This window comes from Siphateles boraxobius, unplaced genomic scaffold, assembly GCF_051911475.1.
Source record: "Siphateles boraxobius isolate OS27281-9 unplaced genomic scaffold, OSU_SipBor_1 5, whole genome shotgun sequence".
In the NCBI taxonomy this organism is placed as follows: domain Eukaryota; kingdom Metazoa; phylum Chordata; class Actinopteri; order Cypriniformes; family Leuciscidae; genus Siphateles; species Siphateles boraxobius.
In genome coordinates this window covers 20,276,344-20,418,942 of record NW_027509141.1, presented here as the reverse complement: position 1 = coordinate 20,418,942, position 142,599 = coordinate 20,276,344, and the positions used below count along the sequence as shown (strand labels likewise).

Below are 142,599 nucleotides of genomic sequence, written 5' to 3'. Positions count from 1 at the left end.
CTAAACACAGGAAGTGAAACACTGGAACTATGGGAACAAGACAAGAATCATAACCAAGAAGATTCTAGACTCTCCAAAAATAGAAACAAGAGTCTAGGAGGATGGTAGAGCAGAGGCAGAACAGGGGAAGGATGGAGGACTAGGCCCGTGGAGTGGTAAAGGACCTGGAGACTGAGGCAGAGCAGATGCAGCTGAAGACCACGGCGGGCTATGGAACAGCGGTGCGCGCGGAGCTGGAGACTACGCTGAACCTGCAACAAAGAGCACAGAGAGTTTATTGACGCTATAGCAGGAGTTCAGAATCGGCCTCCGTGTCCATCACAGGAAGCACAGAGAGTTCAATGGTGGCATCCGAGGTAGCAACAGAGCTTACGGGGTACAGAGAGTTCAGAGCCGGCCTCCGTAGCAGTGACAGTCCACACTCTAAAAAGTTTTACTATGATTTACACAATTTTTTTGGTGAAACATTTTTACACTTAAAAATATTGATTTCATTTTAAAGCAGTGAAATCAATTACATACACTGTATGAACTGAGTAAATGTAAGTAAAAAAAATTAAGTAGATCTAAGTAACTACATCTGGTACATTAACAAATACGATTGAGTAGAAATAATTGGGGGAAAACATAAAAATAAATATTTATGAGTAATATTAACTGTTTTTATTTTGAGTATTATTGACTTTTTTATTTTCTCTAAACCTTTGTAAAATAGTATTCCATACAACCACCGGTATGACATTGGCCTTGGGTCAATGAGTGACGTCACATCAATACAGCATATTTTACACTGTTATAACATATACAATATTGCCTACATACATTTAAACTCATGTAACAAACATTTTAGAAGTAAAAATGAAACATTTAGACATTCAGGTAGCCTAATTCAAATGTAATCAACCGGTCTATTATCCAATTTCCACCGGATCAGCGCTGGTTCCCCTGCCGGAGATGGACTCGCGCTCTGCGGGCGAACTTCTCAAATATTTTGATAGAAATTTCAGTGTATTATAAATAAATAATTGATTAGTCAAATACTAAATTCTTTTAGTGAAAAAAAACTTAAATATAACTATAAATTTTAGATAAAATTAACTTGGATTTTTAGTCCATTATTTTGGTATGTTTAACTCAAACAATCAAGTAAATGATATTCAGAGATTTTATTGAGTTAATAAAGTTAAATATTACTGTGATATTTACTAAGCCACAGAATTAGAGATGACCGAGAGCAATGGCGTCCTCAGTGGCTATAACTGGAAGCACAGAGGGTTCACACTCAGCCTCATTGGCCGTGGCTAGGCAGAAAGAGGGTTCAAGAGTGGACGCCGCCGCCTCTGGAGGAGCTGAGGCAGTGTGTGCGGCCCAAACACACAGGATGGCGGTTGCCATCACAAGTGCGGCGGACAGTGGAAGAATCTCCAGAACCACCTGACTTGGAAGTGTTTCTTTACAGGGAGTCCTAACCTCATGGCTGTTTATCCCTTTTTCAGAAGAGGAAGAAGGTCCCATTCAGACAGTTTACGTCTTTTGAGACTGATGGCCTCAACCCTCTCATTTATTCCACTGGAACTGTTGTGAATGGAGAGTTTCAGCACTGGACAGTGGCGCTGGACTCTCCACTCTCAGGTAGTGAGCCAGTTGTGGAAAAGATTTTCCCAAGCTGCTGTAGATCCCTTCACCTCGCACAAATACACTCATTGCCCTCCATTTTTCTCCTCCTCTCACAAGCGCACTGGAATTTTTTTCACCCAGCCCTGGACAAAGTGACTGTTTAGGTCTGGCTTGTGAGAGGTTCGACTTGAGTGTTACAGGTTTGCCTTCAAGGGTGATTGACACTATTCAGAATGCGAGAGCGGCTTCAACCTGCATATGATCAGAAATGGAATGTGTTTGAGCGATGGTGCACAAATTGAAACAAATTAAGTTATTTGTTTCATGGCTGAGGGCTCAGTCTACCATTTGTATGGCTACCTCATGGGTATTATGTAAGGCCATTTCATTTCAGGACATATGTGCAGCAACAAGCTGGGCTTCGCCTCACACTTTTGTCCAATTTTATAGACTGGATGTCACAGAACCATAACTGGCTCATTCCATCCTAGGTATGTAAAAAACACTCATTCATGAGGTGTTTTTTTGTTTTTTCTTTTATTCAAGAATTCCTCCTTGCAGTTGCACAGAGATAGGCTATGCTGAGAATGAAGTGGAGACCGCTAACAGCAATATATATTAGGGAGGCGGGAATCCTGCTCACTGTCGTGATTGGTCTGTCAACTGACAAATGTGGTAATTTCAGGATTGGTCACGCCTGAGGCATCTCCCATAGTGCAACACCTCGCTTATACGTTACATAATGTTATTTTGATTAACCCTTTCACACGTAAGTTTAAAATATTCTAACTGACCCCCCAGCGTGAGTTTTTCAAGGCGACCGTTATTTAGAACTTGTCACTTTAAAGTTTCCATGGTGACGCGTCATTGCTTGTCACGTGACACAGCGCAACCACAACACAGCGCTGAATGAATGATGATCTGCTTTTATGTCATTTCCCCTTTTTTATTAAAAATATTCACAAATGTATTAGCTATAGCATGAAACACTGATATTCCGATTGTCAAATATGTGCAAGTGGATGTGTTTTGATGTTAAAACACCTTTATAACGATCGCGTTAGTTGAGCTGTATGCGCGATGGACGGCGCCATGTTAGCAGTAGTTTGTTTCACAGTTCAGAGAATCGGATCTGTTGGATTTACACGTCAATTCCTCCACTTCTCACGAAATGCATGAAAGTAAGTGGCCGGTGAACTGGGAGAAGAATAGGGTCAAATGTAAAGCTACTTACACTATGTGTATCTGATATGAATAAAACGTGTCGTCTAATGTAAAGGATTATTATTGCCGCTTCCATAGACATCAGTGTGGATTTTACAAACTCAAAATCATTGTTTTGCTAGTACTTGTGTGTATTTAAATGTATATAACCTAAAATAAACATTATGTGGTTGAAAACACTCAATAGTTGTGATATAGGACAGCACTGAGCTATATGGGGAGGCTGCAGACCTGGAGCCGGCAGATATGACCCTGACAGTTTTACGCCCCTGTGGTTCCTGATGCGTCCAGTAGGGGAATATACTTCAAAATAACATAAATAAATCGACTCTTACACATGAATAACCCGTCCATAGACATTTTTTTGTTTGTTTTTTGTTCATTTAAATATAAACGTTACCGTTTAGATCTGCACGGATTAAAATGTCTTTAGCTATTCAGTTGGGCTTCACTCTCTTCACTCAGCCTACAGAAGACTGTGTTTTTTGTGAATTGAAAATTTAAAAATACACAGTTGGATCAACTATGTTATGAAAAGTATATGACCTACGCAGTTATAGGCCTATTCACCATAGGTTTTAAATGGAAGACTGAGTGAAATATGTTGTTGTGAATTTATAGTTACATTCAGATATTAACCAAATTTAGCCCATTAGACATACAGTACCGTGTAATCATATGGATCCTTGATTAGCTGTAGTACCATTCTCTATTGGTCGTTATGTTTTGTACAGCTAAGAAACAGTATCCTACACAGCATTTTATGAAGACAAACACAATTTATCCCTTTTCTAAAATTCCAAGGGCCATTTAAAAGAAAGACACAATACTGTTGTTCACAATTTTTTTATTGACACCATTTATGAATTATGATGACTCCCCTATGGTTTACCCCTCTTCTTTAACTATTTTTTAAAAGGACATCCATGGTGATTTTATCGTTTGTTTGTGTGTGTGTGTGTGTGTGTGTGTGTGTGTGTGTGTGTGTGTGTGTGTGTGTGTGTGTGTGTGTGTGTGTGTGTGTGTGTGTGTGTGTGTGTGTGTGTGTGTGCGTGTGTGTGCAGAATTGATGTCAGGTGTGTGTGGATTGCATCAATTTGCTCCTGATCTTCAAAGTACAGCTGCACAAGCACTTATTGATGGAACAATAGTGAAAAAAGTGTCAACTTAGCCACTTTGATTTCTTTTGGCCACCAAAAGAAATGATGGACTGTGCAGAGAAAATTGAAAATGACATTAAAACCATGTCCATGTATGTCTCTGTAAGTTGTTTATTTTGTAAGTCATAAAAAAATAATGGGTGTTTATAAGTTTAGAGATAGATTTTAATTTTTTTTATAGCTAAAGCAAACACACCTTTATGAGATGCAAGTTAAAAAGAATTTGGTAAAGACAGAGTATGATAAAACCCACATTAAGTGCACATACCCTACATTTTAGTCCCGACCAGTAAGCTATTTTAAGAAATGATGTTGGAAATAATCAAAATATTTGAGTGAGTGTGCAGTTCAACTCTTTACTTAGAGAGAGATTTACATACATGTATACATGCCTATTATAAATGTGTCTTTTGTGTGTTCACATCATAGAGTGTAAAAAAACAAGTTCAAATATTTCCAATATCTACTGTAATGTTGCCCCAGAAACCATGTGGAGTATGTTTTAATGTAAGGAGTAAACAGGGTCTTACCAGAAGAGGCCATCTCACACAAGCTAAAGACAGGCAACAAAAGAAAATTAAAAAGAAAATGCATTTTAAAGTGAGTAGAGAAGACTAGGGGCAACTAAACCTACACGTGGTATAGCTAAGTTTAAGCCAGATAGAACATAAACCTGACCGTCAAGAACTTTTTGTCTCTCGAAATAAATTATAGACCCATCCATTGATATAGAAATGAATTGATAGGCTACCTATACCAAGCTAATTGTTTATAAATAATAAATGTTGCATCATTGCTAAACAACAATAACTTTAGCAGATTATTTAACACACAAATGACAGAATCTATAATTTTTTGTCAGATTTTCATTCTAACGATAAAAATCTTGATAATACGGTATTATTACTTTGTCTTCTGGGCAAGATTCATCCTTATAAAGACAGAACCATTCAATGATCCTGATTTAAGAACATTCTCCTCTGATATAAAGTCCCTTTTTTCTTCTTTTAAGAAAATGTCAAAACCTTTAAACTCAAAGGTTTCTAAAATAAATAATATCATTGAGTCTGATGTAAAGCACCTTTAATTTTTTATATTGACAAAATGTAAAATTGTATTGATTTGTGTAGCCTCAATCTCTTTTGATGTCCCCCTCGTTATTTTTTTTCTCTTTCTCACTGTTAATGTCTTGTATCCTTTCATTTGCAATACAAAATAAATAAATGTATTAATTAAAAAACAAAAGAAGATTGTTTACTAACATAACTCAATTCGTGTCGCTGTACAGCCACCCGCTACTGGACGCATCAGGAACAACAGGGGCGTAAAACTGTCAGGGGCGTAAAACTGCCAGGGGCGTATATCTGCCGGCTCCCGGTCTGCAGCCTCCCCTTACTCGCACTGACTGGGTCCTTCTCTGGCTCAGCCCCAGCAAACGCGCGAAAGCACGTTTGAATTTAGCAGTTGATCACGCGATGCACTGACCATTCTTATCACATCGGTGTGATCGTAGGTGTGAAAGGGTTTTAAAGATTATAATTTTACAATAATAATGATGTGCACGGAAAAATCATTTATAATAAAATTGCTAATACTCCATAAAATATTAGAATGGTCAATTTTGATTTCATGGGGACTTGAGCTGACAAAGTTCTACCTGCCAGTCGGTCTGTCCTCTGCACTTCTTGTCTGGTTTGGCCAAAGACTTTATATAGAAATAAGAAAGATTGTGCACTGGTATTACTATGAAGTTATAAGTTTGGTGAACAGCTTTGGATAATTTGATGTTTCCCCATTCAAAGACATAGAATCTGTACTTGCATGTCTGAAATAGCTACCAGAGAGGAGTTTCAAAGATGGCCGCCGAGTGAAATGACTTGCCTGAAATAGGGTGACCATTTATTGATTACCAAAAAGCAGGACACTCGGCCGACAAACAGATACTCAAACGATATTCGAAGTTTACTCAAAGATGCCTTATTAATTTCAATACATTTAAAGTAGCCTATGCTTCCTCTGTATGGATAGAAAAGTGTTACATTAGAAGACACAAATTCAGATAGGCTTCTCAGAGGTTACTAAACATGTTTTATTATGCGGGGTTTCAAAAATAATTAATGAAATAATGATAGAAATAATGTCTCTTCTGTATTAGAAAAATAAATATATAAATAATAAATAACTAAAAGAAATACCTCCGAATTGAACAAAAATAGCTCCCACAAACTTACAAAAACGAACTAAAAAAAATATATTTATATCTTTAGCTTTCTTCCTCTTTATCCTGTTTTTCTTCCTCATCCTCCTTGTTTGCCCATCTACATTTTGCTGTAGAGCTGATCTTTCCCAGCAATTTTTTATCATCACTTTATAAAAAACAGCCAGGACGGCCAGGACAGGACGTGAAAACAGGACATGTCCTGGGAAAACAGGACTGTTGGTCACCATAGCCTGAAAGGGACTTTGGTTTGGCTCAGCTACCAATTCAGACCTCAGAAGACTACAGCGGATAGCCCAGACTGCTGAGAGATTCATCGGGACACCCCTTCCCACACTCCAAGAACTGTACTCATCCAGAGTGAGGAAAGGGGCTGGAAAAATCCCCCTGGACCTCTCGCATCCAGGCAACTACTTCTTTGAACTGTTGTCGTCTGGTCGGTGCTACAGAGCACGGAGGACCTGAACAGCCAGGCAAAAGAAAAGTTTCTTTCCTCGGGCCATCTACCTCATGAACCGTTAAATGCCCCCACTTTCCAATAAGAACATGTGCAATACCCAACTCTATTTATACTTCTATTAGTTTAGGATATCATACCTCTTATTCACATTCCCTTATAAAATTGTAACCTATTTATCGGTAGGGCCTACATTGTCAAATGCCTTTTTTATATATATTTACTTTGCTTTTATTCTTAATACCCTTGTCTTAATTGTTGTCATTCTGACTGGGCACTGAAAGCTTCTGTGACCGAGATTCTGAGTCTGAAAACTAGAGGGCGCACTTCTGCATGTCAGATATCTGAGGATGATGCAATTTCACCCCCACGACGCTGAGTCGCTGTCCTACATTGTAACTTCAACTTCGAATGAGCTTCGTCGTCTCACGCTATCTGGACTGGAGCACTACAGGCAAAGATTCGCCGCCATCATCAACAAGAAAAGAAAATGGAGGTCATACCGTTGCATTGACCGAACGCCAAACGACATTAATGCTATCAAGTAAGTATGCATTTCCAGTTGTAATGAGCACTAGTGCATGCTATTTCGCTGTTCATTTGTGCTTAAGAAAGACAGAGATGCAGACACAGTTTGTCATATTTAACGTTACATCAGTGAAACTCGCTCTCCAGTAATGGCGCCATGAGCCTCCGTATTTATTTGATACGATAAGAAAAGATTATTCCAGATGGAGAATACCAAACCGGGACAGAAGAGTAAACCGCTGTATTTTGATTAATAGCTGTTGCTATGCGAGTATTAACGCATGTCTGTTTTATGAATTGGCAATCTTATTGTATTACAATTTGACTGTACGTTATTCTCAAAAATATTTACATATTGCTATGTACCCGATTGCATTATTTACGTCTTTTTTAAAAAATGCGATTGTTAAATGCGAATTTTTATGCAGTAAAGTTTTGATTTGTATAACGTTACTGTGTCGACAAAGTGGGTGTGTGCGCTTCTCTGCAGTTGGCACTAACGTTTAATGTGGTGCACAATGTTTTTGTGCTTTTATTTAGGTCTAATTTATCGTAATGTTAAATTTGTTTATGTATTTTTCTGCATGAATGGAAAGTTAGCCCTTGCATAGGATATATGTGTGTGACATACTTTCTAAGATATGTTTAAATATTTAAAATCTTTAGCATTTATTGCATGATTTTAAACTCTGCCTAATATATTTTGTCATTTAAATTGTAAAAATTACGTGTAGACGATAATAGCTTCTCACGTGGCAGCTCTCCGTGACCGAAACCCACCAGTCTTACATGCGATTCGTAAACGAGTCGGTTCACGAAAGCAGTCTGTATGATTCCCTTACGACACTGGGGCACACTAAATAATATACACCTACTAAAAGCATATTTATCAATAACATAATAATCAGCAACATATACGTACATAATGTTTGATTGGAACGCCGGGACGTAGGAACCACGTGATGGCGTCATTGCTATATGATGAAAACGGCAGGGCTGTTCGAAAGAACTGATTCGCAGAAATGTTAGATTTAGCACCAGTAAGTTACTACATGCAGTCCAATCAGAACTATATTCAGTAATATTCATAGCCATATACCGGTACACACAGGCTTTTATGTATAAGTCTAAGGAACATAATAGCATGAGTAAAATGATCTCTTGTGTAAGAGACAGTGAAATGGAGGTCGTGCGCTAGCTATTAGCTAAAGCTAACGGGCAAGTAACAAATCTCAATATTTAATCCTGGAAGACAGCTTTTGCTTTATCTAATTTTATCGCATTTTCTTTATTACGCTTAGGCGTGTTTTACAGCATGTAACGTTAAGGCTTATAGTTTTGCTTAGTTGCTCGTGTCAGTTTTGTTGGCGTTAAACGTTAACGTTAGCTAACTTGTTACTGTGGGCGGCCATTGCACAGCACAGTTGTATTTCTTATTTAGTTTCAAACGACTATAGTATGCAGGAATGCTGTATTCATAAAAATACCACTCCTTCTGAAAATGCATAATCCTTCCTTAAATTAGGCCTACACTAGACAAGGGTAATTTTATGGATCTCAGGCACGTTTAATAACTAGGCCTTGGGCACATTTGTAGCGTAAATTTTCTTTTCATTCTTATTTGTTGTTTTGTTTTATCTCAATATTTTTGGTTAATGCATGACGTGTTTTCAGTAATACTTGCTTTTAACCTTAAGATGGTTGGGTCTATTGCAGTAGTTGATGAATATTTTTGGTGTTTGTTTGAGCTAGTAAGGATTCAAATATATGGCTTATTTAATTCTATATAGAATGTCCATTTGCTTAATGTATTCAGGTAAACTGGTTATTTTTGCAAATGTATTAACTAGGTTTTTTATTGATTTGTAGACCTAATAATTGGCAATGGGTATTTACAATACATCACTCTTAGTCGTATATTTTTTTTGTATAACTTGGACTAAACTGGCTGAATAGGAACATAGATTACATACAGAAAAAGAGTTATGTTGTGCTGAAAGGACAACCTAGCACATTGAGTTAACCTTCTTAACATGAGTGGTCAAGTTTTCATTGCTAATTTTTAACTTTTCTTTTCATTGTTTATAGATCACTATCTTAAATAGAAGAGTTCCAGTCATAGCAAACAGGTACAGCATTTCACTACTGTTAGTATGAGATACTGCATGTTTTTTGACAACTGAAGTCCTACTGTTACTGTTTATCGTAGTGAGAATGGTTGACAGTAATTGTGTCCTGGAAACTTATAAATATGACTTGGGCTATGCCACTTGCCTCCATTGCCTAATGCATGTTAGAGAATCAACCAGATATATTTAATACAAATATCACGTCATACAAAAAAGTACATCAAAGATGACATGAAATTGTATGAAACTCAAAATAATCAAAAATAGTTTTTGCATAGTAATATGAAATTAATTCCTAGTGTGTAAACATCTCAAATGAATTAAATTGAATGATGAAAATGCAATGCATTGACTGTCTGCTTCAAAAGCTGCTTTATAATTAGACTACTAGAATACCCAATGTAATAAATGTATTTCTCTGTTGTATGAAATGTAAAATACACAATTCAATGGTGGAGGTTTTCAGTAGTAATGCAAACTTGATATATGCATGTCTATTTATGTCTTCTTGAAAGAGTGTATTGATTCGTCTTTAGTCCTTTTTAGAAGTTTTAGAAGTTTCAGGAAAAATATATTCAAACTCATTGCACAAACTTTTTATGATGAAACCTTTGTCTATAAATAAGTCAATATTTTCAACTGATCCTGCTGCTTATTTTTTAAGAATAAAATAATTTTATGGAATATTTTCTACTATTCCACTAATGTGGTATTCTATTTGATTCTAATTCTTGTGGTGTGTGTGTGTGTGTGTATATATAGACTTAAAAGAAGTCTTGTTTACCAAGGCTGCATTTGTAGTTAAAATAAAATATAGAAAATAAAATAATTGTTTCTATTTTAGTGTAATTAATTCAAAATGTAATTTTATCCTTGCCATGGCAAAACTGCTTTTTTCCTTGCTGAATTAAAGTATTTTCTTTTTTTAAAATGTTTAAAAAAACAAGACTTGTGAACTTTAGTGTGTTTATATCTTTTACAGTCTATGGTTTATATATGTTCAGTGTACCTATTTTACGCAAAATTTACACAATTCATAAACTATTTAGTTTTACTGTATTATTGACAATGGTTTGAGTTAAATTTGGAGTTTACTTGTGGGAAATTGTTAATATTAGTATTATTTGTATTCGCAGTTGTGAATTCGGATGTGTTCTTTACTTAACCAGTATTTTGTGTAATAAGATTCAGGGGGCGTCATTCTCTGAATTATACAGTTTGAACATGTTCTAGATATTAATTATATTAAGATATTTCGAAATATTTGTTTAATGTGATTTAGTTGAGAGAACAAGAGACATAGTTTCCATCAGTGTCATGTTTTATTCTTGTGTAAATGGTTTAGAGAATATTTTACAAATCCTTAAATTTGTATATAATGTATTTTAATTTGGATACACCCTGAATGCAATAGATCAAGGATGGAGCACTTTTAGACATCTCAAGCATGTTAAATCCTTTTTATAGGCCTCATCAATACAATTTACTAAATGCATGCATGGCATATCCAAAGGAAAGACCCATTGGGACCTCCTACTAGGATTCCACAAGGCTTCAGCTGAGAAGACTATTCGCTTAGGAATTTGTAATACTATTTGGGAGTCGTGCGCTCCATTAAATTTTTGTTCTTTCTTAATTATAGATATTCTGTTTGAAAAATAGTGTCTCTCTGCTATGGAGGAGAGTGTGAGCCCTGAGCTGGCTCAAGCCCATGAGCCTGAGCCTAGTCAGGATCCTGTGGATACAAGTTCACAAGGTACCCACGGCCCACTCCACCATTGACTCCAATCAGGATTTCAAATTGGGAAATTATTGAAACGGGATATAATCATTGAGATTTAAGGGTTCCTATCTATTCTGTGCATGCACTGGAAAATATTAAATGGCTAAAACCTTTTTTTCTTTTTTTTTTTTTTAATGTGTGGTGTGACGTAACGCATCACCATATCAATTAACATGTTTTTACTGATACTGCACCTGCATTTTGATTGATTTATCAACTTGGATGTATATATTAGGGATGCTCCGATCAGGATTTTTGCAGGATAAAAATTGTATCTTAATTTCAATCAATGTTTCATCAACCAATTGGCTGGATTTAATAAATAAGAAGCGAAATATAGCAGACAATATAGGATAAGGAGGTGCCCGCGCGTGAACTGGAGCGCGTCTCATATATGAGCCGAAACTCAGCGTATAAATGACTTGCCTTACAGATCTCAGAACGTATAGAAAGCTTGAAATGCTTTAAAAAATAAAACCCATTCAAATTGATAAGAAATGGGGTACTCTCTGCTTGTATAGTCCAATCCGTATGAAGTGTGCATTTCTCTCTATAGGCGCGTTCACTACTGCGAAGATGGCGTCAACATCTCCAACTGTATCTTTGCAGCCAGAAAACACTAGTTTATTAATAAACAATTCAAATGTACCATGCTGCTTAAACATTACTTTTGCCGGTTCTTTGTGGCAAGCTTTATGCATGCGCTTGATATGCGGAATATAGACAATATTACAATAACGGTCATTATGGTTTAGTATTTTCTCCTATATATATATTTGAGTAATTAAATTAATATAAATATGCGATTAGACTAATGGCTTAAATGAACTACTACTAGTCAACTAGAAAACTTTAGTCGTGCCTGGGCAGCCCAATTTATTTCACATATTTCCTAACCAGCGCGTCACTGCGGGCGTTCTGAGCGAGCGGCGCTGTGTGGACTGAGCCAGCGAAGCAACTCTTCAGAAATCTGATCTCTCTGGAGGACAATGCTCCTCCACATGAGATTCCTTTGAAACATACATGGCAAATAGCTGTTTCTCGACACATCATAGTAATTCCACACCGGTGATGACATGACTGCCAAATCATTTAAGTCCCCACGCATCATATAGCCTACCTTCTCACGTTTTGACGTAATCAAATTGTGATCGGTTTGTGAGATCGGCCAAGTTTAGTGAGCACCGATCGCGTCATAAAATGTGAATATCGGCCGATCGATCGGAGCATCCCTAGTATATATAATAGTTTAATGAATCAAATTGCATATCTCTAGCATTTAATCATTTATTGTCAACTAATTTTGCTACGTTTCACACACAGGACCAACATCGGTCTCAGACGAAGTCAAAGATCAAAAAGACCAAGGTGATGTTAGTGAAGACAAAGTAGAGGACCCCGACAAATCCACAAAGCCCTTACGTGAGTTTAAGAAGACTTGGGGCTTTCGTCGGACCACCATTGCTAAGAGGGAAATCCCTGGAGAAATGGCAGCGGAGACTCCAGAGGGCAAGGGCGCCCCAGTGCGTCGTAGCGGCAGGCAGGCAAAGCGCACGGACAAACTGGAAGAGTTTCTGGTCACTGTGAAGCGAGGAAGAGGAACGGGCAGGAGGAGTTGTCCCTCACGACTTGAGGGAGGGGATCCTCCATCCCAGACCCCAACCGATGCTGAAACTGCTTCCGAGGCCAGCTTTGACGGAAATGCTGAAGCCAAATCAGAGGAACAGAAAGCGGCCTCACCAGAGAAAAGGGGCCGGGGAAGGGCGAGGAGGGCAGTGACACCTAAAGCAGGCGGAGACTCAGTGAGTGATGATGGCAGCTCTGAAAACGAAGATGAGGCTGAAAGTGAAGTAACGAAAGAGACTCCAGAACACGTTGAGACTGAGTCCAAGGCTGAAGACGGAAAGGATGTGGAAGCAAAAAAGGAACAAGAGATGGATGTGGAGATGAAAGAAGAGGAAGATGTGGAGGAGGGTAATAAGAGTAAAGAGAAGTCCTCAAATGAGTCCATAAATAGACGTCCTACTAGAGCAGTCAGTAAAGATTCGAAAAGAGACTCTAAACCCAAAGTAGGAGTGAAGCTCCGCAAAGAGAAGAAAGAGAATGAGGAAGCGGATGATGACGATGACGACGACGATGATGAGTCGTCGTCCAGTGATTGCGACAGTGACGGTTATGATCCTAATGCACTTTACTGCATCTGCAGGCAGAAACACAACAAAAGGTACGTGTGTTTGTTAAAGATGCATGAGATACTTTTTAGCTGATATGTTGTTTGCTGGATACTGGGTGAATTCAATTTTAACTGATGCATGTAGATTTAGTGGGAAAAAAGACTAAGAAACAATGTTTTTATGAGATGTAAATTATTTTAATACAATTTTAAATTTTACATTTAAAGTTATAAAATATAATACATATTTTATACATATCCAAGTTTTATAAATATACGTATTATAAAATGACTAAGAAAAGTAATGAAATAATCAGTTTTAATTATTTTAATAACATTGGTATACATATTAATTATATACAGTATATGTAGTTTGTTTAATATTATACACTTTAGTGTCAATGTATTTATCACTTACATAAAGTAATTATATAATTAAAAAGAATTTACTGAAGTTGACAGTGAAGTTATGTACTAAACATAAAAAGAGCTCTTATGTGAGTGTCATCAGCAGAAGATTGAGAGCACAAAGGAACAAAACTCAAGTTTGTGCACATGTATCGCCTGGAGTATTTTCAACTAAATCATGAGTTTCACAGAAAGCCTAAACAGTCTTTATCAGGCCAAGGAGGAATCAATATAATGAGTGCTAGTAAGTGTTTTGCGTGCTAAAACTATTAGGTCTTGTGCAAGTTATTGGTGTCATGTACATTTTAAAACTAAACTGTATTTGTATTGCCCATAATAAGTATGAGTTTGACACAAATTACAACTGTATTTGATTGACTTGTGCATCTTGAGGGTGTTTTCACACAGCAGATATAGTTTGATCTATGTGGGGCACACACTGCAAGTGTGTTGCATTCCAGTACAGACATTTCCAATAGGGATGGGATTTTTTTTTCTAAACAAGCTAATGTTTAGCAAATATACACAACAAGCTTTCATTACTTGAGGTATTCTTTTAGTTGAAAACATTAAACAATGTGTGTAAAGAAAAAATATACTGATCTAAAGCATTTAAGCCGAAGCAGACTGTGCCAGTTACCGTGCAGAATGTACATTTACACTAGTCAGCATATGGTTATTGTGTTTATATTATTTCACATGTCCATGTTGAGGTTAACAAATACCCACATGCTCAGGTGAAAGTTGGCTCCTCAGTCTGATAACAATAAGGCTGAATGCAGAGAAAATGTGCTCTGCCGAAAGACTGCAGGGACACGGATAACGTTGTGCTGAGCAAAGTTTTTACAGCACTTTGTGTTTTCTGTTCTTAAACCTGTCTCCCTCGACTTTGCTATCAGATAAGTTATCTTCACGGCTCACTCGTTGGGTACAACTGCGCTTACCTGCAATTGTGAATGTCTTTCTCATACGATTGGTGTTTGGATTTCATGGTATATGTATGATAAATCTGTTTCACCCGACAATCTTTCCACATGATGTGTTGATCCATTTGATCTAAAGTAATTCCATTTTGTAAGGTCATTCAGTAAAATTATTTTGATCGAAGACGACGACCTTCTGTGATCAAATACAATCAACGTGTTAGTCAGCTCCACAGCGCCACCCAGTGTATTTAGTTATAACTGAGTTTTAGCAAGGAAAAGCAACATATGTTGCGCAATTCAAATAGTTTATTTTGTGCACACCAATTATATACGACCTATACTTTTTAAGTTGCATTGTTTTTACTGATTTCTATAATTGTTGTTTCATAAATTATCAGCAGTAAGGTGTTTGTCAGATTGCAGAAAGTGTTTTAAACCCAAATTGAAAGGGTCAAAATTGAGTATCCTGACAAGAATTATTGATACAGGTTCAACAATTCTGTATTGGTCCATCCGATTTCTTTGTTAGTAGTTCATTTAACACTTGAATAATGTTACACACTTGTCCTTATCAGGCAAGATGCAAAAAAGTGGCATGTTTGTTTGAAGCAGAGATTGTCCTTTGCTTGCTTTCTGTTTTTGTCAGCAGAGATTATATGTCTCTTGTGGATTTAATGATTATTGAGGGTGTTTGGTCATTGTTTAAATCCTTGTGCATAGGTTCATGATCTGCTGCGATCGCTGCGAGGAGTGGTTTCATGGCGACTGCGTTGGCATCTCTGAGGCACGTGGACGACTGATGGAGCGAAATGGAGAGGACTATGTCTGTCCAAACTGCTACACACAGAAGGGGCAGATTTCCAAGGCCGGCTCCTCCACAGCAGCTGCAGAGAATGGCAAACGGCCAGTAGCTGGCCTTCGTAAAACTGAGACCGGTCTCACTACAGCATCTAGCACTTCAGCAGCCACCACAGAGGAGAAAGCTTCTGATGACCTGGGTATCAAGGGCAGGATCGAGAAGGCTACCAATCCTAGTGGGAAAAAGAAAATAAAGATTTTCCAGCCGGTATGTCTACGTATGAAACACGAGTTTGAACACTGCACTTTACTTTTCTTTTTTACATTTGTTTTCATGGTGTTTGAATGGTGGCTGAAGAATACAGGTTCTGGATACAGTTATCAATGCTTAGTGTTTCCATGCTTGAAGTTTGACAGTTTTTCTCACAGGATTTTATTATCAATGACATTTTTAAAATGCTTAGGTTTACCTTTAATTTAATGTAAAATTGCAACATCAATATCTGATTCGGATTATTTATTACTTTGTCAATATTTGGCATTTAGCTAATTTTAAAGCTGTCATATCTGTGTGATTTTTTCAATGTTTCATTGTATAATATAAGCATGATTACCAGGTTTGGCCACAATTTTTTAGCTAATGTTGGGAAAACATCAAAAGGAAATCAGATGGCAGCGACAACATTTGAGAACCACACTTTTTAGCGCCATTGCAAAGCATGAACAATGTTTTTATTGGGTTTCATGTTGTTTTCTCAACTGAATACCTTTCCTGCTAATATAAAGGGGGTTTGTAACAACCAAATCACTTGAATTTCACCTCCTAAAGGCATCTAATTATGATATTAAAATATGGTAAGTTTTCTTTTTTATAATGTAATAATAAAGAGATTGCCTCATTAACAATGAAACTAAAAGGTGTCTGTAAATGACCCACACTTAAAATACATTTTGAAATCAACAATATGCTAAGACTAAATACTATTAAAGTCTAATAATTGATTCTAAATTATCTGATGTCATAATATTTTCTCATCTTTTTTGCTATCTTATGTCTTTCCTATATCTATTAACAAGAATTGCAAAATTCTATGGTTTTTGTTTGAATTGTAATATTTTTTATGCTGAAAAGTAAAAAAAAAAATCAACTATTCAATATATTTACAAGTCTTGTGACTTTGTTTTGGTTAGCATGCTACTATTGCTGCGGTATATAATATCTGTTGAATGTCCAGATGAGCTAGTTGAGTTAGCAAAATGTGCAGTATACAACTGAGATTGTTGCTTTTGGATACTGTATTCTGCAATGCAATGACTTGACCATTTAGTTCTAATGCCATGGATGACCTTGGAGTTAATATTAGTTAATATTAAATAATCTTTGACTCATTTGATCAGGATACAGAATGTTAAATTGAGTGAACAACACTACTGTTTAGCTTGAAAAAAGAAAAAACCCCGCTGCAAACGGTGTAGATCTACTGCCGTAATGTAGTGGCCACAGAGGTTTGACATCCCTGAGTTTTTAGCAGGTGACTGCTGTTGAGGGATCTTCCCTCCCAAAATGCATCGGTCCAGGCTGTGAGAGAGATGCCCTCCCTGACTCTGTCTACTGTGGGAACGACTGCATACTCAGACATGCTGCTGCCGCCATGAAGATCATCACCACAGATGGAAAAGACTCCAAACAGAAAGAGAGGTGCAAACCCAAAATGCAGAAAAAGACCACAAATAAATCACCACAGAAGGTATTATTAATAGCCACCTAATAATAATAATAATGCAATATTCATTTTATTAAGGCTTTAATGGTAGGAAATTATTTTACAGATGGGTTATGGCTGAATGACTGTTAAATGAGGATATACTTACATTAGTGTTTAGGTGTAAATTGAAAAGTTTTTAATCCAGTACTTGCTAATTCAGGTGCACGATAAATCAGGAAAACAGGTATTGTATTTGCTCTTTTTCTAAATGCTATAGGTCATTTAAATCTTTAATTCTCTATTTTCAATAGAATTTGCTCTAAATGTAGAAAGTATTGTTGCATTTTAAGTAGTGGGATTAAGTAATAGCTGATGTTTTTCCTTAAAATTAAATCAATTTAATAAAATAAATATATATATATATATATATGTATGTATATATATATATATATTTTTTTTTTTAAATGCTATCAATGCTTGTCTGTTGTCTATAGAGGAGTTCTGGACCAGAAAGGAGGTCCTCTAACCAAGGTGAGGAGGAGGAGGAGTCAGAATCTGGGACTGAGGAAGAGGATGATGATGAAGACAAGCATGCAGAGGAGCACCCACCGCCTCCGGCCATGTCATCCTGGTCCAGTGACCATAATTACATTGCAGTAACGCCAGAAAAGACTACACCCATATCAGCATCTGTGTTAAACAAAGCGTGTATGTATCTCTCTGAGGATTTTCCACATTTTATTGACCTGTCTCTACCAATGATGGGGGTGTTGAACTGTCAAGAACAACTGATTGAAATTGTTGCAGGCTAAGGGGATTCAAAGATCTAAAAATAGCAGCTCTTTTCTGGTGAAAATTGGACTGAAATTGAAATTACGTGACTTTAAAGGATATTAGCGCCAGAATTTTAGCACAGCTATAATTATGGTTTTAAGCTGGACACTCAGTGCTAAATCTTAAATATTTTGTCAGTGTTTAAATAACACTGCAAGATGCTAATATTTGAAAAATACCTGTATCAGGTCATTCAGAGATCCAGAACAGGTAAGTTTAAAATAAGAGAAATATGGTAAGTATTTATGATCTAAAACGCATAAAGACTGTATTTTACAGTCTATTTATAAGTGCATAATCTATTTTATCTAACTTTCTCCGGCACTAAAAAAAGTGATCTAAAAATTTAGATCCTAGGGATCTCAGCCCAAACTGTAGTGCCTTGCCATGATATGCTTTTGTAAAGCTTTCTGATAAACATCTACAATGTATGTGCATGTGAATTTGAGTTTCTCAATGTGTGGAATACCATTGCCATTTATCTCCAATCTTTGCCGTCATCGGGGCAATAACTTCATCCGAAACGCTGTACTGACCGCACACCTGATCAGGTAGGTTTTGGTGTCTTTTTCTCCTGCCCCTCCTCCCCGACTAAGAATAGAACATCTCAGATCACATGGACATTTGACTACAGTCCTGTTACATAATAATGAAAACATGTAACTTTTTAACTAACAGCTTTTAGTTTGATATTCCTTTGACTTGCATGCACTGCATTTATAAATCTTGAGTGGACAAAAGTGGCATTCAAAATAAAGTGAAATTTCGGATATTACTCTGCTGCCCCTGTGCTTCAATTGTGAGAGAAGTCTGTTTATTGGATGACAACATAGGATGGCATGGCCTCTGCCTGCTTTTGGCCTTTGTCAGCCTTCCGCTAAATGTCACAGTGTGTTTTGCAATAAGAAGCCTGCAGTCCTTGGAGCCGGCCTGAGAGAAGAACTGTGGTGCTTCAGAAAAGTCCAAGAGCCCAGAGAGTAAGCTGATGTAATGAGCAACCGTAATGAAGAACAGCTGAGGACATCATTATCACCCCCACAGCAGACAACGACAGATTTCACATGCCTCATTATTGCAGCACACAGGGATATGTCAAGCTTTGTTTGTACATATACACAGAATGTAGAACAATGCTGATACTCTTGTCTTATTGCATATTTAAATATGAACAAATTACATATTGAGAGGTTAGTGCACTTGTTGAAAGCTGAATGCAGTTGATTTGATGCAGAGGTTGAATTTGGTTTTCTGCACTAGTAGGAATGATTGATTACTGGAAAGGGCAATTTGTTTTAGTTTTCCATATGCAAAAACAAAGGAGGACACCTTAAGCTTAATGTGGGGTGCGTTTGATACCTGAAATTATGATTTAGAAAATCAAAATGAATGCCAATCATTTTTGTGTCTTTATCCCCGAAGCTTTTTAAAAATGGGTTTTTAGTCTTATGAATGTGACATTAGTTTACATAAGGTTGCCTTGGATTGATTGTCTTCTGATTTTAGTGTTGATCAAGATATGGAGAAATTTGTCTGATAAGAATAACACATGAATGGGATTACTCTGATGTTCTGTAGTACTTTGTGTACCTTCAATTGAAAGTACTTTTTTAAGGATGCATTACTGCAATACAAGTGAGCTTATGTCCACTGTGGTTTATTGTACATGTTGACATGCTTTTTTGTTATGTAGCTGGGATAATATTAATCCTTTATACCCCTGGTTAACAGACAAGGCTTAAGCCTAGTCTCAGACTAAAATGTATGTTTGAACAGAAAGCATCTTGCACTGACAGTGCTATTGTTTTCTCAAGATCCACACCAGTAATGTTTTGTTTTCTTTCTTCTCCAAGGCACGTTTATAAAAGCTAGTTAAATGTCCTAAGGCTTAATCCTGGCTTAATCTAAACCCTGTCTGTGAAACCAGGCCATAAAGTCCTTATGTAATGTTTCCTTGAATTATTACTTCAGGATTTCAATTTTTATGCTTTTTTTATATATTCAATGTGCTGTATTGTTGCACATTGGCAGTACTTTCAACAGTTTAATTAATATAATTGACCCCCCATATGGATATATATCCATATATTAGTGATAAATAGGATGTATAACGAAAAAATATTTTTTTTAAAGGCAGCAGTGAATCTTAATTTGGCTCATGTGGTATGAACCCTTTATATTTTTCTTCAAATTTGCTGTATATTAAAAAAATACATGAAAATTGACAAATAATAGCTGCTATGTGCTTTGGTTTGTTGGTACATTATTTATGCTACCTAGTCACTTGCTGATTATTATGATTAATAAATAGTTTAAAGAGTATAATTATATACATACATCTGACTGATCTGTGAGTCAGGTAGTCCTTAAAGATGATTGTAAAATATTTTCCAAAATAAAGTTTACATGTTCAACATTTTCTTGTTTGTGTCTTTAATCCAATTCTTGAACTGGTAATGGTGGTCTTATTCAGTAACTTGAGAAAATTATTAGAGTTTCAAGGCAAGGCACTACAATTGCGCAATTCACACTACTATTTTTTATTTATATTTTTAATCAAATGAAGAGCTTTTTGGAGTCATTTTGCCATTTCTGTATTCATGAATCCTTTTATTCCTTTTGTTGTCCAGCAGCTCCCCAAAAAGACAAAGAAAAGGAGGGCAATGAAGAGGTCAAACCAGAGAAGGAGACTGCATCCGCTGACAAGAAACCCCCTGCTACAAATGTCGCTCCCAAAGGTGGGAAGAAGTCTCCTGGCTCCAAGGGGACAAAGGCTGCTGCCACCTCTCCTCTTCCCAAAGGCAAAACAAATGCAGCACATTTGAGCAGTGGCAGAGAGTTAAGAAAACAGCCCATACCGCAGGGCAAATTGAAGAAGCCGGGACCACCCCCACCGCCAATTCCGGTTTTATCTCCTTCAGGCCCCCCCGGATCTCGCCACCATGCCTCTGGAGCGCTTCGTGTTGGCAAAAGCACCTTTACTATCCCAAAAAAACAGCCACAGGCAGGGCCAAAGGAGTCTTCAGATCCTGGTCCCTCTCCTACCACTAGAACCCCACCTTCCCCAGTGTCATCCACCCAACACCCATTGCCTAAACCAACCCAGCCTGCTGCCACTACTGCTCCTCCACAGCCACCGCCCAACAACCAGATGAGATCCAACATCAGACGATCACTGACTGATATCCTGTATAAAAGGTGAGTGATTATTCAGAGGTAGAACGTTTACTTTGTGCTGATTATTTTTATCTCATGAACTATTGTAGCATCTGTTAATATCTAACCTGATGGTAAACATAAACAAAAAATAAATACACATTAAATTGGAAAATCATTTAGATGAACTTCTAATTAAAAAAAGTTTCTAATTAAATATTATTAAAGGTACACTATGTAACTTTAAGTGCCCTAGTGGTTAATTAACAAAATGCATGCTCTCTGTTTATGTGTATGACGAGTCACGCCGGTACTGGGTTACTCTGGTGTGTTTGTCGTCCTGTTCTGTCTAAAATAGTATGAATATAAACACTTTTTTTAGGCGTACCATAGTGATTCAGGATAAGACAAAAACAGTTTGGAAGATGTATTCATGATGTATTTGCTCATTATATTAATTGTGTATATTTTCTACAAGAAGTTACATGGTGTACCTTTGCAGTTTTTAATAGGTTTAAAAATTTGCCTTTTAAATGTTTTCCTGGATAGTGATTAAATATATTATATAAAATTATTTTTAATGTCATTCCAATAATTTGCATATTTAAATTCATTATTGTTTCACAGAGTCAGTGACAGTGATGATCTCTCCATGTCTGAGAGCGAAGTGGGAAAGTTGGCCGTCAGCATTGAGAAGGAGATGTTTAACCTTTATTTGAACACTGATAACAAGTACAAGAACAAGTACAGGTCCCTTATGTTTAACCTGAAGGACCCCAAAAACAAGGTCAGTTACCTTTTTTGTATGTTTAATAGAGATAATTATAATCAATTGTAATGTACATATGCATTTTTAGTAGCTTTGTGAGATGTAACAATGCTGAGAGTTTTTTTTTTACTTGGCTGTGTGGCAGGGCCTGTTCTATCGTGTGATTGGGGGCGAGATAAGTCCTTTTAGGCTGGTGAGATTGAGTCCAGAAGAACTTCTTTCCAAGGAGATGTCAGACTGGAGAAAATCTGAGATCTCTGAGGTAAAACAAGATAGAATTTGTTTGGATGAACTCCGATAAAATTATGCTATTTTCATGCTCTTTGCTTAAACTTATGTACTTATTCCAAAAGAGTCTGGAGTTAAGTGGGAGATCCCAGCCCAAAAGTGGATCTAGACAGGAGGGTGCTCCCCCAGATGTAGACATGGAGGAAGCTCCTCCTCCTATGTCTGATGGAGATGTATGTATGCCTGCCACTTCCCAATCTCCCTACTTGGCTTCTGCTGCTGTAAGTGCTGGCTTTCTTGCTTTCCTGTTCTGTCTTTTCTTCCACACACCTTTCTGTATCCCGCTCTCATTTCATTTTCCTAAAGCGACTCCCTGAATGCATAATTTGTTCTCATACCTGCCATCTTGATCTTATTTTGTCTATTCTTTCACATGGATGAGAATAGTATCCTAAAGTATAATATTGTTCATTGACCCTCTCATTCTATGTTTGTCCTTGTTTTGTGCAGGACTCCCAAGAGGACACACGGCCTACTTCTGCACAGCAAGCACCAGTCTCTGCTGGTAAAGGCAGCTCAATGCCAGATATCTTTAGTATTATGCTGAAAGACACTACAGCAGAGCATAGGGCTCATCTCTTTGACCTGAACTGCAAGATCTGTACAGGTGGGACTATATCAACAAATATAAAAAGTCGCATACCCTTAAGACTTCTTGTAAAGTGCCTACTACTGGTTGTATTATATACACCTATGATCTGTCTAACAGCTAATAATTAAATGACACGTTGCTAATTTTTCAGGCCAAAAGTCTGCAGATGATGAACCTCCATCTAAAAAAAACAAAATGTCTGCGCCTAAAAAGCCAGAGCCATCTTTTAAGTCTAAACCAGAGGCACGACCATCCAAATCCCCTGCTGATATCCCTCAAGTTTCCTCTCTTTCTGGTGTTGAAATGGCTTTGCCTGAATCTGCATCTGTGATGGAGGAATCAAGCGGTGTATTTCCTGTGGTTCAGCCCCCAGTCACTGCTGCTGTACCAGCAGTCTCTTCCGTTACAATAACTCGAAGGGATCCTCGTACTGCTGGTCACCGGTCATCTGTGCCTCACATAGTCCCAGATATTCCTGCTATGCCAGCAAATATTCCTATCTCTGTTGAACCTGCGGTTGTAGAACCAAAAGGTCCTTTGCCTATGCCCCCTCCTGCCCCAACATCTGTAGCCAGACCTGTGATGCCAAAACAAGCGTCTTCACAAGATCTGCGCAATTATGGCTCAAGTACTACCAGGTGCAGCATATATGATATTTAGTGTAAAATGCTTTTCTTTCTACATTATCATTTTAGTAAGTAGTAATATTTGTAAATCTGTTGTATTTGCATCAGTGTGTCAGAGCCCACTCCTGAGGGTGAAACCGCTTTGTTCTTGTCTGGACAAGAGATGATGTGGAAAGGATTCATAAACATGCACTCTGTTGCCAAGTTTGTCACAAAGGCCTATATGGTTTCAGGATCATTTGAGCATATTAAGGAGGTTTGTTTTCTAAAGATTTCCTTAAAAGTCTTCATAGTAGGTTGTTGGGTTCAAGTTGAGTTATCGATTCATTTTAACAACTGTTTTTATTTTATTTGCAGGACTTGCCTGACACCATTCATATTGGCGGTAGAATATCACCACACACTGTTTGGGATTATGTGGGAAAGTTGAAGACTTCGCTGTCAAAAGTATGAAAAGAGAAAACAAATTTCAGTTGCACTAGAATCAAATTCAGAACTTAAAGTCAACCCAATTTAAATGGTACTTCACTTTATTCATGTGCATCATAGTGATTTTTGTTTTTTTGATGTTGAGTTTTCTTTTTTCAGGAACTGAGTCTCATTCGTTTCCATCCAGCGACTGAAGAGGAGGAGGTGGCGTATGTTTCTCTTTTTTCTTATTTCAGTAGCCGTAAGCGGTTTGGAGTAGTGGCAAACAGCAACAAACGCATTAAAGACCTTTACCTCATCCCTCTGAGCTCAAAAGACCCACTTCCTGCGAAGCTTCTGCCGTTTGATGGACCAGGTAAGCATGTACAAGGATAGTATAAAATCTCTTTTTTTTAAAGAATCATCTAAGTGTCTTTCCCAGACTTTTAATTAAAAAAATGTTTTGTTAACATAAGGTAAGCATGATTAAAGTCTGTCTGTATTTTAACTCTTTATTCTGCAAATGGAAAGCTTGTTCGACAATTTACAAAATGGAAAACCTTTCTTGGTCATATCAAACGCGCTATAAAATGTAACTCATACAATGAGTTTCTTCCAGACAAAGTTGTTTGTGTGCTTGTTTTGGTGTGTTCTTAATTCTGTCTGCAAGTTGTCATGTATTTTATGACTTTCCAATAAAATATATCATGAATCCAAGTTCGATGTCTTAGATATTTGTGTCTTAGCCTTATTTTTTTCAGGTTCATATTTCATTTTAAGAACAAGTGTTTAATAATGGCGTTGCTTAAAGTTACTACCTATAAATGTAATATATAACTTAAGGCATATAACTGATGCCACTTCACTGAAAATTACACTTCAAAATGAAAGTGCTGCCATTTTTGCTGTCTGCTGTTTGACTAGCTGTAATATCATGGCAACCATGGTAAGTTATATTCTGGACATCATCCCGTCTTATAAGGAAAACAAGTAAATCGTCTGACCTGCCCAAGGAGTGATTATGATCCTGAGACGAATTGCATAAAGCTTAGTCGATTAGAATTGTCATTATTGGCACAAGTTTGCCAGAGGAAGAAACGAGCAGTATTGTTAATAATGATAGGCTATTCTATCTATAGATTTAATATAATTAAGAGCTTTTATGGTGTGTAAGGGAATATTTATGCTAAATTAACAAAGCTTGTGTGGTAATTACTAATTTAATGTATCACAAGGATAATTTGGATGGTACAATAAAAAACTAACATAAGAACAAGTTTGGTATAGGTAATTTTTAACAGTTCATGTTACCAGTTTGTATTATGTGGGACAAGCTCTCTTAATCTGTATTTCTTACCTCTTATCATTATATAGGTGTTATATCCTAAAGATCCCTTAATCATAGATCTATAGAAAACTTTTTTGTGAAATAATGTTTTATCATTTTTTGCAGGTCTGGAACCAGCTCGTCCCAATCTCCTCCTGGGGTTGTTAATTTGCCAGAAGGACAAGAAGCGTCCTGGGGCCCCTCTAGAGAATGAGGAGAAACGTTCTAAAACTCTAAGAGATGATGAGACAGGCCTTCCAAAACCATCCATTATTGCTAAATCTGAAATAAAACAGGACAAAGTTCTACGATCTAGTCTGGATGCCATAAACACAACTCCCCCAGGCACCCCTCCACCCTTCAGTGCCCCTGAGTCTTTAAGTTCTATCTCTTCTGTGTTTTCCATACTCTCCTCTGTGAAAGCTGGTGTCAGCACTAGCACAGGCAGTAATTCTCCATCCTCCAATGTCTCAGCACCATCTACAGCCACTCCACTTCAGACTATCCTGAAAACACTTTTTGGTAAGAAGAAGCAAGATTCTGATGTCTCGTTATCACCTTCAGATCAAAGTGCTGTAGATGTCTCTGTGCCCATGCGGGATCCAATTGTACAGCAGTTTACAGTAACAAAGGGTAGAGAAGTAGAAGTACAGGACGATAGGCCATATGATCCTGAAGAAGAATATGACCCAGCTGTTGGCTATGGTACAGAAAATACCCATAATAAAACAGAAATATCTGCTGTCATTAAGCAAACAGAGGTCACCTCTATGATAGATGATGTAGCTTATGACCCTGAGGATGACTCTCTTTTTAATGATGCTGGGGTTGATCCAGGTGCTAAAAAATTAACTGAGCATCAAAAAGTGGTTGAAGACAAACAAATTGAGGAACAGAAACACGAGGAAGCAGCTCATCAGCAAATACCAGAGACTTCAATTTCTCAGCCTGTTACATCTCTGTTAGGTAACAGTCAATTGCTGCAGCTTGGTAAAAAGGTTGAAGAGTTGGTGGCAAAGAGTTCAGCTGCTCCAGTTATTAACCAGAGAAGAGACCCAAGGCAGAGTAGAGACCCTAGACAGGCAGCTGCAAATAGAAGACAGACTTCTGATTCCACAGAGACAGAGGAGGAATCTCCTGTTACTGATAAAACATTAACACAAGAAGCGACAGTGATAGAGACATCATTAACACAAACTTGCACAGACACACAAACTGCACTGTTGGACTCTACTGAAGATACATCAGTAGAGGATGCAACCGCAGATATTCCCCTATTGCAAGTTACTGCCACCTTGGATTCAGTGCAGCCTGCCATCCTGCACCCAGAAGCATCTAAGTCTGAGGAAGAAGGTGAGGAGGAGGAAGCAATCAAGAGTGAAGTGGTGCCTTTTCTTGATATAGAGAGCACAGAAGTTTCTATTCCGTTACTAGGAGAAAAGATTGACCCAGAGTTAGTGGAAAGCTACATGGAAAACGAACCTGAAGAGGAACACAAAACGAAGGATGATCCTATTGAATCTGAAATTAAAAGTTTTGAGGAGATTTGGCCTAATTCTGCCAGTATTTTGAAACCTGATTCATCCATTGGACAGTCTATTTTAAAAGCTGACCCAGTTTCATCCATTGGGCAGCCTATTGAGACCACTGCAACCACATATTATAACATTTCAACAATCAGTACTTTATCTACATCTATGCACTCAGGATTGCCACAAGATGTCATCCAAGACAACTCATCTTATATGGATTCTCACAGTTCCCATATACAGCATATACCAACAACAAATCCAGCTAGCATTCCACCTCCAATGTCTTTTCCTCCTCCAGTTGGGCCTCCACCTATTCTTGGTCCACCTCCCATGCAAGGCCCACCACCAATGACTGTTCCACCACCCATGCATCTCCCTCCACCAATGCAGATTCCCTCAATGCAAGGTCCACCACCTCCCCGTGGGGATAATGATCATTCTCAATATCCACTACCTGCATCATATCCGCCTTTCCAGAATCAGTGGGGTAGCAGTTCTCAGTTTGATGCTGCTCCAAGATGTCCACCACCTCAAAATTTTACCCCAAGAGTACCACCTCCATTCCAACCAATTGGTCAGAGAGGTCCTCCTCCTCAGATCTTTGATAATTCTATGAATTCAATGCCCCCTCAGCATATTGGACCAAGAGGCCCATATCCAGGGCCTCCACTACCCAGGCCACCCCCTCCCAGCTTTGATGGACAAAGGTTTAATGGGCCTCCACCCCCCTTTAGCTTCTCTGCACCTAGGGGCCCACCTCCACCATTCCCGAGTCCCCCTCCAAATCCTTTTGGTAATAGAGCTCCAACGCCATCACACTTCCCAGGGCCAAGAGGCCCACCTCTGCTTCATAATATTGGGGAAATACATGGCCCTCCATCTAACATGTCAAGAGGACCTGGTGATCATTTTGAAGATGGTGGGAACTCTTATCATCAGGGAATAGAGAAGCCCCAGATACCCTCACACGGGCCTCCTTTTAGGGGACCACCACCAAACCACTTTGATGGACGAAGAGGACCTCCTGGTCATACAGGTGAAATGTCAGGACAGCGATTTCCACCTCAAAACCAATTCCGTGGTTCACCTCAACACAGGGGATCATTTGAGGAACCACGGGGAACTTCATCTCAAGACTTTGAAAGGCACCGGGGACCATCAGTTCAGCAGTTTGGTGGCCCGAGAGGTCCACCAGTAGGACATTATGATAAGGAAGCTGTTGGCCCGCCAACACGATTTAACTACAATGATGATAGCCCAAGTGATGTTAGAGATGTTAGACCTGTTCGTGGACCTCTGCTTCCAACACCACCTGAAGGTCCCATACCAATACAGAGTCGTATAGGTGGACACAGCCCAGACACCCACCGCGATGACCACTGGAGACGTCACTCACCTGAAATGAGGAGGCGAAGCAGTTCCAGCAGAGACAGTGCAGAGCCACATAACCGTCCAAGTAGATTTGATGGTGGTTCGCGTGACAGAGATGCCCCTGCAAGAATGTCTGAAGAGAGGCAGCGTGACTTGTCTGAGGATAGGAGGAGAGACAGAGAAGGTGGACATGGTGGAAGATCATGGGTCTGGAACAGGGAACATGAGCATGAACGGGGCAGAGAAAGGGATCGTGAAAGAGACCGGAGCAGGGAACGAGAAAGGGAGCGGGGTCGCAGCAGGGAAAGGGAAAGAGAACACAGTAGGGAGAGGGATCGCAGAGAGTCTGACCGATACGGAGATGGAGACAAGAGGAGAGACCGGGATAGAGACAGAGACCGTGGCAGGGAGAGAGATCAAGACCGAAAAGACCATGACCGAGACAGGGAGAGAGATCAAGACCGAAAAGACCATGACCGAGACAGGGAGAGAGATCAAGACCGAAAAGACCATGACCGAGACAGGGAGAGAGATCATGACCGAGACAGGGAGAGAGATCATGACCGAGACAGGGAGAGAGATCATGACCGAGACAGGGAGAGAGATCATGACCGAGACAGGGAGAGAGATCATGACCGAGATAGGGAGAGAGATCATGACCGAAAAGACCATGACCGAGACAGGGAGAGAGATCAAGACCGAAAAGACTATGACAGAGAAAGGGAGAGAGATCAAGACCGAAAAGACCATGACCGAGAAAGGGAGAGAGATCAAGACCGAAAAGACCATGACCGAGACCGAGCAAAGAACAGAGACAGAGATAGAGACCGTGACAGAGATAGAGACAGGAGAAGAGAACGCTCAAGGAGTCGGGATCGAGAACGTGGAAAAGAGCGTGAGAGAAGAGATCGGGACAGAGAACGGGACAAAGACAGAGGCAAGGAGAAAGACAGAGACAGACGGGACAGAAGCAGGAGCAGAGAAAAGAAAGAGGAAAGAAAAGAAAGATCTGACAACTCAAGGGCAAAGTCTACAGAATCTGAAAACCCATCATGAATGTCATTCATCTTGACTGTTGACTGACACATTTTTTTGTTTCTTTCTAAATTTGCATGGGTTGAACGTTGCATTTGAAAGTCCCTTTTGTACTTTCCTTGCTGAATATTTTATGCTTTTTACTTACAAGTCCTTGTTGTTGATAACATCTTCAGGTGTACTACTTATGTGGTGACAATTTTGTCTGCACAACATACACTCTCCCTGTACTGCTATTTTAATGAAAACTATGGAAAACTTCACAGATCTTCACAGATAAAAAAACAAGACATGTAAATATGTATGTTTGTGTATATACAGGTATGTTTTTAACTACTTTTTTTCTAAATAGAGAAGTCATAAGCCATATAGCTTTAAAATTGTTTAAAGGAAAATGTCTTCAAAAGGTCTTTATATGGTAAAAGCTTAACCTCCTTTTCATGAATATGTCTGAAGGCTATTGTTTATTGATTGACCTGAAGGCACTCCAAGTGTTCATTTCATTTGTTCAATAAATTCTGTGATTGTAAAACATATTTTTGTTTTCTTTTAAGATTTTGAGAAGATTAAATGGTTTAGATTAGAAAATTGTATACATGGTTAACTTGTATGTAGGTTAGATTGTATGTATTTAAATAACTTGCTCTTTAAATTGTTCTAAATTGAGTATGTCAAGCAGGACATAGTCTTGAACCAACTGCATTCTAACAAATTTGCAAATAATTTGAATGTCAGGATTTTCCTTAAAAATTAAAAGATTAGGTGCATTTTAGTATCCGGTAAAGATGATGTTAGTGATTTAATTCATTTTGCTACCTCAAGCAAGCCACTGAATTAGACTGCTCCTGTTCCTTCAACTATATGGCCTCCCACTATAATTTCATAATCCTAAACTGACTTGCTAAATCTCACACTTATTTTAATAAGACAATTATTTCAGTGCATATGGTCAATTTATGTATGACATTTAAAGTTTAAACAAAGTTTAAAGTTTAAACTTGCAGTTTAAATTTACTTGAGAACTAAAGTAAAACTTAAAGGGCTCACCCAAAAATTAAATTTCTGTAATTTGCTCACCCTCATGTCGTTCCAAACCCATAAGACTTTCGTTCATCTTCGGAACACATCATTAAAATTATCTTAATTTATCTGAGAGATTTCTGTCGCTCCATTGATGGTCTACAGAACTACCACTTTGATGCTTCAAAAAGTTTGTGAAGAGATTGAAAACTAATCCATATGAATTGAGCGGTTTAGTCCAAATTTTCTGAAGAGATCGCTTTATATGACAAACAGACTGAATTTAGGCTTTTATTAGCATATAAACAGTCATCACACACATTAGTTATGGTAAATGGAAGCTCAACCAGGCTTCATAAGTCAAGTCAATGTAACCTGCAAGGAAGCTGCTGAAAATTCCCCACCAATAACACACAGACCATTTATCAAGATCAGGTACACCAATATTATTTATATAAAATATTATTTATTGAACAATAATAGTTCATGAACAATAAGCCATACAAGAATACAAAGTTTGTAGAATAGCAAACAGACAAGCCAACAATTCAAAGTACAAAGGTTTAATAAAAATATAAAGTTATAAAACTTTGCCCTCAGTCAAAACTATTTGATCGGGATCAAATAACAGATTTGTATTATCATTTACACTATCTACATTGCATTTTCATGTATGGTCACCAAATACTGCTAGATGAAAATATTACTTCCTCAAAACAAGGAGCCAGATGCTACCAGGGCTACAAAGTAGGTAAAGCATTGTGGGACCACTCATATCAGCCTGCTAGATGCAAAGCAGGAGGAAGCAACCAAAGACGGGAAGTTCTGTGACATCCAGTGCAGGATCCTCTGGAGAGCACCATGGCAGAAGCAACTTTCACAGGAACTTCTGGTGTGGCCAAGAGAGAAATTCTGACATGACATGCAGCTCTGACATTCCTCTTAATGTCTTATTCTGTGACCTGAAACAAACAAAACAAAAAAAACGAAGGATATAGTCATAAATTACAATTAGAAAACATTTTTAAAATCTTTACAATGAAAAGTGAAAATATCTTCAAAATCATTTGTAGCTTATCTTAGGCTCATTACCTTAAACCATTCATGTCGAAGGATTTTCCTCAAATAAATCCGTTGTCTTGGGCTTTCCTTCAGGAGGGATCGAATCAGGAGGCAGCATTCTGTGCAGAACGATTGAAGTGAGTCCGATTATTACCTTAAACTTTACCCCTGCTGTCTTTGTATTAAGATGTAAGATTGGACTATTCTATACTGTATGGTCAGAAAATCTGGAATAATTATTGTGTTCTCCACATTATCTTTTATAAACCCACTTGGCTCAGGTGTTACTTTTTCCATGTTTCTTTGTTTTGTAAGATTTAAATTACAGTTGGTCTTTGTTGTGATGAATGCCATCTTACCGTTTGACAAGCCAGGCACAGACCAGATGTCATCATCAATCATCTGCCTGTCTCTTGCTTCTGGAAAGCGTCCACACACCAACAGGAACAAGAGCACTCCCAGAGACCACACAGTAGCTGGTTTACCGTGGTACTTGCCCTCTGTGCAGTACTCAGGTGGGCGGTAGTCTAGAGTGCCTAAGGGAAACAGATTGGTCTGATGGGTAAGTACCATAGCATGAAATACAATAGTTTCTCTGTAAAAAAAATATTGCCTCAAAAGTGATATATGGTTTATATGATACCAATTTAACTAGTCACTAGAACTTAAGTCCCAAACTACAGGGTTGATTCATAATTCATACCACAGAATCTTTCATAACCAGATTCCTGCAAGAGATCCCCGCACCCGAAGTCAATCAGTTTGACCTCAAGCGTTTCTGTGTTGATCAGCAGGTTCTCCAGCTTAATATCACGGTGAAACACTCCACGACGACAGCACATTTGAGCAGCCATTGTTGCCTGTGCCATTATAAACCGTGCTGTATCCTCATTTAGGATGCCTTCGTGAAGATTCCAAAAATCCCACAGGTCTTTACAAGGTGAGGGACGCTCCAAGACCATGACATATTGGTCAGGCTGGTCCTGCCAGTCCAGCAGCTCAATGATCTCTGAAACTTTAGGGCCCCTATTAGCAAGGATTAATAGGCCGACCTCTAATGGGAAGGGGGCGGGATGACCAGGCTGGAACAAAGATCATTGTTATATGAAGGTGTTGTCATTATGTTGACATATTTTAATTTGAAAACAGTGGAAAAACAACATAGCGAGTGTAGCCTACTTACAATGTAGATGTATTTCATGTTCTGCGGCTTTCTGGCAAATTTCACTGCCACCTGATCAACCAAAAAAAAAATTCTAACATGAAAAAATATACACTAAAAGACTTGAAATGGATATAGTGAGACAAAACAATGTGTTGGCTAAATATTGTAAGAAAATGATGATACCTCAAGGCCATCCTCCAAGCGTTTCCCTTCATAAACAGAGCCAAATGCTCCCTCACCAAGCATTCTGCCGATTTCATACCGGCTCAAAATGTTTTCTGCAAAAAGATGATTCATTTTAGTTGCATGGACAGCAGTGAGATTAATGTTTGAGGTTATGGCCGTAAACTCACCCTCAGTTGTCACGTCTACTCTGTTGTTGTGACCTGCTGGACTGTGATGGACTGGAGCTGGAGGGGTTTGAACCTGCTGATCTTCAAGACCACTGGATACAGATTCCTGAAGACCATGATCCTCTAGAGCACAGGCACTGTACTGTAGAGAATTTTGATCTAAAAGCAGGGAATATCAAACAAAATAATTTGTTTCAAAATGATTGTTTCAATCAAATAATAATTAAACACTGCATAGACATATTATGGTGATTCTTCAGTTACTACATGAGTTCTTAAAAAATAAAAGTTCTGTTTAAATATTTAAGACATGTCCTGGAAAGAAAACATGACTTTGAACAAACATTGGGATTTTGATATAGGTGTGGTGGTGTGAATTTGTAACATGGTAATTAATGGCACTTCATCCAAGGGAACAGAAAAATTCCCCTAATTCATTAAGTTCCCATTAATGGATATTTATGTAATACATTATGTAGACTTTATGATGTACAGAGCTCTAGTAAACAGAAAACGGAAACCCATTTTTGAATGGTCTTATGATTTACCCTCAGTATGTCTCTCATATATCGGAGCGGTATCTTGGTCTGAGCTACCGCTCCGGTCACAGTAATGAAGAGACGGCAGCTTCTCAAAACTATCTATCCTCCTCATCTTTCTCATTGGCTTCTCATTTTCCTCACTAACAGGCTGATGGTTTTCAGCCGCATCGCTGCTGTATGTTGAGGATGTGCTCTGATGGGAGTCGTACACCTGAGCACTGCGAGACCTTTGTTTTCTCTTTCGGCCAATGATAAAAGATGTCCGCTTGGTTTCATCTGTGTTTAAAGATATATGACATGTCTTGGAATAAAAATCTGATCATGGCCTTGATCTAACTTCAATTGATTTCTGATCAAATGTGTGACGGTGTGGATTTTTAACAAATTGTAATGAATGACACTAGGTTCCCATTAATGGATACTTATATAATTGAAAATTAAGTAGACTTACTGATGTACAGAGCACTAATAAACATAGAGCATTTACACATTCTCAACTGGTCATTGGATTTACCCTCAGCGTGTCTCTCACTAATGGTTGCAGTGGTCTGATCCTCCACTTTCTGACTCTGACTTGAACTAGTGCTCCAGTGAAGAGAGAGGAGCTCTCCAAAACTACTCTTCTTCCTCTGTCTGTCCCGACTATCACTTTCCTCACTAACAGGCTGATGATATATATAGAGCACATAGAAGAGATTTGACCTTGATTTCTTCCCATATCACAATACACAAAGAACATTTAAACAAATGCACAAAAAGTTTAATCCAAATATTAATTCAAATTAATTTGTAGCTTATTAGGGCCAATACCTTAAACCATTTATGGAAAAGTGCTGGACTGTGGTGCACTGGAGCTGGAGGGGTTTGAACCTGCTGGTCTGCAGGTGGTAGGACTTCAAGACCACTGGATACAGGTTCCTGAAGACCATCATCCTCTAGAGCACAGGCACTGTACTGTAGAGAATTTTGATCTAAAGCAGGGAATGTCAAACAAAAGCATGTTTCAAAGAAATTATAATAATTATTAAACATTGGATACTCATATTATGGCTATTTTTTCAACTTTTATATATTTTTTAAACAATCCTTGTTTAAATATTCATGACATGTCTTGGAATAAAAAAAAATCTGCATTGGCTTGATCAAACTTCAGTTGTATTTTGATATAATATGGTGTGGTAATGTGCTAATTATTAATAAGTCTTCAGTGATATTCTCCAATGGTCATTTGATTTACCCTCAGGACTTCTCTCATTTATCGGTGCAGTATTCTGGTCTGAGATGATGCCGCTCCAGTCACAGTAATGCAACTTTACAAAGCTATCCATCCTCCTCCTCTTTCTCATTGGCATCTCATTTTCCTCAACAGCACTAACGGGTTGATGGTTTTCAGCCGCATCGATGCTGGATATTGAGGATATGATCTGATGGGATTCGTACACCTGAGCGCTAGAACTAAGCTTTCTCTTCAGTGCCATGATAACAGTTGTCCACTTGGGTAACTCTATCATATGAACTGCAGAATAAGCAATGAAAAGAATCAGAAAACTGACCATATTATGGCTTCACACAACGTTCTATTTCTTTATGACATCATCGCATTCCTGAGCGACGCTTTTCGAATGCGCGTGACGTTGTTCACAGCTGAGAAAAGGCTTATTTTCTATTCTTGGCTCAATCATTTGTTATTTAGCCTTAGGAAAGGTTTCACTCAAAGGCCAAGCGTGTGTAAGGCTGGGGAAGGATTAGCCTTCCCCTGGCCACGGGTCAAAAATGAACGAGGGCTTGGGGAAAAAGGCACCTACACAAAACTAAAAAGTGAAAAAGAAATTTAAATAAACCGCGAGAGTTCTTGAGTTTTGTGCAGTGCACGACCTGAACTCTGAATTCTGCACCCTCTTGGATACTCTCATAAACTGATCATGTACTGAATTGGTAAGCATATTTGGATATTGTGCTCTTGAGGGCTTTTTTTTTTTGCTTTTTTTTTTTTGCAGCGTTGATCACAAACCACCTGCGTTAATCACAAACATACCTGATGATTTCTTGAACGCAATGGCCAATCAGATTTAAATTAGAATCCCATCGTCACTAACTAAAACGCTGGCGGTTTTTTTTTTCAATGAGTGCCGAGATCTGCACAGTGCACTGCACACTCAAATCCTCTCGTTATAATTTAAAGGGACTGTAGCCTACAATAAATATCTTATTTAGCTTACATAAAGTCTACACTTTTTTTCTTACAAATTAAAGGGATGGTTCACCCAAAAATGAAAATTCTGTCAGTAGGCCTATTTACTCACCCTCATGTTGTTCCAACCCTGTAAGACCTTCGTTCATCTTCGGAACACGAATTAAGATATTTTTGATGAAATCTGAGAGCTGGATCACTCCTCCATAACTTTACTCCTCCATAGGCTTCTTGAGGGATTGAACTTGCAGGCCCCGAAAAGTTATTACAGACATCGTTAAAATAGTCCAAGTGAGTACAGTGGGTCAATCTTAAGTTTATCAAACGACGAGAATACTTTTTGTGCACAAAAACAAACAAAAATAACGACTTTATTTCAACTATTCATTTCCTTCTTGGTTGGCCTCTAGTCAGTTAACTTAGTGTAATAGCGTAGAGCTACGTCACACGTAGGCTCACTATTGGCCGACGCTGGTCATGTGTGTGATGCGTGTGACGTACAACAACCGAAGCTTACGCTTTTACACTAGTGAACTGACTCGAGGCCCACAGAGAGGGAAATGAATAGTTGAAATAAAGTCGTTAAAGTCAACCTCGCTCCAGACCAAGACGATATCATTCCGCTAACGCTTCAGCTGTGTCTGCATCAGGTCAGTTACTAGTTGGCATGTCAGTTCTTCCCTATGCGGAGTATCAAATTAATTAGAGTAGCCTATAAACCCTTTAGTTTAAATTGCTCATGTGAATAGCTATTTTATAGCCTACAGTAGGCTAGTTATGTTGTGTTTGTTTTCTGTTTGTTCTGAGATTAGACATGACTTTTTTTCCTCACAGGAATTCCTAACTTGTAATATTCTAAACAACATTCGGACGCAATAAATACTACATTAAGACAATTCTAAGATGGCAATCTACGCTTTTGTCGTGTATTTTTTTTCCGATTAAAATCATTATTTATTTATTTTTTATTTATTTTTATTGAATTTTAATAATAACAGAACAGTTTACATACAAGAGTACATATAACCACTTGTCAGGGGTAAGAAAGTAAATAAAAAATAAAATAATAAATAGGCTACTGAGACTTTTTACAAAAAAAGCTTGTACTTGTCAAACAGCTGTTTAGTTTTCATAGCTTTCAGGTTTTTACTTTTGGAAATAGTTTCTAAATATATCTTAACATCAATTTTAAAATGTTCAAAATTTGGTATTTTTTCATTCCATTTGACCTTATGAATATAGTAACGGGAAATGATAACAATTAAATCAAAAATAAACAAAATGTTTTTTTCACCCTCAAATGAGAAACATTTTAACATTACATCAATTTCTTCAAAGTTTCTTTACAAAATAACTTTACTTTGCAAGTAATTACTAAGTTCTTTCCAAAACATTTGGGTCTGGGGACATTCCCAAAATAAATGCTTAATAGTTTCAGGGGTGGTTTTACAAAAATCACAAATATCTTCAATGTTCACTTTAAAACGTTGTTCCACAAGTGATTTAACTGGGTAAATTCGATGGAAATTTTTATATGAAACCTCTTTTACTTTGTTTGTAATGCAATACTTGTGAGGTGTCATCCAAATATGGATATCCACTCAATATGTTTCTTAAATAAAGAATTCCAGTGAATAGTAACGGCAAGTATACATTTAGATTCCAGAACTGTGAAATCCTTACCCTGCAATTTAATACAAGAAGTAAATTCTTCTACTGTTGTTTGTAGAGAACAATTATTATGACCTTCCAATAATCTCAAGATTTCCTTGGGAATTGCATGTAAAACCAAAAAATATTGGACAGGATCAACTGAAAAGTTATATATATGAACAAACTCATTATAATTGTATAAGACACCATCATTTTTTATCAACTGTTTAACCCAAATAATTCCCTTTACGAACCAATTTAAAAAAAAAATTGATTTGTTTCTAATCCTTATACATCTGTTGTTCCAAATGGTACATTTATGAGGGAAAATATTATGACTATACATTAGAGTCCATGAAAGTAAAGCTTGTTTGTGGAAACTTGCAAGTTTAACGGGTATTTTGTTAACATCATAATCACATTTTAGTATAAATTCTATACCACCTACTTTTTGAAAGATATAATTAGGTACCGTATACTTTGTTTATTCTTTAAATAATTTTGAAGCCATTTTATTTTAAATATCATATTAGAAGTCTTAAAATCCGAAACATTCAATCCTCCATTAACTTTTGATCTACAAATATTTTCTTTTTTAATATAATGTGATTTGTTCTTCCAAATAAATTTAAAGAGTTTAGTGTTTATACTTTTAATTAGTGAGGGGGGTACCTCTAACACCTGAGCATTATAAACCAACCTGGATAAACCTTCAGCTTTAACCAATAACACACGACCAGTTACAGAGATTTCTCTCGTCAGCCAAGAATTCAGTTTCTTTTCAAATGATTGAATTATAGGAGTAAAATTTAGCTCATTCCTAACTTCCTGAGTTTTTGATATCTTAATACCTAAATATTTGACAACTTATTTTACGGGAATATTGCATATTGTGGTAAAGTCACATGCACCTAGAGCCATAAGTTCACATTTATTAATATTCAGGGAAAGACCAGATACAGATGAAAATAACTGCAAACACTTTATTGCTTTTTCAACTTCAGTATAATCTCTTAAGAAAAGAGTAGTGTCATCCGCTAATTGTGTGCATTTAATTTCTGTATCTTCTATTTTGATACCACGAAAATTGTCCTTCTTAATGTGAATGGCCAGAAGTGTAACCAACAAAAAAAGCAATGGACTAATCGGACAGCCCTGTCGAATTCCCCTTTTAATTTCGAATCTATAAGTTCCATATGCCAATTTTACAGAACTATTAATCTTATTATATAGGGTTCTAATTACTTTTTGAAATTTGTTCCCAAAACCGAAAAATGTAAGAGTTTTAAAAATAAAGTCATGTTCAATTTTATCAAATGCTTTGTAAAAATCGACAAACAAAATAAAACTATTTTCATTAATAATTTCGTTATAATCTATAAGATCTAATACAAGTCTAATATTAATACAAATATGTCTACCTTTTATAAAACCTGACTGCCCCTCATCAATAATAAGTTCTAATCCTAACTTTAGCCTTTCAGCAAATATGGAAGCAATAATTTTACTATCATTATTTATTAATGTAATAGGTCGCCAATTATCTAGTGACGATAGGTCTTTATCAGGCTTTGGAATTAATGATATTAGACCTTGTGTCATGGAGGATGGCAAAGCTTCCTGATCAATAGACTCTTTAAAGACCATTAACAGAAATTCAGTTAGATCATTTTGAAATGTTTTAAAACCTTTGTCGTGTATCCTAAAGTCTGTTAATCATCATTAGAGCGCCACCCTCAGGCGTTATAACGCCTGAATAAATAAAGGACATTAGAATTCGGCCAATAGTGGGTCTGATGTGTCCAGCGACTACGAAATAGAGCAGAATGTTTATCAAAACTAACGCTAAGACCCAGAATCTGCCCTTCCTAAATATTGTAATAATAATGTGCTACCCATATTCTTCAAAATATCTTATTTTCTGGTCAACAGAAGAAAGAACTTCATACAGGTTTGGAAGAACTTGAGGGTGAGTAAATTATGACAGAATTTTTTGGGTGAATTATCCCTTTATGCTGCAATATTTTGACATGGTAGAATGTCCAAAACCTTGCATATTCTCTGCCACACAATTCTCCAGTCAGTAGCCTATCTATGTTTCCTCACAAAACGAGTACTTTACGCCGTAGTATAATAATAGGCGAACTGAGTCGCAACAATTTCCTTCTCTTTGTAAGATTGTCACGACTCACTAGTACTAGCTGAATGCTTTTTCAGTCATCTTAACCGTGTGCTTCTGTATAGGCCTACATTATTTGTGTCACATACTGGCAATGCTGTTGTGTCATTAAGAGCTGTCTTCATTGAAAATGATCAGCAGCACCATGGGATTAAAAACAATAAAACGAGACAATAGCCTAACGTTACAGAAATAGATTTGCAAAATACAATGTCAAAACAGAAGTATAAATTATTTTAAAATTATTTCTTCAAATTATGTATCGTATTGTAGCCTAGAAAGGTCAGATAGGGACATTACGCCGCCACGCCAGAAAGACGGAAAGAGAGCAGTAATCGAATTCAGATAGAATATACATCTGTTCATCCCTACTAGGACATTTTTTCCATGGCATTGCAGTAGCTCGTCAGTGGGTGGTGCTAAATGCTCACAGAGGAAACTGTGAAAGAATGAAATTGCTCCATCCCAGAAACAAAATTTAATCCATCACCCAACAAACTTTCTTAATTTGCAGGTGTAATGTCCAGATGGTGTATGTTTCCATCATTTTTACTCAGTTTGATTCAGAGATAGGATACTTTACTGGATTAATTATCACTTTGAAAAAGATGAATCTATAATCTCTGATTAAATTTAAAGAATCAGAATGCACAAAATTCTGTAATTATCTAGCAATGTTTGTGTTTTTGCAAATGGCATCTTATGTATTTTGATATGTAACTGTATATCCATGTAACAGGATTTTTTTGTCCTGGTAGCAGCACAATGGCTTGTGATATCTATCAATCCTGCCCTTTTTAAGATCTTTCAGAATTATACCCTCAATGTCATTTTAGTGTGGTTCAAGTGTCTTATCATTTATCACAGGCAGACTGTGTAAAGAGCAGCAAAAAGCACACAGAATCCAGAATAAAATATAAACCTCTCCATCATTCTGTTGAGCTGAGTTTTTATAGTTTGTCTCACATAGATACCTGCACACACACTCAGTGTGACCTTTATCTGTGCCTGCGATGTGAATTGTGCCATGACATAGACAGTGGCATCCTTTACTTTGTATTTATACTATTCAGCATCTCAAAGTTATGTGGACATTACCCCATCCTTGGGGGACACATCAGAACGGCATTAGTGATGTAAACACTGGCAGAATGTTCCCGACATTATACATTTTTGAAAATGGCACAGAGTGTTTGTGTTAATGTGATGGTTTTTGTTATGGTTTATCTTACTGTTTTACCCCCATGTTCGGCCCTAAACAGTTAGTTACCCTTAATGATGTTTCTGGCTTTGTACTTGCTCCTACATCTGTGTTGAGAATAAAGGTCAATGATGTTCGAATGCCCACCTTCACCTCCAAAAACATAAAACCCCAGCTTTAACCAGTCTAAACTAGTTTTCAGCTCTTTTAGGTACAATAAGCGATTTCTGAGAAACACTGTTGATATTTGAAATCAACCCAAACAAACACACCCCTCACTTCATTGCTCCGCCCCCAAAATGAACAAACATGCAAATAATAGTGGATGCCCTTTATCGTAGCTGATGCAAAGCAAAATAATCCTTCGTGAAAAATATAGCTAAGATTACGAACAAACATGGAAGAATAAAAAATTAACATGCAGTACTCAAGAGTATATACAAGCAATATTGTTGTCACCAGCAGCTCCAGACAAGCAATAACACTCCAAACTATCTTGTATATAGCTAACATTACAAGTCACGTATGGAACAGTAACAACGCAACATAGGCATCTGTTTTCAGGCCTTCCTGCTTAGGTCTCTCCAGCACTGGGAAACTTTTCTAATATTAACGCAGGGCCTAAAACTCTTGCCTGGTCATAATTTTTCAAGTTATATTCCTCTGACCTATTCTTTTTGTAATATCTCAGCCATCTCTCTTTCTACAGTTTTTTTTTCAAATCTCCCTCTCACTCTCTCTCTCTCTCCTCTCCCATAACGAGTGGACACGCCCCCTACTGCTGATTGGCTACAAGTGTGTTGTGGTGCTCGATTTGATCCACTTTCAACAGCATTTCTCAGAAATTGTTTACTGCACCTTTAACTGATCTCCCAGGTCAAAACTAGCCCTTTCAGCAGGGTCACACTTTATAGTAGGTGTCTTTAACTACTATGTATGTACATCATAAATAAAAGTGGTTAGTTTTAATGTACTTATTGTTGGGTTGCAAAACAGTTTTGCTACTATTGAGGTGGTAGTATGGTTAGGTTTAAGGGTGGGTTAAGGTGTAGTGAAGAGTTACTGTCACGAATTCTCTGTGTCTGGGGCTCATTTTCTCACATGTACCATTCTGAACTAGGGAATTGAATATGTATGAATTTACCTTGATTATTTTATTGAATGCACAAATGTTTTGATTCGCTACTGTTTGTGTTTTGACGGTTAAATTGATGTTTCGTGCCCTCCAAGCCACCATAGAATAGGCACACTGCAGTATCTGCAATACAAATAATAATAATAATAGAAAGTTTGAAATGATCTGACACCTTTATTACCCATGGACACCGCAGGCATGCTGTTTAGGCCAGAGAGATGGGAAAGAGAGAGAGAGAGAGGAAGAAGGGTAGAGCACTGGATGATTGATTATTCTCTCATACCTTTGTGGTTTGATTAAAGCGTCCATGATTTATCTGCACCACTCACAACATCATTACACCATGTACAGTATCTCTGTGTGTGAGTGTGTGTAATCTAAAGGTATATTGAATCGCATGCTAAAAATATCACAAAGGCCTACCAAGAGTGTTTGCATTAATGGCTGTCCTCTCGATAAATATTCTCCTACTGACACCTCGTTTTAAAATGGGAAACATCCCCTGTTGCGCGCACTACACATATTAGGTTATTTAATACTTGATGGATGTGTTTACTTTGAGCAGATGTTGCCTAGAGTGTAATCATTTAGCACCCATCAGTTGCTTATCTGGTCCAATTGCATAGGCCTTTACTTCAGCTCAGTTTCATCATTTCAGGGAAGACAGATGTAGTCTGCATGGGACCATGGGCATCAATGCAGTCCCAATGGTTCAATGTTGTTTTGAATAACACTGTTACAAACTGAGGGTCAATGGAAAATTGAAATGAAAATTAGATCCATGGAAAAAAGAATAAAACAGATTTTATTATTATTGTTATTTAGGGCTTGATATTAAATATTTTATTAGCTCATTAAAGTCAAAGCTTCCTGGAAGAAAAACAGTTCCTATAAAGCAGCGTTGAGCCTAGACGAATGAACAAGTTCAAACAAGACAGACATTTAAAGGATAAACATCACCATCAATTGCAACCGTGTATAATAAGTAGTGTCCAGTCCTGGTCCTGGAGGGCCACTGTCCTGCAAAATCTAGCTCCAACCCCAATTAAACACACCTGAACCAGGTAATCAAGGCCTATGCTTCCAGTCAGGTCAGTGTTTCAAAATACACAGAACTTTATTATATTAAATATTAATAAAAAATGATTCAAACCTTCACAAAATCCACATGCCCAACCCACATTTAGACATTTACATTTAGTCATTTAGCAGACGCTTTTATCCAAAGCAACTTACATCTGAGGACTAAAGCAAGCGAGTCATCGTGAAGCGGGAAGAATGACGCAAGAAGTGCTCAAAATACAAAGTTCAGGCATTGCTCAGAGTAGCAAAAGCCAGACAAGGGAAGATTTAAAAGGGATGTTAAGTAATCACGGAAGAGATGAGTTTTCAGTTGTCTTTTGAACCCAAAATCCACACATTTAACACCCTATACAAAATTCACGCCCCATTCAAATTTATTTATCTCTACAAAATCCCCACGGCGTACCAAAAAAGGCGCAATCGCCTGTTTGCTAAGGGTCGGGTCGGGATTCTTCGAAGGCTTGTTTACTCGCGTACTTTGAAAACTGGGTTTGCAACTAAACTCTGCTGGGCTGTGGCTTTTGCAACCCTGGGTTAAAAAGACAGTTCGCTTCATACATTCAACTATGCAGCATTAACAACAACTCCCCGTAATCCGCACCTTGATAGCACTGATATTACCCTTGGCTTTCTCGCTCATGTGATTGCAAGCCTCTGCTTTTCTGCAACAGACTGAAGCTGCTTCATGTAATATACAGTAATTTTCTGTTGTTGTGATTGGTTGAGTAAGTCTTCAGCCCTTTAATAAACGTTCCAACACACAGCCCGCTTCAAATTGCTTTTAATTGATGCACAAATAAAAAAAGAACAATGCTATGTGGTGGGCAAGACAGATGTTTGGGTGGGCTCAGCCTACCTCTGCCCATGCTCAGAACCGGCCCTGGTTCTTGGCATGAAAAACTTCTGAACTTGATTTTAAAATTCCTTTTAAAAGCTCACATAATACATACTAGGTAATTGCAAAGGTAAAAAATAAATGAAGACATACAGTATGTAGTCATTTTTAGGGCTGTTCAATTTAAGCCAAATCACCCAAAGAGGCCTAATAGATAAAAGATGTGTAAAAGTTTATGCTAAAGGTCTGTAATTGGCATGCGGGCAAGGTTGAGATTTTTTGTGTACTTCCCGATTGGAGGGGTGGGTTGTGGATGCTGGTTTGCACTTTGTGCTTCCTGTCTCTGATGGGCCAGGCCCTTCGGCACTTCCTGCTTGGAGGGGTGGAGGGTGTACTGTGACCTTGCCTCATGTTTTCCCTGCTGGGTTGTCCCATCGAGCCTCTCTAAGATGGGGACATGGCAGAACTCTGGCTGGTGGGGGAAAGCAATAAGTAATGGAGGAACACGAGACATGGTAACACATTATTTGATAGTCCCTTTTGAACATTCTGTTGACTATAAGTAACTTTGCAACTACATGCCAACTAACTCTCATTAAAGTATTAGTAGACAGTCTGCTTAATTTGCTAACACTTTATTTTGATGGTCCCAAACAGACACTCTTTAAGTAACTTTGCAACTAGGCTACATGTCAGCTTATTCTAACCCTAACCAGTCTACCAATACTCTACTAACACCCTAATGAGAGTTAGTAGACATGTAGGGACAACGTTACTTATACTCAACAGAATGTGTTAAAGGGACCATCAAAATAAAGTGAAACCAAGACTTTTTATTCAGTTAAATAGAAAATGAACATACATTTTCAATTTCTTGCATGTATGTTGGTTTATAGTTAAAATGAGATTTAAAAGTATAATCACTTATTAGATAAACAAGCTAAATTACTCGACATACATCATGTGTGATATCATGAGTTTTGATATGGCATAATTATATTTATTTATTGTTTGTTTGTTTGTTTGTATGGAGGCCTGTTTCCATCTCAGAGAGAAAAGGTAGTATAGACTGCATGATTTGTGGGGAAAAAATCTAATTGCGGGGGTTTTTTTTCCAGAAACAAATTGCGGTAAAAAAGCTTTAGGTTTGCTGTGCTTGTTTGTATGGCTGCACAATTTGTCCAAAAATGCAATAAATAATAAATATAAATAATAATAAATATATTTTAATTGTTATATTGTTTATTGTTTCTATATTAAACAAAATAATAAATATTAGGTCTATTGTAATATTTCACTGTAAAATATTAATACAAGTATTATTGAAAAATAATATAATAACAAATACAGTTTTAATATTTATGGCTTAATAAGTCTTAATTCATTTTCAAACATTAAACCATGAAGCTTTTATTTTGGCGGAAAACAGCAGGGAGCCCTTAAAGCTTTCATATCACAATTTTGGTTTTATGCATCCCTTAAAGGTATTAACTTTGTTTATTGCAACTGCGACTTTGTTTCTCATAAGTTACAGTGCTAAGCATAAGTTAACACACCCATGCTAAAGTTGACTAAAAAGAGGAATAAAAAAATCATCTTTTGGACATTGATTTTAATGCCTTAATTTAAAAAAAGGAAAAATCCAACCTTTAATGACACCAATTTTCTTTGTGAATGAATAATGTATCATAAATAAATAAATGTTCTTCCTTAAAATACAGGGTGCATAAGTCAGGACACCCCTATGTTAAATTCCCATAGAGTCAGGCAGATTTATATTTTTAAAGGCCAGTTATTTCATGGATCCAGGATCCATGCATCCTGATAAAGTTTCCTTGGCCTTTGGAATTAAAATAGCCCCACATCATCACGTACCCTTCACCATACCTGGAGATTGGCATGGTTTTATTTCAGTTAGACTAATAGCTGGTTTGATTTGCATTGAGAGATGATCTTATGGAAAGTACCCCATGCCAATCTCTAGGTGGTGAAGGGTATGTGATGATGTGGGGATATTTTAATTTCCCCCTTCGCTATTTCAGCTCTCATTTATTCCTGCCTTTACTTCCTGTTTCCTGTCTCCCTCTGTCAACTTCCTCTCCCGCCTCACCTATGCAAGCCAGAAGATGTTCAGGATGATCCGTTGAGGAATTAGAGAAGAAAAAATGAAGTAACATGCCTTCTGAGTATTTTCAGTTTTGCTGAATTAGATTTAATAGCCCAAAGTATTTCTTTTTGGCTTCAAACCTGAATTATGTTTTTTTCTTAAAGTGTCTAAATCAAAGTGTTTTAAATGAACCAAATGGCCGCATACATGAGCACATTGATCACATCACGCTCAAGCATTTTGACAAATCTGCCAGGAGTTGTGCTCTAACACACAGAGATCACAAAGGAATGCAGTGGACTTCCACTGTTGTGAAGGATCCCACCCACAGGTTCATTCCTCCGGGAGTCTTTAAGCCAAAATGTAATTCTCTCCTCTTCTTTCCCAGTGCGCGATGCACATGCTAGGGTGTGGAGCTCAGGGAAGTAGGGTATATCCTTCCTCCCAGTTGAGGACATTTTGAAGGGGGGGGTTGTTGGGTTCGGAACCACGGATAGAAATGGCGATATTTAGCTCTTTCTATTTCACATCCCTATATATTTTATAGACGCAAGCATTATGGTTCTGTTAAAAGGTTTAAAAGATGCACTTTAGTGTACCATGCACTGGCAAACCTCATATCATAAGTTAATATTATAAAACTAATGTATTGTACTAAACTAAATCACAGCTTATTATGCAAATGTGTCATAAACTTGCCTTAATGAGGCTTAATGACGTGTCTGTGGATGATTGTTGCTTAGATTTCCTTACATTAAATTATAACAGCATAAGAATGAAAAGAGGTGTTTCCCATTTTATTTTCATCAGCAGTGACTCTATTTAATATTTAATGTGTTCTCGCTTAATGTTAATAGAGAAGTAACGGATTATAAAAATATGTTCTAGTCAGCTATGAGCATTTCTCATGACATTAACATAAAGTTGTTAGTATCATTGTCCCATATTAAACACTTCAAGTATTATTTTGCTTAATCACAATTAAACATTAACGGGAACAGAGAACAACATGATCAGTGAAGGGAACGGGGAATAACTAGCTAAAAGAAGCGGCATGCGAACATACATTTTTTAGTTCAGCTATTTTCAAAGTAGTTTATCTTTTCCAGTAACAAGCAACTTTTTCCAACAAAACACACTCACCAAATGGTCCTATCTCTCATATGCTGTAAAGTCATTCTGGTGAATAATATTTTCTCTATGGAATGGGAGAAAGTCTGATTCATTCAGTTTATTGATTCGTTGGGAAGATTTAGGTAAACGAATAGATAAAAAAAAATGATTCATCGATTCTTATTATTATACCACCATGTTTTTGTTAATGTAAATTAGGGTGTTTTTGCAGAATTTTCGAAAGTATTGTTTATTAATAATATTTATTATAAATATTTTTTTTAATATTCATTTACTTGTTCAAGTTTGATTTTGTCATCCTAATGTATTTACATCATTAATTAAAACCCTAAACTTTTGTTTTTTGTAAATTATAAATTAAATGGACACTTACTCAACATTCAAAAGTTTGGGGTCTAAGATTGGGGAAATAAATTAATACTTTTATTCAGCAAGAATGCATTAAATTGATTAGAGCTGACGGTAAAGATTTTTACATACAAAAGATTTCTCTTTCAAACGAATGCTGTTCTTTTGAACTTTCTATTCATCAAAGAATATGGATAATTTAAATAATAATTTTTTGAAAATAATAAGAAATGTTTCTTGAGTATCAAATCAGCATATTATAATGATTTCTGAAAGATCATGTGACACTGCAGACGGGAGTAATGATGCCATCACTAAATTAGGCTACATTTTACAATGTATTAATAAAAAACTATTTTTTTAAATTGTAATACAATTTCACAATATTATTTTTTTAATCAATATTCGAATGGAAGTATTCATTCATTCATTCATTCATTTATGAAAATGTATTACACCTTAAGAAGCTTTGAGTGTAGTTACCTGGTTTCTATTTGTAGCTAGTAATGTTGCTTACTACTTTTTTAAAACAGGCTGACTGCAGTTTAACCTCTTCAAATTATAATAGATACTTGTGTTGGAGTTGTTGTTCATAACCATGCTGGTCTTCTCAAAGAGATGAATATGCATCATTCTTTAAGAATGCTCTCTACTGAGACGAGGACAAGCCCATGCGTTTGCTTTGCAGTGGTCAGATGACACACGTTTACACATGTGGAAAACCTATTCTAACTAAGGAGAGATCATCAGCCTGGCCCTTAGAGAACTCAAAGCAAACTAGTGCCAGCGTGCAGGATTTCCTCAGTGGCTCATGACATATTCATTATAGCACAATTGTGAGGACCTTTGATTAAAATCAATCCTGTCCACGGCACACACTTCATTTGGACCATTTACCCAAGCATAGGTGTTTCTCAACACCAATCAATGAAGTGATGGATGGTAGCTGGTGTACTTAGGGAAAATAAGCAGCTGGGTTAATGCACACGCACACATAGACATGCGCGCGAGAGAGAGTTCCCATCACTGAATGATGTCGCCGTGTGTCACTGTCATGCTGCATTGCCCAGACTGATTGCCAACTCTGACGTGCCTATGCTTGTAGCAATAACAGCCCTAAATGCCCAGGAAATTAAATGCTCCACAGAGGTAATAAGGAGAGTAAATCCAAGGGCTCGTCGCTACTGGGTGGGTGGGTTGAGGAGGATGATATTTCATATTACCCCATGCAGGCAAAAGAGAAGGCATTTATGCAGACGTGTATTATTGAGTCAGTTTTTTATGTGTGTGTGTGCATTATTAAACACTCAGTGGTGTCGGCTATTGTTCTAAATCTGTGTCTGCGTAATGTGCATTTTAAATGCAAACATGGAATTGACTAATAGGTGTTTTCAGAAGTGGTTGTGGTTTTATGAATCAACATGAATAAAAAGTACACTATTTACCGTCTTAATGCATGTTCCTGGTCTTATTGTGGATGACTTATGGGTTAATGTTTAAAAAAAAAAAAACGTTGACATTTTTCACTCACTTTTCACAATTCATTCACTTCTTGATAGATGAAATCAAGTCCTGCTTTATTATTCGTTTTTTGTTTCTTGGGGGGGGGATACATTATCTCAGTTTAAAGGGGCATTCGGCAACCCTAGCTATTTCTTCGCTAATTTTCACTTTTGTTGTCGCATGTTTTCTCAGCGAGCTCCCCCTACAGCTGTCAGGCCTATAGGGACGTCCCACGTGACGTCACGCCATTTGGAGCAGCCATTTTGACGGAATAGAAAATGCTATACCGCCGGTGATAATACAGCTCGTCGCAAAATATTTATATCATGCCCGAGTGATGCTTTGCAGTTGGATGCGATCAGAAACGTGATCATACAAAATGAATATCTTTATACCGTATCCCAAAATAAACAAAACGGAGAAACAAGTGGTTGGCGACAATAAACAGGCAAAACGCTGATGGCGGTGTTACTGTTTGGCTTCCAACTCAACACAGTCCAACTCAACACAGCTTTGCAGTTTTCATTTTGGATCAGGTAAGTTATCCCCTCGGAGGCTAATGAATGATTTCTCGGGGTTCCGGATCAAATGTTATAAATCCACAAATATATATATGAATGGGTGAATAGATAGACAGATAGATACTTATTTTTTTTTTTTTTTTTTTTTAAACAAACATCTCTTTAGGTTGATTGTTAGTAACGGCTGGCATAATGAAAACACATACAGGCCCTGGAAAAAACTGTGAAACATGGTTAATGTTCCCAGTGTTTTGATGCATTTGACAGAAATGCTTTGGAGAGCATCAAGTGTCTTATCGCAGAACAGTTTCCTGCCATGAAATGATGCAGCCAAAAAGGAGCCTTCACACTCCATTTGCAGGCATCATAACAGGACACCACAGTTATCTTTCGTCTGTCTCTCCTATCTGTTCGGTGTCATGACTGATGACGTTCAACACCGATGGAGACAAAAGGCCTTTGGCTTTCTCTGTGAACACCACGACCCACTAAATCATCACAGCCGTGGATGTGGAGGATCATTTGAGTCGGGGTTAGTGTGGGTATTGAGTGCAGAGTTGTGAATACTACAGTGGCTGCCATCCATTTTATGATCACTGAATGAAACTATAAAAACAGCAATGGTCAGTGTAAGAAGCTATTGTAAAAGAATGCTGTAAAGTAGGGTTGATCTCTGTAATATTTAGAAGTATTACACATTGGATTGCAATCATAGATCACTGTCAGAGACGACAGTTAGTGTAAATCCATAACGGCTTGCTAGATTGTACCCTTGTACCCCTACAAGATTATGTCTCTGTTTTTTTTAGTTTTTTTTTTTTAGCAAATGACCAGGGAAAGGAGGTGCTAAACCTTGTTCAGCCACTTCTGGAGGTCGAACTAAATATATATATATATATAATATAAATGTATATATAATAATATATATTCTATACAGTTTAAGACTATGATTTCTGGGATTTTCTTTTTTGTAACTTTCCACCAATAAATATTAAATAAACATCAAAACGAAATGCATAGAATTGTCAAATTAAAAATAAAATGCTTTTAATAATTAAGACAAGTAATTAATAAAATATATAAAAACTAAAATAACAATTTAAAATGTTATTCCATGCAGCCGTGTGCTTTGTCTTGTTAATATTGATACAAGAGGTCGAGCAGTGATGTTTTGATCCTCTATTGGTCAAAATGCTATAATCTTTGATGAAAAATGCTAAACATTTTTGCACATGCTTTCCACTGTTCGTCGAAGGTTACTGTATGACTGCATAAAGCTTGATTTTTAATACTTTGCATATTACAATAAACTTCTAAATGTCTGTTCAGTAGTTTATATGTAACAGACGACACAATGTAGATATTTTAGTGCTTCTAATTAAGTGATTAAAAGCAGTTGCAAATATTGTACTGATCTTTGCACCAATTAGGCTACTGCAACACATAGGCCTGGTTTCACAGACAGTGCTTTGATTAAGCCAGGATTAGTCCTTAGTTTAATTAGGACATTTAAATAGCTTTTATAAACATGCCCTAGAAGAAATACATTACTGATATGCATCTTGAGACAAAACAATGATATTTCAGTGCAAGTTGCTTTCAGTTAAAATACCTCAAACGTGCATTTTAGTCTGGGACTAGCCTAAGCTTTGTCTGTTAAACTTGGCATTAATCTTTTACAGTTAAATTATAATATCTGTTAATGTTTTCCTCGACATCTTGCAGTTTCGGGGCACGTGAGTTCCTGAACACAATGCATTATGGGATATAGCTTACCTTGAGATAGTGAGGGTTTAGTATGCTTTAAGGCCCCTGCATAACCTAAAGACTTTTATTATCTGGTTTTGCTTTATTAGATTTAACTAACCTCTGTTGGAAGAAGCATCTCCACAAGCAGAAATTGGCATCTTGCTTTTTAATAAAGAAACAGCAATTTCTCTGTTATGGTTATGTTTGATGTGAAATTAACAGATTCTGGTTTTGCACTAAAAGTGATACTAAATGTCAGACAAATTTACCCTTTATTAAACTGCTGGAGCCACAAGCAGATTTCCATTTCAAATGCAGATGAATAAATGATAAAACAGTTAGAAATGCCACGATTTATTTTTATCAACAGAAGAAAATTGGCCATCTAGTTATGAGCAGATGCACATATAAACATTCAAAATCCAGCGTTTTTGAGAAAACGTGTATAAAAAATTCATATTATATGGTTTTTGATGTACAGTGGCTTCAAGGGTAATGCAATATTCAAAAACATCTTAAAGATGCTTTGTCCTACAGTGGATAAAATCATAAGCTGGATGGTCAGATATGGTAATTAATCACTTTAATCGTTAAATCATGATCCCCACCAGCCACCCACAGCATTTAGAAAATGTTGAATTTTGAGCACACATGTGGTGATGGCTTAAAACACAGTCATGACATTTTAATCTTTTATTTTTTCATGTCGAGGTGAAATACAGGTCAGTGTTGAATCAGAGCAAATCTGTCTGTGCAAATCCCCATTTTGTCTAATCTGTCTTTCGAAAAACACAAATATTTTACATTTCCTCAAATGTGTGCCACTGGAGGGAATATCTAAAATATTATTTCAGTCATGCAACCATAATCCTGCAATATATAGTTCTCCTCTGTGCTTTTCAACAATGTACAAACAACTTCCATAGATCTGCTAAACGTACAACTTTAATGGTACATTCGTGTAAATCAGTGTCTTTGTAGTAGTACACGTTCACTGTCATGCACTTTCATTACTGACTGACTTCTTGCTTGTAATAAAAGTTTGAGGGTCTACTTGTCATGTCTGTGGCAGTCTTAGTGGGGAAATGTATTTAAACATGATGCTATTAGCCTAATGTCACATAAACCTTTTAAGCAAGGTCTTCCAATCCAGTTTATGGTTGTCAAGTCAAGTCACCTTTATTTATAGCACTTTATAAAATACAGATTTTCAAAGCTGCTTTACAGGGATAAACAGATAAATAACGATTCAACAATGCAAAAAGAATTACATTCTGCTGTAAAGCAGCTCTAAAAAGACAATCAGTTCAGTGTTGATTCAGTTCAGTTCTATAAAAGTTCATCAATTATGGAAGGAGTTTATTTAATCTAAAAAGCAGCTCTGGAGAAAACAGTGATGTCATCATCCAGCTCAGTTCTGTTCTCATTCAATAGTGTCAGTGCAGTCAAGTCAATAAAATTAAGTATCCCCGACCCCATCTAAGCAAGCCAAAAGGCGACAGTGGCAAGGAACCAAACTCCATTGTTGACAGAAATGGAGAGGAAAAAAATAACCTTGGGAGAAACCAGACTCAGTCGGGGGACCAGTCATGCTCTGGCCAATGTGTGGTTTAATTCCAGGCTGCATCACAAGTCAGATTGTGGATTGATATAATTCAGAAATCAGAATATTTCATCCAGTTCCTTCTACTTGAAGGATACTTTATGCCAGCATTTGGTGGAAGGGGAGTTGATGCTGGCCATAGGGTCTGTGCAGAAATACTCCGGTTGTAAAAGAACTGAGTATGTAAAGATTCACAGTGTGCTTAGAATCGGGTTGAAGTTAGTTTACAGCAGATTGATCTGTAGGAGCAATATATTAGTTCCACTCATCATCTTTGTTTATTTTCTTGTTCGCTTTCATTATGATGAATTCTATTGGCCACAGTCGTCAATACTTGTTTGCAATGACAAATTTGATAATATATATTTTTTGCGCTTAGTGCTAGGATATATTTTATAAAATCAAATTATATAAAACATAGTTATACTTATACTTAGTATAATATGTACTAAAATATTTCAATCTGTTTTTAAAATTTACACATTACAATATATATGAAAAAAAACTTTAAATTGATGTAATGCAGCTCAGATGTTATGGAAAGAAGGAGGCGGGAACCGGCGAGCATTTAAACAATTTTAATAATAAATAATTAAACAAATACAAAAACAAAGTAAAGACGGCAGTCCCTCACGGTCGACTTCCGCCACACACAATAAAACAAAACATTAAATAAAATCCAGGCCTGTCCTCTCTTCTCTCGATCTCCGCTGTCGTCGCTCCTCCTTTTATGCTTCCGCTCCTCTGTGAGAGATATGAGACCGGTGCGTCGCACAGGTGTCGCTCATTATCAATAATCACGCCACCGGCCTCGTGCCGTTCTCTCACGGCCCTCTGCCTCGTCCTGCTCGCAACAATAGAACAAAGTAATGTTCAAATGGTGAACATATTAAATTATGTCATATTGTATTCTTTAGAAACTGGACTGCTCTGGTTGTAAGTCTCTTTTGCTTAACATTATACCTCACCGCATCATAACCTGGTTGTTTGATATGAGCAGAGAGGGAAGCTGAGATATACGCTATCATAACCACACAGTAAAGACATTCTCAGCTTCAGCTCTGCGGACGCTTCATTCAGCACGTAATTAAAACCATGGTATCTGTCTCAGACATCTTCAGATACTGCGACACAGCTAGAAAGCCATTCATTTTCTCCTTTGTGCACTCCATGATGTTATGAGGAGACATTGTTGATACATTCAAATGGGGGGAAAAGCCTTTTTCCATATATATACTGCATGTTCTGAAGATCTGTCTTCATCTAAACAGTTTTTACCCCAAGCCTTAACCTGAGATCATGAATCGGCATAATGAAAGATGCATTTGGGTGCCAATTTACTGCAGTGGTCCTCCTTCACGTCATTGGAGGAGATGTTGCCTAAAAAGAAAAGTTTGAAATGCAATGCTTTATGTGGCTGCATAAACACAAGCTGGAAGTGAGAATGGAGGTTCAGTATCAGCTCAATGGAGAGTATGCCATGAGAATGGTTTGTGGGCTTTTATGGGTTCTGCTCCCCTTAAGCATTAGAAGGAAAACATTATGAGTGTCATAAAATCATGCTGTTGTTATATACTGAGAGAGCCCCTACAGTGTTTTAACCAGCCTGGACAGGCTCACATGCTGTTCTAAGAATTGGAAATAAAACAAAATGAGTCTGTCAAGTAAAAGCCCTTAGAATATGATTATGACTTGTTGTTTTCATCATTGCCTCCCTTTTGTCTGAATTTTATTTTATTTTTCTCCAAATATCATTAATAAATACATTAAAAAAAACAGGGGTGACTCTTTTAAAGTTCGCCCAAAACTTAAATTATGTCATCACTTATTCACCATCTGAACCTGTATAACTTTCTTTCTTTCCTTGGAACATGGAGAAATTTTGCAGAATCATACTGATTACTTATTTCCATATACAGTTCAAATGAAGCCATTATGGGCTCACCTTAGTTTGGGTTGATATCAAGATTTTCAGTTTGTTCCTCACACAGGATCACTTTCAATCACAATGCACTGAATGGCTGGCCAATCAGAGCACACCGCGCTTTTCAGAACGATGAGCTGATAATCGTAACGCCCAGTAGGGGTGTTGAAAGCCGTCTTCATAGAAATCATAGGGTCGATGAGAAGGAAGAGTATCGGCCCGGAACTTACTGAACACATCCTGGAGATCGACATTCACCTGGGGAGATATGAGATATGTCATGAGAATCCCGGTATGCTGGCCAAATTATTCTGGCGCAATATGCCTGCCGTCACATCATCCAGGTGACGCTGCACATTGGTGGTGGTTGAGGAGATTCCCCTTTCTATGTAAAGCGCCTTGAGTACCCAGGAAAGCGCTATATAAATGTAACAAATTATTATTATTTGCCAAAATATGCATACTGTATACTGATGTATAACATTATTGTGTAATAAAATTATTCCATAATTTTAAGCACACGCACACACACTCATTTTATGTGGACTTTCCGAAGAAACCTTACCCCTAAACCTACCCATCATGGAAAACTTTCTGCCATTAAAAAAAAGCAAAGAAAAATTCTTTATGATTTATAAGCTGTTTTCGTTTTCCTCATGGGACCAAAAAATTTGGACCCGTAACATAGGGTTTACCAGGACCAACCCCCCCCCCCCACACACAAACACACACAAACACACTCACACACACACACACACACACACACACACACACACACACACACACACACACACACACACACACACACACACACACACACACACACACACACACACACACACACACACACACGCGCACACACACACACACTCTCTCTCTCTCAAGATTAGTCCATGTGTGAGGTTACAGAGTAAGCCGTGTAAAAGCTGCCACATAAATCAAATCAGACATGTTTTAGGTTGGGAAAAAATGGGGTTCAGGCCATTTCAGTAGCCCTGAATAATGTGTGAAATGAGCCCCAGTGCTGGCTCAGCACTTCCCCTGTGCATTGTGCAATAAACAGCAGGTAAATAATAGCCTTTCATGTATAAAAACTATTAACACATGATATGATTCCAGCTCTGAGACACCTTAATGGTGATTAGACGGTGGTTATTTATATACAGCCTGTGATTGCCCTCATCAGCATATATTTATTGTAGCTTCCATATTACACAGTTTTAAGTGATCCATAATTAATAGCAGAGGTGGAAAGAGTAATAAAATATTCTACTCAAGTAAAAGTACTACTACTTCAATGAAATTTTACTTAAGTACAAGTAAAAGTACCGGTTTAAAAATCTACTCAAGTAAAAGTAAAAAGTAGCTCATTTAAAACTGACTCAGAGTAAAAGTTACTGAGTTACTTTTTTAACAGCGGGGGTGGGGTGGGTGACCCTCCCGTGTAGGGTTGTAATGGTATAAGATTTTCACAGTATGGTAACGTCTCAGAAAATATCACGGTTTACAGTATTAATCAATTGTTAAATAAATAAACTGTATTATTAAATTATGGGTATTATTATTATTATCATCAGTTAAAATGACAGATAAATTAATGAAACAGGATTTTTTTTTTGGTTGAACAAATGCTTTTATTATAACAAACTTGAAATAATTTGTTTGTTTATTAAAATTTCAATAAAACATGTCTAATCAATTAAATTTGATAATTAATAATGAATTAGATTAACAACTTATTTTTAACATTAATAATTTATTAAAATGTTTAAGTATAATATTGTCCTATGAAATGTATTTTATTCAGAAAATTGATGTTTCTTTTTATTAGGGGTGTAACGATATTCGAACCAAACCGAAGAACCGCGATACAGAACCCACGATTCGAATCGCGATACTCTCATGGCGTAACGAACACGCTCCGCCCTGCAAGCTACCCCGGCCCCGCCCAGCCCGGCTCATTGATTGGACCTGGAATCAGTGTTGCCAAGTCCGCTTATTATAAGCGACTTTGGGCTTGTTTTTCTGTAAAGTCGCTTACAAATATTGGTAGTCGCGGGTCGCGGCTTTTTTTGGGCTTGTTTCTAAAGTGTAGTTGCTTATTTGGGCTTGTTCTCAGCTCGTTGTCAAGCAGATATTTTCTATATGTTATTTAAACGTAGGAGTTTGTCTTGCCTGTTCCCTCTGTCTCTCCCCTTTCCCTATACACAGAGTTTTTTCCCACCCACATCCTGCTTCTAATTGGCTCTGACCCAGATGGCAATGAGTAACAGCCAATCAGAGGCAGAGCAGGGCAATCGGTTTTTTTTCTGGTTAGGAAAACGTCAGTGAGTGACGTTTAAATGAAAATACGTGCGAGTCGCGACAATCGCGACTGATGGTGACTGGACTGTAAGAGAGTTTTTATATATAAATTATATTTTAGATATTATAGATATAGATATTATAGTTTAATATTGTTTAACCCTTTAACTGTCACTCCCCCTTTTTTCGCATAGACATGAAAATCACTATTCAAACTTAAATGGTGCTAATTCAAGAATGCTTTGGAATATAGACCTATGGTTGGTCTTGTTTTAAAGAAGACATTTGCCAGATTAATGTTGAAGTGAAGTATTATGAAGTTATGAAAGTGAAACAGAAAAAAAGTTATACAAGTTTGAGTTTATGAAAATGAACAATGTAAAAATATAATTATTAATATTTTATATAAAATATATATATTACAAAATATATTTTACTCTAAAACTGCCAGAAAATGTAAGCCAAAAATCTGAAGAAGTTGTGTTCCAAATTTTAGGTTGATATCTCAAAAAATGAGCTTTCAGTAAGATTTTATTTGGCCGCAGTACCAACATTTTTCACTAGATGGACAGCCAAGCTTCATTACAGAAGAAAAATAAACTACCGTGTGCACAGTTTTACAAAACTAGGCACAGTTTACCAATCTGTCCACATGGATGTAAATTGACAATCTGTACCCACAGTTTAAAACTATCTGTCACCACGGATTGTAACAGTAGCGGCAGCGCGGAGTAAACGCGAGTTAACGCGACCATCTCTTCCTCAGTTACAGAATAAACATGAATGGACACCTGAAGGTATGTTGAAAAATACAGTATACTTACTAAAAGGCATCATAACTCGTGTAATCGCTCAATCAGTGTTTCATCAGCGCAAAGACGTCAATAAAACTGCATAGCTTGTCACTAGCATTATATTTACCTCAGCAGGCTAGTGATTAAGTGTCCACAACTTGTTGGTTCCTAGAGAAATTAACTCTTGCACTAAATAAATGCACAATATTATCCTACATATTATATTTTACTTAACCTGATAATTATATCTTGATTATTTAAAGTACGTTTAAAATATCTTTAATGAATATGACAGCAACTGTGTAAATTATTATATTTCAATAACAAATTAGAGTAAAGTTAATGCAAAAACTGCCTTATGTTCAGTTTACATGTTTTCATACAATGTAATGTACAATGTACATATGTATTTCATACATATGTAGTAGACAAACGCAGCTCAGCAGAACAAATAGGGTTATATATTTACTTGCAGTATTTTTGTGCTTAGCTTAAATATCCACAGACCATGTCGCGATTGGATTTATTGCACAGTTCTACTTTCCATGTATTCATCCATCCATTATTTTGCATGTTTTATGTGACATCTGCATTAAGTGAATTCCATTTTCATGACTGGATTCCGGGATTCCCTTTGCATCACGTAAATCGGGACATACCTTTATCTGCAGGAGGGATGGTGTCCTGTATCCTCTTTTTGCATCCACTTTGTGTCCACATTTTTTGCAAATTGGATATCTATCCTCGAGGACAACCACGCTTTTTTTCTACTTTTCATACTGGCCATAATTCGCTTGGCGCTTAGCTTTCAGCTTCAGCTGGGCGTCACCTTTTTTGCGCGTTTGTTCTCCCGCCCTTCAATCAATTCAGTAGTTTCCGGAGTGTGTGATTTTTTTTTCCCCCCCCTTGTATTATTATTTTTTACTCAGTAACGGATATGATTTCAAATGTAGCGAAGTACAATACTTCAAAGAAAACGTACTTAAGTAAAAGTAAAGGTACAGATTTTAAAAACTACTTTAAAAAGTAGAAGTACACAAAAAAACTACTCAATTACGTAACGCGAGTAAATGTAATTCGTTACTTTCCACCTCTGATTAATAGAACCATTACTGTGGTACAGCATATTCAAATATGTTTTTGTGTACACTAATTAGCATCATCCAAACTTTACAGAGGGTTATTTACAGCTCATTATCAAGTTCACAGAGCATCTTTTTACTTTAATGGAACATATTTACTGGCTGCCGGCTATGTTGTTAATGTCTTTAAGTTTATTTACTAAAGAAATAAACTAAAAAAATGCATTGGAGTCAATTGGAATTAATCCACTTTATCAAGTAGGGGGAGTATCATAAAAAATGAAATAAAGAAAATAATGAAAAAAGGCTTTTGGATGCTTGGCTTGTAATAGCTTTAAATCTTCTTGTAAGTGAATTGTTTATTGTTAAGCTAGCATATGACAAAATAAAGCTGAAATTAATTTCATTGTACTGAAGCCACTCAATATCAATACGTTGATTATATTATACTCCATTCCATTAGTATTTCCATCCATTTCTTGCATCACCTAATGTTAAAAAAGTAATGTAATAGCAATTTTCCATGTTGCTTGGATGTAAAATTGCACCCTAAATGGTTACAAATATTTTTTAAAGACGATATATGAGAGTGTTGATGTACTCCATTATATGCTTTGAGGTTTACAATATCTGTGTCTTGTCTTCTCTAGGTCAGTTCAAGGTCAGTTCAGGTAAACGCTGCAGGAGTTCATGGCAGGTGAAAAGCCTCTTCACATGTCACATAGACCATCCCTCACAGAGACAGTCATGGACACAATTAAGCTTTATGACGGCACTTCATGAGCCAATGGGCCATTTGTTTAGATGATCCTCATCTAATCATCAACACATGATCAAATTTGTGAAGCTGCCTCTTGTAGAGTTACACACATTTTTTTGATAACGTCCAAATATATTCAGAGCGCCCATGGGTCTAAATGAATTAGCAGTAGAGGGGTTATAAATGAAGTAATAAATGAAAGAGAGAGAGAGAGAGAGAGAAGGAAACTAAAGGGAAAGGGGGACATAGTCCTCCACTCCTGTTGTGAGCCCAGCTGGCACATATCTAATGCTTTTGTACTTGGGCACACACATAAAAACAAACATACAAAATTAATACAGTTATGTCGCACTAAACCTCTTTTGAGAATGTATATATATGCAGACAAACTCCATAAACTGTCACATGAACTCCCACAGCTACCACCGAAGCTCACAGCACATATATACTTTTATGGGTGGCCAAGGAGACGGTGGACTAGTTTTTTAATCTTACCTTTATTGTATGGGGTCCTAGGTGCGGGATATATTTTGACAAGATGAACAACATAATAAAGCAGCGATTTCTTTTTATGTCATTTTTATTTCTCTACGTCAATTTCTCTTTTTGCCTTTGTAGCTGATTGACAGATTTGTCCTATTTGCTGAGAGTCAACTTTGCAAACAAATGGACAGTTGGATGACATGTAGTTGATAGAAACTCACTTTAAACCTGTGTTGCGATTGGGATGTAGGTTATAAAAAGCTTGTCATAGAATGCAACAGGAAGATGATGTAATCACACTTCAGCATTTTGGATGGCAAGTCTTTTTGGTTGTTAGTATACCCAAAAATGAAAATGATTTACTTGCTCTCAAAAGGGAACTTTTAAGATGTGGTCATTTTACAGGCAAAAAAAAAAAAAGGTCTATTGATTACATGATTATGTGGATTCCTTTTAAAATGACTGGATTTTACTGAACGGCGGTAAATATGACTGCACCAAGAAATACTTGATGACCATGACATCAAAAAGTTGAAGAGGTTATACTCTTATAATAATGGATGTGAAATACTTTAAGAAGGTGTAAAATAAAATGAAAACATTGAAAAACTGAAATAGTCTGTGCTGTGCAAGTCCAGCATGTATATTAATGGTTCTGAAAAAGACAAGAACATGAATAGAAATTCAGCAAAACATTTCTGCTGATGTGGTGCATGTGTGTGAATAAAGAATGATCTGTCACTGCCTGTTCATCCTTGACTGTATTTCCAAGCTGGAAAATAATGTGTGTGTGTTTAATGTGTATTAAACAGGCATGGTTTTTAAAGATGACCTCAGCAAAGGTTGTCCCCATCTCATTGAAAGGACCCGAGACACTGACTCCTGAGGGAATACCAACAGAGCACTGGTGAGCGTCACCTTAATTTACCTTCAGTATCTCACACTTTATCATCTCACCTCAGAAAGATCAGTTGTGTTTCAATATAGCTTTCTGATTATGGCAGAATTGAGTTGGGCAGGTTAGGTGTGAAACTATTTGTATTGTGCACTAATTGTAGTCAAATGTTGTGAAATTATTGATTATTGGCTCATCAATAAATCTGTTGCCAGGTTGTTTGGTTGTTTATCTCCAGTCTTTTTGAAAGTGACTGATCTGAATCTGTCCAAAATGCAATGATGATAATTCCTTTCTGTGCTGTACTTGCTGACACGTTCTGCTCTTGTCTTGCCCCCAAATAATTTTGATTCCAAAGGATTTATTTAGAAGAAAAAAAATAAAAGGTTTAAAAAAAAACGGAGCCTATAACAATCACCCATCTGTTGCTTAACACTCTGAAAACCAGCTTTACAGTCTATCAAAGCTTGTTTTTTTTTTTTCATGTGAGCTGGGCAAAATATTCTTATACCTTGTAAAAAAAACTTGTAAAAAAAGAAGTGCGTTTAATGTTCTGAATGTGCAATTGTAGTGCACTTCAAATTTTAAAAGTATAACAACTGTACTTGCAGATAATGGAATATTAATGAAATACAAGGTCACTTGAGTGTACTAAAAGAGAGTACACTTTCATTTTTAAAAAGTGCACTTTATAATAATGTGTTATTAAATTAGTAGCCTACACTTTCGATGTGTTGACTAACATTCTAAAGCACATGTAAAATAGGCTAATTGATTATAATTTTAACTGTAGTTAAAGTTAATATATTTTAAATATACTAAATTGCATCTTCATCATTACAAATGTGTAATAAAGTTTCAAGAAATGACATTAAAGTATATTTTAGTCAGTGGCCTCATGCCCATTCATCGTGCCCCCTCAGATTTTTCCTCCCTGATAGTTTTTTGTCACAACTTTATTCCTATTATGCTCCATAATTACCAGAGCCTATAACTACTCAAATGTATTCTTCTGGATGTGTAATAAATCGGTCAGCATCAGCCCGCCCCTTTTTCCTAATATGGTGTCTGTTTATATCAAATCTAGAGCGCTACGTGCGTATCGCTCTATAATCTTTGCTGTGTATGTTCAAGCAACTCACCCGTCTCGCACGTTGAGCTGGCAATGTCTAAAAACAGATGGTCTTGAAGTGGTAAGTGGGCAAAGCAACAAATCGCCATTGAATTAGTTATCGGATGATATTAAAAGGTAGTGGGATTACTAACGTAATGTTACATATTACATTTGATTTGACTACTCTTTTACATTTCTGTCAAATATTAACCATTTTCAAATAAACGGGGTAGTGTTAACCTTATTCAGCACTGAAATCTGTCAAACTTCTTTCAAAGTCCTTCATCACATAGTATTAATATTAAAATAACTTAATTTTAGAGCACCACAAAGTCAGACCTCAGAACCTTTATGTACCTTTAATGTAAGATCGTTCTTAGGTCACATACAAATTTAAAATCATAACATAAAAACTGCAATGGTACTGTTTTTAAAATCATGTGTAGTAGGCCTAAGTGTACAGTAAGTGTAAACATGCTTTAATGAAATAGACTTCAAAAGCTTTTGAATTTGAGGGTTCAAGGAGGGTTGCTGCTAGCTCCGTTAAGGTATTTCTGTCCCTCCTAAACTGCATTGAAATTGTATGTTTAGCAGACAGAATTAAAAAATTTTCAGGGGGAGAAACCCCCCGACCCCTCCTAACATGATCCATATCACCTGTCAGAAAACAATTGCAACGTCTCAGAATGTGCAAAACAACGTCCCGAATTTTGGCTTGCATGATGCCCATGATTTTAGTTTACCCTAAATGATTGTCAGTATATTTGACCGTACACTTTAACCATATTTCCACCAAGACAAAAAAATTACAAATAATGATGTACTTAAGTCCTATTTTTAGTGAAAAAAGCAATCTAAAGTTCAGTTTACTGCATTTAATAAAAATTCACACTATAATACATTTATTTAATTGCAATGAATTATGTCAGAATTTAACAAAATTTACATTCAATTCACAGTTGAGTATATTCCTTTAAAGTATATTATTTCCATAATAGGTACTCTTTTTAAAAGCATGCTAAAGTGTCGTGTCAATGCTAAACGTTTTACAAGGGATATGCAACAGCTACTTTATTTTATTCCCTTTTATTCCCATTTTAATGAAGTACCAAAAAAAAAAAAAAAAATCATGTACCTGAATCATGTCCAATAAGCTTTGCAGAATATATCAAAATTCTTTGTTTGGATTGAACTATACAGTTTTGCACGTGTCAATAAATTCACATCAAGTATTTATTAAAAAATTTGATTTGCCTATGATCGTGCCTGCCTAATTTCACCCTCATTGCTTAAGACGTTTAGATAATTGTGAGCGTCTGACAGCCAAGGCCAAAAGAGGTTAGAAAACACAGATATTTTTAAACTTAGTATCTGCATCCGTTCAGTCTCATTTGGCTGAAAGATGTTAAAACAGTCACAGGAAAAAGTAAATTCAGCCTAGGGGACTTTTTTTACACAGTGGTATTGTTCCCCTTAGGACCTGCAGAACGAAAGCTCAGCAAATTGGTCTTGCTAATCAGCTTGGAAATTATTCTTTTGCACAGACCTGAGATCTGTTTTGTGTCTTGAATCAGAAGAAATTTCATTGTGGCTTAATGAGGGTGCAGCTGTAAGGCGCATGTGTTTGTGTTTGCATTAGAATACTAAGCAAAACAGAATGTGAGAATGAATGTGACGGAAAAGGGCAGCCATGCACCCTGCACCATTTTTCAAAAGAAATCAAACTCTCCGGGGTCCATAAATCTATTGTGCTAAAGGCTATAGGCTAGTGTTTGACTGGTCCATTGTGCTGGGCTTTTAAAGGCCAAGCCACAAGTCTTTTTATGAGGCTTCTTGAGACTTTTATTTATGAACGGTAAATCGATGTTATTACAGTGCAGCTCTGAGGATTGTGTCTTTCTGAGAGGGGTATGGAGGCAAAACAAGAGACTTGTTAACAAGAATCAAGACCTGCCCTCCTGCTTAGCATAACCCACCTGTTAGAAATCTCACTAATCACTCTATCTCTACCTACGCAGTTACTTCAGTCATTTTTTCCCCTCTCAACATCTGAAAATAGCAATATAATTCCATGATAATAATGCAGCCTTCTGCATTATGTATACTTCTGAAGTCGTGATTTAGAGCTCATCGCGTTCAAGTGCTTTGTTGTTGGAAAGAATAGGAATGGAGGACACCAGCTTAATTTATGCCTAAATTTTAAATTAAATGAAGCGTCCCATTTGTTGACAACCACTGTATATAAACATCATAAATCCCCAGCTTGCTGACGATACTGGAATGTCGATCAAATACATGCCTTTTCCGCTGTGTATAAAACATACAATATGCTTTAAATGGTTATTCGTATATGTACGTACATGTAAGTTGTTATGAAAAAACTAATAAAGAATGCCATTCACAGCGGCAATTGTTCTCCCCTCCCCCAGTTTATGGCACGCACAACTCTAAAACTTTTAAAAAGATTTACATTTAACGTAATATGACTTTTTTTAGAGCACTGGATTTTAGTCTGTTGGGTTAATGATAAATATGAGTGCTTGTTCAAAATAAAGAAAATGACAAAACTTTTCAAATTTGTTTGAAAGTTCTTTGAATTTTATTCTGGTTTCATATTGTTTTGAAAAGCTGACATTTTCAAGCAAAGTTTAAATTAAATTAAAAAGTCTCATGGTTTAACCAATTAAAAAAATACAGTAGTAGCATCTTTCGGTAACGCTTTAGATTACAGCCCGGAAAGTACTGCGTAATTAAAGCGATTTTACAGTGTAACCTTCGGTAATTATAGTGTACCTATAACGTACTTACAATATAAGTATAAGGGAACAATATTTTAAGTTTGGGGAATAAAGGGGTAACAACTAGGAGAATTAAAAAAATATTTATACTGTAAGTATTATAGAACTAAGGGGTACTTATTCTACTATTATGATATAACAATCTTACATTTGGGAGCAATTTACTGCGTACCTTTTTGTAATAATGGTGAACCAGTACATAATGTTAAGCCTTTTTAAAAATTTCAGGGTACATATCTATGCATTTGTAAAGTAATCTTTTTAACAAAAATGCACTGAAAACGAAAACTATTGCAAATTTTGCTTAAATATTGGAGAAAGATATTCTTCTTTCATAGTGGTGCTTGTTACCCCTTTGTTCCATGTAGTTTCAGGGTAAGTACAATAAAAATGCATACACACAATCTAATATAACTGATTCGGAAACCTTTATTTATTATACAAGCACCACTTACCCTGTAACCACATCAAACAAGATATATTTCTCAGTATTTAAAAAAATTGCAATAGTCTTAGCTTTTCTCGCCTTGAAACATGTTAGCCCGAACTTAAACATCTGCACTTTAGCGATAAAAACAAAACAAAACAAAAAAAACAATTATATAAATGCACAGATATGTACCCTGTCATTTTTAAAAAGACTAAACAGTATGTATTGGTACACAATTATTACAAAAAGGGAGCAATTACACAGTATGTATTGGTACACAAATATTAAAAAATTACACATTGCTCCCAAGATTGTTGTATCATAATAGTAGAATAAATACCCCTTAGTTCTATAATACTTAGAGTATAAATATTTTTTTTAATTCTCCTGGTTGTTACCCCTTTATTCCCCAAACTTAAAATATTGTTCCCTCATACTTACATGAAAGTACTTAGGTACACTATAATTACAGAAAGTTACACTGTAAATTCCTCTTAATTACACAGTATACTTTCCGGGCTGTAATCTAAAGCGTTACCCATCTTTCTTCTAAATTGAATACGAGTAAATGTATCTTAATTGTTATTTTATATTGTATTCAAGGTAAAATGTTTCCTTTAATTTTTTTCATAAATATCAAATATCATTTTTTTTTCTGCATGTTGGTTGAATAATAGTAATAATAATATATATTGTTAAATATTAATAAATATTACGACTAACCCTTAACATGAATAATATGAATATTATTTTTCTGTGAAATAATAATAGAAGATTGTCAACCTACTTAAGCTTTCTCTTTTCAAGAATGTATTCCCATATTGTGGCTTTTTTCTTCATTACGATATCTGTGCAGATTGTGTCATCCTGACATTTTCCTCTTAAAAAAAAAAAATCAATTGATCCTTACAAAAAGACATTGACCCTATTAATGCAAATGAACATAAGGTTAAAAACGCTGCATAACAGATTTTCACAGTTGCTCTATAATCTTTAACTACACATATGCACTCTTCTATAACCCTGCATTTCCAGCGGTGTCGTATTGATTTGGCTCGAGAGGTCTTGGACTCCACAGGGAGAGCAGTCTTTGTTTGCTATTTTTGATGAAGTGCTGACTCCTGGCTTCACCTGTTTTTCTCCGGCAGTGTGTCATTGGTCGAGGGACTGGGGGGAAGGTGAGAGTGTGGTTTCTGTAGCTGTGCTTTTGAGTTGCCTAAGAGTGCTGATACCATTTTTCTTTCATGTTCTCTCCTATAGGGGAATATGACTGTCTGACACCAGGAGATCCCAGATTGGAGTGGAGTAATCTGTTTTCTGTTGCAGAGTACGCTCATATTAATGAGTAATTAAAATGATTGCTGCTAAAAAAAAAAAGTTTCTTAATTAGAATAGCTTATAAGATAAATGGATGGTCAATGAAGTGATCATCGTTTTAAAAATGTAATCCATCAATGGACCCATTTCACATTTCCGGGCTTCTCAAAAAAGGAAATCGTCATAGTTGGGTAAACTTTGATAGTTGGGAACAGGAGGCGACAGCAAATATAATTTTTTTATTTCCCTTTGCTCCAATATCAAAAGAAAAAAAGTTTCCACGCCTTTCCAAAAGAGTGGAAAAAATATAGAGAGATTGTTAAGTTTGTCAAAGATGTCAAATTTGCCGTCACTCCCTCAGCTGTTGTATTAGAAGCATAATTTACTGACAAGGTAATACAATATATAGCATTATAAATGTGTATTATAAAAAAAAAATTATGAAAAACTTTAATTTGCAATATTGATAACACGTCATCACAATCTGCGAAAAGGGTCCATATAGTTTTCTTGTTTTTTAAAACTAGCCAATATGTATTAAATGTAATTATGTAACAGAATTTGACACAAATCAGTGAGACTTCCTTCTGTGAAAACATGTTGCCGTTTTAACTGTCCGAATGTACCTTGTCAGTACAATAATACCCTGCTTTTTTCAGCTCGTCAGAATTTAGAAACATTCAGTGTGTTCTTTTAAAGGCAGGTGTTATGAGAATGGTGGTGAGAGACTCATACGAGCTCTGGGAAAAAAGCCATTGACCCTCTTTCCCAATCGGTTTCCTGTTTAGGTTCAGTTCTGTGAATACATGTGTGTGTTTGTGAGTAAAAAGTTGGTTTCTGACATGTTTTTCCTCTTATCCCAGGCATGTGCCATAATGCGGCCGTCCAGGTGGAGGGGAACAGAGCTCTGCGGATCTGTTCGGTCAGAAATATTTGTTCACAGAAGTCAAAAAACATGTTTTTCTCCTGTGCATATAGACCACATCTGCAGGGTTATTTATCTCAGGGCAATTCTTTTAGTCACTCCTTCAGTTACAATGCCTACAAACACACTCCGCTATGTGCCCGTCCCCACAGACGAAAACACATTTGTCTGATAAAACGCAAAAAAGGTCAAATTTGGTGCCATAGTATACTTTCCAGTAAGGGACACAATTAGCACAGCAAAAGGCCAGCTGTATGCTATCTTTAGCTGTGGTTTGCCATTAAAAGAACAAAAGAAGAGGCACATTAGCTAGGAACGGACCACTATAGCAGATTTCAAAGTATCAGTCTAACGTGAAGCTTGATTAATTTTATATTGAACATTTATTCTGAAATATCAGGTTGTTTTAAAGAACACTGATTTATGAGAAAGTTGATTTCTGTTAAATGTTGTTATTCAAGCTGTCGGACAGTTTACAGGAATAACAATGTTTCCTGTGAGAGCTCATGTGACGCTGTAGCTGTTGTAAATATTTGTCTTGAGAGGGGTCAAGGCCACAAAACAATTATTTTATGGTGTTTACTAATGTCCAGCTCATAATTCAAGTTGTTTATGGACATTTGATGTCCATTTCTGAAGCCAAAGAGAATAACAAAAGATGATATTAATTAATAGTCATTGCAGGCAGTCATGTTTTAAATTGTGAAACATATGGCCTGCTCCCACCATGTGCTACACTCCTGCATCTTAGCACTGCTATGCTATTGTTCAGGGTGTTCATCTGACCTTCAGATAGATAGAGAGAGAGAGAGAGAGAGAGAGAGAGAGAGAGAGAGAGAGAGAGAGAGAGAGAGAGAGAGAGAGAGAGAGAGATGAATATGAGTGCTGTGGAGGTATAAATAATATGTCCTATGGAGTTTGCCACCTAATGTTTGAGGTTTTGGCTTGTGATGTAAGCTGTCAACGTGGAGCCCCAGGTGTCTGACAGTTTTCTCTCCTGAGTTTCAGGACTGTTGTCTGCCTTTGAACACAGAACTGCAGCATCTCAGCTGGGGGTTATCTAGTCTTACAATTCTGTGTTCATTAGGCTTTAACAAAGGCTCTGTCAGAGAATATCTGATTTGGTGGATACTAGCCAATATGGCAAAGATTTGTCTGGGTGGACATCTTGTTGTAAAGGAGAAGTAATGTTGACTTTTTAATACTAATCATTTCAATTCTACAGAATGTATTTGATGTCATGTATTTTGAGTCAGGCCCATTTCATGAATTTTAAATGCAACATGCACCCAAAATTGTATTTTTGATCATGATTATTGTAGGTAAAAAGTGTTTGCCTAAAAAGCTGATAGAAATAGTGCATTCACATATCTAAATTTGTTCTGTCCAATCAAGTCATTCCTTCTTGCAGACCGCTGTCATGGTGAGTCCCCCCCCTTCTTTCATGTTACTGTTATCTTGTATAAGGGACCAAGTGAGTCAGGACGTGGGCTCTTAAAAAATTGGTGCATCCCTTGGACATCCCCTATTTTGTTTATTTATAAGAACTGTTTAATCTAAAAATACTGAATTAGTGCTCTCCTATCAGTGTGAAGTTAAATTAGGGAAAAAAAGTGTGTTAACAGCAGCACACTGGTTCATTTGTTGCTAAGCGTTGCCTGTTGTGCAGGAAAGAGGGATAGCAGTTTCCTGTTATGAAGAGAGGTTTTTAAAGAGCTGCTTTCCTCCAATCAGGCAACAGATGAGCAGAAAGGAAGTCTGGCTGAAAGCATTTAGTAAAACTGTTTTTAGAACCGGTTTTAGGAACATTTGTTTAACCAAATTACATGAAATAGTCTTTGAAAGGCTACCAACAAAATTATTGCATTATTTAAAAGCCTGTTTTAAGTAGGGCACAATTACACAATTAAGTAGGGCAATTAACCGTATTGATACAACTTTTAAAAAAAAGGCTTTTAAAAGCACATTTTCTAGGGTATACAACTAAATAGAATGGCGGCGTGGTAGTACAAACGCAGTGCGATTAGATATTTCGAGTTCTTTTTCTGTGAGAGCAAGAAATCCTCTAAATCGGATCCTGAAACATTCCATATCGTTGCAGTAGCCTAATGGAGCAGTTGTTCTTGAAAGTGTCATACGCCATCTGATGGTTATTGGCATTAGATGTTTTTATCTGTGGTTTCGGTCATCGATCCTTGTATTCCCGCGAGGGAGACTCGATGTACCTCCTCAGGAAGCGCGCGGAAAACACCTTCAGTCTCCACGCGCAGATCGGAGAGCTCGCGCATCTCTCATTCCTTAAGGCGGAAAGCGCGCGGATCTGAAGAGACCTGCTGCAACAGTCGATAATAAAACTGATATTTTTGGTGGCACGGCGTCGAATAAGTGATGAAGTTTTTATTGTTTACTTCTCAAGCTTTATGACAAATGTCCCAGGAGTAAGTTCACGGCACCTCTGGATACATACTGTTGCTTCTGCGGAATATCAAGGAATAATGTGGAAATATTTCAGATGCCACGGTGGATGACATCCGACAATGTACGCAGGTATGAAACCAAATAGTTCTGAGTTAACTTTTCAGTACTGTTAAATTATTTCACTTTTGCGAATGTGTGAGCTTAAGTTTAAAAAATAGACAACATCCAGTTCTGTTCGCAATATTGAAGAGTAGACTAGGCTATTATTGAATGCATGCGTAACAGTGAAAAAAGTTCATGATGACATATAACTGTTTTTTTTTCATATACAGTTACACTGTTCTTAAAATCTAGTGGTAATTTAATTTAACACACCGTCAAGTGTGTTAAATTAAATTACCAGTAGATTTTAAGAACTGCCATAGTCCTTGTTGCAAAAATATATAGACATTTGTATTTTAGTCAGTTATTATGAACGATATAGTGATGCTGTATTGAGTGATTTTTTTGTAACACTAAAAAATAAAATCCTATATATTAGTTCTAATAATACATATTTATAAATGCTCATAATTGCATGTATAATTTAGTCACATTATGTTAATTCAGTCTTTCTGAAATATGTTAATTCAGTTAGTCCTGTTCACTCTCAATTACTCTAAATTAGCAAATTAAAATGGTTGACACTTTATAGACCATATCTGAGATCATGTACTGATGGATTTTTTAAAGTAAAGAGTTTGTTTCTCCCTTTATTCCTCCTATTGTGTTTAACCATTTGTTTTAAGTGAATTCTTGTTGCATAATTCATATCCTGTTATTTTGCCAAGGGGACCTTAGTTGGGATGTTGATGTTTCTCTTTTTATTGTTCTTCAACGCACTGAAACGACCTTTTCAGCAAAAAAAAGAAAAAAAAGAAAAAAGAAATTCCAGTCTAGGGGTTGTCAGGGGTGGGATTTATCACTGGACAGTGAATCATGGGAAGACTGATGAGAAGGATGTGTATTTGTGTTGTGCAAAACTACTCTTGTAGAAAAAAATGGGGAAGGGGTTCATGGAGTAGACAGGGTGCACTGTTAATGTCCTTCCCCTTTGCACTTCCGCAGTCCTTCCAGGAGAGTCTGCTGGAATAGTTAATTTGTCGTGTCAGGAAACAACATCTTAGCAGGGTGAGCACCAAGTGCACGGTGAGTTTAATAGGACGTGCGTCAAGGCAGGTAGCAAATAACAGGAAAAGACAGGAAGTATGAGGAGTATGAGTTTTGTTGAGAGAAAGGGTGTGTTTCACCAAAAATGGCCCTCAGGTTAACCCTTTATGAGAAGATGCACTTAAGAGTTAATTGTTGTGATGTTGTTAAAATACATTATTTATGTGGCTTTTTTCACTTTGTTTTATGGTTGTGAAAATTATGTTCAGTGTGACTGGATTGAGCATATAATCACTTCATTAAGTTTTAAGTTCAGAAATTGCAGTTCATCAATCAAATGGTCAATGTAGATCAATCAATATGGTTCTTTAAAGGAGCAGCTGAACTCATAATGGCATGTTTATAGGTTCTTTCATTTATTTCTATTGCAAAGATATCCGATTCAACAATGAAATGTTAACCTCTTTTCTCTTTCTATTTGCAGATTTTTAGCAGCAATTCCAAACTTCTCAACCAAAGACAAAGCCATTTGACTATAACTGTGTGCTCCACCCTGATGTCAAGGCCTTGCCCTTCCACCCGAGGTCCTAAACCTCCTGTGGCAGCCAAACCAAGGCTAGCCTCTGAATTGAACCAAAGCATTGTGGGTAATGGGGACATAACATCCTCTGATAGACTGGAGCTGAAGCAGGACAATGAATCAGATGTCACACAGGATGAAACCGATGCATTCAGAGAAAACTGTACTGATGATCACATGGAGAGTGACTTATCTAAAAAAGACTTATCTGACACTAACCATGACACAACTTGTTATAATGAAATAGAGGAAGAATTACAAATGCCAGCTGATAAAACAGTGGGAGAGGATGACTGTAAAGATGATACCACCGAAGTGCCGCATGCAGCCTCTTCAAATTTGTCAGAAATGGTTGATGAAATTCTTGATTCAACAGATGAAGTCCACAGCAAAAACACTGATGATACCAAGCCAGCTGAAAATAGAGAAGATTCTAAAAATGTACTTGTGGACACCTGTGCATGTTCTGAGAAAGAGACACCTACTAAAGATCAGCCTGTAGATGAATGTCAAAGTCCATATGAAGAGATTGAGGAACAACCATCAGACAGTGTTCAACGTGCCAATGATCAATTTGAAGAGGACAATAGAGCAGCCGCAAACTGTGTTCATCATGAGGCAGAAGAAGATGAGCCTGGGCTTTTTTCAAAGGCTACAAACTGCAGTCAACCCTCACTGTGTGAGGAATACCCTTATGACATTATTGGCACAGTGGATGATAACAGCACTTGGCAGGCTGAACGTGCAACCAAAGACCCATCTGGACGCTTCAGGTTTGCAGAGGAGACAGAAGATGCATTTGAGCCCTACTCTGTCATAGAGGTTGTGCCAAGTTCACATTTGACATGCACCTCTGATCCAGAAGCAAGATGCACTGATGAAGAATCCAGCAATGAGAAACCAATGGACTCAACAGAGGGAACATCAAACCAAGAACCTTACTATGTATCATCGGAGGATGTGGCAGAGTTGGAGGAGGAACAGGCAAAATTAGAAAATGGTGTCTCGGAACCTGCTTCTGAGGATCAAGAGATTACAAAAAACGAAGGAACGAATGACTATGCTGATATTGAAGACCGTGATGGGGATGATCAGCAAGTGGAGTGTGTTTCATCTGAAGATTATGTTGAGATAGGAGACGAAGATGAGCCAGTAAACATGGAGAGGAAAACCAAGTGCAAAAGTATAAGAGAACGATCAGCTAGACGGGGACAAGCCCTCTCGAGTCAGAGGAACAGCTGCCAGCCACGCCTGAGACTTTGCAACATCACCGTTCCTGCTGACTTAGATTTAGGCAGAACTCCAGAACTTACAAACCGTTTGGTTTTTGCCCATACCACGGAAGCATTTGAAGAGGACATTGAAGAGCTGGACTGCCATATTGTGCCTTTCTTTGAGGAATCGGACACAGAAAGTGACGAACACATTTACGAGGAGGCTGGCTTTGACTCAGAAGGTGAGAACTTTATCTCTATGGACAGGAAGAGCATTGTGACCAGATCTCGTTCGCTCTCTGGGAAAGTACCTGGATATGTTCCTGAGACTGTGCCTGAGGAGACGGGCACTGAGTACCAATCTCATGACTACTACACTGTGGCCTTGGATCAAAATGGAGATCCACATCCCCATCTTTCAGATGAAACAGAGGCCAACCGAATTATTCCCTCATTAAAGCCAAGGCGCTTTCTTCTTTCTCCTCGATCGCTTTCTGTTGAGGGCAGAGATTTGCCATTCTCAGGACACTTTGAGGGTGAGAAATCTCCTAGAGAGGAATGCAGATTGCAAAGAAAAGATGACACACTTTCTTTGCCTTGTGTCATTACTTCCTCTGGAAGCTTTTCTCAAAGAAGTCACCAGTCCTCCAGTGGTGTGTCGACACCTACATCTTTAGTCGATATCCCACCGCCCTTTGAGTTAGCTTACATAACTAAGAGGCCTGTGACAAAAAGCTCTCCATCACTTCTAATCCAACATGAGTCTCCTGACAACCCCAAAAAGAAGACAACATCATTTAAGCGTTTCTTGGCTTTAAAATTTAAGAGAAAATCTGAAAGCAAAGCCCGTGGAGATGGCAGTGTCCGCTCCTCAAGGTCATCATCTGAATCTAGCCACCATGGGCCCATTCGGGTACTGGAGCTTGATCGAAGAAGTGCAAGTGGTTCCCCGCAGCTTCAGTCCCATGTGGGAAAGCCACAACACAACTCAGAAATACCTACCACCTTTCTGCTTTACAAAGAGAGGCAAAGACGGCAAGGTGCACCCAAGAGTTACAGCAACAGGGGTATAGCCAGAGTGGAGTCCTTTGAGGACCGCTCTCGGCCCCCCTTCATGCCCCTACCCCTCACTAAGCCTCGCTCCATCTCCTTCCCAAGTGCAGATACTTCTGACTATGAAAACATTCCTGCAATGAGCTCAGACTATGAGAACATCCAGATTCCTCATGGGCGGCCCACTCGGGCAGTCACTATTACAGATTTCTTCGATGACCACAATCGGACAGCAGCACAAGCCAATGAGAACGATGGCTACGTTGACATGAATAGCTTTGCAGGAATAGAAAACAAGACCACCACTCAAGAGCAAGACACTGAAAGGTATAGTCAGTCTTTTATAGAACTAAATAATTAAAAATGCATATTTTCCAAATTTTTTAAATAATAAAATGGATATAAGAGTTCTGAAGAGTTCTCAATTAACTATAATAGCAATACTTATTTTTGTTTAAATCATCAGACTGTAGCATAAGATTGTCTAGAGAGTTATATTTTGAATGCTGAAACCCCTTCCTCTGAACACAATGCCAATACCATCACACAAGTCTGGAGGAAGTGCTGGCCAAAACAATGTTAACAGGAAATTAGGCAAGTGTTGGTCACTCTGATAGCTCAGCTTGCACCTCTCTCTGTCTCAGAACACTTTCTGTAATCTTCCTGACTGAATAAACAAGATTTAAAATTTTACAGATATACTAGACTAGGCTATATAATGAAATATTGGACAGATAGATGTTCATACAGTATTGGGTATGGGGAAAAAAATATAGATTTGTTTTATTTTAATCGATTCTCATTTTTACAAACCGTTATCGATTCTTAAATCCCAAGAATCGATCCTTTAGTTTATCCTGTTTTCAGTTGATGTATGAACAGAACATTGTAGTGAGCCTCCCATCCAATAAATCACAATAAGCTTTTTGCTTTGTCACTTTTGATATGAAACAAAGTGTCAGATCACGAAATCTGTCCATTTTATTATGAAATTCCAACAATAAATACCGTTTTGGTGCTTTTTAATGTGGCGTGACGATCGCTGTTGCTAATTCAGATCAATCGATAAATGGCATCGCTTTCACTTTTCAACTAGTTACAACTTGAAATAAACATAGATGAACATCAGAAGGTTGAAAAAGATACAACTTCAGTACAACTTTCCGAAATATGTATCATGTCTGTGACGGCCCTGCCTAGTTGGGTTTTTAACGGTTTGGTGTTGGGCAGTTTACTGTTCTCCTTTTGTCTCTGAAGGTATCAGCGCCCGTTAGCCAGATTGGGAGCACCTTCGCCAAATGCTGTAGGAGGATACATACTCCGGCCCTTTTGCTCTTGCTCTCTCTGATCTGGTCCCACTCCAGCCTGCAGCAGAAGCACATCTTTTTTTGTTATTTTTTTGTTATCCCTCTTCAACACCCAAACTTCATACTAGTCACTCATCCACATTTACACCACTGATGCTACTGACTAACACAGTCTACATGGTAAATTATTAGTTTAATTTTTTTAAGTTGTTATAATAAATAGGTTTACTTTTGGCAATCCTTCATGTCCTCTCCACATTTGTCATGGCCTTTGAGCCGGGTTATGACAAATGCGTGAGACCAGATCAGAGAGAGCGAGGGCAAAAGGGCCAGAGTATTTATGCTCCCACAGTGTTTGGCGCTGGTGCTCCCAATCTGGCTAACGGGCGCTGATACCTTCAGAGACAAAAGGAGAACAGTAAACTGCCCAACACCACACAGTTAAAAACCCAACTAGGCAGGGCCGTCACATGTCTCATGTAAATCAAGCATAGTGTCAGTTCTGGCAGGTCACGTTTGTCAAGCTCACATCAGCGGATTCTAAGCTGATCCACGTCTACCAATAGGAATACGACGCCTATCCCTGTATACATATATAAGCTCCTTCAGTATTATCAGCAGCTATCGCGTTTCTCTGGAGCTAATTACCCTCCTCCATCCCCAGCTCCCCCTCTCTCAGGATTTGGCATTCTGATTCCCCTTGAATCAGAAAAACTTCTCGAATTATGTTCTTTAATATCTTGAATTAATGATATCTGCAATGCATTCATGTTGGTTCTGTTCTGTTTGCCCTAAGGGTGGTTATTGCTGCCCTCCTTGCTTTTATTCATGCTAGGCTGCATGGATGCACAGGGCGTTCTCGCCCAGAACAGAACCAGACCGCCAATCCAAACTTTATGCTAATTGTGAATCGTATTTGATGATAGTGGTCCTGCCAATATTGCTCAATCAGTGTTTCAACCGGAAAGATATAAATAAATAAGCTTGTGAACAATATGTCACATGATGTTGCATTTACCTCAGAAAAGCCATCCAGGGACCATAAACTTACTAGTTAGCTCAAAAAGAGAGGAGCATTTTGCTAAACACTGTATATGCACCATATTACATCCATCAACTTTTTATGACAGCCACCATTTAAATGTTTATATTTCAAAAAACATAATTGTGAAGTTAGTATTATAACTTTATTATTGTAAAAACTTCTTTGTATGTAATTTAAGTGTTTGTTTTCAAATCAGTTAATTTGAACCTTCAATATTACAGTAATAATAGTTCCAACTGATTCCCTGTATAGTTTCTTTGAGAAAATTTGTCATGTACTGTACCTGATATACATCCAAAATAATCAATATCGAATCGAATCAGAATCTAATCAAATTGCAAGCTTGTGAATTGAAATCGAATCGAATTATGAAATTTGTGTCAGTATCCAGCCCTATATAGTATACAGGATTTTTTGACAGATGAAATTGCAAAAAAGTTGTCCATGTTCATTAGTAATTAAGCAATATCACACTCACAATTGTGGAATTTGGCTTGCATCCTTGCCGATATTCAGCACAATAGCATGATTGTTAATGTATTATTGCTCTTTTGCTAAAATTAAAAGTGAACAACTTACATTTTAGACACATTATGGCCCAGTTGTGTTTTTAATTTTGCAACGCAAGATCAACTGGCTGGAAAGCCATTAAAGGGTTAGTTCACCCAAAAATGAAAATTAAGTCATTAATTACTCACCCCCATGCTGTACCAACCCCGTAAGACCTTCGTTCATCTTCGGAACACAAATGAAGATATTTTTGATTAAATCTGAGAGGTGGATCACTGCTACATAGGCTGCCAGAGGGAATGAAACTTGACGGCCCAGAAAGTCATTAAAGAACATGTTTAAATATTCCATGTGCCTACAGTGGCTCAACTATAAGTTTATCAAGCGACGAGACTACTTTTTTCCCGAAAAAACCCCCATAAATAACGACTTTATTCGACTATTCCTTTTCTTCCTTGTGGGCCTGAGACGAGAGTTGAAGAGATTTCCACGACGCATGCGCGAGAACTGAGAAGAGGACGTTCTTCTTCTAATACTTCTTGTTCAGTTCTCGCGCATGCGTCGTGGAAATCTCTTGAACTCTCGTCTCAGGCCCACAAGGAAGAAAAGGAGTAGTCGAATAAAGTCGGTATTTATGTTTTTTTTTCGGAAAAAAAGTATTCTCGTCGCTTGATAAACTTATAGTTGAGCCACTGTAGGCACATGGAATATTTAAACATGTTCTTTAATGACTTTCTGGGCCGTCAAGTTTCATTCCCTCTGGCAGCCTATGTAGCAGTGATCCACCTCTCAGATTTAATCAAAAATATCTTCATTTGTGTTTCGAAGATGAACGAAGGTCTTACGGGGTTGGTACAGCATGGGGGTGAGTAATTAATGACTTAATTTTCATTTTTGGGTGAACTAACCCTTTAACTGTTATATAAATGAGTGTACGTATAATGAAACAAAATGACTTGCCAAACACTTACGCTGTGAGTGCTGTGTTGTGCACATAGTAGTGGAGCAGCCTGTGGTATTGAGTTTCATTGGATGAAAAGATGCTTGCAGGGTAGCTTATCTGATTTTCTCATTTGCAGGATTTGATGGTACATTTGTTGGAGTACCCTATCTGTGTGAGAAAGAATACAATGCAATGGTTCAATGATACAAATAGTATGGGAAGAAAGTGGATTAAACATTAAGGCTATTTTTCTCCTTTATTGCAATGCTCTCACAGCCTGATGCAGCTGAGTGGAGGGGAATAGATGAGAAAACCGGTGGAGAGTTTTCTGTTCTCTGCATGAGGATTTTACTAGCATGTAGTGTTAATAAACCAAATTCAACAAGTGTTTTTCTTTTATTGGGCTTTTGGGAGATTAGAGGTTTTAGAGTGGTTTAAAGACAGATGACTTTCTGACCTTCTTTTGACCGGATGACCCTTTCTGCTCTCACTATACCAACCTAGAGTCATCATTAGAAACCTCTGCTCGATTACCTCCAGTGTAGTCAAAGACCCTGACTGTTTCAAGTGGCCTTTGGGTTGCTTTTTAATCCGATTTTCAGAGAAACACAAGGGAAATTTCCAGAATAGCTTGTAATGTTGTTAGTCTCTCCATTGTTTATCACTCACATTCAGTTTCACATGCAGTACATGCAGTTTTTGGAAAAAATATATTTTTCATGATTCTGTCAGAGAACAGAAAAGATGTTGTTGCAAGAGGGAGGGGAAGTTATTTTGATGAAAGATTATGGGCCTTATTTTAACAATCTAAGCGCATGGTCTAAAGGGCAGAGCGCAAGTGCACTTAGGGCGTGTCCGAATCCACTTTTGCCAGTCTAACGACTGGAAAAATGGTCGGTGCACGCAGTGCATGGTCTAAAAGGGTTGTCCCTATTCTCTTAATGAGTAATGGGTGTGTTTTGGGCGTAACGTGAAATAAAGTCTCATTTCTCATTCGCTTTAAAAGCCAGTTGCGCTCGCGCCTTGGCGGATTGCTATTTACATGGCAGAATTTGCCAGCTGAAAAACTGAACGTGTCTCTAGAGCGCAAACAGATCAGTTCATGTGTGAGGTTAAAGCGCAAGCAGACCATCTACGGGACAAGACGGATTCCACCATATCTTTATGTACACAATATTAATCTTTTACATTGTAATACTTTTATTTTTAATATTTGGCTAGTTTGTGTGCTGCTGCGCGTCCCTGTGTATGTAATAAGTAGAGTGTACGCACGTTCTGACCCGCCTATAGGGGCATATTACTAATGCGCCCTTAAAATAACCAAAAAAATATGCGTACACTTTGCTTAATACACACAGGGACGCAGTCTATTTCAGTTGCTTTAAATTAGTAACGCTCCAACAATGCGCCTGAACACACTTCATTTTCAGACCAGCACACCCATGGGCGCACAGATGGGCGCAAATGCATTTGCTATTTTAAAAATGTGGCACAGGACGTGAAAATGATAACTGCGTCGGGCTGAAACTTGCAAAAAAACACTTGGCGCTGCATTGCGCCGGGTGTATGATAGGGCCCTATGAGTAATACAACCCATTACTAGAAGTTAAATGAAGTGATAGCTTGATATAGAAATATTACAATAAGAATACAGTAAGATTTTTTTCCCATGGAAATGTTTTGGTTAAAATTCATGCTTGGTGTGAATAGCCATAACATCCTTTACCTAACCATAACCTAACCAAGTATTTGTAGGTCTTTTACTTCAGTCTGTGTTTTCAGCTTTTACCAGTAAATCGTTATTTACTTATTTTTGAGTACTAGCCTGCTAGGGATGGTGTGAATACTCACTACTTTTGGATATTACCCCTGGCTAAAGTGTTTATGTGCCACACTTTTGTGGCATCCTCCATTATTCAAGAAGATGATATGGGAGCCAGGGACCTTTTTTCTGGTGACATTATTGACTCATTGTGTTGCTGTGCAATCTAACAGCATTGCATGTTTGCAAATGGGTCTATGTGTCTGCACCATTAGCCGCTCTGTGTCCCAAGAGAATCCTCCGTCACTGCTGATGTTCTGTCTGTTTTTGTTTGTCGTATTTTGAATGCCTGCAGAGAAAAATTGACATTGCCACTTTGGTGGATGGAGACACAATGACAGGAAAGTGATTGATTGCAGATGTATAAAGAAAGAATATTTTTCATGCCCAAGCCAATCAGAGAAACGTTTTGTACTCTTTGCTGGTCCCAAAGGACAGTGGGCAGTGTGAGAAGATGATTGAGGAAAAATTTTGAAACTCCTTTTTATAGTTTGACTATTGAACCTCCTATATTGTAGAAATATTTGACATGTCATATTCTTAATGATTAGTTTTGAAAAGTATTCATATAGAATTTAATAATTAGAATAGAATCATCAATAATATTTAAAAATGTTTCAGTTAATTTTTTGTGTATTCATGCGTTTAGAAACTGCCGATTTTCTAAAGATCTTTGCAGCATATATTATATTATATTATATTATATTATATTATATTTTGAATTTTTTTTGACCCTTCATTCTCTTGATATGTCTTGATTATTATTATTATTATGCACATTATAGAATAAGAAAATTAACTAACATACAGCAAGTATAGCAAAAAAACATAAAAAAGGAAAAGAGATACTCAGAAAGACCGTTTGAAACATACATACACAGAATATTGAGAGAAAAAGTTTTTTCATATGTGTTCTGAATGCTTTCTGCACATTAATGCTCACAAAACTTGGGTGTGGGTCTGGCCTGGCCTGGTCCGGTCCGGTCTGAGTTGGGCCTGGTGCCCAGGGCTCTCAGGTCATTGCCAGGTTATCCCAAGAGAGGACGCACCCAGCCAATGAGCCTCCACACTGCTGTTTACAGGAAATGCAGGACAAGGGCGAGGGGGACAGGGTCAGTGAGATGGGGTGGAGACAGGCAATACCGATCTCCCAGACTCCCCTGCGACCCAAACAACAAGGCGAGGTGTGGCAGTCAGGAAAGCAAGGCTACCACAAGATATTTTTGTTGTCATCGTTCCCAGCTTTCTTCGTGTCTTTTCTAATATTACAGTAAAGGCAGGGGTCAAGTGTTTGACTTGAATAATATTTACAATGTAAAAACTTTACGCATATTTGTAAGAAAGCAGATCCTTTGAACTAAATGTGACAAATTTAAAAGCATTTAACATTAAAGATAAATTAAATGATTCTGAAAAGATGACAAAAAGAACAAATATCCCTGATGATGACATAATTTTCATTTTTGGGTGAGCAATCCCTTTAACACCACCAAACTAAAACCAAGCAAGAATATACATCTCTCTGTTCAACCAACACAAACCGTTCTTCACTTTCTCCTCATCTGCATTAAAATACGTTTTGTTAAATGAAGTCTGGTAATGAAGTCATCTCAGCGATGCTTATCTCCTACAATAGCACTATTACACAGATTCAGACAGAGAAACACCAGGGTTTCTAATGTATATTTTATTATCAAGAGTTTAAATCAATTGAATTACATATAACAAGCCTCAGGGAAGCATCAGACAGTAGGACATATAGATGTGTTATAGGAAATCATTGCACTTTCTGTGTAATTTTCAGCAGTAAATTTAGCTCATGGGTACCTTAACGCAAACAGCTTAGAGAAGTACTTTGCTCTATAATTGCTTCTCATAAATGGTAATGTTGAGGAGTCAGGAGGATTGTGTAAATCGTCACTTTTGGCTGATAGAGAGATTATGTACAGTAGGTTGGAAAAGATGAATGCACATTTTACACACACTTCAGAATTTTCCAATGGCTTTTTTTATTGGCTAAATTAGTATTTTTTGTAAATATGTTAATACAGTATATTAATATTATTTTATTTATAATATTTATATACTTTTTATCTGTATTTATTCTATTATTTTTCACCAGAGTGAAAATGCGTATTGTTGTGTCGTGACAATCCCCTCAGCATGATGCAAAAGACACAAATCATATACCCGTCTGAAAACCAGATGTGTTGATAAAAATATTTGTTTTGTTTCATCCTGGAGAGCTGCATATGGGCAATTTCAGTTCGAATTTATTTGAAAGACCTGTGTTTCAGATTTAAAAAAAAACAGCTTGCTTTGTCTTATGCTAACTTTCGCTTTCACTGAAAATGGAGTCCTCAGCTGGTGAGATTGTAGTGACGTCCTGCCAGAAGGCTCCTATATGCTTCATCTGGGGCCTTAAAATGAACTGTCACCTTAGCTCGCCCAGTTCAGCTGGCTATGAGCAATGAGCAATTTCCACTTCCACCTCCAGACATTGTGTGTGTGTGTGTGTGTGTGTGTGTGTGTGTGTGCGCGTGCGTGCGTGCGTGTGTGTGTGCTTTTCAGAAGCGTACAGTGTCCTTGAGTAGTATGACACCCAGCTGAGCACCTCTAAAGCGTTTATACACTGACAGTATACGCACATACTGATTTTTATCGCTTTTAAATTTGATTCCGTTATACAATCTTTTAAAACCAAGAATTCAAATTCTTGCTGTTGCCTCTAGTTAAGTGTAGGCGCAAGTGCACTCAAAGTTTCCCTCATATGTGCCCTCCACAGTATATAAGCAGCTTCACTGTGCATATTTGCATATCCTCAGGGCTGCATCTTCTTTTCGGCTTTAAGTGCTCACCACAGGATCACCAAGCCAGCCCTTCATGCCCAACCGTAAGCGTCCTCGCAATCTGGCCCCAGCCATCCGTGTTACTACTGTAAGGAGGAGCAGGGGAGGAAAAAACAAATTATTCTCACCAGGTCTTGTTTAAATGAAGAGGGGGAATTTGTTCCTCCTTGGCAAAGGGTAATTTCTGCTCTGCTGGATACCAAAGTGCCCTCTAATTTAAAATATTGTTTTGAGACGGTTTGTTCCGTTGTTTTTGATTTGGAGAGATTGGATGGTTTGTTGTTTGCCACACGCAGTGTTCTGATCGTAACAGTTAAGTTTCTCCTCTGGGCTCTGTTAGACACAGTGATGATGGTGTACTTTCATTAGGGATTTGATGTTAATTTAAACATTATTCTTCGTCTAGGATGAATGGTAAAAACTAAACTCAGCTCACGAAAGTTTCTGTGCATGTATTATGTGCATTAACTCTAGAGCAGGGACTCATAAGTCAAGATAAACATTGGTGCTAATCCCTTTTCAAAACTAAATTAAAATTTGTGTGAAAAGCCTATACGTACAGTACTGACTAATCCATAATGAGTATAGTGCATCAAATTAACTATCTCTCTCATGTTTTCATCTATTCTCAGTGCCTACACTGAGCCTTTTCCTGTCTGTCCTGTGTCTGCCACTGTGTCCAATGAGGAAGATAATGGACGTACATCTGAAGAAGAGGACGGTTGTGGAGACCACTGCCATGACCGACAGGTTAGCTAACAATTTGATCAGTTTGCAAAGGCTTGTCAATGCTTACTAGTAGTGGTACATACACTACCGTTCAAATTCAATAAGGTTTTTTTGTTTAAGGTACAGTATGTAATATTGACAGCTAGAGGTAAAAATGAATACTGCAGTCCAAATCAAAATATTGGAGAGAGTTGTTTGCCCCGCCCCCTCCTCCTCAGACTTAACGCTCACACGGGGTGCTAGATTGAGGACACGCAACGAATGGAATGTGATGAGCCTTACACTCTATGTTTATCTGCATTTTAGTATGTGTTAATATGCCTCTGGTCATAGACCTCTTTAGAAGGATGCCGATTCTTTTTAGTTCTTGTAGAATATGTGTTCTCTGACCCAGTTCGTTTGCTGGCTTTCATGAATGCAATATGCTATATTTTCTGCCACCTGGCAACCTGCGGTGTTGAAATACTATTGGATTAATTTGCAGTGGGGAGGATTACACTGACCAAAACAAAAACAGACATTCTGACTCAAACAAGAAAAACAAGTCTTTGAATTTAGCATGTTTCCTAAATCTCTGCAAACATATTTTCATGCTTTGGTACAAAAAAAAATATTGACAGTAAAGGTGACCGTAAAGACATTTATAAAATTACAAAAGATGTCTGTTTCAAACAAATACTGTTATAAGAATCCTGTAAAAGTGTATCACCATTTTAACAAAAATATTAATCAGCACAACTTTTTTCAACATCTATAATAACAAGAAATTCTTGAGCACCAAATCAGCATATTAAAATGATTTCTGTGATATGTGACACTGAAGACTGGAGTAATGATGCTAAAACTTCAGATTTGCCATCAAAAAAATTAATATTGTATAATACAATATTGCCTTTTTTTACTGTATTTGTGGCCAAATAAATGCAGCCTCGGTGAGCATAAGATACTTTTTTCAGAAATATTAATCTTACTGATTAGTAAGCAGTGTGGAGGAGAAGATCTAAATAATACAACGTAAATATACAATATTTAATGTAATAAATACAATTGACTATATTTGGGAAAGAAATCATTATGAATCATTACAAATACTTTGCTTTGAAAGTACTAAGTAGTCGTTTTATCATCGCAAGTTACAAGTAATCGTTTTATCATTGCATCGCAATCCTTTGAATCGTAATCAAATTATGAGGTGCCAGGAGATTTCCATCCCTAATAAGTATCATACAATGTTTAGTGCAATGAAAACATCAGACATTATTTAATATCGCAAACATGTTGTTTTTATAATACTTACAATTTTTTGAAGTATAAATGTGTCTTTATACTTTAACATATTTAGCTGCTTATATATGTCCCTGATATCAAAAATGTTTATAAACTCGTGTGTTAGAATAGCACACAAAAATAATGTCTGTCAGTTTAATCTTACACTTTCCTTTCTTGTATACACTTTTACTACAGTACCTTTTATAACCTTCAATTACACCATTACCAGAATAATCACATCTTTAAAGTAGGTAAAAACAAGGACCCTCCCTGTTGAAGTGGAATTCCCTGCGTGTGCAATTGTCTGAGATCCAGGTTCATACATCTCCTGGCAGTCAGTGTAGCGCTGCAGTGAGAGCCGGACCCCACCCATTCCCTCTGCCACTGTAATATCAGCCGGGGCCCCGGCCTTGTGACGCCTGCTTCCTTGTTTTCTTCGTCTTTAAAAAGAAAAGAATATCTGGGAGTAACCTGTCCCGGCACAACAACAAGCTGGAAAAAAGCCAGCTGCACTATACAATTTGTTTCATTATGCATGCATAAAAATGAGCTTAGCCCCGATTTTGACAAAACTATTAAAATCGAAACTATTAAATCTAAGAGTATTAGCAATTATGTTCCAGTCATGTTCTCCTTAATATGTCCATTCAGTAGTAACACTAGTGTTCAGACAGCTGTGATTAGCTTGCAAATCAATGGTGGATTTGTGCTTGCCATGAACGCAACCTCTCATCCATAATGCATCTGTGCTTAAAACGGCACGTCCAGGAAAGCTTTCTCATTTACGTTGTGGTTTAATGAAATAATCAGTCTTCTTTTGACAGGGTTGAATGAGAAATTAGTTCAGAACGTCCATCCCTTTCTCACTCTGTCTCCATATATGTATCTATCAATACATTTATATACAGTAACAGTATTAATATCATCTATTTATTTCTATTTACTCAGTGTTGTTACTAAAAGCTGCAATGAATGAATGAAACCTTTAATGCCCCGAGCGGAATTCATTTTGCACTCAAGGGAGCCACATTGAACATTAGCACAGATAAGATAACAGTAACTAACAATAAAAAATAAAAACCACATCAAACATCCAACAACATTGTAGAGATTGGGGATACAGAAAACAGAACATAAACAACAACAACGCAGCAATGGTGGTGACATGCAATCAACAGTCCAATAGCTGAGATGAATCAGTAAATAATCAATAGTGCACATTATAAAATGTCTATGTGCCTGTGTATATGCAAGTGTACTGCACTATGAACACTTTAAACACTGGGTCTCTTCATTTATCTCTCATGGCTTTCTTTTCTGTCACTTTCAGATTGATGGCCGATCCAGAGCCTACTACATTGCCAAAGACCTCGTGGACTCAGAAAGAGAGTAAGTGTTTGTCTCTGTCTGGATTTGAACACATTTCAGATACAGACCAATTGTGTCTCATGTGATGTCCTTCAGGGATCTTCTTTATCCAGACCCTGTCCACATCTTTATCACTGTCTATTCTTGTTCGCTCAACAGCTCCTCTGATACTCAAACTGACAGCCTATTACTGGACTGTCTGCCTTAAGTTATTGCATTTCAGCAGCGCCTCAATGAGTCATTAAGCGTGTAGATTTATTAAATGCAATCCGATATAAGCAAGACTGCTTTTTCTCCTAAGCCCTTCAAAATGAATGTGTTATGTATCTCAACTGACTTCATAAATTGGCTGTTTAAATGTTGGTTTTACTTGGATGATTAGGGATATATCTGCTTGACAGAATTGGACAGGTGTTTTGTTCTGTCTTTAAGAGTAAAAAAAATAATGTCACCTCTTTTCAATTATCTACAGACATGTGAAGGCTCTGAAGATTCTTCAAGAGGTATGAAAATCAGTTTTTTTCTTAAATAGATATATATTTAACTGCAATCGTCGTAGGTGAGATTTTTGCAAAAAATAGTCTTACTGACCGCAAATCTTTGAACTGTAGTGTAAATTAAACATTCAGTTACAAGTTTGTGCTAACCTAAAAAAAATATGGATCGTAAATCCTTCCACCCTGAGAAATCACTGTGTTTACAGGGCTTTATAACAGAGGTTTATGTTTATTAATGTATACACATAAAATTATTTTGTAGTATCCAAGACCTCTGTGGCCACTAAATACATACTCCATGTCTCTCAATTCTGGCAATGTATACACATGATACATGTTAAAAACAATCCTAAGCCAGTATATTGCTACCAGTCAGTATGCAGGTCATCTGATTTGCTCTTGATCATACTGGCTTGTGCTTCAACCAGTAAAATAGTTTCACGAATGCAACCTTATTAGTTGATTTTTTAGGCAAGTGCCAGTATTACCATTGCTCATAGGGTGCTACAGACATGAAATGCAAAGGTCCCATAGAAAGGCTCCTAAATTAGATCTGTGCTGGTGATGTCACTACCTGTGTCTTGGCAGCCAATTGCAAATGCACCAACATGCACAAATGATATATCACATACATTGAAAGACACACACACACTCAGGGTGGGGGGTTAGCAAACCTTTATCAGTGTTGTTTCAGTAACTGAGACTTCCTGCCCTTGACAACCTTGTCTTGAAAAAGTCAGCCTGTGAGTGACGCAATACCTACGCACCAGTCCTTTGTTTTGGGTATCTTCTCGTGAGCCTCGCCACTTATAAACATAAAAACACATCAGTTCTGGTAATAAACCCCAAATAACTTTTCAAGGTGAGTGAATTTACTGAACTTCCCTCACTTTTTGAGAGTTTCTCAGTTTAAGACATATTATTAAGTATCAAAGTGGTTATAAAGGGATAGTTCACCTAAATATTTAAATTCTGTCTTCACTGTCAACATTACCCTCATTTCATTCCATAAATCATACAGATTTAATTCATACAGACTGTAAATCATATCGTTTTTATTTCTGCTGAACCCAGACAAAAACGATGTTTTGATTAATGTTTTAACTGTTTTTGTACATACAATGAATGTCAATGGAATCCAAAACAACATTGGAACCTATTGGGCCCTATCTTGCACCCAGCGCAATTGACTTTTTACACCAACGCATGCATCATTCCTATTTTGCACCTGACGCACAGCAGACTTTTCCCTCCACAGACGCATGCCCGTAAATTAGGGAATGAACTTGCGCTCCCGGGTTCAGCGAAAACGTTCCCTGGTGCTATCTTGCAGTTTCAGAGAACAATTCCGCCACAGACCAGGAAAAACCTAGTCTAAAGTCAGTGGCGCGTTATTCAGATGCTTTTTAAGGGCGCATGCTTGGCCATAATGTAGCGTGTGCAAAGCGCACATACACTTTGCTTCTCTCATTTACACAGACGCAGCAGTTCCCATTTTTGCAAACTATACATAATTGACCTTTCGCCGGCCCCTCTTCCAAAACGGCCATTGTCCAATCACACATTATAGCAACTGTTACTATGTGAGCAGGTCCGTCAAACATTGACTCCAAGCAAGATGGTGAAGCGGTGCGTCCACTGCGTTTGTAAATCGGACACTAGGTACCCCGAGAGATTGTCTGGAGGAGTTGTGTTTTTTCCATTTACAAAGCCAAAAACACAACGTGAGCGGTGCCTACAATGGATAAAAACAGTGTGGACGGCCCCACTCCCAGTTAAATGTGTCAAACATGGTTAACTTGCGTGCAGCGTGTGTGAGACTGAGACACTGAGATTAGTCAAAGAAACATGGAGAAAGCAGATCAAGAGGATCCACAAAGGAATTACGTTTTCTAAAGGGTTGTTGTTAACATGATATTTTCGGGGGGAAATGAGCAGCAGTCACTAGCAGTGCAGCACCTGTAGACTAACGTTACAGTTTAGAGGAGTGCACGTTCGCAATGGGGAAAGCATGAAGCTTACTTGACAACATCAGTTCATATATCAATATCGTAACAAATAGAAATAACCTTAAATAATGTATGGTTATCTGCATCTTTCCGTCTCTTATGTATAGTTTCTTTTAAACATGAAAATCGCATTCAGCATGACATGTAAGCGGTTGCCGTGGTAATGAAGATCCTGCTTGTTAAAGCGAATGTATAATCCTGTATCTGAGGCAAAATTACTAAATATGCAGCGCGAGTTATATATTTCTAACTTCAAACAATTAGCCACTGAACCAGCTTATAAAATCTCCTTCAAGGCTGTGCTGGTTGCATTTGAGGTACAGGTCATGGGGTTTCTCAGATTTCGCTTGAGACAGGTATAGCATTAGCCTCGATAGTAGTCGTGTCTCCTTCATTGCGTATTTTTATATTTTTAATACAGGTCCTTCTCAAAAAATTAGCATATTGTGATAAAGTTCATTATTTTCCATAATTTAATGATAAATAATTAAACTTTCATATATTTTAGATTCATTGCACACCAACTGAAATATTTCAGGTCTTTTATTGTTTTAATACTGATGATTTTGGCATACAGCTCATGAAAAGCCAAAACTCAAAAAATTTGCATATTTCATCCGACCAATAAAATAAGTGTTTTTAATACAAAAAAAAAAGTCAACCTTCAAATAATTATGTTCAGTTATGCACTCAATAGTCAATACTTGGTCGGGAATCCTTTTGCAGAAATGACTGTTTCAATGCGCCGTGGCATGGAGGCAATCAGCCTGTGGCACTGCTGAGGTGTTATGGAGGCCCAGGATGCTTCGATAGCGGCCTTAAGCTCATCCAGAGTGTTGGGTCTTGCGTCTCTCAACTTTCTCTTCACAATATCCCACAGATTCTCTATGGGGTTCAGGTCAGGAGAGTTGGCAGGCCAATTGAGCACAGTAATACCATGGTCAGTAAACCATTTATCAGTGGTTTTGGCACTGTGAGCAGGTGCCAGGTCGTGCTGAAAAATGAAATCTTCATCTCCATAAAGCTTTTCAGCAGATGGAAGTATGAAGTGCTCCAAAATCTCCTGATAGCTAGCTAGCTGCATTGACCCTGCCTTTGATAAAACACAGTGGACCAACACCAGCAGCTGACATGGCACCCCAGACCATCACTGACTGTGGGTACTTTACACTGGACTTCAGGCATTTTGGCATTTCCTTCTCCCCAGTCTTCCTCCAGACTCTGGCACCTTGATTTCCGAATGACATGCAAAATTTGCTTTCATCCGAAAAAAGTACTTCAGACTACTTAGCAACAGTCCAGTGCTGCTTCTCTGTAGCCCAGGTCAGGCGCTTCTGCCGCTGTTTCTGGTTCAAAAGTGGCTTGACCTGGGGAATGCGGCACCTGTAGCCCATTTCCTGCACACGCCTGTGCACGGTGGCTCTGGATGTTTCTACTCCAAACTCAGTCCACTGCTTCCGCAGGTCCCCCAAGGTTTGGAATCGGTCCTTCTCCACAATCTTCCTCAGGGTCCGGTCACCTCTTCTCATTGTGCAGCGTTTTTTGCCACACTTTTTCCTTCCCACAGACTTCCCACTGAGGTGCCTTGATACAGCAATCTGGGAACAGCCTATTTGTTCAGAAATTTCTTTCTGTGTCTTACCCTCTTGCTTGAGGGTGTCAATGATGTCCTTCTGGACAGCAGTCAGGTCGGCAGTCTTACCCATGATTGCGGTTTTTAGTAATGAAACAGGCTGGGAGTTTTCAAAAGCCTCAGGAATCTTTTGCAGGTGTTTAGAGTTAATTAGTTGATTCAGATGATTAGGTTAATAGCTCGTTTAGAGACCCTTTCCATGATATGCTAATTTTTTGAGATAGGAATTTTGGGTTTTCATGAGCTGTATGCCAAAATCATCAGTATTAAAACAGTAAAAGACCTGAAATATTTCAGTTGGTGTGCAATGAATCTAAAATATATGAAAGTTTAATTTTTATCATTACATTATGGAAAATAATGAACTTTATCACAATATGCTAATTTTTTGAGAAGGACCTGTATATCCCTCCACTGCATACTGTAACCCCTTTTGCCTCGATCTGGAGGTTATCGCGGAGGTATTGCTCCAAAAAAGGTCACTGACACGCACGGGTATAGCTTTTCCCGTCATGGCAATCTATGGCACTGGTCGTGTTTGACCATTTGTTTGACGGGCGGAGTAACAATAACTAGGGGGCGTGGCTTTTGCAAACGGTCAATTACAAGGAAAAATATTACCACACGAGGGAAATCATTGTGGTGTCCATAAAGATGTGGAAAAAATAGGCATAAATTTAGCTTACACATTTACCCAAATTATTATACGCCTGTTTAACCGAAGCTAATTTGGGTGGGTTTCTCCCATCCCCATACAATGTCACTTCTCTGTCTTTTTAGGCCCCTCACGAGAACGTCGGTCTCCTCGGCTGTGAGCCTTTCCTGGCGTGTGCCTGGCAATTTCGACATTATAATAGCAATCCGCCGTGGAACAAGTGTGCCTGCTTTTAAAGGGAATGTGAGATGACGCTCTGATTGGTTTATTGCACGTTACATTAAACGTCCCATATTGTACACCTTTCTGGAGTTTTATTTTAGGTGTTGATGTCCTTAAGAATTTATATTTGTGGTACCAAAAACCATCTCAATATATTTTTAAATCTCCTTTCTCAGAAATTCTGCTAAGAACAGGTCGATTTTGGCCCGTCTAATTAATATTCATGAGCCTTACTTCTGATTGGCCTATTGTTTTCTGAGTGACGCACGGCCAGGCCAACCACAGGTATCTAGGGTCATGTATGCGGTAGCCTGCTGTGGCTTGGTGTTGTTCACAAGTAAGGTAAATAAAACACCTGTAATTATGGACATTGCGGAGGGAAATGTTATCCGGCCTTATATGCTCGAGCCGGACTCAGACCCCGAATCGGCGACGACAGGAGACAAACAGCCACCTCCTTACTTTCGGCGTTATTGTAAGAGTATTATAATTACCATTAATTACCATATGCTTCACGCATATTTAACGTTAACGCTAATTTAAACGGTCTGTAAACAAACTCAGACTTTTGAAATAATGTTACCCATGCAAGTAAGTTGACGTTACACTAAACGTTAGTTTCTGTTAGCAAAACAAAAGACACAGAGACTGAGTGAACTCAATCTCAACGTCTTTAACTCAATAAAAACAACAGACACCAATAGGGCCGGTGTCTGTTACTTAGGAAAACAACGTATTTTGTCTTTTTTTTTTTTTGTCTTGTTTCCAACAGATATTCTATCAAAGCTTGTGGCAACCATCGACTGTACAAAACAACACGTCAGCATCAATTTGTATCCGTTTACAAACTATAATTTCAGATTATACTGGCTCCATAATGTGTCAGAAGTTTATTTACGGGTTGCGAATTTGAGGTTGGACCCAACAATGTAGGGACTGCAGCATCTTTTAGGAGAAGCTTCTTTGAAAAACATTGAACTCTGCCTGATTGACGAAGCAGTCACTTGTGAAATGTGCAGAACAGACGGGTGGTATTTCAGAATAAATAAACATTAGCCACTGGTCTCTTATTAATGTTGTTGCCTGTCCAATGATGTAGTTTCCTGACATCCATCGACTGTACAGCGCTTTCTCGACATGTATCTGTGTCGTTGTGGCTCAGCAACGATGTGTCTGGGGTTGGGCAAAAGGAGGGCGGCACGGTGGGCAGTGTTCAGGGTGGTGACTGAAGGTGGTGACTGATTAGTTCTGAGATCACATTTATACGGAAGTCACAACGGCTCGAGAAAAGGCACAGCTACTTTATGCAGGCTGTGTGCATTTGTCTGTGGATGGACTGTTTTGAAACTTATATGGTAGTTTCATAGCCCCTAGACCTCTGTTATCATCAAAAAACCAAGGAAATTTCAGTTTTGACAAAATGGGACCTTTAAGACATTAGCTGTAGTTGCATCTCAGTATAAAACTTTAGTGACGTCTAGTTTTACTGTTTGCCTGTATGCATGGGCTCTTTACACTGTACTTAATATTGCTCTGATGTACTGTTTCCAATTCATGTGATCATTTGTTTTCATTAGCTCTCCCTTTCTGACAGCCAAAGTGTCTTTCTAACCTGGTTCTCTAGGGCTTGCAGATTTGTGCATGGCTTGCAGAGTCCGTGAGAGTGATGGAATTAGCCAGAAAAAAACCTATTGTTTTAAACATTGTCCTCTAGACTGTTACCTCATAACCAGATTTAGCGCTTATGTTTTCATCATTAATACAATATGTATCCTAATTATCAAGTCGAGGCGGGGCTGAAGGAGCAATTTAACACAATCCAGCGGGAACTAAAGTTCTTCATACACCGCACCTCATGTAAATTACTATACTTCATATTCACCATTTTAATTGCCTCATTTGAATAAAATAAGCCATAGTCAATAGAGTCGCTGTCCTATTAACGACTAAAGAATGCTAATCATATACATGCCTGTGTGTCTTGTATGCATATGGTGTATTGTATTACAGTAGAACTGTAATTATAGTTCCCATATTCGTACATGATGGCATAGATTTGAATTGAGCAGCATAAACTGGATGGATTTTGAATGGAGCCGAATGAATAGGCCCATCAGAGCAAGTGCTGCAGTAGTATTTCATGTCTTCAAGCTTTCACTTGGGAGAACATTTAGTTTGATATTGATGTACTATAAATATTTATACTGCATTTAACAATTAGTGAGTACGTGGAAAAGATAAAGATGTCATTAATCACTCTCCCTGTTCTGTTCTGAATGTTAATGAGTTTGAGGATCTGAGTCACCTTGATTTTCTGTCCACTATATGACATCATTAAATCAGTGTTTGGCTGCTGTCAACGGTGACTTTGAGGGTGTTACCTTTCCCCGCTGTTGCATGGGGATTTGTGCTGTTTAGGTTCAGCATACATCTTTTAAAGTTGCGGGAAAGTACTTTTTGGTCCTATAGATGAAGAGGCTGTTGTTTTTATTAGTGCTATATAAATAAATAAAATGAAATGAGGCTGAGCAAAATAGCACAAATAAAGTGAATGCGTTCCATCTGTAAAAGAAAGCTGACATATGAGATCTCTATCATATGTCATTTGTTTCTATTTAAAAGCAGTAAGATCAAATGTAGACTTTTCCTTAAGTCTCCTCCTTCTTAAATTTTTCTCCTGAGAAAAATTGCTTTGATATCTGTCAGGAGGAGTTATAAAACATTGAAGCCCACGAGACAGGAGTAACAAACTCAACATTGTTCAATTCTTCTCATGAACACAACAATAGCTTAATATATACAAACAGTATATGTACAGTAAATATATATAATATATGTATATACTGTATGTATAATTTTTTTAATGTTCTTTATTCAGCTTAAATAAAACCTTAAAACCTAGCTGAAAAAAAGTGTTAATTTACCGGTATTTCTAATAAAAAATATTACTAACCATAAACTTTTGAACTGTAGGGTATAGATGTTGAAGGGTTCATTTGAGTTCATTTTAAAATAATTTCAAATTACATTTACATTTGTTTTCATTAATATTCTACAGAAAACTCAAACTTTATGATCTGTTATAATCCCTCTTTAAAAGCCATTAAGTGGAGATTTCAACATGAATTCAAACATTTCTCATCATTTTCTTTCAAGACTAAATTATCTGTTCTTTGTTGTCCAAATTCATCTTAGAGCTACATACACCTACTTTGTCAGCGGTTGTCATGTTAAGATATTTTTTTATTTCTCATTACAAATTTGAGGAGAAACATCTGAGACAAAGTTGAAAGAGCGACACCTTAGTAAAAATATTTTCTTGGGTTGCTTAGCCTGTATATGTATACATATTTTTTTCTCTCTATCACTCACTTTGTTTTGTGTACTCTGAAAGGGAAAGTGTCTTCTATCAGAACGCTACAGGACAGAACATCTGGCCTATTGTTCCATTGTTTGATATTGAATAACACCAAAATACAAAGAATTTCCAAAACCTGTCCCTAATGGGAAGTTATGCTCTTAATTGTAATGGAGGTTTCTAGGCATGTGAATATGCATGAGATTGAGAAATTGCAGCTTGCTTATTTTTTTCTGAAATGAAAAGCATGCTGAAGCATAAACAATTACAATAAGACAAGTATATGCCACCAGCCAATTCATTCCTGTGTCATTATGCATCAGACACTAGCTGAACTGTGAGAAAGCAATAAAAGTGTAATGAGTCTTAAGAAGGCAACTGAAAAAAAGAGCAATTTCATTACAATGAACATTTGGAAAGTTGTCAGGGAGTTTCAGCTATTGAGATGCTATCAGAGGAAACAAGTTTCATAGCACCTAGGAGTACTATATAACAGCACTGAGTTATTTATGAGAGCATTGACAAATGCCGACACGGCTGCGATCGATACACATTGATTCATTTGTGAAGCTCAGAAAGGAATTTTAGTGTATTACCTCCCAGCATGACCGCTTACACGTCTGTGTGCGCATTCATGATGGATTTTGTTTTATGTCATCATATCGGACACACATTCCCTCATGGCTTTGCCTGTGAAGACATTTCAGAGCAAATTTTACCCCTTCCTGGCGATTCATAAGGTACATGACATGTGTATGTATAATGGGACAAGTAAATAAATCCTCAATAGATCCTGAGCCATCAGGCTAGTGGACCCGGACAGGCCAGCTTATGACCGCTCAATTTAACTGTCTGTTATGGCCAAAACAAATATATTCAGCAGAAACTAATAACATGTTCCCCTGACGGGTGGTATGTAGGCAAAGATTGTGTCAAAGCTGGAGGCTCATGCGCAGGCTGCTTGGAGCTCAATCCAGTAGCTTAAGCCTTGGAAGCTCATCCTGAGGGATGGATGTGGTCAGAGTTCAATTTAGAGGCAGAAGAGGACACATACAGATTATTTGATGTATTTGCACGGAAGCCTAAGGGAGTTGGTCTAGTTGTCACAAGCATGCCAGGCTCTACCTCTCTCACTCAGCTTTCAGAGAACTAACCACGCACACCTGCCACTCATCAGCCCTCATGACCAGTACTAAAGCACACGTACACACACAATCAATTGTTGTCCTGGAAACTTACCTGGAAATACTACCTTAAGCTTTTGTAATCTTCTGCAATGCCATTACCTTGCTCTAAGTCGATTCAGGGGGCTTTTACACTGGGCTCGTTTGCTGCGGTCCGAGGCCGAGCGCGATTGTTCCCGGCGCCCCCCGCAACTTTGGTCTGTTTTTTTTATTCTATCGAACCCTGGTGCATTTGCATGCATCTTACGTCATTGCACACGTGCACGGCGCATGATAGAAAACACGATGCGCGTCAATATATTGTGTTTTTTATTAATTTGGTGCTATTATGCATAGCTGAGTAAACAACACAGGTTTACTGTGTGTGTGTGTGTGTGTGTGTGTGTGTGTGTGTGTGTGTGTGTTTGTGTGTCGCATAAGCTGTCTTTCCGCTGCTTGCAAATGGACTCTTTTGAGGAGACAATGGATTTCCCTTCATTTGTTGCCCTGATTGCACGCACTATGCGTGAATGCACTGCACTCAATCTTGCTCGTATCCAAGGTAAATCTTCATCCCTTACGTGTGTTTTGTTTAACTAAATACATCATAATCGGCTAAAACGCATGCGCAGGATACTTTAATTCCTGAACTAGTACGCACCCGAGTCCGTGTTGCTTTCACATACACGCGAACCGCAGCACGGTTCGGGAGCAACCGCACTCAGACCACCTCCTCCAGGTAGTCTCAGGTTCGATAGCCCAGTGCGCACCCGGGTCCCATGACAGCGTTCACATTTCTTTAGATATATTCCGATTTCTTTAGATATATTCACATTAGCGATTTTTCATGCGAACCGTGCCCCGTTCCGAACTAAACTGCCAGTGTAAAAGCACCCTCAAAGTCATCTCTCAGTCATCCAAGTCATCTCCTCTTCTCGTCTGCTGTGTGTGTATGTGTGTGCCTGGCAGCTCTTTAAGGGTGCTTTCACACTGGCAGTTTAGTTAAGAACGGGGCACGGTTCACATGAAAAATCGCTAATGTGAATATATCTAAAGAAATCGGAAGACGTGCTTTCAAATTTAAAGCCCCCTCTGATTGGAACTGCTTACCTTGTTCCTTAAGGTCTATCTCTTCCTTTCCACTCTTTAAGTCAGCCCTATTAACTTACTTGCAATTCTGTGATCAATGTAAATGTTTCCCTGGTGTTTGACCTGTGTGTATGCATGTGTATATAGGTATGTATTTTTGTATTTGTAGGTCATATATTTGCTTGTTTTGGTGGCTTCGTCAAAAATGGTTCTCTCCTGTAATATTGTAATATCTTAATATCACCTTAATCTCATACTATATTGCTTATGGGAATAAGCCTTGGACAGAGGTGGGACAGGCTGGGGTGGATGGTTGTGAGGAAGAGCCTTAGTATGTATGTATGTGTAAGTTTTTGGTGTTATCCTGAGGACCCCCTCAAAAACGAGATGTTTCATCTCAAGGGGTTATCCTCTAATAAAATGAAATGAAATGAATGCTGTCATGTGGACCCGGGTGCGCACTGGGGTACCAAACCGATACTACCTGGAGTAGATGGTCTGAGTTCGGTTGTGCCGTGGTTTGCGTGAAAGTGAAAGCAACACGGACTCGGGTGCGCACTTGTTCAGGAAGTAAAATATCCTGCGCATGCGTTTTAGCTGATTATGATGTATTTAGTTAAATAAAACACATATAAGGGATGATAATGTTGATGATTTACCTTGGAAACGAGTGAGAGTGAGCATGCAGTGTATTAAATCATAGTGCGTGGAATCAGGGCAACACATTAATGGAAATCCACTGTCTCCTCAAAGTGAGTCCATTTGCAAGCAGCAGAAAGCCACCTTATGCGACACACACACATACAGTAAACCTGTGTTGTTCAATCAGCTGCGCATAATAGCACTGCATTAATAAAAAACACAACATGTTGACCCGCGTTGTGTTTTCTATCATGCACCTTGCAAGTTTGCAATGCGTAAGATGCACGCAAACGCACCAGGGTTTGATAGAATCAAGTTGAGTGTGAAACCAGAGAAACGCTGCGGGGGGCGCCGGGAACTATTGCGCTTGGACCGCAGCAAACAAGCCCAGTAGGAAAGCACCCTAAGACAGAACCAGGTATCATCAGTCTCCATTGTTGCTAATTAACCATCTCTTCAGTTCTTACCTGATTTGGATCTTGTTCCTGCTGATTCTTACAATAAACATCCCATTTGTTCTTCTTCAATATCTGTCATCATCCTTGTGTCTGAGGCTAATCCAGACAGAAGTTCTCTGCATTTCAAACTTTTTCTTTTGCCACTGTTATCCATATAGACAAAACATTTAATAATTATTAAAACATTTTATAATAATTGTTTTGAAATATTTGATATATGATTCCTCACACCAACCCACTTTTTCTACAGGACTTCAGAGGAGCAGTGGAGTCAGCAGTAGGAGATGATGAGGAACCTCTGTTAGAAAATGTCAAGCTGGAAGAGATCATGAGCACTCTTCCTCAGGCCTACAATCTGCACAATGAGATCCTCAATGAGCTGGAGACCCTCATTAAACAGTGGTGAGAACACTCAAGCACTTAACACTGATGCACACTATACCAGTGCACATCAACATACACGAAATGTACACATGCTTATGAACATATTTTATAGCATGGCATTCCATAAAAAGTCCATACTGATGTTATATATAACATGTGCATCATTTACAAGGTGCTAATGCATGCACTCCACATCTACTGTATGCATCTCACACCTGAGCCACATGCTAATAAAGACAAGCTCAGTGGCGTTTCCTCAGAGGAGGCAGTGCCTCCTCAAAACGTGTTTAAATTGTCACTGCCTTTATATATTAATTTGGAATAAATATAAAAATGTATAAATTTAAAATAAGATTTATATTTTGTTTTAATAAATAGAACATTAATTACATTGTTAATGTAAAAATACAAAATAGAATTATATTTGCTTTTTTTATGTTATATAAAGTTGTTTATTTAACCAGGAATATGTGATGCATGAAGTGTAACTAGTCCTAAATTTACATTTGATTTGTAAAAAAAAACTGTGAGGACTCATTTCAGAACACCACTGCACGCCACTAGACAAGCTGATGTGTTCTTGCTTGATTACACACATAGATCTCTTATCTCCTTCATAGCAGTATATCTGATGTTACAGTAGCACAATCCATTATAATGCCATTGTGAATGTCCTTGGATGCCCTCAGAAAAGTTCTCGTTGTTTCCCATTCATCCTCAGGGAGGACAGCCCGTCAGTGGTTGATGTCATATTAACGCGCCGGGCTGAGTTTTCATCCTTTGCTACCTACATCTCAGACTATGACCGCAGCATGTCACTGCTGGAGGAAAGCTGTAGACAGAGTAAAGCTTTTGAGGATGTGGTAAAACAGTTTGAGGTGAGTTCAGAGATTCAAAATGTTGGAATGTTGTGTTTGTTTGGGAATAAATCACAATTTGATGATTCCTTTGTCACAGTACATTTCAGTTTATCTTTCAGTTGAAAAGACTGGGTGGGATGATGTTATGCCAAATTTATTTTTTATAAAGTTATATATAAAAAAAGAAAATACTTTTTGTTTTTGAAACTAGAAATTATTTTAAAGGGGTCATGGCATGGATTTTTTTTTTTTGCACAAAAAAATTCATACATTATATATATATGCAGAAAAATTATTATTTTCAATCTTTATTCTGACCCTCTATCTGAAATGATCCGTTTTTAAGGGGCGGCTCCTTTAAGGCTTTGTTTTGTTATGATTGACTAATGTCGTTGCATAGGAAACAGTATCAACAAGTGTTTTGAAAACATTATCCATGTAAAACCGTCATTTACAGACAAAGCATGGTTTGTGATGCAGCTGCTGTAAGATCAGTTCACTGCTTTACAAAATGTTTTTTGCAAACTCTCCATTACACTGTGCCTCGTTTACAAAACAAAATTCTCAGAAATTCTCAAAACAAATAATCCTCTGACGTGATCCAGAAATCCATTTATAAAAACTGTTTTCCATTACAATTGTGGTGTCGATCATGGTAATAATGGCTAGAGATGCTTTAATAAAATAAAATAAAAAACTTGATGTATTTTTTCTTCTTCAGTATTGGTGGTACTAGATTGTGTTTCTACGGAGCCCCTAAAGTACGGAGCCCCTAAAGGGACGTGGCGGTGGAAAAAAAATTAGGATGGGAGAATTTTTTTTTTTAATCTTTTGCGTTCCCCCGAGAAACTTTGCGTTCCCTCGCAAAGCTTTTGCGTTCCCTCGCAAAGTTATTTGCGTTCCCACGCAAAAGTTTTGCATTCCCTCGCAAAGATATTTGCGTTCCCACGCAAACCCTGTTGTGAGCTCGGACAGACACTTCCTGTTTAATCTCCCGCTGGCAGTGCTTCAGAGCTCCGTACGTTAATCGAGCGTTTCATAGTGTTTGAACTTGGACTCAAATATAAAGAAATGCGGTCAGTGTTTAACTCAAGGAACTTCCCGGATCAATATTCTTGAGCTAAACGTTGTTAAAACACAAACGACACCTATTTACAATCACAGTAACCTAGACAACGCAAAACTTTTGCGTGGGAACGCAAAACTTTTGCGTGGGAACGCAAATATCTTTGCGAGGGAACGCAAAGTTTCTCGGGGGAACGCAAAAGTTTTGCGAGGGAACGCAAAAGATTTAAAAAAAAAAATTCTCCCATCCTATATTTTTTTTTCACCACCACGTCCCTTTAGGGGCTCCATATGTTTCAGATTCACTGTCTGATTGATTTTTGAGCACTTTTATGCACATTTTCTTTAATTTATTTATTTGATATTTAATTTAATTTAATTATATAATATTTGTCATTATACATATATATATATATATATATATTGTATTTATATACAAACAAATGTATTAACAATATAAATATAAACATATATGTGTTATTATCCATTAATAATATTTCTATTAAGTAGCAAATTACTTTTTGATGGAAATAGTTGAGAATCACGAAATCTAGTAGCATCGACTGCTGAAGTTGTGGTACCTGGAGTGTATTAAGGACACAATCAGTTCACTGTACCAGCGATATTCATGACAGAGACTCCACTGAATCATTTAATTGGTGGAGTCACTGACCACACATTTCAATGGTGATCGGGATCACCAACGACAGGAAGCCAGCTGTCCTCGCTCATTAATATGCATGAGCATCTGTATTCAGAGAAGCTTCCTTGGGTGGTAGACTCAAAATTGGACCCTCAATGTATAGCAGGGAGAGATCAGGAAAGAGAGAAAGAAAGGCGGATTTAGCCAAATGTTCTTTAAATGTGTGCATTGTCATCAGCTGCTTTCATTGAAAAGTAAAAATGTGGGTAGATTCTTTTCTTATACTCATTAATTGAGCTTGCTCATACGTTTGTGAAATGAGTTAAGGAGGTATGTTTAATATTTTTTAGATCAAGGATTGCATCTTTAATAATGTGTGACAGCCCGCCATGGGTCTGTTTTCTCATGAGGCTTCACAATCAATAGCAGAGGCTTACGATCCAAATAACCCCAGAGTAATGAAATGAGATTAAGATGTCATTTTTTGCTTATAACAGCACATATTATTCTTTTCAACACAATATAATTCATTTTTGGGTGTAAGAAATGTGCTCACTCTGTGAGTCCTGGTCAGTACAGCTGCAGTAACACTTATAGGCTTTGACTTGGTGATATATGTACTGAGCATCACTGGTTGCCTCTGGTCACTCCGCACTAATGAAACCAATAGAGCTGACTCTCAGTGTTGAACCACTGCGCAAACACAGGAGTGAACAACAAGGTAGGCTTTTCCTTACATTTCTCTTAACCTGCCAACCATTATTCTAGCCACTGCTGACTTGTTTTATTCACCAATCTGTGCCGTGATGCTTCTCTCGGCTCATTTAATGGGAGGAGATGCAGTTGTTTTATTGATTGGGACCTGAAGGTGTACAAGTCAGGAGTTTAAACCGCTGCTTGACTTTATCAGTAGCCTATATACCACCATTGTCAGCACTGCATATCAGCTCTTTAGAATATTTAGTTAAAAATATGTCTGCATCATATTTCATCCAAAAAGAAAGAAATTAAATTATTCTTAAAAAAATGATGCCTGATTTAAGGCCTGTTCACACCAAGGAAGATAACTATAAAGATAACTTCAAGATGCTGAAATTTGCATTGATCTTTTGACATATGAGGTCTTTTACCATTAAAACTGCTTGCAAGTTTTATAGCTTAAAACGTCTTCCTTATAATGAACAAAGCATTTATTTATTCAAGCTCCAACAACAGCTCTTTTTGACATTGTATCTGTGATGTTACATTGGCAAATACATTTGCATATGACTGCCCCCAGATCAAGAGATCGACATACATATATAGTTAATACTATTGTACGGTAGGCCCCGCCCACTAGGATTCAGACACTTAATGACTGACATTTGCCTACACTGGATGTGAGCGTCACATCAAAAGCAAGTACCCATTATAATCACTGATGCTGTCTACACCGGATGGATACAGTATACAGATGCGCATTCAGTGTCTACATTTTGTGTTGGGGAGTCTGTCCACAACAGGACAAATATAAGAGTGAAAGAACATTCGCTTTGACACATCCAGTCTAAACAGCTCGTTTGCGTCTTGTATAGATTTCAGAAGGATCTCAGCGTCGAAAACAAGTGGATGATTTATTGTAATGGATATTGTAATGGATATGGATAGTTTGCAAAGAACATTTTGTGGAAAGATTAAGCAGCGAACTGATCTTACAGCAGCTGCATCACAAACCACGCTTTGTCTGTATATTACAGTTTTATATGGATAATGTTTTCAAAGCATACTTTTTCCTATGCAATGACGTTAGCCTATCATATCAGTGGCCATTTACTGACAAGCCTTAAAGGAGCCCTTAAAAATGAATAATTTCAGATATATAGTAATATTTAACATTATAAGTGAACCTCAAGGAATATATTAGAATAATAAAAAATATCAACGTCATGACCCCTTTAAAATAGTTTCAAAAAGAAAGAACTGGACATGCTTTTGTGCAGATTCAACCAGGTATATAAATCTATCTATTATATTTATCTTGTTCTATAGAATTTACCACATTGGTTTCACTTGTGTGTGTGGCATTTTGTATTAGCAGCATTTGAGCTTTTTGATAAAGGATAGTGGATGCATTGAGGATAGAGGATGTATTAGGAATTCTCTTCTCTGGATCCAAGCTTGTGTAATCTTATTTTGTGCGTGCGTGTGTGTGCTGGGTTGATGACAGAGATGAAGTATCAACAGTAGCTGATCTGATCACCGCTGTGGTCTGATAGGATTAAACCCGTTCAGCTACACTGTTTACGAGGGGTTTTCACCACAAACGCGTGTGTGTGTGTGTGTATTTATAAGTATCGGGGGGGGGGGGGGTAGTGAGCAGAATGTGTAAAGAGGAAGGAGACAAAGGTGGGGTGCTCTGAAGAGAGAGAGAGAGAGAGAGAGAGAGAGAGAGAGAGAGAGAGAGCGGGGAGATTGTTTTGCAAGCTTCATGTTTATATTCAACGTTCTACAGCATTTTAATACCATGCCCTTTTAGCCCTTCCTTTTAAAATAAATGATCTGCAGAAGGTGTGACTATTGTGGGAGTGTAAACTTAGACTCAGATCTATATATTCCTCCATCCATCCGTCATCCATCCATCTTTCCATCCATCCATCCATCCATCCGTCATCTATCTATCTGTCCTCTTTACTACTATACCATACTACCAGTCAAAAGTTTGGAATAATTAGGATTTTTAGAAGCCTCATATGCTCATCAAGACTGCATTTTCTTGATAAAAAATACAGCAAAAACAGTGATATTGCGAAGTATTATTGCAATTTAAAAGTAAAGTTTTCTATTTGAATATATTTTAAGATGTACACTTTATTCTTGTGATAGTAAAGGTACATTTTCAGCAGCCTTTATTATAGTCTTCAGTGTCACAGTCTTTCAGAAATTATTGAAATATATTGATCTTTGCGCAATCAAAGATTTATCAATTATTATCAATACTCAATTATTAATAATGGAATCATGTTGAAAACAGTTTTTGCCAATCAATATATATATATATATATATATAAATTTATTGCAGAAATACATACAGAAATTTACAATACACATATCGACCAATACCCCCCCCCCCCCCCCCCCCCCCCCCGCCACAAAAATACCCACAGATAAACAACAATATAAGAATTGACGAGGAGAAAAAAAAGGAAAAGAAAGACCTTATAATTTGAAACATACATCCTTGGGGGTGTTGAGTGTTTTAAGGTATTCAGTAATTTAACATATTTTACCCTTTGTCTCCTTTCCTCCCAATCCTCAAAACAATAACAATGATAATCAAGTAATACGATTTTATGATTAATATGGCTATCTGTGCACATCCCCAGGTTAAGGACGGTGCGCCTCCCACAGAACTTAATATTTTTGTCGAAACCATGATAAATTTTTTTCATTATACTTTATTGAATTGAAGATTCAAAAGAATAGCAAGAACAGCAAAATAAAGCTTTTTTAACATTATAAATATATTTACCATCACTTTTAATTAACTTTATGTTTAAAGCTTTCCTGCTATTCCTGGCATCACAGGAACATATTACATTTTCAAATATATTCAACTGAAATCATTTATTTTAACCAGTCATAGTATTTCACAATATTACTGTGTTTACTGTATTTTGATCAAATAAAAGCAGCCTTGATGAGCATAAGAGACTTCTTTCAACAACATTAAATCGTTCCAAACTTTTGACTGGTAGTATTTTTGGAAGATGCATTCAAAATCCACATTGCTCAAACTCCATATGATAACATATAGCCACTATGAGCAAGCATGGTATTTCTGTGTGCATGTATCACTATTACACAGTGTTGCTCTTAAATTGTACAGGTGGAAAGGACAAGATAAAGACAGAACAAGACACTGACACACATGCACACTCCTCTGGCATTTGGGCAATGAGGTGGAAAAAAGCTAATTAGCCAAGCAGTCTTCTTAAACAACCCTCAATTAAATCAGCTGTCCACACAGGCGCTGCTTCAGCCGGACCAGTGCCTGATTTGTGTAGCCTGTCTGTTCTCTGGCTCAAGCCAATGTTCCCTTTCTTGGCTGTATCCCAACTCGACTGGAGATGTAACGCTAACTATCTACCCTTTCATAGACAAAGACTGGCCACTTCTTCAGCACAAATGTCAATTGGATTGCAGTTTGGTGCAAGTATTCAGTGTGAGGCTGTTCATTAGGTCTACTGCCTTCAACAATGGAGCCATGTTGTGCTTAAATACAGGAATCTGACAGGCTTTATGGTCAGGATGAGGCTCACTGCAGTGAAGAAACGATACATAGAGGAATTAATTAGATAATGGAAGACAGGTGCAATGATATTTAGAGTAGATGAGTGAGAGGCTACATTCACACAAAAACCTTAAAGTGCCTAATGTAGACTTTCTGCTCAAATCCTTTTAAATGTGATTCAAAAAATTACTCCTCAACATAACATCATCAACACGTTTCATAATCTTTTAATATGATGACATATTATCATATTATAAGTCTGTGCATTAGCATTAGATTTTTGATATATACATATATATATATATATATATATATATAATAGATCAATATATCTGCTTATATAGATTTAGTGCTCAGTATTTAAAAAAAATCTGTATAATATACTTCATAGTAGGGATGGCCCGATACCATTTTTTTTCAAACCGATACGAGTACGAGTATTTACATTTGTGTACTTGCCGATATCGAGTACCGATACCGATATTTCTACCGCAAAAGTAACTATAGGCTCCCAGAAAAGAAGACAGAAGACTATTTTAGAACTCAGGTTAGAAGACTGTTTTTATTTTCTTCTCTGCTTGTTTTAACAAGTCTAAAAATAAATAATAATGAGTAAAATAATAAATGTATTAACACACAAACCACTGTTAATTTAACATAAAAGCAAGCAGTTACTGCGTGCATGGTCTGACATGACTGAATGCGCCCAAAGTGCGCTCCCTTAATAGTCTAATTCCTAAAAAGCTGACAGTTCATCGCGATCTCACACATCTGTTATTATCAATGAAGCTGACTGCACAATGAATCTTTCATAATATCCACACTTTGTTTGTTATAATTAGAGGATTTGCCAGCATACAGAATTCAGCACTGAACAAAAAAGTTTTGAGCAGTGAGGGGAGTTTATCTTAAATGCTTCTGATTAGCCATTGCGTTCAAGAAATCAACACACATGTCTGTGATTGGCTACATCGGTCAACGCTGCAAACATGTTATGAATAGAAACTCTGGCCTGTAAATCGTTTCTATTTTGTTTTAGTTGTTCTTCTTGCTTTTCTGCAACAGATGAATGAAAATCTATTAGTTTTAATATGTTGTATTCATAGATATTTCTAGTTTGCGGGAGTCCCGCGAATCGTTTTATTCTCCCGGAACCCGCACACACAGAGTGAGTGCATTACCGCCCGCGCCCGCGCTCGCGCTCGGCCATCAGATCTTGTGCCGCGCCGCACTCTTTTGCGTTGGGAGTGCACGTCCCTATGCCTCAGTTCACCTCGACAAAGCACTCGCGGCGGCCAGTTTCGTTTCGCAAAATGTACGTGGTATCGGGGCGTGGTATCGGCGAATTTTTATGAGTACGAGTACGAGTATATGAGGACAGTATCGACCCGATCCCCGATGCCAGTATCGGTATCGGGCCATCCCTACTTCATAGTGCAATTTACAGAATATTTTGAATATAATTAATATTTTATAAAATAAGACATTTTATTTAATAACTGAATACTTTAGTTTTAAATATTATTTATATTATATTTGATCATTTACTCAATGTAATAGTTTATAAAATATTAAATTGAATAGAATTTGCCTTAATTTAGCTTTTATTCACCCAAATTATAATTTAATTTTATTATTTAATTTGATTTTAAATAATATTACATTTTATTATTATAATAATATTTTGTCACCATTGTTGTATTGCATAAAGTGCAAAATAAATGAATTTGATTTGACTTAAAACATTTCTGTTCAATTTAATATCTTATAAAATGTTATAATGAATTAAAATGTTGCGCTCTGTTCACCCTTTGTATATTATATGAAATTAGAAGTTTGTGCTTTATCATTAACTTTTTAACTTGTATTATTAATGCATATTTAATACACCAATGTAACTTGCATCAGTATGTATTTTTAACAAATCACTTTACAGTAAATATTTGTTTAAATATGTTATGTGTATTTAATATGTACTTAATATCTGAATATTTTAATTTTGAATGTTTTATTCCATTAATTTCAATTCAATATTTTATGAAATATTAAACTGAATTAAAAGTTGGCATAACTTCAAGCTAGATTGGTGTAGTCAGTATATCTAGTATTTTAGATGTAGTACATCATTTGAATTTAACAGTCACATTCTGTGTGATATTTGATGTTCACATTATCATCCAAATAACAGATCTGTGTTACATGTAATAAGAAATAAGCAATCCAATGGATAGAACAGGTGAATTATGATGATGATGATGATGATGAAGGTTACACAGGGAAACTGAGAGAGCTGGTGTGAGAGAGATAATGGTGTCTATCAGAGGTGTTGTGGGAATGATGTTGTGGCAGGTGTGCAAACTGGACAGTCGCTGTCTGTTCCTTTATCTTGAAGCCACTACTCCCTCCATTCACACTCCTCACACAAGGTCGTTTACGGCATTTCTGTTCCCCTTTTTTCGTTGAAGATCTCAAGCATTGTCCCATGTCTCTGGATGTCCAGAAGTCTAAAGTTATTTGCCCTTATCTGCCCTCTACTCACCTCTCATGTCCCCTAAGGCTCCTCGGAGCTCGCATGAACAATGACGTGTCAAAGTCAATTAGGCCTTGATTGATTTCTTCTCACCGCGTGTTTGGCTGATTCACTTGTTCACTTTTTCTCCCAGTGATTGATATAATTGGGTTGGAATTGGATGGAATGAGGCATACTCAGGTTTTTGTGTAAGGGGAAAGGGAAGGTCATTGAACAACCTTGAAATGGGCTTTTCTAAGTGGGGCCATTGTGATCTATAATACTGTATCTTGTGGGCGAAGAGAGAGCAAAGGTGACACACCTCGTTTGTGTATGATTGTGCGTGTTTGAGTTTGTGATTGTGGTTTTGGGTTGGAACAGTGTCGTGTTTAGATCTTTTTGCGTCTGTTTATCTAACAAATCATATGAAATTACCGTAATTATGAGTTTCTGACTAGTAAAAATGGTTCTCATCTTCATTTAACTCATGAATTTCTCTTACTTTATACATAAAGTAAAAACAACTAAAATGGCAGCTAAAATATGTCATGTAAACAACTAAAAGATAACTTGAACAGTTTAAAGAGTGTACTATAAAAAATTTTATTTTGTAATTCCTGTTACATGAACTAATCATAATGTTCTGTGTATATTTCATGTCCTCCTTTTGTGTGCCTACAGTTATAATATGTTTACACGCATTGTATATTGTGTTTCATGTGTCATTTCTCATTTGCATGTGTTTTTGTGTCTTCCAGACGGAGAATGCAGAAGGTGTTCATGTTCCTCTGAAACACCAGCTGATGCGGGTCATTGTGCGTGTGCTCCAGTACCGCATGCTGCTCACAGGTGAACACCTGTGATTCAAATATTTAGTCCTGATGATATTTTTTCCGCAGTTAATACGTTAACACATTCAGTCCATTTTCAGGGACTTTTTAAAATTATTATTATTAAAACAAAGCTGAAATAAAATATAAATATTAGATTAAGTATTTACGGAGCCCTGCACATAACATATGGATATATATGGATATGGATAACTAAAACAAAGGAACAAATTATTACAATGTGGCCACAATATACATATTGTTTCCCCTCATGCATTTGTGGGGCTCCATACATAATAGAAATAAAAAAAATGTATTTAAAAAATGGTGTTCAAAATTCTTGTTCAGTTCTCTGTACTTTTGCTTTAGACCTAAAAAGAACATGATACATTTAGTCCTGGTTCGCTTAGCGTTAACAATATAATTTTTGGTGTTTGAATTTCTTTCTTCTGCTGAACACAAAAGAAGATATTTTAAAGAATGTCTGTAACCAAACAGTTGTCAGTAACCATTGACTTCGTATGGAAGAAAAAAAAATACTATGGAAGTCAATGGGGTCCATCAACTGTTTGGTGACCAACATTCTTCAAAATATCTTCTTTTGTGTTTCAATGTATGAAATGTATGAAATTCATACAGGTTTGGAACAACATGAGGGTGAGTAAATAATGACAAAATGTTCATTTTTTGGGTGAACTATACCTTTAAACTAAAAATATAAATATAAAATAGAAGCTTATTTAAAATTTATTTAACATACTATAATAGTATAGAAATTACGGTAAAATAACACAGATGAGTTCTGTAAATGTGGATGACGCAAAATACATGCATATCTACTGTATATAAAGATACTGGACAGAGTTTAATTTTTGTCTATATTTATCAAACTGCATCATATCACAGGAAATACTGTAATTAAATAATAAAACTACTTTCTCAGCAGTTCATGGACATAATCCTATGTGTAGAATTGATGTTTTGCTGCTGACTTGCTGTCCTGGTGTTTGCATTTTGATTACCAGAATTTACTCTTGAGTCACTTTATGAGCTTTGATGATTACATTTCCCCATACAAAAGCTGCAAATAACAAGTTTCGAGTTTGAGTTAATTGTAAATAGCAAATAGCTGTGTGTGTGTCTTTGTGTGCGTGTGTGTGTGTGTGTGTGTGTGTGTGTGTGTGTGTGTGTGTGTGTGCGTGCGTGCGTGATACTTGCAGGTCTGATAAGTTATTAGAAATCACACAGAATGGAATGAAACAGTTATAATGTTACATTGAATAAATTGTTCGAAAGAAAAACAACTTTGTTTTGAGCGTGTAAATTGATTTGTGTGAGTATAAGGCAGGCTGTTATCATTTCAACCTTGAGGGTGTGTATGTGGGATCCTGTACAAAACAAAACATTAGAGTGTGTATGAGAGGTATGAGCCTGTGAAAAATAATTGTCTTTTTTATCCTTCATGTGGTTTCTATCTCATTCTTTTCAGACTACTTAAACAATCTCTCCCCTGATTCGAAAGAGTATGAAGACACACAAGGTATTGTTGTCTGTCTTCTCTGTCACACTGTGATGAACACTTACCATATTTTATCTGTGAAAACACTAATCGTGCTTGTAACTGCAACTTTTTATCAACAGCTGCGCTGGTAATCGTGTCAGAAGTCGCAGACCAGGTTAATGACAATCTAAAACATGGGGTGAGTTGTCTCTCTTTGCGAAAGTTTTGTTAATGCATAAAGAAAAAGGAGCAAGGGGATATGATGTCATCAAAGCGTTCCAGGTTTCCAAAAAGAAATCAGTGGGACAGAGAGGCATCCATACACTCTCACTCACACACACACACACACACACACACACACACACACACACACACACACACACACACACACACACACACACACACACACACACACACATATATACACAGAATCCTTCTTTCTTTATTATTCATTTCTTAACAACTCTTTCTTATTCTCATCCACATATGAGAAATAATAATTTTAATTTTCTGGTTCTATTTCTGTTTCTCACTCTTTTATGTCTTTCTCCCTCAAAATTGCAGGAGAACCTGCTTCGTTTGGTTCATATTGACTACAGCGTGAGAGGAAAAAGAGACCTTCTCCAACCAGGAAGGGTAAATTCTGCTCCATACACTATTTATGGTTTCATGTTTATAGTTTACTACCGTTTTTACTGGCTGTAAAACCTGAAAGATCAGTAACAGTTATTAGACATCAAAGGTTCAAGTGAATAACACATTTACCCATAACTCACCTGGCCTCTGGCACCTGTGTGTTTTGCAGGTTTTTGTCAAGGAGGGCACCCTGATGAAGGTCTCTCGTAAAAGCAGGCAGCCCAGACACCTCTTCCTGGTATCGTATCATGCTTCTGTACTTCTCTTGAGAAAAAGAAGTGTGCTCAATTGTACTGAATGTGCACTTTTAGTGTACTTCAAATCTACTTCAAATCTTCAACAGTAAATATAAAAAAACTGTACATGTAAATAATATAGTATTAATAGAATAAAAGGTCACTTGTGACTTAAGTATATTTAAAGCGAGTACACTTCCATGACTGTTTCTTACGTAACACACTTAAGTAACACTTTAAAAAAGTCCTCTTTGTAATAATGTAAAATTAAATGTTTTATTTTAAATTACATTTTTTTTACTTGTCAGTACTTTCAGCCGTACACTTTAACCGCATTTCAAAAACAATAGAAATAATTATGAAAGTACAAAAATGTACTTAAGTCTTACTCAAGTCAGTCAAAAAGCTAATAATATATATTTAAAATTTAAATATAATACATTTTCATTTACTGTAATTGCAGTTAACATGTAATTAAGTATATGACAACAACATTCAGTTCACACTTAGGTGTTTTAATTATTTCCGGTATAAGTACTCTTTTTAAAAGTATGCTAATGTACTTCTTTCTCACAATGGTTTGTTTACATGCCATGGAATTGGTGACTTCACTGTCATTTGGAGCTCACATGACTTTGTTTGTGTGTTTGGTAAATACATGTTTTCAACAATATTGATCAGACCAATTGGCTGAGCGGGACCATTAACAGCTTCTCTTTCAGTTAGACTTGTATGGCTTCTTTGTATGGCTTCTTGCTTTTCGGAAATGTGTCTGATGGCAAGTACGTGTTGCATTCTGATCATTAGACAGAGCTGGATTTAGCTTAAACTCTTCTTCTACTGTCAGTTTATGCTTTAAAACCAAATTCTGTCATTGCAGAGCAACAGTTTGAACGGAATCTTGCTTGGCAAGTTTAGTTAAACTTTCAACATGTTTACAGCTAGCTGCCTTACACATTCAGTTCAGTGACAGACATTTGAAGGTACCTTTATCGTCCCCTTAAGTACTGAGTAGTTATAGACCGGTATCGCTGATATTTGGTCATTCAAAACACGCCAGCCAGTTTCTTAGAGAGTAAGTGAGCCGCCAGACACTGGAGGCTATTTTAGCTGTAGCACAACGAGGCTACCCCCACCCGTCTCTTTACCGCTGTTGCTTTTCGAGGGTCGTACTTCCACTCAGGATGTCTGTTGTAGGTCAGTGGATGCCAGCTTCCTGTGCTGGGACTGTACTGACAACACACTGAAAACTGTGTTGGCCCAGAGAACAACAGATCAACAACACTGAGCCACCACAGCTGAAAATAACACTAAAACCATTAGACTGAGCAGTCAGTTGAGTTGTTTACTGTTGTTACTGAAGTACCACTTCCTGGTTTTCTGAATGTCTATCTTAATGAGATTTTAAGTAGAGTGCTGTACAGATTTGACATCTGGGTATTGTTGAGTTTTCATAAGATGCTTTAAATCTGGTCAACTTGTACTATAATTTGGGTTATCAGTACAAATCTTTATTTCAGCAAAGATGCATTAAATGAATCAAAAGTGACATGTTACAAAAGATTTCTATTTCATTCGACTATTTGTGACAAATTGTGCATTATGTGATTCACAACGTCATATACGAGATGACTTAGTCTCTTGGCAAAACTGCACTTGCCAACAACACATAAATACGTATATGTACAGGAAACTTTTCCGAAGTTGTGACTCTCTTGGCTCTGAAGACCCTAGGTATTGGGTGGCTTCCTTCATGGTCTTCTTTCATCTCTCCTTCCTGCTCTCTTTGCCCTCCTTGAATGGATCAAGCTCTGACTGATGTTTTTTTATGAGAGCTTGTGACTGATGTCATAGGCTCCGGCACTGACTGGGTGTAATATGATGTTAGAGGGTCCCCTGGTAACGATGACTCTTTGAGATCTGGATTTAATTTATGGAGTAATAAGTGAATCGACTCAAAAATCCCGCCAACAAACCATTACTCTCACACTGATGCCTGAGGGCCATTTGCTCCGTTAAAACCACCCATCACTGCCTGTACCAATCTGCCACTTCTTCCCCTACAACAGGGAAGACTCAAAGCTGTCAGTGTCTTTGAAGAACTACCTCTGGTTCAGAAATACACCATCATGGAAAACATGTCAGGGAATTTCAATTTTGTGATTTGCAGTGTTACACGTCATTTTTGGTCATTGAAATAAAGCTGAAATAAAATAAAATATAAATATTAGATGAAAAAGTCAAACTAAAATGAATATTACAAATGATACTTTGGTAACTTGAAGTTGAAGTACTAAAATTAATAAAAAATAAAATAAATTAAAGCTAAATAAAAATATAACAAAATAAAAAAATTTGGAAAAAAACTCTGGAGCTAAGAATAGTCTCAACGACCTCAGTCGAGAGACCACTCTCTAAAAGTTGGGCCCCCTCAGAGGCCAAACCCATAGGTTCCAAATCTCCGGTCGGGGGTGAAATATTGTGCCCCCTGCCTGAGACAGAAGGTCTCTTCTAGACTTACTCCGTCCTGGCGGACTCTCTCCAGAACTCCTGGGAGCAGAGCAACAGGGGGAAATGCGTACAGACGTAGCCTCGGCCACGTCTGTACCATAGCGTCCAACCCCAGGGGATAAACACTGCCCTCAGGGAGAGTATCTTCCCTAGGGACCACAAGAGGATCTGGTGCGCCAGTTTGCAGAGTGGACGCGAACGCACACCCCCCTGCCGATTTAAATAAGAGACCACCGAAGTGTTGTCTGTACGGACGAGCACATGATGGCCCCTCAGGTCTGGGAGGAAATGTCTCAACGCATTGAAGACGGCCATCATCTCCAGTCAATTTATGTGCCAAGAGAGATGATGGTTCCCCCACAGACCCTGAGCTGAGCGGCCTTCCATTACCGCTCCCCAGCTGGTGAGAGAAGCGTCTGTCGAGATAGCAACTCGATGGCAAAGAGCTCCCAACACCGGACCCTGGGACAGGAACCAATGTTTCCTCCATATAATCAAGGCGCGGATGCACCGCCGCGTGATCTTGATCATACGAAGTGGGTTTCCCCTCGGGGAGAACCCTCTGGTCCTGAGCCACCACTGCAAAGGTCTCATGTACAGCAGGCCAAAGGGGATCACATTGGACGCCGCTGCCATGAGGCCTAACAGTCTCTCGAACTGTTTTGCAGTGCGTGACTGGCCTAGCTTCAATTATTTTGTGGCTGTGATGATAGCAGCTACACGAACGGGCGATAGTGTGGCCCGCATCGTGACTGAATCCCATACCACACCAAGGAAAGTGGTTCTCTGTAGTGGAGAAAGCACACTCTTCTTGGCATTGAGTCTCAACCCCAATTTCTTGATATGAGCGAGAACGACATCTCGATGCCGAACCGCTGACTGTTCTGATTCCGCCAGAATCAGCCAGTCGTCGATGTAGTTCAGAATGCGTATGCCCTGCAGCCTGGGCGGGGCCAGAGCTGCATCTACGCACTTCGTGAACGTGCGGGGTGACAGAGCTAGACGAATGGAAGCAGCCGATATTGGTATTCTTTGCGCCTGAAAGAAAACCTCAGGAACTTCCTATGTTGAGGGAGGATGGAGATATGGAAGTAAGCGTCCTTCAGATCTATCGTGACAAACCAGTCCTCGGATCTGGTTTGAGTCACAATCTGTTTGAGTGTGAGCATCCTGAATTTCAATTTCATGACCGCACGATTCAGCAAACGAAGATCTAAAATTGGACGCAACCCCCCATCCTTTTTTGGAACAATGAAGTATCGGCTGTAAAACCCCGATTCTCTGTCGGGGGAGTACACCTGTTCTATAGCTCCCTTTGCTAAGAGAGAATGGCCTTCTTGCTCCATTACCAGAGCCTGCTCGGGATGTACTACTGTGAGTAACACCCCGTTGTAACAAGGCGGAGGAGAACCGAATTGGATTCTGTAACCTTTCTCTATTATCTGCAGGACCCAAGGAGATATATTCGACAGATTCTTCCACTCTGTTAGAAAATCTACTAAGGGTACCAGTCTCTCGAGACTGGCCTCTGGTGTTAAAGGAACAGCCACTTCGGCGACCTGAAGCATATTGGCAGGAAACAACCGAACTGACTGTTTTTGAACCCCCCTGAGAGGGCTCACGTCCGACGCAATGTCGAGTCGACACTGCGCCGAACTTTCGCTGGATACCACTGCGCCCCGAAGCACCAAGGGTGGCGGGGTTGGCAGACCGGTCCCGAAGAGGACCCCGGTTGGGGCTGTCTTCGATGGTCTGACGTACATAGCGTCAGGACCTTTTCTGAGCCGAAGCCTTCCTATCCATAAGTACGGTCCTCAGATCCGGCTTAGACTTAGCCGACTTCGGCTGAGAATGTTGGCTCAGTCCCCAAGATTTATTCGGGGGAGCACGAGACGCAAAACTTATTTTTTATTGCACACGGTGCGAGGAGCTTGGCTGGGGGTGCTCACGCCCAGCATCCCCAGGGGGATGGACTCGGCGAGGAAGGAATTTTTTAAAAACCTCAGATTGTTTTTTATTTTCTTGAAATCTTTCAACAACCGAATTCACCGAGTCACCAAAAAGACCAGAGGGAGAAATAGGGGTATCTAAAAGAAAAGCCCGATCTTTATCTTTCATATATGTCAGATTTAACCAAAGATGTCTCTCAGTAGCTACGAGGGCTGCCATAGACCGCCCAATAGCACGGGCGGTCTCCTTCGTAGCTCTGAGAGAAAGATCTGTAGCCCGACGAAGTTCTCGAATTTCGTCGGGACTAACTCCCTCACTCCTATCTATATCCCCCAGCAGATCTGCCTGATAGGCTTGGAGCACTGCCATCGCTCCAGCTTGACCTGCTGCCGTATAAGCCTTACCCACTAAATTAGATGTGGTCTTTAGTGGTTTATTCGGCAACACGGGATCCTTCAGGGACGATGCTGACCCAGGAGATAGATAGCTCGCGAGCGTCTGTTCCGCTGGGGGCATCGACCCATAACCAAAATCTTTCAGCCCCTTTATACTTGAATACGTTTGAACATGGGGACTAAAAAGACGTGACGAATATGGTTTATTCCATGATCTACATAGCTCACTATGTAGATAAGGAAAGAATGGAAGGGCCCGTGATTGAGATGAAACATTAGAAGTGAGAAAACGCTCGTCCAATTTGCTTTTAGGACGAGAATCTCTCTTTTCTGCTGGCCAGTCAATACTCAACTTATCTACAGCACCTCAGTTATCACCTCAATAAGCTCCTCATGTGCTGGGGAGAGGGATGGAGAATCCTTTCCCCTTATTGAACTTTCTTTATTTGTGTTTGTGTCACTCTCACCGATGCTCAGTAACTCTACCTCCTCAGAGCTAGAGCACTGAAGCAACTGGCTCTCTTCCCAGGCGGAAGAAGCCACAGCGCGGGCTTCCGACACCTGCAAGAGACCAATGGATCCTTCGGGTAAAGGAGGAGATTAGGCAAAGCCCGTCCCCAACCCCGCCGAAAGATCCATTTGCGAACCCCAAGTGAGCCTTCTCCGAGCTGCCTCGGCAGCCGTGTGTCCAGAACCCCGAGGTTCGCGAGCCTGTCCATCATCCTCAAATGTGGACAGACGGGAGCGGAGCATGCGGAGCGGGAGACACTCACAATGCTGACAGTCTGCCCCCTCGAAGGCTGACATAGCATGCTCCACTCCCAAACAAACTACACAAAGCTCATGTGTATCTCCACCCGTGATATAACGAGGGCAAGGAGAAGCACAGGCTTTGAATAGTTGTTTCGCCATAATACAATATAATGAGAGACAGACAACAATAAATATAACAGACAGTTTTGACACAGAGCGCTTTGCTGAGGCACAAAAGCTAACGCAAGCATTGCACCGGATGTGCTTTTATATCTTCCTTGTCATGACGTCACCCGCCCCTGACGCTTCATTCATTCCATTGGACTAGTTGACAGTAGTGCTTCAGACTCAGTCACGCAAAGGCGTTCCCAAAGCTTCATCGACGCATCGCGAGTTCCCTCGAAAGGGAACTCTGGATTTACAGGCCTTGAAAAGTGATTTAAAACGATTATTTTTGTTTTTATTACTATTATTTGTAATTTGTGTAAGCTACTAATTTCAAGGAATTTTACATGACATAAAAAGAAAATCTGTCCCAGCCCAGCAATCTCTATACAATTATCAAAAATCCTTCTTTTTTTCTGGAAAAAAAAATTCTGGAAAAGTCAGAGTAAAAATTCACTGGTCAAAAGTAGGGCTGGTCCGAATACCATTTTTTGAGCTTCGAAGCTTCGGTAGTAATGAACATCGAATATTCGAAGCTTCGGCGAGAGGGGGCTGAACATATTCTTTTCACTAATAAAGGCAGGAATCTCTGTGTTGGTCTGTCTTTTAGCATTTTGATTATTTCGAGAACCGTTCATCCAACCGACTTCACAAGGGAGTGCAGTGTTGCATTTGGTGCAATATAGATGGACACGCGAGACGCGACACATTCAGAATTAATAAACTTTTAGTCAGCTACAGAACAGCGCGAGCGGGAAGCAGCGCACCTATATGCTTCCTCGAACGGACACTCCACTATGATATAAAACGCACACACACAGGTCTGTTAAATTAAGCAATACTTTTAAGGTAGTCTAATATTTTTCTGACTAACAAATTACTGACACAGTAAAGGGTAGATTTAAATAAAGAAAAACGAAATTTAAATAAAGAAAAAAATAAATTTAAATAAGGAAAAACGAAATTTAAATAAAGAAAAAAATAAATTTAAATAAAGAAAAACGAAACTTAAATAAAGAAAAACGAAACTTAAATAAAGAAAAACGAAATTTAAATAAAGAAAAATGAAACTTAAATAAAGAAAAAACGGAATTTAAATAAAGAAAAATGAAACTTAAATAAAGAAAAAACAAAATTTAAATAAAGAAAAACGAAATTAAGTTAAATTAAAAACGAGATTAATTTAGATTGATAATAACGGGTAAAAGGCTAATACATTTTGTTTCTATTATTCTATTTTCCACAATGTCAAAGCAACGCAGCTTAACCCAAAACACAAGCTCAGGCATGCACTTCGGTCCATACAAACTCCGCTGTTCTGCGCTCTAGCCAGAGAACACTCCCGTTGCAGTTAGGCGTCGGTTCTATTTCTAGCATGCACGCATTTTCCGCGTGGCTCGAGCCGCGCCTGAGACGCGTGTTTCACACAGGCAGTGTGCAAACTCCAACCTGTTAACATGGGAGCTGAAATAAAAACGTACATGCCACACAGCTGAGACGCTCACGCCATGCAGCCAGTGTGTCGCCGGCCTTATTCAAGCGCGAGTGAGAACCGTTTCGCGGGGGATCCCAGGTGTGCAAAAAAAAAAAAAAAAGAAAAAAAACGAATATTCGAATGTCAAATTTTCAAATCGAATACCAACCCACCGAACGAATATTCGAATATTCTGGTCCAGCCCTAGTCAAAAGTTATAGGAACCCTACTGTGACATATTCATCTGGGATAAGCTTTATTGTGTGAGACGTATACAATTTTAGTTAAGTAACATTGTGGTGCAGTTTTTTCAGAACCTTGGCTACTTTAATCATATCAGATCACTGTGGAGGTTTTACGTAGGACCAGTTGTTTGTTGGTCCAGTCTCAAGGGACACGCATGAGAACATACATGAGAATCTGTAGCACTTTTGTTAAGGACAGCATTGTTGTGTCCATTACAATCTCAGCTGTTTCAGGGTTGTTGTGGTTGTTAGTGTTAATGTTTTTGTTGTCCCTTTCTTGCTGCCTCCACCCAAAAAGCCTTTCTCAGGAGCGTCCGGACTGAATTCCTGGACCCTGCCTGTGAACTGCGGATGTTTGGGGAATGCACATTGCATTTCTGATGATGTCACCACTTTTGTTTGGAGCTATATAAGTATGTCAAGCAAACACAATGGTTTGAAGTTGTAGGGCTTGTCTGTTTGTGGGCGTGAGCTTGTGTTTCTATCACAACAACTTCATTGTCAGAACAGAAGCGCATAAAAATATCCCATAAACTGTTTTTTATCATGCACAGCCTATTGAACTGAACATGTGAATTGCTTTCTTGAGTACTAAACTGAACGTGCTACACTTGTGGAAGAATGTGTATTGCAAAGGCAGGAATGAAAGACATTGTGTGAAAGCTATTTTAAGCCGTGATTCTTAACCAAGGGTCCAGCAAACTTCAAACAAAGCCTCAAGATTACTAAAAAAATCTAAAAAATCTTTTTAAAATAAGACAAAACAAGCTCTAAAATAAGCTGCACAACAAAAAGGTCATTCTAATTTTGTTTTTATTTCTATAATCATTTATTATTTTAGTTTTTTTACACTTTATTTTTAATATGTCCCTGTTACAGTGTAGCTATATAAATAAGTACTGAGTAATATTAATCACAACCTGAACTTGCTATAGGGTTAGGGTTAGTGGGATGTAATTATGCATAGTTTACTGCTATAACTATAATAAGAACATATGTAACAAGGACTCTATAAAATAAAGTGTTACTGTTATTGTAATCTATGGGCACTCCTAATTTTTGTAATTTAAAAAGGGTAGTGGGGGGATTCAGGTATTGTGGACAGGTTGAGAACCACTGATTTAAAAGCTTTTACTGCCTCCTTGTGGTGAAAATAAACAAAGAATAATAGATGGAAAACATAACTATTACTTTTGCTCATATATAAGATTAGGAGTTATTATAGTATTGTTATTGCCTATAGTTGTAATAATGATGCTTATATTTCTAATTAAAATGAAATAATTTAAATATCTAATCTAAACATTATCAATTTATTTAAATTATAAAGCTCTCCAGTCTCCACATCGCACTCATGTTATTTAGTCAGCATGAAACAGAAGTTGTGACAGTCTTTTTTTCCCTATTGTGATGTATATCTGAGTAAAATAGCTTCTCTATCTAGAAGAGATGTTGATGCAAGAGGGCCCCCCCCCCCCCCCTCTTATTGATAGTTTAACAATAAAGTAAATAAAAACAAGTATAAATCTCTGGAATTGACCCATTTGATCTAAGTGAATGTGTGTGTTGCAGATGAATGACATGATGCTGTACACCTACCCTCAGCAGGATGGTAAATACAGGCTGAAGAACACACTGACTTTAAGTGGAATGAAGGTAAGAAAGCAGCACTTCTCAGAAGATCAGTTTCATTTTTTTTTATCCAACTAAGAAAGAAAATGGTTCACTCCATTAGATGAGGTGTGATTCAAATGCTATTAAGTATTTTAAAATGTATGTGTTTTCATGTGTCTGTAGGTCAGTAAACCTGTCATAGACAATGTGCTCAACACGCTCAGAATAGAAGTCAGCGAGGTTACCATCACCCTCTCAGCGAGGTAATGAGCATTTCCATAATTTTTTGCATTTGTCTGTACTGTATGTTCTGATATCCACTGTCATTCAGTCACTTCAAGCATGGCTTCTTTCTGTCTCTGATAGTTCTTTAGGCGAGAGAGAAGACTGGTTCCACACGTTGAGCCGGGCTGTAGCGGATCATGCTGCAGGCCTCAATACCTTCAGCTGCTCTAGTGAGGTGTGAGGATGTTATTTTACACTGCCTCCATACAAAAATATCTACAGTATGGTCCAATTATAAAACCAGCAACAGAAGGGACATCATCACAAAGCTTTTGTTTATTGCATTAGTATTCAGTATTAAAGAGGCCATAATATGCCCTTTTACAAAGTCTTGGTTTGTTTTTGGGGTCTACTAGAGTAGGTATTCATGCTTGACTGTTCAAAAACATTATTTTTCACATATATTACATTGTTGCAGCACCTTTCCCAGTCTGTCAGTGACACTCTTTTTAGTTCCTTTCTCTATGAAGCCCATCTGCCCAAAAAAGCACAATGTGCTTGGTTGGTTGGACCAGTGTGTTGTGATTGGTCAAAGGCTTCAAGCATGTTTTGGAAATGTCAACCCCTTAATCATGTTAGATCCAGGGCGGAGAAAGCAGCGTCTCTTAGACATGGTGAAAACACACTACTAATGCAACTCAACCAGGCCTCATCTCTTATTTTGTGTATGCCTTAGGCAGGAATTATTTAGATGAGGGATATATTGTGATGTAGAAGAAAAGTCAAGACCACAATCGAGGCGTTTCAGGGAGGTCAGAATCAGTGCTTACTGATATAGAGAATAACTCCCTTTTCAGTGACTTTGTAACTTTGCTGACCTTATTCATGCTCAAACAGCAACATTACACACTAAAGAAAGTTTAAAATGTATAAAAATCATAATAAGGTCTTCTGTAAAGAACCTAAATAATGAAATGTGTGTAATCACATTCACTATCACTGTCCATGTTTCCAGGCGAGAGAGAAGTTATGGATGGCTCTGGGAGAGGCTGCTCCTGTTCTGGTTCCTGTGTCACATGTGATGATGTGCATGAACTGCACGTCGGACTTCAGCCTAACACTGCGACGGCATCACTGCAACGCATGTGGAAAGGTAAAAGATCTGTAATGTGTACTTGGTCAGTTAAAAGAAGTGTCAGTTCCCTCTTGTGTCAGGAAAGAGTTTTTGTTTATTATTTAGATAATTCACAGTAATATGTTGACTTAATAGTGCATATATATTATTAACATAATCTATTACATTGCACTTCTTAGGTAGTATAATCTGACTACTTTTTGATTACTTTTAGATTTCTTTTGACCTTTTTTTTTTTTATAACATTGGTTTGAAAAGTATAATCTTGTACCATAATGATAAAAAATACAAAGAGAATGGGAAATTATTCCCTTTTTTTGCTATCAACTACATGAAGTACATTAAACATTACATAACATCAGGGTTTCCCATACTAGGGTTTGGAAAGAAACAGCAGGGGAAAGGCTAATAATTAATAAAATAATAAAGTTAAATATTAGATATTATTTTAAATATATTAGAAATAAATCATTTAAAAATAAAACAAATTAAATAAAACACTAACTAAAACAGATTAAGTTTGAGGTCAGTAAGATTTTTTAATGTTTTTGAAAAAAGTATTTTATGCTCATCAAGGCTGTAGGCCTATCTATTTGATCAAAATACAGTAAAACTAATATTGTGGCATATTATTTCAGTTTAAAATAAAATGAGGTACTCAAAAACATTTGTTAAAATGTTGAATAAATAGAAAGTTCAAAATAACAGTATTTATTTGAAATAAAAAAAATGAGTAACATTATACACGGAACAAAATTATAAATGCAACACTTTTGTTTTTGCCCCCATTTTTCCCGAGCTGAACTCAAAGATCTAAGACTTTTTCTATGTACAAAAAAGGCCTATTTCTCTCAAATATTGTTCCCAAATCTGTCTAAATATGTGTTAGTGAGCACTTCTCCTTTGACGAAATAATCCATCCACCTCACAGATGTGGCATATCAAGATGCTGATTAGACAGCATTATTATTGCACAGGTGTGCCTTAGGCTGGCCACAATAAAAGGCCACTCTAAAATGTGCAGTTTTACTGTACCGGGGCGGGGGTCTGAAAACCAGTCAGTATCTGGTGTGACCAACATTTGCCTCACGCAGTGCAACACATCTCCTTCTAATAGAGTTGATCGGGGTGTTGATTGTGGCCTGTGGAATGTTGGTCCACTCCTCTTCAATGGCTGTGCGAAGTTGCTGGATATTGGCAGGACCTGGAACACACTGTTGTATACGCCGATCCAGAGCGTCCCAAACATGCTCAATGGGTGACATGTCCGGTGAGTATGCTGGCCATGCAAGAACTGGGATGTTTTCAGCTTCCAGGAATTGTGTACAGATCCTTGCAACATGGGGCCGTGCATTATCATGCTGCAACATGAGGTGATTGTCGTGGATGAATTGCACAACAATGGGCCTCAGGATCTCGTCACGGTATCTCTGTGCATTAAAAATGCCATCAATAAAATGCACCTGTATTCATTGTCTATAACATACGCATGCCCATACCATAACCCCACCGCCACCATGGGCCACTTGATCAACAACGTTGACATCAGCAAACCGCTCACCCACACAACGCCATACACGCTGTCTGCCATCTGCCCTGTACAGTGAAAACCGGGATTCATCCGTGAACAGAACACCTCTCCAAAGTGCCAGACGCCATCGAATGTGAGCATTTGCCCACTCAAGTCGGTTACGACGACAAACTGCAGTCAGGTCAAGACCCCTATGAGGACGACGAGCATGCAGATGAGCTTCCCTGAGTCGGTTTCTGACAGTTTGTGCAGAAATTCTTTGGTTATGCAAACCGGTTGTTGCAGCAGCCGTCCGGGTGGCTGGTCTCAGACGATCTAGGAGGTGAAGATATTGGATGTGGAGGTCCTGGGCTGGTGTGGTTACACGTGGTCTGCGGTTGTGAGGCCGTTTGGATGTACTGCCAAATTCTCCGAAATGCCTTTGGAGACGGCTTATGGTAGAGAAAGTAACATTTAATTCACGGGCAACAGCTCTGGTGGTCATTCCTGCAGTCAGCATGCCTATTGCACGGTCCCTCAAAACTTGCGACATCTGTGGCATTGTGCTGTTTGATAAAACTGCACAATTTAGAGTGGCCTTTTATTGTGGCCAGCCTAAGGCACACCTGTGCAATAATCATGCTGTCTAATCAGCATCTTGATATGCCACACCTGTGATGTGGATGGATTATCTCGGCAAAGGAGAAGTGCTCACTAACACAGATTTAGACAGATTTGGGAACAATATTTGAGAGAAATAGACCATTTTTGTACATAGAAAAAGTCTAAGAAAAGTCTTTCAGCTCATGAAAAATGTGGGCAAAAACAAAAGCGTTGCGTTTATAATTTTGTTCAGTGTAGATGTCTTTACTTAGCCTGACGTCATACTCAGATTCTAGTCAGAATGTGAGTCTGATACTGCTCCATAGAGCTTTGATTATGGGGCGTGTTTCAACCGAAACAGGAAAGAAAATGCCTCTGCACTCAATTGGATCGACAAATGCCTTGATTGCGGTTCTCTGTTCCTCTTTTAAAATGAATGCGCTGTCTACATCTTCTATAACAGACGCGATAGCTGAATCTACACATCTAAATTATCCAGCGGCTGCCATTCTTTGTTGTAAACGAATTCAACCCAAGCACTCTTTGGTGACGTGGATAATTACGTTACTTTTGGTTGATCATCTGTCTATCATCTTATAAAGCCCGCCCTGACAATTTGATTGGTCTGAACAGCTTTGGTTCGGGCATACTTGCTTCACAACGGATCAAATCCAGACCGAACTTCCCATCCTCAAATGTTGTGGGAGGGGCTAAGTTCGGCTGGCATCCAGGCTAGTTTACTGTCATATTTGATCAATTTAATGTATACTCGCAGAATAAATGTATTAATTTATTTAAAAAAATCTTACTGACACATTCGTTTAAACAGTAGTGTATACTAAATATCAGCATTAAATAGTCACCCTACTTTCTAGTTATTAACATTAGCATCTCTTCTTCATTCATATGATTTTTAGGTTGTGTGTCGTTCCTGCTCGCGGAACAGGTATCCTCTAAAGTACCTGAAGGATAGGATGGCTAAAGTCTGTGATCACTGCTATGCTGAGCTCAGGAAGAGGGGTAAATTATGCAGTGTGTTATGCAATTTAGGATTATAAATTGTACAGATATTGTTCATCTAAACTGTTTACTTTGATTGGATGCTAATCTGAAACCTTTAAAGGGATAGTTCACCAAAAAATGCAAATTTTGTCATTATTTACTCACCCTTATGTTGTTCCAAACCTGTATGAGTTTCTTTATTCTGTTGAACACAAAATAATATATTTTAAAGAATGTTGGTAATCAAACAGCACCCATTGACTTCCATAGTATTTTGTTTCCTACTTTGGAAGTGAAGGGACTCATCAACTGTTTGATTAAGAACATTCTTTAAAATATCTTATTTTGTGTTCAGCAGAAGAAAGAAATGGATACAGGTTTGGAACAACATGAGGGTGAGTAAGTGATGACAACATTTTTTGGGTGAACTATCCGTTTAATACGCAGTGTCACGGTTAGAGTTTTTTTTTAGATATTATCCAAAATAAAATTATTCATCTGCAATTGATTGTTTAAGGCGAGACACTACAGGTGAATAGGGTAATTTTTTTAACTAGCAGATATCACCATGAAACTTTGCCAGTTGATTACCTACATTAAGACGAGAAAAAAAATGTATTACAAGTTTTCTGTAATTTAATGTTTAAATATGCAAATGAGACATTATCTAATTAAATATGCGCTAATCTTTATATATATTAAAAAACGAAATCTGAGTATTGGATAAAGCCAGGTTCAAAATTATTTTTTCATTGTGTCCACATATTAGATGGGAAAAAAATTACAGAGGGATTTATGATTATCTACTTTTGTTATCCTGTAAATCAGAATATACTGCCAATAGCCTTAAATTATTTTCGACATGTTTTTTGGAATAAAATGTTATATAAATCATGCTAGGAATAATATATTTACAAATCCCTCTGTAAATGTCTTCATAACTAGGTACAAGACTGGAAAGTTTGGTGTATATAGATGCTACTGAAATGGAGATTTCGGACTTGGAGTATGAGAGAAAAGTCATTTTGAGAAAACGGGCTTAGAAGATTTAGCATCAGCCAATGAGATCGCGCATTTAGAGTAAAATCCCCCCTTTTACTTTCGCGATTGGTTGCTGATAAAAAGGAAATGACCATATTTGGATCCGGCTTTATTGTTCAGGAGAGAGAGAGCTTTCTGAAAGTGTGTGTGATGACAGGGTGCAGATTGCAATCGCGGAACAGAAGGATGATTTATAATGACAACTTTTGATGAATTTATGAGAAATCTACAGACGCAAACAGACAAAGTGTAGAAAAATCAAGACCTAAATTTGTATTTCAGACTTTCTTTCACCACAAGTCTGAAAGAAGACATGTTATTGAAGACAAATATCCCAAAATCTCAAAATTGAACAGTGAAAAAAAAACGATGCTTTTGCCTGCCGTGTCTCGCCTTAAACAAAATATGTTATTTCCATTTGAAACATTTTAAATAATCTTGATTTCTGTCTAGTTAATGTCAGTGTATGATGTCTATGTAGGTGGTAATATTCCTGGATCATGTGGGAGCGCTAGTCCCCGCACAAACAGGGCCAGCAGGCCTCTCTCTGCTGTGTTCCAGAGCCTACAGCCGCCCAGCCTGTGGAGGAACAGAAAGAGCAGCTCACCTCTCACACAGGTACACGCACACACACACACATACACACAAGTAGTGTTTCCATGTTTTATGGGGACTTTCCATAGACATAATGATTTTTATACTGTACAAACTGTATATTCTATTCCCTTACACTAGCCCTACCCCTAAACCTACCCATCACAGAAAACTTTCTGCATTTTTACATTTTCAAAAAACATCACTTAGTATGATTTATAAGCTGTTTTCCTCATGGGGACCAAAAAATGTCCCCACACGAACAAGGATTTCAGATATTGCCATCCTTATGGGGACATTTTGTCCCCATAATGTAGGGTTTACCAGGCCACACATACACACACACACACACACACACACACACACACACACACACAAACTCACACACAAACTCTCCCCTGCTCCTTCACTTCCACATCTGAATCATTTTATGGTATTTTTCTGTCTAAAACATGATTACACAATGTGTCTAAAACGACTCCATGTGTGCAGGTATCTGTAGGTGCAGAGGGGTCCACTATCAGTGGCAGTCTACAAAGGCGCAAAAAGAGCAAAAGGAAGTGGAAGAGGCTGTGGTTCCTGCTCAAAGACAAGGTGCTCTACACCTTTAAAGCACGAGAGGTGAGGGGACCCAGAGTCTCCCACACCAGCACAGACACTAGATTACGTGCACACAAACACGCATATGCATACATGTACACGTCACAATCACTATTGTATTTTTTTTTACAATTTAATTTTCACCTGGTCTTTAGTGACCCATATTTTAGTGAACAAACTACATTAGGTGTCGATCTAATGTTGTTGATCTAATGATCAAATGATCTATCCAATCAGCGTGAGAAGAGGCCTATATATGCAGCCGATTCACCTATGTTCCTAAACAGTTTGCTGCATCCCTCCACCACCCCGTCTCCCCACACTTGCCTGGTTACTATCCTAAGCAAAGACCCTGGGGGGGGTACTCTGGGTTCGGGCCAAAATACCGAGTTTGGAGCTCTCTCCTCGGATTGCATGCCAAATATGCATGCTATTTACTCTATCTGATTATTTGTAAGTGTGAACTTGTAAGTGTGAATGAATTGTGTGTTGGATCGATTCCAAAATTTTGGCTTTGATAATAGAGTCTCTGGTATGTTAAATAAAAAATAAAATCATTACTAATTAGGGATGTAACGATTCACTCATCTCACGATGCGATACGATTCACGATACTGGTTTCACGATACGATTTTCTCACGATTTTTTCAACAAATGAGATTTAAGACAAATTATAAATGAATAAGTGTCCTTTTTATTATTTCTGAAACAAAATGCTGCACTTTTTTTTATTTTCAAATATATTTGTCAAATAATAAAACTACATTAACCTGTTAAAAACGGACACCCCCGATGCCGGGGGCAACGGGGCTTAAAAAATTCCCTTCAAGGTTGTTTCAACTAAGTCTTTCTATCTGTCTGGTCAAGAGGCTGGACACTGGTACCTTCGCTATGTAAAAGACTGTAAAATTTGTAGGGCCTACCACATTGACAGGGGTTTTACATTGTAATAAAGGCAAGATTCTAATTTTTTTATAATTTGTATCATTACACTAGTAAGAGTTAAAAAAAACAGACCACATTGAGAAAGAGATAAACCAGATTCATGGTTGCCACGGAAACACTGATGCATCTTGTGATCTCTGTGGCTCTCGCACTTGTCATATTAATGACTTTTACATGAAAACGGAGGTGACTGGTGCTTCTCACGGTGGTGATTATTATTAGTCTACGGAAAAGTCAAAATGCCGCCACACCTCCGATTTGAATGAGTCAACGTCAACATCTACGCTTGCCGTCGCCATGTGTTTGACAGCACGAGCACATCAGTCTATGACACACACTTCCACACAAGCTCAAGTTCCATGAATGAAGTGAAAACATTCGCTAGCTTCGCGCCAGTGTGTGCTCGCTGCTATTGTGCCTGTAAAGCGAGGTTCACAACTTCACAGTAGGCTATTCAGGAAACGCACCCTGCTGTTTAAAATGTGTATCGCGATTGGTTTAAAATTTCAACCGACTTGAATCGTCACACAATTTTATCGATTTTCAACCGGTTGCGAGTGAATCGTTACATCCCTATTACTAATACTCCAGGTGATGTGTGCAAAATTTGAGGTGATATGTTCACTTTTTCATAAGAGCATGAAACTTGGTACTCTCGTACAGTTTGGGGCTCTGAACATTTTCAGAAAGGGAGCCATTGCAAAAACGCATCGTGGCGGCCATTTTACTTTCCGCCATAACCAAATTATGTATTTTGTATCATATCTCCTGAATCAAACATGATAACACAAAAACGTCTACCCCTACATTTTGATGATATCATATACAACATCATAAACTGTTCAGGTTAATGGTGAATTCAGGGTTGTGAAAAGGAAATCACAGAATCTGAGAACCTAGGCTAGACTTTATAATATCATGTCTGTTGCATGCATGTTGTGTAGAGTTTAAAATGCTTAATACTTTTGTTCATTAACCTTGACAATAGAGTGACTGTAAAGAGTATAATATTCAATATGACCTTAGCAACATAGCTTAAAAAGAATGTGTCAAACACAAAGATTACTTCAAAAAAATATATTTCAGAAACACGTTTGTTTGATTGTTTTGTTCTTGTTGAACCTATTCTTCATGTCTCCTTCAGAGTCTCCTCCACATTGACACAGAGCTGTGCACTTTAAGGAGGCTTTTTTGCATTTGCAATGCCAACGGTAGCCTTTCTTGCAGCCACAACTTTAGAGATTAAGGATGGACTGGCTTGCCTGTGGAAGAGTTGACCATAATGGTCTCCAATCGCTTGGGTCCATCCAACCCCAGTCTGTTGGAGATAGCATATTTGGTGCCACCTCAAGTGCTTTTCCCCAACAGTGTCCTCCTTTGTACACTGCTCTTTTGAGGTGCTGCACTTTGTAAACAAAGACTATGCGTCCGCGCACATACGCATTCAAACGTGCATGCCTGTGGACCGAACACACAATTCGCAAGGCTTACAAAGCCTGTGGGCAAGCCTGTAGGTCCACCGGACCGTGAGCTCATGGGTGAGCTGCGAACTGCAACCGACCTCGCCCTCCGGGCCATGAAGGTTGCAGCATGCACGATCGGTCTGACGATGTCCCCCTTAGTGGTCCAGAAGCGCCATCTCTGGCTCAACCTGGCGGACATGAGGGAAACGGATAAGGTTCGGTTCCTGGACTCCCCCATATCACAGGTTGGGTTGTTCGGCGACGCGGTAGAGAACTTTGCCTAACAGTTCTCTGCCGCCCAGAAGCAGACGCAGGCCATCGGCCACAGGTGTAAGCGTAAGCGTTCCTGAGTGGGCCACTCAGGGATGGAGGAAGGAGCTCTTGGAGATGGTCACCTATCCACTCCCTCCCCCCGGAGGAGGGCCGGGTGGAGTTCTTTGTTTCTGTGTGTGTTTGTTCCGCCGCTGGCTCCCAATTCAGTTGTACCCACATTTTCAAAGAAAGAGCAAATACCACTGTTCTTGGGTCCCAAGAGGGCCAGACTGGCGGTGTGTGACCATTCCGAGCCGGGTCTCTGTCCTCTACCTCACTGCCCCACCCCGGGTACGTCTGTGGTGCCCCTGGTCCCCCTGGCCCGGTTTATAGAAGCTTAAAATGCTCCCAACCGGTCCAGCTTGCTCCTCCGTACCAGCAGACTCGGCTTATGATTCAATTCGGCCGGCGTCCGCCCAAGTCAGCACTGTTCGCTTCACTTCGGTGTTGAGCTAATATGCCCCTGCCAGGCGCACGGACATCGCAGTCCTACTGGCAAAGGATGCGATTGAGCCGGTCCCTCTAGCCGATATGAAGACCGGCTACTTCATTGTACCCAAATACGGTGGTGTGTTATGGCCAATCTTGGACCTGTGAGTCTTGAATCGGACCCTTTTTAAGCTTCCGTTCAATTAGCTAACGCAGAGACGCATTTTCGAATGATCCGCCCCCAAGATGGGTCTGCAGCGTTCGACCTGAAGGACGCGTACTAAGGAGGCCATACCTGTGTTTTCTGCGTTCGAGAGTTCTAAGTCACTACAAAGTCCTACCCTTCGAGTGCTCCACAGCCATTTAGGTCTTCAGGTCAACTAGGAAAATAGTTAACTTGCCTACGGGCTGAGGATCTCTTTTTACGGTATGGAGATGGACTCGGTCCAACACGTCTCTCAGGAGGAATGTGTCTGGTCGGTGCTATACAGAAGTAAGAAAGGGTCCCTCTGAAACTTTTCAGAGGCTCCTGTGCAGTGGCGGTTCTGCCCCTGTGACAACAAGCTTGGCCCCCCTTGTGGCCCCCCTAAATGTGGAGTGTGAAATAATTTTTACAAAAATGTTTTTTTTTGCTATCGTTGTATGCGTATTATTTTTTTTTAAATTCTATCTTTGTGGATTTGCTTGTTCACGTGACAATTCGCATCACATTCGCGGGAATCGCGGCAGAATAACGTCTGTCTCCTGCACGCGAGAGAGGAGAGAAGGAGAAAGCTGGTAAATGTCAGTTCAGTTGCAAGTTCATTCTTTATGTGCGTATCGGGTGTGCGATGTGTATTGTCTATTATGATATTGTAATCATTGTTTTAACTGTATACGAGGCACTGTGAGCTGACATCGCATTTGTCTCTCGTCCTTTCACTGCTGTGTGCGGTTCATAGGTAGGCTATGTCCCCAAATTAGTTTATGTCTTATATTTATATCATATTATGTTCTTATATTAGAATATCACATCAGCAAGAGTGCTGTTTTCCCGTGCACAATTGCAACTGTGATATTGATCTTATACAACAGTTAAATTAACAATAAGTTAACATTGGGCGTTACTTTTTAGACACAATATTGTCAATATTGTTTGTTTTCCCTTTATTTCGCCGACTAGAATTTCAAAATGAAACCGTAGCAGAGTCTCAATGCAACAGACAGCGATGATTTCTTGACTGAAATCTGCGTTTTGAAGGAATCACTTGCTCCTTTCCCGGATGAATCAGCCGTTTGAGCGAATCGGTTGAATGAATGAATGAATCCCTCAACTCACTTATTAAGACAGTGACTTGCCGCCGGCTACTGGCGTTTTTAGTTTCATATTTAAAGTACCCTTTAATTAAAACGTTCAAAATTTTAAATAATTTCATGTTTAAATATTGATTTAAAAAAAAATCTCACAGCTTTATTTATGCAATTGTGAATGGAGTGTAAATAAATTAATGCCACTTCTGTGTTTTCTCTAGACTGCAAAGATGGATTTTGATTAAATGATTTAATTTGACTGGTAACAGTGGTACTGTATAATTATTGTATAATTAAGTATTATTGTATAAATAAGTATAATTACTGTATAATTTGAATGTTAGTATTTGACATAAAAGGTGATTCATAACTCTAAATAAGTTTAGAAAGAATGTCCATATATAGGTGAAAATGCCCCTGGAAATCAATTTAAGGTGGCAAATTAAATTAATTAAAAATTAATAAAAAAATGAATTTCGGTCCCCGCTGTTAACTGACCACTGCATAGAATATTAAAAAATATGAATATCTTTGTGAGTCAGCTGTCAACAACAGGCCTAAACCAGCCATGTCACCAGCACAAAAACACAATCAGTAAAATATCATCTAATCATCAACAAAACATTGAAAATATTGAGATATATTTTTGTCAATATTGCACACCCCTAATGTACGGTATGAATTTTGATTTCTTCAGGTTTTAAAAAGCCTTAAATTCGATTTTAAAAAGTGTGCAGGAACCCTGTAAATGGTTAGACACTTACCTAGCAAGTCAGTTATTTTCAGTAAATTAATTAATACGCTTCTTGGTCCCCATTGCTTTTGCTCTATAGTTCTCACCAAAATGAAGAGAAAGAAGGACATCATGTCAATTACAGTTACTGTGACTAATACTGAATATGTAATGCAAATGTAAAAATATAATGGAAATGCAAATACATTGTTGAATGATTATAAACATGGTATTTTGCCTGTTAATGCCTGCAGTGCAGTGCAGAAAATGATATGACAACAATAAGGTCTAAATGCAACTGGCCCCTCTAACAGCACAACTGGCCCCAGCTTGGCCCCCCCAGTTGAAATGGTCTAGAACCGCCACTGCTCCTGTGGCATATGGTAGACACAGCCGCAATAGCACGGCTCCCTCCATATGAAGACCGCTTCAGCACTGGCTTAACGGCCGAGTCGCTGCGGGCTGGGCGACGTTTGCTAAAAAAATAGCCTATGTGTCGAGCCGGTTGCTTCCCGTGAGCTCCCTTAACATGAAGCCAGTTTCACTGTAAGCCCGGTTCGAAGTGTCGGCTTGCTGCACCATTCCCCTCCTATGGACTGGATACGTGCGCCATTCTTGCTCCAGTAGAGTTCCTCTTTAGCCGAACCCTGTTGAGTTCCTCCACACCCTTCGGCAATGGATGTGGTGGAGCGTCTGATGCCAGGCCTAACACTCGTATGCACTGGTGGAACCTGTGTTAGGCTGGGTCCCATATGTTGTGATCCCTACGGTGATCCCATATGTGTATTCTTCCATGGTATGGCTCCCTGCGGTGAGCCCGTGTCTTCCCTTGGCACAGCCCGCTCTGCCGTCACTAACCGGTGAGTCTCCCCCCTGTTATACGCTGGAGCCACCTCATTGACATTCCATATGTTGTACTGCCCGGTAACGCCCAGTCCATATGTGTATCCTCCACATGTTACCTCCCAACGGGCAGGATGTGGCTTCTGTAGTGTATTCCTTCCCAAAGAAAGGGAACGCTTTCCCAGTGGTCTTGTGGAATGTACATGTTATCATTGTAATCCTTGACCATCAAAACAGGGGTGGACATCACATTTTCCATGTTATCATGTTAGGTTGAGTAAATATAATACAAAATATATAATTCAGATATGGCGGAAAGCAAAATGGCCGCCATGAGGCGTTTTTGAAATGGCTCCATTTCTGAAAATGTCCAGGGCCGCAAACTGTACATGTGTACCAAGATTCATGCTTTTATGAAAAAGTGAACATAATTTTCCCATATCACCTGTACTATAAATCAAGTTAAAAAATACAGTAAAAACAGTAATATTGTGATATATTATTTCAATTTAAAGTAACCGTTTTCTATTTTAATATATAAGTGCAATTTATTCTGGGAGGGCCCAACTGAATTTTCAGCATCATTACTGATGTCAGGTCAGTGGCATAGCCATCATTTCAGAAGTGAGGGGGACAGATATGTCAGGTATCTTACCTTTTTATTTGTTATTGAATTTTTTGCTTTTAATTCGTTAAGAAATCAAATACACTGCTGAACAATAATACTAATATCTATAATATTTTCCCTATGTACTACGTGTACTACAAAGACTTGAGTATTTAAGTCCTCATGGAGTTCATACAACGGAAAAAAAATATTTCGTTAAAAATGACAGAATCTGTCAAAAGTTTGGAAACATGCATAGAATTTGAAAGAAGTCTTCTGCTCACCAAGGCTGTATTTATTTAACCAAAAAATGCAGTAAAAACAGTAATATTTTGAAATATTATTACAATTTAAATTAGCTGTTTTCTATGTGAATATTTTGTAAAATGCAATTTATTCCTGTGATCAAAGCTGAATTTTCAGCATCATTACTCTAGTCTTCAGTGTCACATGATCCTTCAGAAATCATTATAATATGCTGATTTGGTGCTCAAGAAACGCTTCTTTTTATTAACAATGTTTATTTATTCAGTGTTATTAAATATTATTTATTTTTTTAAATCTGACTCAATGAACTGTGCTAAATGAAAGCAAATTTTTCATGGGTCAGGTACTGAAATATGAAAAATAATTATACTTTTTAGTACCATGTATCATACAACCCCCTGCGCATATTTGAACTGTCTTTCTCTTCTGTGTCTGCAGGATAAAGTGGCATCTGAAAGTCTTCCTCTGCAGGGTTTTACTGTGAAGCTGTCTGATCGATCAGAGGGGGAAGACACAGACAATGTTTTCCAGCTCTACCATAAAAAAACTCTGTATTACACCTTCAGAGCAGATGACCAGCATACTGCACGCAGGTATGACACACAAGAGACATGAAAACACTCCAAATATCCACACATTTAGAGAAAACAGACTGAGATGATGCATTTTTTATTCACAAATGAAATCAAAAGAAATATGTTAAAGAAACTGTCATTTTGCAGGTGGGTAAACGCTATGGAAGAGGCTACAGTGTTATAGTATCCAGCTATCTGCCCAGATGACAAGAGGACTCTGGGCAGGGTTCCCCAGACAGCTAAACTCATTATGGGCTTACACCTATGACATCAGAGTCACCTGTGCCTGAGAAACCAGCGGAATCACACCACAAATACCTTCGTTTTTTTAAATCTCTATCTTCTTTTTGGCTGCTGAATTTAAGGACAGCCACACAAGGCATGTCATGCTCGGTGTTTGTTTGTCCTGTGCCTCACCTGGCTCCTTCACAGACTAATTAAAAAAAGTGCTAAATGTAAACAGTGCAGATCAGTGAATGATTGTTCTGAAACTACTCACGTGTGTTGAATAAAGGAGAATGTTCGTTTTTTAGAAACTGTAACTACCTTTCTATATGCAGATATAATTCAGTGTTGTCATTTTATACATTGTAAAATTAAAAATAAATTAAGTACAAGGCATTTGTTATAGTTTGGATGAGTATGATTAAGCAAATACAGGCTTGTATAGACAATATTGTTAATTTCATTAAACAGCTGGATGTTTAGCATGCCATATTCTACCACCTCAGATTTAAGAAGTCAATGTTTTATATACAAATGACATCATGTGATTATATATATATATGGATTTGTTATAGAATTGACTGGAACGAGTTGTACATTTTACAATTCCGTAATATATTTAATTTGCAACTATAATAAGATATTGCTATCATCCTAGCCTATAGCCTATTCATTTGTGATAAATAACAGCGTATGGTTCATATGCGCATGTATTTCCACAGCGCATGCTTTGGCATAGTTCAGTAAAACCTCAATGTAAATCAGTATGGAAATGTTGTAGCCTACCTCTATGTCGGTTGAACGTTTCATTAAAAATAACGAAGAGATAGAAGCTTTATGTAAAGTATCGACCTCAAGCAGTTTTGTAAATGGGCCATCGTCGAAAGCCGCATTATTCCACAAAGATAGGCCCTATGTTTAAAAATGTCTGTTTTTTAAAACATGAACATCATATAAACGCTCAAACCTGCATTTTTTAATGTGTTGAGGTGAGTTTTGTTGTAGCCTATATAGGCTATTCATCTCACTGGAAAGAACCTACATAACTGAGCATTTTTCTGTTTCTATATTTCTAAAATGCCAAGCGACACACTTTCTTTTTATATCATGTTAGTTTTTATTTGTCTTTGAATGTTACATTTGAAAAAAGCTGTATTCTGTAAAACAGAAGAACTCCAGTAGGGGGAGAGTGAGGTAAGATGAGCCATTTTTTTTATTCATGTGCTCCTCAAGATAAGAGAAAAGTATGCAGAAGTACAATGCAACGTATCTAAAGAAATGTCAGGATGTTTACAATAGTTTTAAATGATCAGAATACATCTATGACAAAGGGTTCTAAAAAATATGAAAGAAAGTGAAATACAAAAAAAAGTGTTTCTGTGGCTCAATTTACCACAGGTTTGGGATAAGTTGATCCTAGTCAGTGGGTAAGTTGCACCATCTTGGTGTAAACTGACTAGGCTATATTAATTGATTCAATAAATTTCACTGAAACTAATAAACATTTAGTCAAACGGTTCTTAGCATGGTTTTCTGCAATGCCAAACATGTTGCCAAACACAGGTGGAAAGATATACATCGGCTATATAGGATTATAATTAGCTGAAAAGCATCTTCTAGTAGAAGGATTTGGTGTAATTGTACATTGTTCCAATCAAATAAACAACAAAAAAAAAAAAGATAAACTAAACCAGTTGTGTAATATTACATTGAAATTATACCAGTTTATAAGCTACTTCAGAGATTTAAGTTAACTGGCGTATGGTGGTGTGAGTTAAAATGCAGGCTCAATTTACCCCACAGCATTTGGCTCACTTTGCCCCATAGCTGCCATTTTGGACAAAACTAGCTAGCTTACCAATTCAGGCTAATATTTAGCTAAATGATTTGCATGGCTAAATCGCCCATATGGATCATAAATATTTTTAGACCTGGACAAATTTGCTTTGATGTAACAGCCATTACATCTGTTATGCTAAAATTTCACTTTGACAAGCCAAAAACAGTTTTAAAGAAATGTGTGCCTTCCACTCCCGTGTGTTTTTTACAATCTGGTCGAAATGATGGGTGGTTCCAAAATATATGGTCACATGACAATAAAAGTGTACGGTTGCCAAGATTAAGGTGGTGGGTGAACTTACCCAACGACTCATCTTACCCCACTCTACCCTATTCATTCTCAGTCATTTGTTTCCATATTCATATAGGCTTAATATTCCCCAGCATAGACCCTATTCCTATAGACCAGTGGTTACCAAACTTTTTGAAAGCACGGCACCCCATTCCAGTTAAACTAAACGTATATAGGCCTATGTGTAGGCCTACATACATATGTTAAATATTATTGTGAAACTAGCATATAAATTAGCAAATTGACTTGTTCTATTAAGCAACTTTTTGAGAAAAATAAGAATATTAAAAAATATATTTTAATTTTGTGTCATTTCACCACTTTTTACACTCACTGAAGTTAGGTGCAGCAGCATGTGGTACACATGCCAAAGTCACATACATCCTGTCAAGAAAATGGTATAAAATGAGAAAAACACATTTCAAGAGATTTATCATTGTACTTATATGTGTGTAAATGTTTGTTAATTGATCTTAAAACCTCAGCATTTCATTATTTTGCATAATGTTCATGATGACTGAGTGATTCTGATGAGGACACCAAAAAGGCACTTTATAATGATTTTGACCCATAAAATTAAATCTAGATGAGCAAACAACAAATGAAGCATAAACAGCAGCATGAATTTATTATGAATACATCACAGCCTAACCAGACGCGACGCCGCGATAAATATCTTTTCCCTGTTACTCAGAGTTTTTGTCCTAACCAGCCGCGACAGCGACACACGATGATTCTATTTTAGAAACGGTTTATATTTTTCTGCGACGTCGCGGCTGGAACAACGACAGAAAGTATGATAATCGCAGGTAGCCGACTGTTCTCTTACGAGAGGTTCTCTCGTATTGCGTAAGTTTAGCTTACGCTACGGGGGAAAGATTCATCTTCTCGAGATACTGAAGCCAAAAAATTATCCTTAATTTTGTATAACTTGTCAACGCAGTGCAGCAGCTAGCAGACCTAGAGCAGGCCATCTCGCGTGCTCATTGGCTGCCCTGCGGGCAACTGCTGCAGCCCTGGTTAGTGGCCGATTGGTACCAGCATGGAGTAATGATGGGAACCATCTCTTATCGGAAGGTCATCTCGACAGACGCGTCCAACTCGGGTTGGGGCGCGCTGTTCGAGGGCAGACCGGCCTTTGGCCAGTGGTCAGACCAGGAGAAGGGTTTTCACATAAACTGTCTGGAAATGATAGCGGTCGAGAACGCCCTGAAGTGCTTCCTCCCGTTTATACAGGACCAGCATGTTCTTGTCCGCTCGGACAACACATCTGTGGTATCCTATGTAAACCGTCAGGGCGGTGTCAGATCCAGAAATCTCTGCAATCTGACGGAACGCCTCCTTATTTGGTCACAGACGAACCTGCGCTCGCTGAGGGCGGCGCATGTGCCTGGCCATTTGAACGACGGCCCAGACAGACTGTCCAGGGACAATGTTCCCCCAGGGGAATGGTCCCTGCACCCCCAAACGGTCCAGAAACTGTGGCGCCTATTCGGCAGAGCGGAAGTCGACCTGTTTGCGTCAAAAGACAACGCTCAATGCCCGATGTTCTTCTCGAAGGACGCGGACGCGCTGGCCCAGGTTTGGCCCAGCCTCCCGCTATATGCTTTCCCTCCGGTCTCTCTGTTGCCACAGGTGATCAAGAGGATCAGGGAAACGCGCCACTCGGTGCTCCTCATAGCCCCGCGTTGGGAGAATCAGACTTGGTTCCCGGAACTGGCACGGCTGTCACATACAGCTCCGTGGCCGATTCCGGTGAGGGCAGATCTCCTCTCTCAAGCTCGCGGCACGATCTGGCATCCCCATCCAGAGCGCTGGTCTCTGCATGCATGGTTGATCAACGGGTACTCGTTGCCCTGCCAGAAGGAGTGATGAACACGATCACGCAGTCTAGAGCCCCTTCCACGAGAAGGCTCTACGCGTCTAAATGGTCGGTGTTCTCTGGATGGTGCACCGACAGAGGTCTGGACCCGCGGACATGCGGGGTGGCGCATCTGCTCACTTTCCTACAAGAGCTTTTGGATAAGGGAAGATCCCCATCCACGCTCAAAGTTTACGTGGCGGCCGTAGCAGCATTCGCGGAATCGACGCACGGCCAGTCACTGGGAAGACATGAGTTGGTCATCCGCTTCCTTAGAGGAGCTAGAAGGATGAATCCGCCGCGCCCCCCGTCGGTTCCCATGTGGGATCTTTCACTGGTCCTCGAGGCCCTGAAAGCTTTTCCATTTGAACCACTAGACTCCGTGGAGTTGAAATATCTATCACTAAAAGCCGTTTTTCTGACTGCACTGTCGTCAGTAAAACGTGTAGGGGATCTGCACGCGCTGTCTGTCAGCGAGTCGTGTCTTGAGTTCGGACCAAATGACTCTAAAGTCATCCTCAGACCTAGACATGGTTATGTCCCTAAAGTGATGGGCACTCCATTCAGAGCGCAAGTTATTTCGCTGTCAGCTCTCCCAGCATCTGACAGCGAAAGTGATGTGAATCTCCTCTGCCCTGTCAGAGCGCTGAGGTTTTACATTACGCGCTCCGCCTCCTTCAGGCGTTCGGAAAAGCTTTTCGTTTCGTTTGGTGGGCGCGCCAAGGGGCTTGCCTCCTCGAAACAGAGCCTGTCCAGATGGATAGTGGACGCTATAGCGGCAGCTTACGCGTCAAAAGGCCTGCAATGCCCTCTGGGCATCAGGGCTCATTCCACGAGAGGTGTGGCCTCGTCGTGGGCATGGTCCAGTGGAATTTCTATCCATGACATATGTGTAGCGGCGGGCTGGAGCTCCCCGTCTACCTTTGTCAGGTTTTATAACCTAGAAGTTCCTGCCTTGCAGGCTAAACTGTTGTCAGTCTGAAAAGAGGTGTATTCTGCCCAGATCTCCTGCTCAGATCACGTTCATGACTCAGCTCTCCTGGTTGAGCTGCACTAAGTAGGGTATGTGCCATATGACTATACAGACCGGCGCGCTGCTCTGTATTCCCTATGTGTGCTTATGTACAAGTGATGGCCCGCGTGGCTGGCCACCTTATTTTTTCCACTTATGGGGTTCCCCTTAAGCTCGGGGTCTCATGTGGATGCTTGGCGCGCACGGCGTTGACAAAGTGTTCCCGTAGCGTAAGCTAAACTTACGCAATACGAGAGAACCTCTCGTAAGAGAACGATACTCGGTTACTAACGTAACCTCGGTTCTCTCTAGAGAGGGAACGAGTATTGCGTAACCGGCCGTGCTCACGCCACGAGCGACTTCGCTTCAGTCGTCAAAAAACCAGAGAATTCAGCCTACAGCCCCTATTTTATACGCTAAGCCACGCCTATCTGGTGGGCTGTGACGCTATAAAGGCGCGGGCGCCCTTCATTGGGCGTGACGTCACGCCGGGCGCACTGGTAGGCTGCAGCAGTTGCCCGCAGGGCAGCCAATGAGCACGCGAGATGGCCTGCTCTAGGTCTGCTAGCTGCTGCACTGCGTTGACAAGTTATACAAAATTAAGGATAATTTTTTGGCTTCAGTATCTCGAGAAGATGAATCTTTCCCCCGTAGCGTAAGCTAAACTTACGCAATACTCGTTCCCTCTCTAGAGAGAACCGAGGTTACGTTAGTAACCGAGTATCGTTTATGTGCTTTATTTAATGATAAAGGCCTCTGTGTGAGCAGGGGCGTCATGCAAGCCAAAATTCTGGGGGGGGGCACAATCTAAGACATTGCAATTGTTTTCTGACGGGTGATATGGATCATGTTGGGGTCAGGGGGTTTCTCACCCTGAACATTTTTAAATTCTGGCTGCTAAACATACAATTTCAATGCAGTTTGGGAGGGACAGAAATACCTTAACGGAGCTACAAGCAACCCTCCTCTATCTGAGGACTAAGTTAAAGTATCTATTTTGTAAGTTTATTAAAAGACAGGTTGATGAAAGAACTGTAAGCTCAAATAAATTCAAAAGCTTTTGAAGTCTCATTAAAGCATGTTTACACACACACACACACACACACACACACACACACACACTTACTGTACACTTAGGCCTACTACACATGATTTTAAAAACAGTACCATTGCAGTTTTTATGTTATGATTTTAAATTTGTATGTGACCTAAGAACGATCTTACATTAAAGGTACATAAAGGTTCTGAGGTCTGACTTTGTGGTGCTCTAAAATTAAGTTATTTTAATATTAATATGTGATGAAGGACTTTGAAAGAAGTTCGACAGATTTCAGTGCTGAATAAGGTTAACACTACCCCGTTTATTTGAAAATGGTTTTAATATTTGACAGAAATGTAAAAAAGTAATCAAATCAAATGTAATATGTAACATTACTTTAGTAAATTCAATGAAATGCTGTAGTTACACTGCTCATTATTATATTTTAAATAAGGAACTTGTAAAGAGTAATTTATGAGCTAAAAGAAAAGCCAGTAACTTGTACATTTAACCTACTATGGCTTATTGGCTTTGTATGGCAGACAGTAACGTTAGCCAACTAGTTTACGGTTAGACTAATAGCTATCGATAACGTTACACTGACACAACTTAAGTTAATGCTCTGAATTCGCAGCTAATCCATAACTTTTTGATCAAGTTAAAATTTCCAGGTTAACCACAAACTACCCACTACCTTTTAATATCATCCGATAACTAATTCAATGCCGATTTGTTGCTTTGCCCACTTACCACTTCAAGACCATCTGTAAAACATTGCCAGCTCAACGTGTGAGACGGATGAGTTGCTTGAACATACACAGCAAAGATTCTAGTGCGATACGCGCCTAGCGCTCTAGATTTGATATACACAGACACCCAGTGGCGGCTCCTGCAAAATCTCTCAGGGGGGGCAAATGTTTCAATCAACTTTATCCTATGCAGACTTTTTAATAGATTTAACTTTAGTGTTTGAGATGTGCAGGAATCAACTTAAAACAGGGTTTCTTTCGTTTCCTGAAAAGTAACAGTTTTGGACATACAAGGATTCCATCCGACAGCGATGATTTGTGTGTGTGTGTGTGTGTGTGTGTGAATTAACATTTTACCAAAATTCAAGATCAAATGGAGTTTGACAAGGGTAAATGCATTTTCAATCCACTCAGATAGTTTATTGTATTAAAGATTCCACTAGGTGGCGACAAATAATATTGTTTACTGAATCGTTGACGTGTAGGATAAAGATTGTGTTGGTGTTCGAATGGAATGTACAAATTTCAAAGTACAATGCTAGGAGTAAAAAAGACTGCTACCATCCTTTCCTAAACTGATTGTAAAAACAAAGTGAGATTTTCCAACACTCGAGTATTTAAATGGTCAGCAATAAATAGCCTACCTCCTCTGCTTGTCTTTCTTCTCCCAAGGCCCTCCTAGATCTTGTTGTTCCTGTTGCTAACTTGTTACTTGCTCCTGCTCCTGAAATGAGCTCTGGTCCTGATTACTAAGACGGCTGAATGGTATTTCTTTTAATGACACGATCGAATTAAATGCGTTCGCCATGACGTTGTTCAAGTTCAACTGGCCTCAACTCGCGAGATGTCCCAACAGTCTCTCACGCTCTCGTTCTCTTTTTAATTTTTAAATCACATTTGATAAAGATATTAAAGTAGTGTTTCATTTTTTCTTGTTGTTCAAATTCAAAATTGTTTTCAAATATTATTTGTCACTTAATCTTAAAAGATTTTTAATAGTGTATGTTTGTTCCCACCAATCGCTGCACAAGTTAAAGGGGTCATATAATGGTACATGCACTTTTTCAAGTTGATTGTACTGAAATGTGTGTTGGCAGTGCCTGTACACAACCATCATATAATGATAAAAATCTATCCAGTGTTTTTGTTTTAATCTCCATATGTTTTCCCCTGCCTCAAATTGAGCCGTTCGATTTTGTGACGTCACTAAATCAGACGCCCCTCCCACGATTGTTGATTGACAGAGGCGTTTCAACAGATCCCTGTCCTGAGCGAGCTGTCAGTCATCATAGTCCGTCATTGTTGATACGCTGGAGCAGAATGGCGTCTAAGCGATTGTGGTGTTCTGTTCTTGGGTGTAATAACGAACACAGCAGTCATTTTGATGTTCCTAAATCCGAACCGCTGAAGAGACAGTGGCTGAGTTTTGTTTTCGAAGGGAATATTCCCCACGAGCAACGTCAATCATTGCTTTCATGTTTGCGCGATTCGCAAATCTTTTCTCACCAGACTGCTTTATTAACGAAGTAACTTATAAAGCTGATTTTGATAAGAAGCTGCTCCTGAAAAAAGAATCGTTACCGACTTTCATGTCTCACTGCTGAACCTCCATAAAAAGTAAGTGTAAAATTGTATTAACCTTTATATTAATCTTTGCAAATCGCTTCACGATGAATGCGGCTAAGGTTTACACTCAGGGTACATACGGCATGTTTTCTATGTACGACGTTCTCAATATAATTCATAATCCCACGTTTATAATGAACAACGCGTTATGGTTATTGTGTTATTATAAACTGAGTAGGTATAACGTTAACTTACATCAGTAAACACATAGCGTTCGTACATCTCACTAAGTTACTCTACCCTGCCAGTACACAAAGATAGATCACAGTGACAATATAATAACCAACCATTCAGAAACGTCATGTTCGAGCCTCAATTGTCGAACTTCTTCGGGTCGTCATCTTGTTCCGACTCCGGTTCAAACTGATACGGTTGCACAGATGTGTCCTCCTCAGAGACTCCCGCTGCCATTTTTTTCCTATACCCTCAACTGTTGTCAAGGAAACAGTCCACGTGCGGTGTGGTCATAACGCTATTATGAACACCC

At 38.2% G+C, this 142,599-nt stretch overlaps 3 protein-coding genes across 25 annotated transcripts; 2 read left to right on the top strand and 1 right to left on the bottom strand.

The window, feature by feature from the left end:
- The first annotated feature begins 7,061 nt into the window (after positions 1-7,061).
- On the top strand, positions 7,062-29,596 carry dido1 (death inducer-obliterator 1). Of its 18 annotated transcripts, none has more exons than XM_077203166.1 (17): positions 7,062-7,220; positions 9,293-9,333; positions 10,976-11,089; positions 12,440-13,340; positions 15,344-15,689; positions 16,951-17,169; positions 17,622-17,835; positions 20,592-21,156; positions 21,742-21,901; positions 22,029-22,145; positions 22,237-22,344; positions 22,622-22,778; positions 22,915-23,401; positions 23,498-23,645; positions 23,747-23,836; positions 23,978-24,173; positions 25,251-29,596. In XM_077203166.1, exons 3-17 carry the CDS (start codon positions 11,008-11,010, stop codon positions 29,081-29,083), a joined length of 7,623 nt encoding a protein of 2,540 aa, XP_077059281.1. In that variant the 5' UTR covers positions 7,062-7,220; positions 9,293-9,333; positions 10,976-11,007; the 3' UTR covers positions 29,084-29,596. The 18 variants fall into 18 exon arrangements, with proteins under 18 accessions (XP_077059281.1, XP_077059274.1, XP_077059277.1 ...); XM_077203159.1 differs by having other exon boundaries at positions 22,237-22,392; XM_077203168.1 differs by having other exon boundaries at positions 7,102-7,220; positions 16,954-17,169.
- Positions 29,597-30,938: 1,342 nt separating this feature from the next.
- On the bottom strand, positions 30,939-32,579 carry LOC143711556 (serine/threonine-protein kinase pim-2-like). Its single transcript, XM_077203187.1, has 6 exons — positions 32,493-32,579; positions 32,328-32,378; positions 31,848-32,226; positions 31,504-31,680; positions 31,175-31,263; positions 30,939-31,044 (listed from the first exon to the last, which is right to left on the bottom strand). Exons 1-6 carry the CDS (start codon positions 32,553-32,555, stop codon positions 31,033-31,035), a joined length of 771 nt encoding a protein of 256 aa, XP_077059302.1. The 5' UTR covers positions 32,556-32,579; the 3' UTR covers positions 30,939-31,032.
- Positions 32,580-35,989: 3,410 nt separating this feature from the next.
- On the top strand, positions 35,990-134,090 carry fgd5a (FYVE, RhoGEF and PH domain containing 5a). Of its 6 annotated transcripts, XM_077203172.1 has the most exons (28): positions 35,990-36,045; positions 38,981-39,017; positions 59,201-59,247; positions 60,606-60,700; positions 66,291-66,357; positions 67,211-67,269; positions 69,689-69,819; positions 70,798-70,878; positions 71,324-74,013; positions 82,795-82,912; positions 85,491-85,549; positions 86,001-86,031; positions 97,505-97,656; positions 98,360-98,516; positions 107,744-107,834; positions 109,305-109,355; positions 109,457-109,515; positions 109,881-109,952; positions 110,122-110,190; positions 119,254-119,337; positions 119,479-119,558; positions 119,662-119,755; positions 120,536-120,673; positions 123,686-123,788; positions 125,293-125,429; positions 125,898-126,026; positions 133,333-133,487; positions 133,617-134,090. In XM_077203172.1, the coding sequence occupies exons 9-28, from the start codon at positions 71,396-71,398 to the stop codon at positions 133,651-133,653; spliced, it is 4,434 nt and encodes a 1,477-aa protein (XP_077059287.1). In that variant the 5' UTR covers positions 35,990-36,045; positions 38,981-39,017; positions 59,201-59,247; positions 60,606-60,700; positions 66,291-66,357; positions 67,211-67,269; positions 69,689-69,819; positions 70,798-70,878; positions 71,324-71,395; the 3' UTR covers positions 133,654-134,090. The 6 variants fall into 6 exon arrangements, with proteins under 6 accessions (XP_077059287.1, XP_077059286.1, XP_077059285.1 ...); XM_077203171.1 differs by lacking the exon at positions 70,798-70,878; XM_077203170.1 differs by lacking the exons at positions 69,689-69,819; positions 70,798-70,878 and having other exon boundaries at positions 125,898-125,999.
- Positions 134,091-142,599: the final 8,509 nt, after the last annotated feature.

What these genes read in the sequence shown, in the direction of transcription:
- dido1 (XM_077203149.1), top strand. Translation starts at nt 7,088, where the DNA reads ATGAGCTTCGTCGTCTCACGCTATCTGGACTGGAGCACTACAGGCAAA. An exon ending in AGGCAGAAACACAACAAAAG is followed by an intron (nt 13,341 to 15,343) that starts GTACGTGTGTTT and finishes CCTTGTGCATAG; the next exon opens with GTTCATGATCTGCTGCGATC. An exon ending in CAAATAAATCACCACAGAAG is followed by an intron (nt 17,170 to 17,621) that starts GTATTATTAATA and finishes TGTTGTCTATAG; the next exon opens with AGGAGTTCTGGACCAGAAAG.
- LOC143711556 (XM_077203187.1), bottom strand. Translation starts at nt 32,555, where the DNA reads ATGCTTGGTGAGGGAGCATTTGGCTCTGTTTATGAAGGGAAACGCTTG. An exon ending in GCTTGGAGGATGGCCTTGAG is followed by an intron (nt 32,379 to 32,492) that starts GTATCATCATTT and finishes TTGGTTGATCAG; the next exon opens with GTGGCAGTGAAATTTGCCAG. An exon ending in ACATGAAATACATCTACATT is followed by an intron (nt 32,227 to 32,327) that starts GTAAGTAGGCTA and finishes TCTTTGTTCCAG; the next exon opens with CCTGGTCATCCCGCCCCCTT.
- fgd5a (XM_077203169.1), top strand. Translation starts at nt 67,213, where the DNA reads ATGTGCCATAATGCGGCCGTCCAGGTGGAGGGGAACAGAGCTCTGCGG. An exon ending in GAGACCCTCATTAAACAGTG is followed by an intron (nt 97,657 to 98,359) that starts GTGAGAACACTC and finishes ATTCATCCTCAG; the next exon opens with GGAGGACAGCCCGTCAGTGG. An exon ending in GACCAGCATACTGCACGCAG is followed by an intron (nt 133,488 to 133,616) that starts GTATGACACACA and finishes GTCATTTTGCAG; the next exon opens with GTGGGTAAACGCTATGGAAG.